Below are 144,179 nucleotides of genomic sequence, written 5' to 3'. Positions count from 1 at the left end.
GAAAAACACGTTTTGAAAAGTGTGCTGTTCCTGACCTATAAGTTACATGGTGTTGACCAAAGTTGCAGAAACATGTTTATTTCTGCTGAAAAACACGTTTTGACACTTTTTGCACACTGGGATAAAAGGCTGACTCAGTGGGCTCTTCTGAGCCAGCCAGTTACATAGGGATTCAACAGTCTGAAAAAAGACGTTTATTTCGGGCTGAAAAACACGTTTTGAAAAGTGTGTTGCTCCTGTCCTATAACTTACATGGGGTTTACCAAAGTTGCAGAAACATGTTTATTTCTGCTGAAAAACACGTTTTGACACTTTTTGCACACTGGGGTAAAAGGCTGACTCAGTGGGCTCTTCTGAGCCAGCCAGTTACATAGGGATTCAACAGTCTGAAAAAAGACGTTTATTTCGGGCTGAAAAACACGTTTTGAAAAGTGTGCTATTCCTGACCCATAAGTTACATGGGGTTGACCAAAGTTGCAGAAACATGTTTATTTCTGCTGAAAAACACGTTTTGACACTTTTTGCACACTGGGGTAAAAGGCTGACTCAGTGGGCTCTTCTGAGCCAGCCAGTTACATAGGGATTCAACAGTCTGAAAAAACGTGTTTATTTCGGGCTGAAAAACACGTTTTGAAAAGTGTGCTGCTCCTGACCTATAAGTTACATGGGGTTTACCAAAGTTGCAGAAACATGTTTATTTCTGCTGAAAAACACGTTTTGACACTTTTTGCACACTGGGGTAAAAGGCTGACTCAGTGGGCTCTTCTGAGCCAGCCAGTTACATAGGGATTCAACAGTCTGAAAAAAGACGTTTATTTCGGGCTGAAAAACACGTTTTGAAAAGTGTGCTGCTCCTGACCTATAAGTTACATGGGGTTGACCAAAGTTGCAGAAACATGTTTATTTCTGCTGAAAAACACGTTTTGACACTTTTTGCACACTGGGGTAAAAGGCTGACTCAGTGGGCTCTTCTGAGCCAGCCAGTTACATAGGGATTCAACAGTCTGAAAAAAGACGTTTATTTCGGGCTGAAAAACACGTTTTGAAAAATGTGCTGTTCCTGACCTATAAGTTACATGGGGTTGACCAAAGTTGCAGAAACATGTTTATTTCTGCTGAAAAACACGTTTTGACACTTTTTGCACACTGGGGTAAAAGGCTGACTCAGTGGGCTCTTCTGAGCCTGCCAGTTACATAGGGATTCAACAGTCTGAAAAAAGACGTTTATTTCGGGCTGAAAAACACGTTTTGAAAAGTATGCTGTTCCTGACCTATAAGTTACATGGGGTTTACCAAAGTTGCAGAAACATGTTTATTTCTGCTGAAAAACACGTTTTGACACTTTTTGCACACTGGGGTAAAAGGCTGACTCAGTGGGCTCTTCTGAGCCAGCCAGTTACATAGGGATTCAACAGTCTGAAAAAAGACGTTTATTTCGGGCTGAAAAACACGTTTTGAAAAGTGTGCTGCTCCTGACCTATAAGTTACATGGGGTTGACCAAAGTTGCAGAAACATGTTTATTTCTGCTGAAAAACACGTTTTGACACTTTTTGCACACTGGGGTAAAAGGCTGACTCAGTGGGCTCTTCTGAGCCAGCCAGTTACATAGGGATTCAACAGTCTGAAAAAAGACGTTTATTTCGGGCTGAAAAACACGTTTTGAAAGTGTGTTGCTCCTGTCCTATAACTTACATGGGGTTTACCAAAGTTGCAGAAACATGTTTATTTCTGCTGAAAAACACGTTTTGACACTTTTTGCACACTGGGGTAAAAGGCTGACTCAGTGGGCTCTTCTGAGCCAGCCAGTTACCTAGGGATTCAACAGTCTGAAAAAAGACGTTTATTTCGGGCTGAAAAACACGTTTTGAAAAGTATGCTGTTCCTGACCTATAAGTTACATGGGGTTTACCAAAGTTGCAGAAACATGTTTATTTCTGCTGAAAAACACGTTTTCACACTTTTTGCACACTGGGGTAAAAGGCTGACTCAGTGGGCTCTTCTGAGCCAGCCAGTTACATAGGGATTCAACAGTCTGAAAAAAGACGTTTATTTCGGGCTGAAAAACACGTTTTGAAAAGTGTGCTGCTCCTGACCTATAAGTTACATGGGGTTTACCAAAGTTGCAGAAACATGTTTATTTCTGCTGAAAAACACGTTTTGACACTTTTTGCACACTGGGGTAAAAGGCTGACTCAGTGGGCTCTTCTGAGCCAGCCAGTTACATAGGGATTCAACAGTCTGAAAAAAGACGTTTATTTCGTGCTGAAAAACACGTTTTGAAAAGTGTGTTGCTCCTGTCCTATAACTTACATGGGGTTTACCAAAGTTGCAGAAACATGTTTATTTCTGCTGAAAAACACGTTTTGACACTTTTTGCACACTGGGGTAAAAGGCTGACTCAGTGGGCTCTTCTGAGCCAGCCAGTTACCTAGGGATTCAACAGTCTGAAAAAAGACGTTTATTTCGGGCTGAAAAACACGTTTTGAAAAGTGTGCTATTCCTGACCCATAAGTTACATGGGGTTGACCAAAGTTGCAGAAACATGTTTATTTCTGCTGAAAAACACGTTTTGACACTTTTTGCACACTGGGGTAAAAGGCTGACTCAGTGGGCTCTTCTGAGCCAGCCAGTTACCTAGGGATTCAACAGTCTGAAAAAACGTGTTTATTTCGGGCTGAAAAACACGTTTTGAAAAATGTGCTGTTCCTGACCCATAAGTTACATGGGGTTGACCAAAGTTGCAGAAACATGTTTATTTCTGCTGAAAAACACGTTTTGACACTTTTTGCACACTGGGGTAAAAGGCTGACTCAGTGGGCTCTTCTGAGCCAGCCAGTTACATAGGGATTCAACAGTCTGAAAAAAGATGTTTATTTCGGGCTGAAAAACACGTTTTGAAAAGTGTGCTGTTCCTGACCTATAAGTTACATGGTGTTGACCAAAGTTGCAGAAACATGTTTATTTCTGCTGAAAAACACGTTTTGACACTTTTTGCACACTGGGATAAAAGGCTGACTCAGTGGGCTCTTCTGAGCCAGCCAGTTACATAGGGATTCAACAGTCTGAAAAAAGACGTTTATTTCGGGCTGAAAAACACGTTTTGAAAAGTGTGTTGCTCCTGTCCTATAACTTACATGGGGTTTACCAAAGTTGCAGAAACATGTTTATTTCTGCTGAAAAACACGTTTTGACACTTTTTGCACACTGGGGTAAAAGGCTGACTCAGTGGGCTCTTCTGAGCCAGCCAGTTACATAGGGATTCAACAGTCTGAAAAAAGACGTTTATTTCGGGCTGAAAAACACGTTTTGAAAAGTGTGCTATTCCTGACCCATAAGTTACATGGGGTTGACCAAAGTTGCAGAAACATGTTTATTTCTGCTGAAAAACACGTTTTGACACTTTTTGCACACTGGGGTAAAAGGCTGACTCAGTGGGCTCTTCTGAGCCAGCCAGTTACATATTGATTCAACAGTCTGAAAAAAGACGTTTATTTCGGGCTGAAAAACACGTTTTGAAAAGTGAGCTGCTCCTGACCTATAAGTTACATGGGGTTTACTAAAGTTGCAGAAACATGTTTATTTCTGCTGAAAAACACGTTTTGACACTTTTTGCACACTGGGGTAAAAGGCTGACTCAGTGGGCTCTTCTGAGCCAGCCAGTTACATAGGGATTCAACAGTGTGAAAAAAGACGTTTATTTCGGGCTGAAAAACACGTTTTGAAAAATGTGCTGTTCCTGACCTATAAGTTACATGGGGTTGACCAAAGTTGCAGAAACATGTTTATTTCTGCTGAAAAACACGTTTTGACACTTTTTGCACACTGGGGTAAAAGGCTGACTCAGTGGGCTCTTCTGAGCCTGCCAGTTACATAGGGATTCAACAGTCTGAAAAAAGACGTTTATTTCGGGCTGAAAAACACGTTTTGAAAAGTGTGCTGTTCCTGACCTATAAGTTACATGGGGTTGACCAAAGTTGCAGAAACATGTTTATTTCTGCTGAAAAACACATTTTGACACTTTTTGCACACTGGGGTAAAAGGCTGACTCAGTGGACTCTTCTGAGCCAGCCAGTTACATAGGGATTCAACATTCTGAAAAAAGACGTTTATTTCGGGCTGAAAAACACGTTTTGAAAAGTGTGCTGCTCCTGACCTATAAGTTACATGGGGTTGACCAAAGTTGCAGAAACATGTTTATTTCTGCTGAAAAACACGTTTTGACACTTTTTGCACACTGGGGTAAAAGGCTGACTCAGTGGGCTCTTCTGAGCCAGCCAGTTACATAGGGATTCAACAGTTCGAAAAAAGACGTTTATTTCGGGCTGAAAAACACGTTTTGAAAAGTGTGTTGCTCCTGTCCTATAACTTACATGGGGTTTACCAAAGTTGCAGAAACATGTTTATTTCTGCTGAAAAACACGTTTTGACACTTTTTGCACACTGGGGTAAAAGGCTGACTCAGTGGGCTCTTCTGAGCCAGCCAGTTACATAGGGATTCAACAGTCTGAAAAAAGACGTTTATTTCGGGCTGAAAAACACGTTTTGAAAAGTGTGCTGCTCCTGACCTATAAGTTACATGGGGTTGACCAAAGTTGCAGAAACATGCTTATTTCTGCTGAAAAACACGTTTTGACACTTTTTGCACACTGGGGTAAAAGGCTGACTCAGTGGGCTCTTCTGAGCCAGCCAGTTACATAGGGATTCAACAGTCTGAAAAAAGACGTTTATTTCGGGCTGAAAAACACGTTTTGAAAAGTGTGTTGCTCCTGTCCTATAACTTACATGGGGTTTACCAAAGTTGCAGAAACATGTTTATTTCTGCTGAAAAACACGTTTTGACACTTTTTGCACACTGGGGTAAAAGGCTGACTCAGTGGGCTCTTCTGAGCCAGCCAGTTACCTAGGGATTCAACAGTCTGAAAAAAGACGTTTATTTCGGGCTGAAAAACACGTTTTGAAAAGTATGCTGTTCCTGACCTATAAGTTACATGGGGTTTACCAAAGTTGCAGAAACATGTTTATTTCTGCTGAAAAACACGTTTTGACACTTTTTGCACACTGGGGTAAAAGGCTGACTCAGTGGGCTCTTCTGAGCCAGCCAGTTACATAGGGATTCAACAGTCTGAAAAAAGACGTTTATTTCGGGCTGAAAAACACGTTTTGAAAAGTGTGCTGCTCCTGACCTATAAGTTACATGGGGTTGACCAAAGTTGCAGAAACATGTTTATTTCTGCTGAAAAACACGTTTTGACACTTTTTGCACACTGGGGTAAAAGGCTGACTCAGTGGGCTCTTCTGAGCCAGCCAGTTACATAGGGATTCAACAGTCTGAAAAAAGACGTTTATTTCGTGCTGAAAAACACGTTTTGAAAAGTGTGTTGCTCCTGTCCTATAACTTACATGGGGTTTACCAAAGTTGCAGAAACATGTTTATTTCTGCTGAAAAACACGTTTTGACACTTTTTGCACACTGGGGTAAAAGGCTGACTCAGTGGGCTCTTCTGAGCCAGCCAGTTACCTAGGGATTCAACAGTCTGAAAAAAGACGTTTATTTCGGGCTGAAAAACACGTTTTGAAAAGTGTGCTATTCCTGACCCATAAGTTACATGGGGTTGACCAAAGTTGCAGAAACATGTTTATTTCTGCTGAAAAACACGTTTTGACACTTTTTGCACACTGGGGTAAAAGGCTGACTCAGTGGGCTCTTCTGAGCCAGCCAGTTACCTAGGGATTCAACAGTCTGAAAAAACGTGTTTATTTCGGGCTGAAAAACACGTTTTGAAAAATGTGCTGTTCCTGACCCATAAGTTACATGGGGTTGACCAAAGTTGCAGAAACATGTTTATTTCTGCTGAAAAACACGTTTTGACACTTTTTGCACACTGGGGTAAAAGGCTGACTCAGTGGGCTCTTCTGAGCCAGCCAGATACATAGGGATTCAACAGTCTGAAAAAACGTGTTTATTTCGGGCTGAAAAACACGTTTTGAAAAATGTGCTGTTCCTGACCCATAAGTTACATGGGGTTGACCAAAGTTGCAGAAACATATTTATTTCTGCTGAAAAACACGTTTTGACACTTTTTGCACACTGGGGTAAAAGGCTGACTCAGTGGGCTCTTCTGAGCCAGCTAGTTACATAGGGATTCAACAGTCTGAAAAAAGACGTTTATTTCGGGCTGAAAAACACGTTTTGAAAAGTGTGCTGTTCCTGACCTATAAGTTACATGGGGTTGACCAAAGTTGCAGAAACATGTTTATTTCTGCTGAAAAACACGTTTTGACACTTTTTGCACACTGGGATAAAAGGCTGACTCAGTGGGCTCTTCTGAGCCAGCCAGTTACATAGGGATTCAACAGTCTGAAAAAAGACGTTTATTTCGGGCTGAAAAACACGTTTTGAAAAGTGTGCTGTTCCTGACCTATAAGTTACATGGGGTTGACCAAAGTTGCAGAAACATGTTTATTTCTGCTGAAAAACACGTTTTGACACTTTTTGCACACTGGGGTAAAAGGCTGACTCAGTGGGCTCTTCTGAGCCAGCCAGTTACATAGGGATTCAACAGTCTGAAAAAGGACGTTTATTTCGGGCTGAAAAACACGTTTTGAAAAGTGTGCTGTTCCTGACCTATAAGTTACATGGGGTTGACCAAAGTTGCAGAAACATGTTTATTTCTGCTGAAAAACACGTTTTGACACTTTTTGCACACTGGGATAAAAGGCTGACTCAGTGGGCTCTTCTGAGCCAGCCAGTTACATAGGGATTCAACAGTCTGAAAAAAGACGTTTATTCGGGCTGAAAAACACGTTTTGAAAAGTGTGCTGTTCCTGACCTATAAGTTACATGGTGTTGACCAAAGTTGCAGAAACATGTTTATTTCTGCTGAAAAACACGTTTTGACACTTTTTGCACACTGGGATAAAAGGCTGACTCAGTGGGCTCTTCTGAGCCAGCCAGTTACATAGGGATTCAACAGTCTGAAAAAAGACGTTTATTTCGGGCTGAAAAACACGTTTTGAAAAGTGTGTTGCTCCTGTCCTATAACTTACATGGGGTTTACCAAAGTTGCAGAAACATGTTTATTTATGCTGAAAAACACGTTTTGACACTTTTTGCACACTGGGGTAAAAGGCTGACTCAGTGGGCTCTTCTGAGCCAGCCAATTACATAGGGATTCAACAGTCTGAAAAAAGACGTTTATTTCGGGCTGAAAAACACGTTTTGAAAAGTGTGCTGCTCCTGACCTATAAGTTACATGGGGTTGACCAAAGTTGCAGAAACATGTTTATTTCTGCTGAAAAACACGTTTTGACACTTTTTGCACACTGGGGTAAAAGGCTGACTCAGTGGGCTCTTCTGAGCCAGCCAGTTACATAGGGATTCAACAGTCTGAAAAAAGACGTTTATTTCGGGCTGAAGAACACGTTTTGAAAAGTGTGTTGCTCCTGTCCTATAACTTACATGGGGTTTACCAAAGTTGCAGAAACATGTTTATTTCTGCTGAAAAACACGTTTTGACACTTTTTGCACACTGGGGTAAAAGGCTGACTCAGTGGGCTCTTCTGAGCCAGCCAGTTACCTAGGGATTCAACAGTCTGAAAAAAGACGTTTATTTCGGGCTGAAAAACACGTTTTGAAAAGTATGCTGTTCCTGACCTATAAGTTACATGGGGTTTACCAAAGTTGCAGAAACATGTTTATTTCTGCTGAAAAACACGTTTTGACACTTTTTACACACTGGGGTAAAAGGCTGACTCAGTGGGCTCTTCTGAGCCAGCCAGTTACATAGGGATTCAACAGTCTGAAAAAAGACGTTTATTTCGGGCTGAAAAACACGTTTTGAAAAGTGTGCTGCTCCTGACCTATAAGTTACATGGGGTTGACCAAAGTTGCAGAAACATGTTTATTTCTGCTGAAAAACACGTTTTGACACTTTTTGCACACTGGGGTAAAAGGCTGACTCAGTGGGCTCTTCTGAGCCAGCCAGTTACATAGGGATTCAACAGTCTGAAAAAAGACGTTTATTTCGTGCTGAAAAACACGTTTTGAAAAGTGTGTTGCTCCTGTCCTATAACTTACATGTTGTTTACCAAAGTTGCAGAAACATGTTTATTTCTGCTGAAAAACACGTTTTGACACTTTTTGCACACTGGGGTAAAAGGCTGACTCAGTGGGCTCTTCTGAGCCAGCCAGTTACCTAGGGATTCAACAGTCTGAAAAAAGACGTTTATTTCGGGCTGAAAAACACGTTTTGAAAAGTGTGCTATTCCTGACCCATAAGTTACATGGGGTTGACCAAAGTTGCAGAAACATGTTTATTTCTGCTGAAAAACACGTTTTGACACTTTTTGCACACTGGGGTAAAAGGCTGACTCAGTGGGCTCTTCTGAGCCAGCCAGTTACCTAGGGATTCAACAGTCTGAAAAAACGTGTTTATTTCGGGCTGAAAAACACGTTTTGAAAAATGTGCTGTTCCTGACCCATAAGTTACATGGGGTTGACCAAAGTTGCAGAAACATGTTTATTTCTGCTGAAAAACACGTTTTGACACTTTTTGCACACTGGGGTAAAAGGCTGACTCAGTGGGCTCTTCTGAGCCAGCCAGTTACATAGGGATTCAACAGTCTGAAAAAAGATGTTTATTTCGGGCTGAAAAACACGTTTTGAAAAGTGTGCTGTTCCTGACCTATAAGTTACATGGTGTTGACCAAAGTTGCAGAAACATGTTTATTTCTGCTGAAAAACACGTTTTGACACTTTTTGCACACTGGGATAAAAGGCTGACTCAGTGGGCTCTTCTGAGCCAGCCAGTTACATAGGGATTCAACAGTCTGAAAAAAGACGTTTATTTCGGGCTGAAAAACACGTTTTGAAAAGTGTGTTGCTCCTGTCCTATAACTTACATGGGGTTTACCAAAGTTGCAGAAACATGTTTATTTCTGCTGAAAAACACGTTTTGACACTTTTTGCACACTGGGGTAAAAGGCTGACTCAGTGGGCTCTTCTGAGCCAGCCAGTTACATAGGGATTCAACAGTCTGAAAAAAGACGTTTATTTCGGGCTGAAAAACACGTTTTGAAAAGTGTGCTATTCCTGACCCATAAGTTACATGGGGTTGACCAAAGTTGCAGAAACATGTTTATTTCTGCTGAAAAACACGTTTTGACACTTTTTGCACACTGGGGTAAAAGGCTGACTCAGTGGGCTCTTCTGAGCCAGCCAGTTACATAGGGATTCAACAGTCTGAAAAAACGTGTTTATTTCGGGCTGAAAAACACGTTTTGAAAAGTGTGCTGCTCCTGACCTATAAGTTACATGGGGTTTACCAAAGTTGCAGAAACATGTTTATTTCTGCTGAAAAACACGTTTTGACACTTTTTGCACACTGGGGTAAAAGGCTGACTCAGTGGGCTCTTCTGAGCCAGCCAGTTACATAGGGATTCAACAGTCTGAAAAAAGACGTTTATTTCGGGCTGAAAAACACGTTTTGAAAAGTGTGCTGCTCCTGACCTATAAGTTACATGGGGTTGACCAAAGTTGCAGAAACATGTTTATTTCTGCTGAAAAACACGTTTTGACACTTTTTGCACACTGGGGTAAAAGGCTGACTCAGTGGGCTCTTCTGAGCCAGCCAGTTACATAGGGATTCAACAGTCTGAAAAAAGACGTTTATTTCGGGCTGAAAAACACGTTTTGAAAAGTGTGTTGCTCCTGTCCTATAACTTACATGGGGTTTACCAAAGTTGCAGAAACATGTTTTTTTCTGCTGAAAAACACGTTTTGACACTTTTTGCACACTGGGGTAAAAGGCTGACTCAGTGGGCTCTTCTGAGCCAGCCAGTTACCTAGGGATTCAACAGTCTGAAAAAAGACGTTTATTTCGGGCTGAAAAACACGTTTTGAAAAGTATGCTGTTCCTGACCTATAAGTTACATGGGGTTTACCAAAGTTGCAGAAACATGTTTATTTCTGCTGAAAAACACGTTTTGACACTTTTTGCACACTGGGGTAAAAGGCTGACTCAGTGGGCTCTTCTGAGCCAGCCAGTTACATAGGGATTCAACAGTCTGAAAAAAGACGTTTATTTCGGGCTGAAAAACACGTTTTGAAAAGTGTGCTGCTCCTGACCTATAAGTTACATGGGGTTGACCAAAGTTGCAGAAACATGTTTATTTCTGCTGAAAAACACGTTTTGACACTTTTTGCACACTGGGGTAAAAGGCTGACTCAGTGGGCTCTTCTGAGCCAGCCAGTTACATAGGGATTCAACAGTCTGAAAAAAGACGTTTATTTCGTGCTGAAAAACACGTTTTGAAAAGTGTGTTGCTCCTGTCCTATAACTTACATGTTGTTTACCAAAGTTGCAGAAACATGTTTATTTCTGCTGAAAAACACGTTTTGACACTTTTTGCACACTGGGGTAAAAGGCTGACTCAGTGGGCTCTTCTGAGCCAGCCAGTTACCTAGGGATTCAACAGTCTGAAAAAAGACGTTTATTTCGGGCTGAAAAACACGTTTTGAAAAGTGTGCTATTCCTGACCCATAAGTTACATGGGGTTGACCAAAGTTGCAGAAACATGTTTATTTCTGCTGAAAAACACGTTTTGACACTTTTTGCACACTGGGGTAAAAGGCTGACTCAGTGGGCTCTTCTGAGCCAGCCAGTTACCTAGGGATTCAACAGTCTGAAAAAACGTGTTTATTTCGGGCTGAAAAACACGTTTTGAAAAATGTGCTGTTCCTGACCCATAAGTTACATGGGGTTGACCAAAGTTGCAGAAACATGTTTATTTCTGCTGAAAAACACGTTTTGACACTTTTTGCACACTGGGGTAAAAGGCTGACTCAGTGGGCTCTTCTGAGCCAGCCAGTTACATAGGGATTCAACAGTCTGAAAAAAGATGTTTATTTCGGGCTGAAAAACACGTTTTGAAAAGTGTGCTGTTCCTGACCTATAAGTTACATGGTGTTGACCAAAGTTGCAGAAACATGTTTATTTCTGCTGAAAAACACGTTTTGACACTTTTTGCACACTGGGATAAAAGGCTGACTCAGTGGGCTCTTCTGAGCCAGCCAGTTACATAGGGATTCAACAGTCTGAAAAAAGACGTTTATTTCGGGCTGAAAAACACGTTTTGAAAAGTGTGTTGCTCCTGTCCTATAACTTACATGGGGTTTACCAAAGTTGCAGAAACATGTTTATTTCTGCTGAAAAACACGTTTTGACACTTTTTGCACACTGGGGTAAAAGGCTGACTCAGTGGGCTCTTCTGAGCCAGCCAGTTACATAGGGATTCAACAGTCTGAAAAAAGACGTTTATTTCGGGCTGAAAAACACGTTTTGAAAAGTGTGCTATTCCTGACCCATAAGTTACATGGGGTTGACCAAAGTTGCAGAAACATGTTTATTTCTGCTGAAAAACACGTTTTGACACTTTTTGCACACTGGGGTAAAAGGCTGACTCAGTGGGCTCTTCTGAGCCAGCCAGTTACATAGGGATTCAACAGTCTGAAAAAAGACGTTTATTTCGGGCTGAAAAACACGTTTTGAAAAGTGTGCTGCTCCTGACCTATAAGTTACATGGGGTTGACCAAAGTTGCAGAAACATGTTTATTTCTGCTGAAAAACACGTTTTGACACTTTTTGCACACTGGGGTAAAAGGCTGACTCAGTGGGCTCTTCTGAGCCAGCCAGTTACATAGGGATTCAACAGTCTGAAAAAAGACGTTTATTTCGGGCTGAAAAACACGTTTTGAAAAATGTGCTGTTCCTGACCTATAAGTTACATGGGGTTGACCAAAGTTGCAGAAACATGTTTATTTCTGCTGAAAAACACGTTTTGACACTTTTTGCACACTGGGGTAAAAGGCTGACTCAGTGGGCTCTTCTGAGCCTGCCAGTTACATAGGGATTCAACAGTCTGAAAAAAGACGTTTATTTCGGGCTGAAAAACACGTTTTGAAAAGTATGCTGTTCCTGACCTATAAGTTACATGGGGTTTACCAAAGTTGCAGAAACATGTTTATTTCTGCTGAAAAACACGTTTTGACACTTTTTGCACACTGGGGTAAAAGGCTGACTCAGTGGGCTCTTCTGAGCCAGCCAGTTACATAGGGATTCAACAGTCTGAAAAAAGACGTTTATTTCGGGCTGAAAAACACGTTTTGAAAAGTGTGCTGCTCCTGACCTATAAGTTACATGGGGTTGACCAAAGTTGCAGAAACATGTTTATTTCTGCTGAAAAACACGTTTTGACACTTTTTGCACACTGGGGTAAAAGGCTGACTCAGTGGGCTCTTCTGAGCCAGCCAGTTACATAGGGATTCAACAGTCTGAAAAAAGACGTTTATTTCGGGCTGAAAAACACGTTTTGAAAGTGTGTTGCTCCTGTCCTATAACTTACATGGGGTTTACCAAAGTTGCAGAAACATGTTTATTTCTGCTGAAAAACACGTTTTGACACTTTTTGCACACTGGGGTAAAAGGCTGACTCAGTGGGCTCTTCTAAGCCAGCCAGTTACCTAGGGATTCAACAGTCTGAAAAAAGACGTTTATTTCGGGCTGAAAAACACGTTTTGAAAAGTATGCTGTTCCTGACCTATAAGTTACATGGGGTTTACCAAAGTTGCAGAAACATGTTTATTTCTGCTGAAAAACACGTTTTGACACTTTTTGCACACTGGGGTAAAAGGCTGACTCAGTGGGCTCTTCTGAGCCAGCCAGTTACATAGGGATTCAACAGTCTGAAAAAAGACGTTTATTTCGGGCTGAAAAACACGTTTTGAAAAGTGTGCTGCTCCTGACCTATAAGTTACATGGGGTTTACCAAAGTTGCAGAAACATGTTTATTTCTGCTGAAAAACACGTTTTGACACTTTTTGCACACTGGGGTAAAAGGCTGACTCAGTGGGCTCTTCTGAGCCAGCCAGTTACATAGGGATTCAACAGTCTGAAAAAAGACGTTTATTTCGTGCTGAAAAACACGTTTTGAAAAGTGTGTTGCTCCTGTCCTATAACTTACATGGGGTTTACCAAAGTTGCAGAAACATGTTTATTTCTGCTGAAAAACACGTTTTGACACTTTTTGCACACTGGGGTAAAAGGCTGACTCAGTGGGCTCTTCTGAGCCAGCCAGTTACCTAGGGATTCAACAGTCTGAAAAAAGACGTTTATTTCGGGCTGAAAAACACGTTTTGAAAAGTGTGCTATTCCTGACCCATAAGTTACATGGGGTTGACCAAAGTTGCAGAAACATGTTTATTTCTGCTGAAAAACACGTTTTGACACTTTTTGCACACTGGGGTAAAAGGCTGACTCAGTGGGCTCTTCTGAGCCAGCCAGTTACCTAGGGATTCAACAGTCTGAAAAAACGTGTTTATTTCGGGCTGAAAAACACGTTTTGAAAAATGTGCTGTTCCTGACCCATAAGTTACATGGGGTTGACCAAAGTTGCAGAAACATGTTTATTTCTGCTGAAAAACACGTTTTGACACTTTTTGCACACTGGGGTAAAAGGCTGACTCAGTGGGCTCTTCTGAGCCAGCCAGTTACATAGGGATTCAACAGTCTGAAAAAAGATGTTTATTTCGGGCTGAAAAACACGTTTTGAAAAGTGTGCTGTTCCTGACCTATAAGTTACATGGTGTTGACCAAAGTTGCAGAAACATGTTTATTTCTGCTGAAAAACACGTTTTGACACTTTTTGCACACTGGGATAAAAGGCTGACTCAGTGGGCTCTTCTGAGCCAGCCAGTTACATAGGGATTCAACAGTCTGAAAAAAGACGTTTATTTCGGGCTGAAAAACACGTTTTGAAAAGTGTGTTGCTCCTGTCCTATAACTTACATGGGGTTTACCAAAGTTGCAGAAACATGTTTATTTCTGCTGAAAAACACGTTTTGACACTTTTTGCACACTGGGGTAAAAGGCTGACTCAGTGGGCTCTTCTGAGCCAGCCAGTTACATAGGGATTCAACAGTCTGAAAAAAGACGTTTATTTCGGGCTGAAAAACACGTTTTGAAAAGTGTGCTATTCCTGACCCATAAGTTACATGGGGTTGACCAAAGTTGCAGAAACATGTTTATTTCTGCTGAAAAACACGTTTTGACACTTTTTGCACACTGGGGTAAAAGGCTGACTCAGTGGGCTCTTCTGAGCCAGCCAGTTACATATTGATTCAACAGTCTGAAAAAAGACGTTTATTTCGGGCTGAAAAACACGTTTTGAAAAGTGAGCTGCTCCTGACCTATAAGTTACATGGGGTTTACTAAAGTTGCAGAAACATGTTTATTTCTGCTGAAAAACACGTTTTGACACTTTTTGCACACTGGGGTAAAAGGCTGACTCAGTGGGCTCTTCTGAGCCAGCCAGTTACATAGGGATTCAACAGTGTGAAAAAAGACGTTTATTTCGGGCTGAAAAACACGTTTTGAAAAATGTGCTGTTCCTGACCTATAAGTTACATGGGGTTGACCAAAGTTGCAGAAACATGTTTATTTCTGCTGAAAAACACGTTTTGACACTTTTTGCACACTGGGGTAAAAGGCTGACTCAGTGGGCTCTTCTGAGCCTGCCAGTTACATAGGGATTCAACAGTCTGAAAAAAGACGTTTATTTCGGGCTGAAAAACACGTTTTGAAAAGTGTGCTGTTCCTGACCTATAAGTTACATGGGGTTGACCAAAGTTGCAGAAACATGTTTATTTCTGCTGAAAAACACATTTTGACACTTTTTGCACACTGGGGTAAAAGGCTGACTCAGTGGACTCTTCTGAGCCAGCCAGTTACATAGGGATTCAACATTCTGAAAAAAGACGTTTATTTCGGGCTGAAAAACACGTTTTGAAAAGTGTGCTGCTCCTGACCTATAAGTTACATGGGGTTGACCAAAGTTGCAGAAACATGTTTATTTCTGCTGAAAAACACGTTTTGACACTTTTTGCACACTGGGGTAAAAGGCTGACTCAGTGGGCTCTTCTGAGCCAGCCAGTTACATAGGGATTCAACAGTTCGAAAAAAGACGTTTATTTCGGGCTGAAAAACACGTTTTGAAAAGTGTGTTGCTCCTGTCCTATAACTTACATGGGGTTTACCAAAGTTGCAGAAACATGTTTATTTCTGCTGAAAAACACGTTTTGACACTTTTTGCACACTGGGGTAAAAGGCTGACTCAGTGGGCTCTTCTGAGCCAGCCAGTTACATAGGGATTCAACAGTCTGAAAAAAGACGTTTATTTCGGGCTGAAAAACACGTTTTGAAAAGTGTGCTGCTCTTGACCTATAAGTTACATGGGGTTGACCAAAGTTGCAGAAACATGCTTATTTCTGCTGAAAAACACGTTTTGACACTTTTTGCACACTGGGGTAAAAGGCTGACTCAGTGGGCTCTTCTGAGCCAGCCAGTTACATAGGGATTCAACAGTCTGAAAAAAGACGTTTATTTCGGGCTGAAAAACACGTTTTGAAAAGTGTGTTGCTCCTGTCCTATAACTTACATGGGGTTTACCAAAGTTGCAGAAACATGTTTATTTCTGCTGAAAAACACGTTTTGACACTTTTTGCACACTGGGGTAAAAGGCTGACTCAGTGGGCTCTTCTGAGCCAGCCAGTTACCTAGGGATTCAACAGTCTGAAAAAAGACGTTTATTTCGGGCTGAAAAACACGTTTTGAAAAGTATGCTGTTCCTGACCTATAAGTTACATGGGGTTTACCAAAGTTGCAGAAACATGTTTATTTCTGCTGAAAAACACGTTTTGACACTTTTTGCACACTGGGGTAAAAGGCTGACTCAGTGGGCTCTTCTGAGCCAGCCAGTTACATAGGGATTCAACAGTCTGAAAAAAGACGTTTATTTCGGGCTGAAAAACACGTTTTGAAAAGTGTGCTGCTCCTGACCTATAAGTTACATGGGGTTGACCAAAGTTGCAGAAACATGTTTATTTCTGCTGAAAAACACGTTTTGACACTTTTTGCACACTGGGGTAAAAGGCTGACTCAGTGGGCTCTTCTGAGCCAGCCAGTTACATAGGGATTCAACAGTCTGAAAAAAGACGTTTATTTCGTGCTGAAAAACACGTTTTGAAAAGTGTGTTGCTCCTGTCCTATAACTTACATGGGGTTTACCAAAGTTGCAGAAACATGTTTATTTCTGCTGAAAAACACGTTTTGACACTTTTTGCACACTGGGGTAAAAGGCTGACTCAGTGGGCTCTTCTGAGCCAGCCAGTTACCTAGGGATTCAACAGTCTGAAAAAAGACGTTTATTTCGGGCTGAAAAACACGTTTTGAAAAGTGTGCTATTCCTGACCCATAAGTTACATGGGGTTGACCAAAGTTGCAGAAACATGTTTATTTCTGCTGAAAAACACGTTTTGACACTTTTTGCACACTGGGGTAAAAGGCTGACTCAGTGGGCTCTTCTGAGCCAGCCAGTTACCTAGGGATTCAACAGTCTGAAAAAACGTGTTTATTTCGGGCTGAAAAACACGTTTTGAAAAATGTGCTGTTCCTGACCCATAAGTTACATGGGGTTGACCAAAGTTGCAGAAACATGTTTATTTCTGCTGAAAAACACGTTTTGACACTTTTTGCACACTGGGGTAAAAGGCTGACTCAGTGGGCTCTTCTGAGCCAGCCAGTTACATAGGGATTCAACAGTCTGAAAAAAGACGTTTATTCGGGCTGAAAAACACGTTTTGAAAAGTGTGCTGTTCCTGACCTATAAGTTACATGGTGTTGACCAAAGTTGCAGAAACATGTTTATTTCTGCTGAAAAACACGTTTTGACACTTTTTGCACACTGGGATAAAAGGCTGACTCAGTGGGCTCTTCTGAGCCAGCCAGTTACATAGGGATTCAACAGTCTGAAAAAAGACGTTTATTTCGGGCTGAAAAACACGTTTTGAAAAGTGTGCTGTTCCTGACCTATAAGTTACATGGTGTTGACCAAAGTTGCAGAAACATGTTTATTTCTGCTGAAAAACACGTTTTGACACTTTTTGCACACTGGGATAAAAGGCTGACTCAGTGGGCTCTTCTGAGCCAGCCAGTTACATAGGGATTCAACAGTCTGAAAAAGGACGTTTATTTCGGGCTGAAAAACACGTTTTGAAAAGTGTGCTGTTCCTGACCTATAAGTTACATGGGGTTGACCAAAGTTGCAGAAACATGTTTATTTCTGCTGAAAAACACGTTTTGACACTTTTTGCACACTGGGATAAAAGGCTGACTCAGTGGGCTCTTCTGAGCCAGCCAGTTACATAGGGATTCAACAGTCTGAAAAAAGACGTTTATTCGGGCTGAAAAACACGTTTTGAAAAGTGTGCTGTTCCTGACCTATAAGTTACATGGTGTTGACCAAAGTTGCAGAAACATGTTTATTTCTGCTGAAAAACACGTTTTGACACTTTTTGCACACTGGGATAAAAGGCTGACTCAGTGGGCTCTTCTGAGCCAGCCAGTTACATAGGGATTCAACAGTCTGAAAAAAGACGTTTATTTCGGGCTGAAAAACACGTTTTGAAAAGTGTGTTGCTCCTGTCCTATAACTTACATGGGGTTTACCAAAGTTGCAGAAACATGTTTATTTATGCTGAAAAACACGTTTTGACACTTTTTGCACACTGGGGTAAAAGGCTGACTCAGTGGGCTCTTCTGAGCCAGCCAGTTACATAGGGATTCAACAGTCTGAAAAAAGACGTTTATTTCGGGCTGAAAAACACGTTTTGAAAAGTGTGCTGCTCCTGACCTATAAGTTACATGGGGTTGACCAAAGTTGCAGAAACATGTTTATTTCTGCTGAAAAACACGTTTTGACACTTTTTGCACACTGGGGTAAAAGGCTGACTCAGTGGGCTCTTCTGAGCCAGCCAGTTACATAGGGATTCAACAGTCTGAAAAAAGACGTTTATTTCGGGCTGAAAAACACGTTTTGAAAAGTGTGTTGCTCCTGTCCTATAACTTACATGGGGTTTACCAAAGTTGCAGAAACATGTTTATTTCTGCTGAAAAACACGTTTTGACACTTTTTGCACACTGGGGTAAAAGGCTGACTCAGTGGGCTCTTCTGAGCCAGCCAGTTACCTAGGGATTCAACAGTCTGAAAAAAGACGTTTATTTCGGGCTGAAAAACACGTTTTGAAAAGTATGCTGTTCCTGACCTATAAGTTACATGGGGTTTACCAAAGTTGCAGAAACATGTTTATTTCTGCTGAAAAACACGTTTTGACACTTTTTGCACACTGGGGTAAAAGGCTGACTCAGTGGGCTCTTCTGAGCCAGCCAGTTACATAGGGATTCAACAGTCTGAAAAAAGACGTTTATTTCGGGCTGAAAAACACGTTTTGAAAAGTGTGCTGCTCCTGACCTATAAGTTACATGGGGTTGACCAAAGTTGCAGAAACATGTTTATTTCTGCTGAAAAACACGTTTTGACACTTTTTGCACACTGGGGTAAAAGGCTGACTCAGTGGGCTCTTCTGAGCCAGCCAGTTACATAGGGATTCAACAGTCTGAAAAAAGACGTTTATTTCGTGCTGAAAAACACGTTTTGAAAAGTGTGTTGCTCCTGTCCTATAACTTACATGTTGTTTACCAAAGTTGCAGAAACATGTTTATTTCTGCTGAAAAACACGTTTTGACACTTTTTGCACACTGGGGTAAAAGGCTGACTCAGTGGGCTCTTCTGAGCCAGCCAGTTACCTAGGGATTCAACAGTCTGAAAAAAGACGTTTATTTCGGGCTGAAAAACACGTTTTGAAAAGTGTGCTATTCCTGACCCATAAGTTACATGGGGTTGACCAAAGTTGCAGAAACATGTTTATTTCTGCTGAAAAACACGTTTTGACACTTTTTGCACACTGGGGTAAAAGGCTGACTCAGTGGGCTCTTCTGAGCCAGCCAGTTACCTAGGGATTCAACAGTCTGAAAAAACGTGTTTATTTCGGGCTGAAAAACACGTTTTGAAAAATGTGCTGTTCCTGACCCATAAGTTACATGGGGTTGACCAAAGTTGCAGAAACATGTTTATTTCTGCTGAAAAACACGTTTTGACACTTTTTGCACACTGGGGTAAAAGGCTGACTCAGTGGGCTCTTCTGAGCCAGCCAGTTACATAGGGATTCAACAGTCTGAAAAAAGATGTTTATTTCGGGCTGAAAAACACGTTTTGAAAAGTGTGCTGTTCCTGACCTATAAGTTACATGGTGTTGACCAAAGTTGCAGAAACATGTTTATTTCTGCTGAAAAACACGTTTTGACACTTTTTGCACACTGGGATAAAAGGCTGACTCAGTGGGCTCTTCTGAGCCAGCCAGTTACATAGGGATTCAACAGTCTGAAAAAAGACGTTTATTTCGGGCTGAAAAACACGTTTTGAAAAGTGTGTTGCTCCTGTCCTATAACTTACATGGGGTTTACCAAAGTTGCAGAAACATGTTTATTTCTGCTGAAAAACACGTTTTGACACTTTTTGCACACTGGGGTAAAAGGCTGACTCAGTGGGCTCTTCTGAGCCAGCCAGTTACATAGGGATTCAACAGTCTGAAAAAAGACGTTTATTTCGTGCTGAAAAACACGTTTTGAAAAGTGTGTTGCTCCTGTCCTATAACTTACATGGGGTTTACCAAAGTTGCAGAAACATGTTTATTTCTGCTGAAAAACACGTTTTGACACTTTTTGCACACTGGGGTAAAAGGCTGACTCAGTGGGCTCTTCTGAGCCAGCCAGTTACCTAGGGATTCAACAGTCTGAAAAAAGACGTTTATTTCGGGCTGAAAAACACGTTTTGAAAAGTGTGCTATTCCTGACCCATAAGTTACATGGGGTTGACCAAAGTTGCAGAAACATGTTTATTTCTGCTGAAAAACACGTTTTGACACTTTTTGCACACTGGGGTAAAAGGCTGACTCAGTGGGCTCTTCTGAGCCAGCCAGTTACCTAGGGATTCAACAGTCTGAAAAAACGTGTTTATTTCGGGCTGAAAAACACGTTTTGAAAAATGTGCTGTTCCTGACCCATAAGTTACATGGGGTTGACCAAAGTTGCAGAAACATGTTTATTTCTGCTGAAAAACACGTTTTGACACTTTTTGCACACTGGGGTAAAAGGCTGACTCAGTGGGCTCTTCTGAGCCAGCCAGATACATAGGGATTCAACAGTCTGAAAAAACGTGTTTATTTCGGGCTGAAAAACACGTTTTGAAAAATGTGCTGTTCCTGACCCATAAGTTACATGGGGTTGACCAAAGTTGCAGAAACATATTTATTTCTGCTGAAAAACACGTTTTGACACTTTTTGCACACTGGGGTAAAAGGCTGACTCAGTGGGCTCTTCTGAGCCAGCCAGTTACATAGGGATTCAACAGTCTGAAAAAAGACGTTTATTTCGGGCTGAAAAACACGTTTTGAAAAGTGTGCTGTTCCTGACCTATAAGTTACATGGGGTTGACCAAAGTTGCAGAAACATGTTTATTTCTGCTGAAAAACACGTTTTGACACTTTTTGCACACTGGGATAAAAGGCTGACTCAGTGGGCTCTTCTGAGCCAGCCAGTTACATAGGGATTCAACAGTCTGAAAAAAGACGTTTATTTCGGGCTGAAAAACACGTTTTGAAAAGTGTGCTGTTCCTGACCTATAAGTTACATGGGGTTGACCAAAGTTGCAGAAACATGTTTATTTCTGCTGAAAAACACGTTTTGACACTTTTTGCACACTGGGGTAAAAGGCTGACTCAGTGGGCTCTTCTGAGCCAGCCAGTTACATAGGGATTCAACAGTCTGAAAAAGGACGTTTATTTCGGGCTGAAAAACACGTTTTGAAAAGTGTGCTGTTCCTGACCTATAAGTTACATGGGGTTGACCAAAGTTGCAGAAACATGTTTATTTCTGCTGAAAAACACGTTTTGACACTTTTTGCACACTGGGATAAAAGGCTGACTCAGTGGGCTCTTCTGAGCCAGCCAGTTACATAGGGATTCAACAGTCTGAAAAAAGACGTTTATTCGGGCTGAAAAACACGTTTTGAAAAGTGTGCTGTTCCTGACCTATAAGTTACATGGTGTTGACCAAAGTTGCAGAAACATGTTTATTTCTGCTGAAAAACACGTTTTGACACTTTTTGCACACTGGGATAAAAGGCTGACTCAGTGGGCTCTTCTGAGCCAGCCAGTTACATAGGGATTCAACAGTCTGAAAAAAGACGTTTATTTCGGGCTGAAAAACACGTTTTGAAAAGTGTGTTGCTCCTGTCCTATAACTTACATGGGGTTTACCAAAGTTGCAGAAACATGTTTATTTATGCTGAAAAACACGTTTTGACACTTTTTGCACACTGGGGTAAAAGGCTGACTCAGTGGGCTCTTCTGAGCCAGCCAGTTACATAGGGATTCAACAGTCTGAAAAAAGACGTTTATTTCGGGCTGAAAAACACGTTTTGAAAAGTGTGCTGCTCCTGACCTATAAGTTACATGGGGTTGACCAAAGTTGCAGAAACATGTTTATTTCTGCTGAAAAACACGTTTTGACACTTTTTGCACACTGGGGTAAAAGGCTGACTCAGTGGGCTCTTCTGAGCCAGCCAGTTACATAGGGATTCAACAGTCTGAAAAAAGACGTTTATTTCGGGCTGAAAAACACGTTTTGAAAAGTGTGTTGCTCCTGTCCTATAACTTACATGGGGTTTACCAAAGTTGCAGAAACATGTTTATTTCTGCTGAAAAACACGTTTTGACACTTTTTGCACACTGGGGTAAAAGGCTGACTCAGTGGGCTCTTCTGAGCCAGCCAGTTACCTAGGGATTCAACAGTCTGAAAAAAGACGTTTATTTCGGGCTGAAAAACACGTTTTGAAAAGTATGCTGTTCCTGACCTATAAGTTACATGGGGTTTACCAAAGTTGCAGAAACATGTTTATTTCTGCTGAAAAACACGTTTTGACACTTTTTGCACACTGGGGTAAAAGGCTGACTCAGTGGGCTCTTCTGAGCCAGCCAGTTACATAGGGATTCAACAGTCTGAAAAAAGACGTTTATTTCTTGCTGAAAAACACGTTTTGAAAAGTGTGCTGCTCCTGACCTATAAGTTACATGGGGTTGACCAAAGTTGCAGAAACATGTTTATTTCTGCTGAAAAACACGTTTTGACACTTTTTGCACACTGGGGTAAAAGGCTGACTCAGTGGGCTCTTCTGAGCCAGCCAGTTACATAGGGATTCAACAGTCTGAAAAAAGACGTTTATTTCGTGCTGAAAAACACGTTTTGAAAAGTGTGTTGCTCCTGTCCTATAACTTACATGTTGTTTACCAAAGTTGCAGAAACATGTTTATTTCTGCTGAAAAACACGTTTTGACACTTTTTGCACACTGGGGTAAAAGGCTGACTCAGTGGGCTCTTCTGAGCCAGCCAGTTACCTAGGGATTCAACAGTCTGAAAAAAGACGTTTATTTCGGGCTGAAAAACACGTTTTGAAAAGTGTGCTATTCCTGACCCATAAGTTACATGGGGTTGACCAAAGTTGCAGAAACATGTTTATTTCTGCTGAAAAACACGTTTTGACACTTTTTGCACACTGGGGTAAAAGGCTGACTCAGTGGGCTCTTCTGAGCCAGCCAGTTACCTAGGGATTCAACAGTCTGAAAAAACGTGTTTATTTCGGGCTGAAAAACACGTTTTGAAAAATGTGCTGTTCCTGACCCATAAGTTACATGGGGTTGACCAAAGTTGCAGAAACATGTTTATTTCTGCTGAAAAACACGTTTTGACACTTTTTGCACACTGGGGTAAAAGGCTGACTCAGTGGGCTCTTCTGAGCCAGCCAGTTACATAGGGATTCAACAGTCTGAAAAAAGATGTTTATTTCGGGCTGAAAAACACGTTTTGAAAAGTGTGCTGTTCCTGACCTATAAGTTACATGGTGTTGACCAAAGTTGCAGAAACATGTTTATTTCTGCTGAAAAACACGTTTTGACACTTTTTGCACACTGGGATAAAAGGCTGACTCAGTGGGCTCTTCTGAGCCAGCCAGTTACATAGGGATTCAACAGTCTGAAAAAAGACGTTTATTTCGGGCTGAAAAACACGTTTTGAAAAGTGTGTTGCTCCTGTCCTATAACTTACATGGGGTTTACCAAAGTTGCAGAAACATGTTTATTTCTGCTGAAAAACACGTTTTGACACTTTTTGCACACTGGGGTAAAAGGCTGACTCAGTGGGCTCTTCTGAGCCAGCCAGTTACATAGGGATTCAACAGTCTGAAAAAAGACGTTTATTTCGGGCTGAAAAACACGTTTTGAAAAGTGTGCTATTCCTGACCCATAAGTTACATGGGGTTGACCAAAGTTGCAGAAACATGTTTATTTCTGCTGAAAAACACGTTTTGACACTTTTTGCACACTGGGGTAAAAGGCTGACTCAGTGGGCTCTTCTGAGCCAGCCAGTTACATAGGGATTCAACAGTCTGAAAAAACGTGTTTATTTCGGGCTGAAAAACACGTTTTGAAAAGTGTGCTGCTCCTGACCTATAAGTTACATGGGGTTTACCAAAGTTGCAGAAACATGTTTATTTCTGCTGAAAAACACGTTTTGACACTTTTTGCACACTGGGGTAAAAGGCTGACTCAGTGGGCTCTTCTGAGCCAGCCAGTTACATAGGGATTCAACAGTCTGAAAAAAGACGTTTATTTCGGGCTGAAAAACACGTTTTGAAAAGTGTGCTGCTCCTGACCTATAAGTTACATGGGGTTGACCAAAGTTGCAGAAACATGTTTATTTCTGCTGAAAAACACGTTTTGACACTTTTTGCACACTGGGGTAAAAGGCTGACTCAGTGGGCTCTTCTGAGCCAGCCAGTTACATAGGGATTCAACAGTCTGAAAAAAGACGTTTATTTCGGGCTGAAAAACACGTTTTGAAAAGTGTGTTGCTCCTGTCCTATAACTTACATGGGGTTTACCAAAGTTGCAGAAACATGTTTTTTTCTGCTGAAAAACACGTTTTGACACTTTTTGCACACTGGGGTAAAAGGCTGACTCAGTGGGCTCTTCTGAGCCAGCCAGTTACCTAGGGATTCAACAGTCTGAAAAAAGACGTTTATTTCGGGCTGAAAAACACGTTTTGAAAAGTATGCTGTTCCTGACCTATAAGTTACATGTGGTTTACCAAAGTTGCAGAAACATGTTTATTTCTGCTGAAAAACACGTTTTGACACTTTTTGCACACTGGGGTAAAAGGCTGACTCAGTGGGCTCTTCTGAGCCAGCCAGTTACATAGGGATTCAACAGTCTGAAAAAAGACGTTTATTTCGGGCTGAAAAACACGTTTTGAAAAGTGTGCTGCTCCTGACCTATAAGTTACATGGGGTTGACCAAAGTTGCAGAAACATGTTTATTTCTGCTGAAAAACACGTTTTGACACTTTTTGCACACTGGGGTAAAAGGCTGACTCAGTGGGCTCTTCTGAGCCAGCCAGTTACATAGGGATTCAACAGTCTGAAAAAAGACGTTTATTTCGTGCTGAAAAACACGTTTTGAAAAGTGTGTTGCTCCTGTCCTATAACTTACATGTTGTTTACCAAAGTTGCAGAAACATGTTTATTTCTGCTGAAAAACACGTTTTGACACTTTTTGCACACTGGGGTAAAAGGCTGACTCAGTGGGCTCTTCTGAGCCAGCCAGTTACCTAGGGATTCAACAGTCTGAAAAAAGACGTTTATTTCGGGCTGAAAAACACGTTTTGAAAAGTGTGCTATTCCTGACCCATAAGTTACATGGGGTTGACCAAAGTTGCAGAAACATGTTTATTTCTGCTGAAAAACACGTTTTGACACTTTTTGCACACTGGGGTAAAAGGCTGACTCAGTGGGCTCTTCTGAGCCAGCCAGTTACCTAGGGATTCAACAGTCTGAAAAAACGTGTTTATTTCGGGCTGAAAAACACGTTTTGAAAAATGTGCTGTTCCTGACCCATAAGTTACATGGGGTTGACCAAAGTTGCAGAAACATGTTTATTTCTGCTGAAAAACACGTTTTGACACTTTTTGCACACTGGGGTAAAAGGCTGACTCAGTGGGCTCTTCTGAGCCAGCCAGTTACATAGGGATTCAACAGTCTGAAAAAAGATGTTTATTTCGGGCTGAAAAACACGTTTTGAAAAGTGTGCTGTTCCTGACCTATAAGTTACATGGTGTTGACCAAAGTTGCAGAAACATGTTTATTTCTGCTGAAAAACACGTTTTGACACTTTTTGCACACTGGGATAAAAGGCTGACTCAGTGGGCTCTTCTGAGCCAGCCAGTTACCTAGGGATTCAACAGTCTGAAAAAAGACGTTTATTTCGGGCTGAAAAACACGTTTTGAAAAGTGTGCTATTCCTGACCCATAAGTTACATGGGGTTTACCAAAGTTGCAGAAACATGTTTATTTCTGCTGAAAAACACGTTTTGACACTTTTTGCACACTGGGGTAAAAGGCTGACTCAGTGGGCTCTTCTGAGCCAGCCAGTTACATAGGGATTCAACAGTCTGAAAAAAGACGTTTATTTCGGGCTGAAAAACACGTTTTGAAAAGTGTGCTATTCCTGACCCATAAGTTACATGGGGTTGACCAAAGTTGCAGAAACATGTTTATTTCTGCTGAAAAACACGTTTTGACACTTTTTGCACACTGGGGTAAAAGGCTGACTCAGTGGGCTCTTCTGAGCCAGCCAGTTACATAGGGATTCAACAGTCTGAAAAAACGTGTTTATTTCGGGCTGAAAAACACGTTTTGAAAAGTGTGCTGCTCCTGACCTATAAGTTACATGGGGTTTACCAAAGTTGCAGAAACATGTTTATTTCTGCTGAAAAACACGTTTTGACACTTTTTGCACACTGGGGTAAAAGGCTGACTCAGTGGGCTCTTCTGAGCCAGCCAGTTACATAGGGATTCAACAGTCTGAAAAAAGACGTTTATTTCGGGCTGAAAAACACGTTTTGAAAAGTGTGCTGCTCCTGACCTATAAGTTACATGGGGTTGACCAAAGTTGCAGAAACATGTTTATTTCTGCTGAAAAACACGTTTTGACACTTTTTGCACACTGGGGTAAAAGGCTGACTCAGTGGGCTCTTCTGAGCCAGCCAGTTACATAGGGATTCAACAGTCTGAAAAAAGACGTTTATTTCGGGCTGAAAAACACGTTTTGAAAAGTGTGCTGCTCCTGACCTATAAGTTACATGGGGTTGACCAAAGTTGCAGAAACATGTTTATTTCTGCTGAAAAACACGTTTTGACACTTTTTGCACACTGGGGTAAAAGGCTGACTCAGTGGGCTCTTCTGAGCCAGCCAGTTACATAGGGATTCAACAGTCTGAAAAAAGACGTTTATTTCGTGCTGAAAAACACGTTTTGAAAAGTGTGTTGCTCCTGTCCTATAACTTACATGTTGTTTACCAAAGTTGCAGAAACATGTTTATTTCTGCTGAAAAACACGTTTTGACACTTTTTGCACACTGGGGTAAAAGGCTGACTCAGTGGGCTCTTCTGAGCCAGCCAGTTACCTAGGGATTCAACAGTCTGAAAAAAGACGTTTATTTCGGGCTGAAAAACACGTTTTGAAAAGTGTGCTATTCCTGACCCATAAGTTACATGGGGTTGACCAAAGTTGCAGAAACATGTTTATTTCTGCTGAAAAACACGTTTTGACACTTTTTGCACACTGGGGTAAAAGGCTGACTCAGTGGGCTCTTCTGAGCCAGCCAGTTACCTAGGGATTCAACAGTCTGAAAAAACGTGTTTATTTCGGGCTGAAAAACACGTTTTGAAAAATGTGCTGTTCCTGACCCATAAGTTACATGGGGTTGACCAAAGTTGCAGAAACATGTTTATTTCTGCTGAAAAACACGTTTTGACACTTTTTGCACACTGGGGTAAAAGGCTGACTCAGTGGGCTCTTCTGAGCCAGCCAGTTACATAGGGATTCAACAGTCTGAAAAAAGATGTTTATTTCGGGCTGAAAAACACGTTTTGAAAAGTGTGCTGTTCCTGACCTATAAGTTACATGGTGTTGACCAAAGTTGCAGAAACATGTTTATTTCTGCTGAAAAACACGTTTTGACACTTTTTGCACACTGGGATAAAAGGCTGACTCAGTGGGCTCTTCTGAGCCAGCCAGTTACCTAGGGATTCAACAGTCTGAAAAAAGACGTTTATTTCGGGCTGAAAAACACGTTTTGAAAAGTGTGCTATTCCTGACCCATAAGTTACATGGGGTTTACCAAAGTTGCAGAAACATGTTTATTTCTGCTGAAAAACACGTTTTGACACTTTTTGCACACTGGGGTAAAAGGCTGACTCAGTGGGCTCTTCTGAGCCAGCCAGTTACATAGGGATTCAACAGTCTGAAAAAAGACGTTTATTTCGGGCTGAAAAACACGTTTTGAAAAGTGTGCTATTCCTGACCCATAAGTTACATGGGGTTGACCAAAGTTGCAGAAACATGTTTATTTCTGCTGAAAAACACGTTTTGACACTTTTTGCACACTGGGGTAAAAGGCTGACTCAGTGGGCTCTTCTGAGCCAGCCAGTTACATAGGGATTCAACAGTCTGAAAAAACGTGTTTATTTCGGGCTGAAAAACACGTTTTGAAAAGTGTGCTGCTCCTGACCTATAAGTTACATGGGGTTTACCAAAGTTGCAGAAACATGTTTATTTCTGCTGAAAAACACGTTTTGACACTTTTTGCACACTGGGGTAAAAGGCTGACTCAGTGGGCTCTTCTGAGCCAGCCAGTTACATAGGGATTCAACAGTCTGAAAAAAGACGTTTATTTCGGGCTGAAAAACACGTTTTGAAAAGTGTGCTGCTCCTGACCTATAAGTTACATGGGGTTGACCAAAGTTGCAGAAACATGTTTATTTCTGCTGAAAAACACGTTTTGACACTTTTTGCACACTGGGGTAAAAGGCTGACTCAGTGGGCTCTTCTGAGCCAGCCAGTTACATAGGGATTCAACAGTCTGAAAAAAGACGTTTATTTCGGGCTGAAAAACACGTTTTGAAAAATGTGCTGTTCCTGACCTATAAGTTACATGGGGTTGACCAAAGTTGCAGAAACATGTTTATTTCTGCTGAAAAACACGTTTTGACACTTTTTGCACACTGGGGTAAAAGGCTGACTCAGTGGGCTCTTCTGAGCCTGCCAGTTACATAGGGATTCAACAGTCTGAAAAAAGACGTTTATTTCGGGCTGAAAAACACGTTTTGAAAAGTATGCTGTTCCTGACCTATAAGTTACATGGGGTTTACCAAAGTTGCAGAAACATGTTTATTTCTGCTGAAAAACACGTTTTGACACTTTTTGCACACTGGGGTAAAAGGCTGACTCAGTGGGCTCTTCTGAGCCAGCCAGTTACATAGGGATTCAACAGTCTGAAAAAAGACGTTTATTTCGGGCTGAAAAACACGTTTTGAAAAGTGTGCTGCTCCTGACCTATAAGTTACATGGGGTTGACCAAAGTTGCAGAAACATGTTTATTTCTGCTGAAAAACACGTTTTGACACTTTTTGCACACTGGGGTAAAAGGCTGACTCAGTGGGCTCTTCTGAGCCAGCCAGTTACATAGGGATTCAACAGTCTGAAAAAAGACGTTTATTTCGGGCTGAGAAACACGTTTTGAAAGTGTGTTGCTCCTGTCCTATAACTTACATGGGGTTTACCAAAGTTGCAGAAACATGTTTATTTCTGCTGAAATACACGTTTTGACACTTTTTGCACACTGGGGTAAAAGGCTGACTCAGTGGGCTCTTCTGAGCCAGCCAGTTACCTAGGGATTCAACAGTCTGAAAAAAGACGTTTATTTCGGGCTGAAAAACACGTTTTGAAAAGTATGCTGTTCCTGACCTATAAGTTACATGGGGTTTACCAAAGTTGCAGAAACATGTTTATTTCTGCTGAAAAACACGTTTTGACACTTTTTGCACACTGGGGTAAAAGGCTGACTCAGTGGGCTCTTCTGAGCCAGCCAGTTACATAGGGATTCAACAGTCTGAAAAAAGACGTTTATTTCGGGCTGAAAAACACGTTTTGAAAAGTGTGCTGCTCCTGACCTATAAGTTACATGGGGTTTACCAAAGTTGCAGAAACATGTTTATTTCTGCTGAAAAACACGTTTTGACACTTTTTGCACACTGGGGTAAAAGGCTGACTCAGTGGGCTCTTCTGAGCCAGCCAGTTACATAGGGATTCAACAGTCTGAAAAAAGACGTTTATTTCGTGCTGAAAAACACGTTTTGAAAAGTGTGTTGCTCCTGTCCTATAACTTACATGGGGTTTACCAAAGTTGCAGAAACATGTTTATTTCTGCTGAAAAACACGTTTTGACACTTTTTGCACACTGGGGTAAAAGGCTGACTCAGTGGGCTCTTCTGAGCCAGCCAGTTACCTAGGGATTCAACAGTCTGAAAAAAGACGTTTATTTCGGGCTGAAAAACACGTTTTGAAAAGTGTGCTATTCCTGACCCATAAGTTACATGGGGTTGACCAAAGTTGCAGAAACATGTTTATTTCTGCTGAAAAACACGTTTTGACACTTTTTGCACACTGGGGTAAAAGGCTGACTCAGTGGGCTCTTCTGAGCCAGCCAGTTACCTAGGGATTCAACAGTCTGAAAAAACGTGTTTATTTCGGGCTGAAAAACACGTTTTGAAAAATGTGCTGTTCCTGACCCATAAGTTACATGGGGTTGACCAAAGTTGCAGAAACATGTTTATTTCTGCTGAAAAACACGTTTTGACACTTTTTGCACACTGGGGTAAAAGGCTGACTCAGTGGGCTCTTCTGAGCCAGCCAGTTACATAGGGATTCAACAGTCTGAAAAAAGATGTTTATTTCGGGCTGAAAAACACGTTTTGAAAAGTGTGCTGTTCCTGACCTATAAGTTACATGGGGTTTACCAAAGTTGCAGAAACATGTTTATTTCTGCTGAAAAACACGTTTTGACACTTTTTGCACACTGGGATAAAAGGCTGACTCAGTGGGCTCTTCTGAGCCAGCCAGTTACCTAGGGATTCAACAGTCTGAAAAAAGACGTTTATTTCGGGCTGAAAAACACGTTTTGAAAAGTGTGCTATTCCTGACCCATAAGTTACATGGGGTTTACCAAAGTTGCAGAAACATGTTTATTTCTGCTGAAAAACACGTTTTGACACTTTTTGCACACTGGGGTAAAAGGCTGACTCAGTGGGCTCTTCTGAGCCAGCCAGTTACATAGGGATTCAACAGTCTGAAAAAAGACGTTTATTTCGGGCTGAAAAACACGTTTTGAAAAGTGTGCTATTCCTGACCCATAAGTTACATGGGGTTGACCAAAGTTGCAGAAACATGTTTATTTCTGCTGAAAAACACGTTTTGACACTTTTTGCACACTGGGGTAAAAGGCTGACTCAGTGGGCTCTTCTGAGCCAGCCAGTTACATAGGGATTCAACAGTCTGAAAAAACGTGTTTATTTCGGGCTGAAAAACACGTTTTGAAAAGTGTGCTGCTCCTGACCTATAAGTTACATGGGGTTTACCAAAGTTGCAGAAACATGTTTATTTCTGCTGAAAAACACGTTTTGACACTTTTTGCACACTGGGGTAAAAGGCTGACTCAGTGGGCTCTTCTGAGCCAGCCAGTTACATAGGGATTCAACAGTCTGAAAAAAGACGTTTATTTCGGGCTGAAAAACACGTTTTGAAAAGTGTGCTGCTCCTGACCTATAAGTTACATGGGGTTGACCAAAGTTGCAGAAACATGTTTATTTCTGCTGAAAAACACGTTTTGACACTTTTTGCACACTGGGGTAAAAGGCTGACTCAGTGGGCTCTTCTGAGCCAGCCAGTTACATAGGGATTCAACAGTCTGAAAAAAGACGTTTATTTCGGGCTGAAAAACACGTTTTGAAAAATGTGCTGTTCCTGACCTATAAGTTACATGGGGTTGACCAAAGTTGCAGAAACATGTTTATTTCTGCTGAAAAACACGTTTTGACACTTTTTGCACACTGGGGTAAAAGGCTGACTCAGTGGGCTCTTCTGAGCCTGCCAGTTACATAGGGATTCAACAGTCTGAAAAAAGACGTTTATTTCGGGCTGAAAAACACGTTTTGAAAAGTATGCTGTTCCTGACCTATAAGTTACATGGGGTTTACCAAAGTTGCAGAAACATGTTTATTTCTGCTGAAAAACACGTTTTGACACTTTTTGCACACTGGGGTAAAAGGCTGACTCAGTGGGCTCTTCTGAGCCAGCCAGTTACATAGGGATTCAACAGTCTGAAAAAAGACGTTTATTTCGGGCTGAAAAACACGTTTTGAAAAGTGTGCTGCTCCTGACCTATAAGTTACATGGGGTTGACCAAAGTTGCAGAAACATGTTTATTTCTGCTGAAAAACACGTTTTGACACTTTTTGCACACTGGGGTAAAAGGCTGACTCAGTGGGCTCTTCTGAGCCAGCCAGTTACATAGGGATTCAACAGTCTGAAAAAAGACGTTTATTTCGGGCTGAGAAACACGTTTTGAAAGTGTGTTGCTCCTGTCCTATAACTTACATGGGGTTTACCAAAGTTGCAGAAACATGTTTATTTCTGCTGAAAAACACGTTTTGACACTTTTTGCACACTGGGGTAAAAGGCTGACTCAGTGGGCTCTTCTGAGCCAGCCAGTTACCTAGGGATTCAACAGTCTGAAAAAAGACGTTTATTTCGGGCTGAAAAACACGTTTTGAAAAGTATGCTGTTCCTGACCTATAAGTTACATGGGGTTTACCAAAGTTGCAGAAACATGTTTATTTCTGCTGAAAAACACGTTTTGACACTTTTTGCACACTGGGGTAAAAGGCTGACTCAGTGGGCTCTTCTGAGCCAGCCAGTTACATAGGGATTCAACAGTCTGAAAAAAGACGTTTATTTCGGGCTGAAAAACACGTTTTGAAAAGTGTGCTGCTCCTGACCTATAAGTTACATGGGGTTTACCAAAGTTGCAGAAACATGTTTATTTCTGCTGAAAAACACGTTTTGACACTTTTTGCACACTGGGGTAAAAGGCTGACTCAGTGGGCTCTTCTGAGCCAGCCAGTTACATAGGGATTCAACAGTCTGAAAAAAGACGTTTATTTCGTGCTGAAAAACACGTTTTGAAAAGTGTGTTGCTCCTGTCCTATAACTTACATGGGGTTTACCAAAGTTGCAGAAACATGTTTATTTCTGCTGAAAAACACGTTTTGACACTTTTTGCACACTGGGGTAAAAGGCTGACTCAGTGGGCTCTTCTGAGCCAGCCAGTTACCTAGGGATTCAACAGTCTGAAAAAAGACGTTTATTTCGGGCTGAAAAACACGTTTTGAAAAGTGTGCTATTCCTGACCCATAAGTTACATGGGGTTGACCAAAGTTGCAGAAACATGTTTATTTCTGCTGAAAAACACGTTTTGACACTTTTTGCACACTGGGGTAAAAGGCTGACTCAGTGGGCTCTTCTGAGCCAGCCAGTTACCTAGGGATTCAACAGTCTGAAAAAACGTGTTTATTTCGGGCTGAAAAACACGTTTTGAAAAATGTGCTGTTCCTGACCCATAAGTTACATGGGGTTGACCAAAGTTGCAGAAACATGTTTATTTCTGCTGAAAAACACGTTTTGACACTTTTTGCACACTGGGGTAAAAGGCTGACTCAGTGGGCTCTTCTGAGCCAGCCAGTTACATAGGGATTCAACAGTCTGAAAAAAGATGTTTATTTCGGGCTGAAAAACACGTTTTGAAAAGTGTGCTGTTCCTGACCTATAAGTTACATGGGGTTTACCAAAGTTGCAGAAACATGTTTATTTCTGCTGAAAAACACGTTTTGACACTTTTTGCACACTGGGATAAAAGGCTGACTCAGTGGGCTCTTCTGAGCCAGCCAGTTACATAGGGATTCAACAGTCTGAAAAAAGACGTTTATTTCGGGCTGAAAAACACGTTTTGAAAAGTGTGTTGCTCCTGTCCTATAACTTACATGGGGTTTACCAAAGTTGCAGAAACATGTTTATTTCTGCTGAAAAACACGTTTTGACACTTTTTGCACACTGGGGTAAAAGGCTGACTCAGTGGGCTCTTCTGAGCCAGCCAGTTACATAGGGATTCAACAGTCTGAAAAAAGACGTTTATTTCGGGCTGAAAAACACGTTTTGAAAAGTGTGCTATTCCTGACCCATAAGTTACATGGGGTTGACCAAAGTTGCAGAAACATGTTTATTTCTGCTGAAAAACACGTTTTGACACTTTTTGCACACTGGGGTAAAAGGCTGACTCAGTGGGCTCTTCTGAGCCAGCCAGTTACATATTGATTCAACAGTCTGAAAAAAGACGTTTATTTCGGGCTGAAAAACACGTTTTGAAAAGTGAGCTGCTCCTGACCTATAAGTTACATGGGGTTTACTAAAGTTGCAGAAACATGTTTATTTCTGCTGAAAAACACGTTTTGACACTTTTTGCACACTGGGGTAAAAGGCTGACTCAGTGGGCTCTTCTGAGCCAGCCAGTTACATAGGGATTCAACAGTGTGAAAAAAGACGTTAATTTCGGGCTGAAAAACACGTTTTGAAAAATGTGCTGTTCCTGACCTATAAGTTACATGGGGTTGACCAAAGTTGCAGAAACATGTTTATTTCTGCTGAAAAACACGTTTTGACACTTTTTGCACACTGGGGTAAAAGGCTGACTCAGTGGGCTCTTCTGAGCCTGCCAGTTACATAGGGATTCAACAGTCTGAAAAAAGACGTTTATTTCGGGCTGAAAAACACGTTTTGAAAAGTGTGCTGTTCCTGACCTATAAGTTACATGGGGTTGACCAAAGTTGCAGAAACATGTTTATTTCTGCTGAAAAACACATTTTGACACTTTTTGCACACTGGGGTAAAAGGCTGACTCAGTGGACTCTTCTGAGCCAGCCAGTTACATAGGGATTCAACATTCTGAAAAAAGACGTTTATTTCGGGCTGAAAAACACGTTTTGAAAAGTGTGCTGCTCCTGACCTATAAGTTACATGGGGTTGACCAAAGTTGCAGAAACATGTTTATTTCTGCTGAAAAACACGTTTTGACACTTTTTGCACACTGGGGTAAAAGGCTGACTCAGTGGGCTCTTCTGAGCCAGCCAGTTACATAGGGATTCAACAGTTCGAAAAAAGACGTTTATTTCGGGCTGAAAAACACGTTTTGAAAAGTGTGTTGCTCCTGTCCTATAACTTACATGGGGTTTACCAAAGTTGCAGAAACATGTTTATTTCTGCTGAAAAACACGTTTTGACACTTTTTGCACACTGGGGTAAAAGGCTGACTCAGTGGGCTCTTCTGAGCCAGCCAGTTACATAGGGATTCAACAGTCTGAAAAAAGACGTTTATTTCGGGCTGAAAAACACGTTTTGAAAAGTGTGCTGCTCCTGACCTATAAGTTACATGGGGTTGACCAAAGTTGCAGAAACATGCTTATTTCTGCTGAAAAACACGTTTTGACACTTTTTGCACACTGGGGTAAAAGGCTGACTCAGTGGGCTCTTCTGAGCCAGCCAGTTACATAGGGATTCAACAGTCTGAAAAAAGACGTTTATTTCGGGCTGAAAAACACGTTTTGAAAAGTGTGTTGCTCCTGTCCTATAACTTACATGGGGTTTACCAAAGTTGCAGAAACATGTTTATTTCTGCTGAAAAACACGTTTTGACACTTTTTGCACACTGGTGTAAAAGGCTGACTCAGTGGGCTCTTCTGAGCCAGCCAGTTACCTAGGGATTCAACAGTCTGAAAAAAGACGTTTATTTCGGGCTGAAAAACACGTTTTGAAAAGTATGCTGTTCCTGACCTATAAGTTACATGGGGTTTACCAAAGTTGCAGAAACATGTTTATTTCTGCTGAAAAACACGTTTTGACACTTTTTGCACACTGGGGTAAAAGGCTGACTCAGTGGGCTCTTCTGAGCCAGCCAGTTACATAGGGATTCAACAGTCTGAAAAAAGACGTTTATTTCGGGCTGAAAAACACGTTTTGAAAAGTGTGCTGCTCCTGACCTATAAGTTACATGGGGTTGACCAAAGTTGCAGAAACATGTTTATTTCTGCTGAAAAACACGTTTTGACACTTTTTGCACACTGGGGTAAAAGGCTGACTCAGTGGGCTCTTCTGAGCCAGCCAGTTACATAGGGATTCAACAGTCTGAAAAAAGACGTTTATTTCGTGCTGAAAAACACGTTTTGAAAAGTGTGTTGCTCCTGTCCTATAACTTACATGGGGTTTACCAAAGTTGCAGAAACATGTTTATTTCTGCTGAAAAACACGTTTTGACACTTTTTGCACACTGGGGTAAAAGGCTGACTCAGTGGGCTCTTCTGAGCCAGCCAGTTACCTAGGGATTCAACAGTCTGAAAAAAGACGTTTATTTCGGGCTGAAAAACACGTTTTGAAAAGTGTGCTATTCCTGACCCATAAGTTACATGGGGTTGACCAAAGTTGCAGAAACATGTTTATTTCTGCTGAAAAACACGTTTTGACACTTTTTGCACACTGGGGTAAAAGGCTGACTCAGTGGGCTCTTCTGAGCCAGCCAGTTACCTAGGGATTCAACAGTCTGAAAAAACGTGTTTATTTCGGGCTGAAAAACACGTTTTGAAAAATGTGCTGTTCCTGACCCATAAGTTACATGGGGTTGACCAAAGTTGCAGAAACATGTTTATTTCTGCTGAAAAACACGTTTTGACACTTTTTGCACACTGGGGTAAAAGGCTGACTCAGTGGGCTCTTCTGAGCCAGCCAGATACATAGGGATTCAACAGTCTGAAAAAACGTGTTTATTTCGGGCTGAAAAACACGATTTGAAAAATGTGCTGTTCCTGACCCATAAGTTACATGGGGTTGACCAAAGTTGCAGAAACATATTTATTTCTGCTGAAAAACACGTTTTGACACTTTTTGCACACTGGGGTAAAAGGCTGACTCAGTGGGCTCTTCTGAGCCAGCCAGTTACATAGGGATTCAACAGTCTGAAAAAAGACGTTTATTTCGGGCTGAAAAACACGTTTTGAAAAGTGTGCTGTTCCTGACCTATAAGTTACATGGGGTTGACCAAAGTTGCAGAAACATGTTTATTTCTGCTGAAAAACACGTTTTGACACTTTTTGCACACTGGGATAAAAGGCTGACTCAGTGGGCTCTTCTGAGCCAGCCAGTTACATAGGGATTCAACAGTCTGAAAAAAGACGTTTATTCGGGCTGAAAAACACGTTTTGAAAAGTGTGCTGTTCCTGACCTATAAGTTACATGGTGTTGACCAAAGTTGCAGAAACATGTTTATTTCTGCTGAAAAACACGTTTTGACACTTTTTGCACACTGGGATAAAAGGCTGACTCAGTGGGCTCTTCTGAGCCAGCCAGTTACATAGGGATTCAACAGTCTGAAAAAAGACGTTTATTTCGGGCTGAAAAACACGTTTTGAAAAGTGTGTTGCTCCTGTCCTATAACTTACATGGGGTTTACCAAAGTTGCAGAAACATGTTTATTTATGCTGAAAAACACGTTTTGACACTTTTTGCACACTGGGGTAAAAGGCTGACTCAGTGGGCTCTTCTGAGCCAGCCAGTTACCTAGGGATTCAACAGTCTGAAAAAACGTGTTTATTTCGGGCTGAAAAACACGTTTTGAAAAATGTGCTGTTCCTGACCCATAAGTTACATGGGGTTGACCAAAGTTGCAGAAACATGTTTATTTCTGCTGAAAAACACGTTTTGACACTTTTTGCACACTGGGGTAAAAGGCTGACTCAGTGGGCTCTTCTGAGCCAGCCAGATACATAGGGATTCAACAGTCTGAAAAAACGTGTTTATTTCGGGCTGAAAAACACGATTTGAAAAATGTGCTGTTCCTGACCCATAAGTTACATGGGGTTGACCAAAGTTGCAGAAACATATTTATTTCTGCTGAAAAACACGTTTTGACACTTTTTGCACACTGGGGTAAAAGGCTGACTCAGTGGGCTCTTCTGAGCCAGCCAGTTACATAGGGATTCAACAGTCTGAAAAAAGACGTTTATTTCGGGCTGAAAAACACGTTTTGAAAAGTGTGCTGTTCCTGACCTATAAGTTACATGGGGTTGACCAAAGTTGCAGAAACATGTTTATTTCTGCTGAAAAACACGTTTTGACACTTTTTGCACACTGGGATAAAAGGCTGACTCAGTGGGCTCTTCTGAGCCAGCCAGTTACATAGGGATTCAACAGTCTGAAAAAAGACGTTTATTCGGGCTGAAAAACACGTTTTGAAAAGTGTGCTGTTCCTGACCTATAAGTTACATGGTGTTGACCAAAGTTGCAGAAACATGTTTATTTCTGCTGAAAAACACGTTTTGACACTTTTTGCACACTGGGATAAAAGGCTGACTCAGTGGGCTCTTCTGAGCCAGCCAGTTACATAGGGATTCAACAGTCTGAAAAAAGACGTTTATTTCGGGCTGAAAAACACGTTTTGAAAAGTGTGTTGCTCCTGTCCTATAACTTACATGGGGTTTACCAAAGTTGCAGAAACATGTTTATTTATGCTGAAAAACACGTTTTGACACTTTTTGCACACTGGGGTAAAAGGCTGACTCAGTGGGCTCTTCTGAGCCAGCCAGTTACATAGGGATTCAACAGTCTGAAAAAAGACGTTTATTTCGGGCTGAAAAACACGTTTTGAAAAGTGTGCTGCTCCTGACCTATAAGTTACATGGGGTTGACCAAAGTTGCAGAAACATGTTTATTTCTGCTGAAAAACACGTTTTGACACTTTTTGCACACTGGGGTAAAAGGCTGACTCAGTGGGCTCTTCTGAGCCAGCCAGTTACATAGGGATTCAACAGTCTGAAAAAAGACGTTTATTTCGGGCTGAAAAACACGTTTTGAAAAGTGTGTTGCTCCTGTCCTATAACTTACATGGGGTTTACCAAAGTTGCAGAAACATGTTTATTTCTGCTGAAAAACACGTTTTGACACTTTTTGCACACTGGGGTAAAAGGCTGACTCAGTGGGCTCTTCTGAGCCAGCCAGTTACCTAGGGATTCAACAGTCTGAAAAAAGACGTTTATTTCGGGCTGAAAAACACGTTTTGAAAAGTATGCTGTTCCTGACCTATAAGTTACATGGGGTTTACCAAAGTTGCAGAAACATGTTTATTTCTGCTGAAAAACACGTTTTGACACTTTTTGCACACTGGGGTAAAAGGCTGACTCAGTGGGCTCTTCTGAGCCAGCCAGTTACATAGGGATTCAACAGTCTGAAAAAAGACGTTTATTTCGGGCTGAAAAACACGTTTTGAAAAGTGTGCTGCTCCTGACCTATAAGTTACATGGGGTTGACCAAAGTTGCAGAAACATGTTTATTTCTGCTGAAAAACACGTTTTGACACTTTTTGCACACTGGGGTAAAAGGCTGACTCAGTGGGCTCTTCTGAGCCAGCCAGTTACATAGGGATTCAACAGTCTGAAAAAAGACGTTTATTTCGTGCTGAAAAACACGTTTTGAAAAGTGTGTTGCTCCTGTCCTATAACTTACATGTTGTTTACCAAAGTTGCAGAAACATGTTTATTTCTGCTGAAAAACACGTTTTGACACTTTTTGCACACTGGGGTAAAAGGCTGACTCAGTGGGCTCTTCTGAGCCAGCCAGTTACCTAGGGATTCAACAGTCTGAAAAAAGACGTTTATTTCGGGCTGAAAAACACGTTTTGAAAAGTGTGCTATTCCTGACCCATAAGTTACATGGGGTTGACCAAAGTTGCAGAAACATGTTTATTTCTGCTGAAAAACACGTTTTGACACTTTTTGCACACTGGGGTAAAAGGCTGACTCAGTGGGCTCTTCTGAGCCAGCCAGTTACCTAGGGATTCAACAGTCTGAAAAAACGTGTTTATTTCGGGCTGAAAAACACGTTTTGAAAAATGTGCTGTTCCTGACCCATAAGTTACATGGGGTTGACCAAAGTTGCAGAAACATGTTTGTTTCTGCTGAAAAACACGTTTTGACACTTTTTGCACACTGGGGTAAAAGGCTGACTCAGTGGGCTCTTCTGAGCCAGCCAGTTACATAGGGATTCAACAGTCTGAAAAAAGATGTTTATTTCGGGCTGAAAAACACGTTTTGAAAAGTGTGCTGTTCCTGACCTATAAGTTACATGGTGTTGACCAAAGTTGCAGAAACATGTTTATTTCTGCTGAAAAACACGTTTTGACACTTTTTGCACACTGGGATAAAAGGCTGACTCAGTGGGCTCTTCTGAGCCAGCCAGTTACATAGGGATTCAACAGTCTGAAAAAAGACGTTTATTTCGGGCTGAAAAACACGTTTTGAAAAGTGTGTTGCTCCTGTCCTATAACTTACATGGGGTTTACCAAAGTTGCAGAAACATGTTTATTTCTGCTGAAAAACACGTTTTGACACTTTTTGCACACTGGGGTAAAAGGCTGACTCAGTGGGCTCTTCTGAGCCAGCCAGTTACATAGGGATTCAACAGTCTGAAAAAAGACGTTTATTTCGGGCTGAAAAACACGTTTTGAAAAGTGTGCTATTCCTGACCCATAAGTTACATGGGGTTGACCAAAGTTGCAGAAACATGTTTATTTCTGCTGAAAAACACGTTTTGACACTTTTTGCACACTGGGGTAAAAGGCTGACTCAGTGGGCTCTTCTGAGCCAGCCAGTTACATAGGGATTCAACAGTCTGAAAAAACGTGTTTATTTCGGGCTGAAAAACACGTTTTGAAAAGTGTGCTGCTCCTGACCTATAAGTTACATGGGGTTTACCAAAGTTGCAGAAACATGTTTATTTCTGCTGAAAAACACGTTTTGACACTTTTTGCACACTGGGGTAAAAGGCTGACTCAGTGGGCTCTTCTGAGCCAGCCAGTTACATAGGGATTCAACAGTCTGAAAAAAGACGTTTATTTCGGGCTGAAAAACACGTTTTGAAAAGTGTGCTGCTCCTGACCTATAAGTTACATGGGGTTGACCAAAGTTGCAGAAACATGTTTATTTCTGCTGAAAAACACGTTTTGACACTTTTTGCACACTGGGGTAAAAGGCTGACTCAGTGGGCTCTTCTGAGCCAGCCAGTTACATAGGGATTCAACAGTCTGAAAAAAGACGTTTATTTCGGGCTGAAAAACACGTTTTGAAAAGTGTGTTGCTCCTGTCCTATAACTTACATGGGGTTTACCAAAGTTGCAGAAACATGTTTTTTTCTGCTGAAAAACACGTTTTGACACTTTTTGCACACTGGGGTAAAAGGCTGACTCAGTGGGCTCTTCTGAGCCAGCCAGTTACCTAGGGATTCAACAGTCTGAAAAAAGACGTTTATTTCGGGCTGAAAAACACGTTTTGAAAAGTATGCTGTTCCTGACCTATAAGTTACATGTGGTTTACCAAAGTTGCAGAAACATGTTTATTTCTGCTGAAAAACACGTTTTGACACTTTTTGCACACTGGGGTAAAAGGCTGACTCAGTGGGCTCTTCTGAGCCAGCCAGTTACATAGGGATTCAACAGTCTGAAAAAAGACGTTTATTTCGGGCTGAAAAACACGTTTTGAAAAGTGTGCTGCTCCTGACCTATAAGTTACATGGGGTTGACCAAAGTTGCAGAAACATGTTTATTTCTGCTGAAAAACACGTTTTGACACTTTTTGCACACTGGGGTAAAAGGCTGACTCAGTGGGCTCTTCTGAGCCAGCCAGTTACATAGGGATTCAACAGTCTGAAAAAAGACGTTTATTTCGTGCTGAAAAACACGTTTTGAAAAGTGTGTTGCTCCTGTCCTATAACTTACATGTTGTTTACCAAAGTTGCAGAAACATGTTTATTTCTGCTGAAAAACACGTTTTGACACTTTTTGCACACTGGGGTAAAAGGCTGACTCAGTGGGCTCTTCTGAGCCAGCCAGTTACCTAGGGATTCAACAGTCTGAAAAAAGACGTTTATTTCGGGCTGAAAAACACGTTTTGAAAAGTGTGCTATTCCTGACCCATAAGTTACATGGGGTTGACCAAAGTTGCAGAAACATGTTTATTTCTGCTGAAAAACACGTTTTGACACTTTTTGCACACTGGGGTAAAAGGCTGACTCAGTGGGCTCTTCTGAGCCAGCCAGTTACCTAGGGATTCAACAATCTGAAAAAACGTGTTTATTTCGGGCTGAAAAACACGTTTTGAAAAATGTGCTGTTCCTGACCCATAAGTTACATGGGGTTGACCAAAGTTGCAGAAACATGTTTATTTCTGCTGAAAAACACGTTTTGACACTTTTTGCACACTGGGGTAAAAGGCTGACTCAGTGGGCTCTTCTGAGCCAGCCAGTTACATAGGGATTCAACAGTCTGAAAAAAGATGTTTATTTCGGGCTGAAAAACACGTTTTGAAAAGTGTGCTGTTCCTGACCTATAAGTTACATGGTGTTGACCAAAGTTGCAGAAACATGTTTATTTCTGCTGAAAAACACGTTTTGACACTTTTTGCACACTGGGATAAAAGGCTGACTCAGTGGGCTCTTCTGAGCCAGCCAGTTACATAGGGATTCAACAGTCTGAAAAAAGACGTTTATTTCGGGCTGAAAAACACGTTTTGAAAAGTGTGTTGCTCCTGTCCTATAACTTACATGGGGTTTACCAAAGTTGCAGAAACATGTTTATTTCTGCTGAAAAACACGTTTTGACACTTTTTGCACACTGGGGTAAAAGGCTGACTCAGTGGGCTCTTCTGAGCCAGCCAGTTACATAGGGATTCAACAGTCTGAAAAAAGACGTTTATTTCGGGCTGAAAAACACGTTTTGAAAAGTGTGCTATTCCTGACCCATAAGTTACATGGGGTTGACCAAAGTTGCAGAAACATGTTTATTTCTGCTGAAAAACACGTTTTGACACTTTTTGCACACTGGGGTAAAAGGCTGACTCAGTGGGCTCTTCTGAGCCAGCCAGTTACATAGGGATTCAACAGTCTGAAAAAACGTGTTTATTTCGGGCTGAAAAACACGTTTTGAAAAGTGTGCTGCTCCTGACCTATAAGTTACATGGGGTTTACCAAAGTTGCAGAAACATGTTTATTTCTGCTGAAAAACACGTTTTGACACTTTTTGCACACTGGGGTAAAAGGCTGACTCAGTGGGCTCTTCTGAGCCAGCCAGTTACATAGGGATTCAACAGTCTGAAAAAAGACGTTTATTTCGGGCTGAAAAACACGTTTTGAAAAGTGTGCTGCTCCTGACCTATAAGTTACATGGGGTTGACCAAAGTTGCAGAAACATGTTTATTTCTGCTGAAAAACACGTTTTGACACTTTTTGCACACTGGGGTAAAAGGCTGACTCAGTGGGCTCTTCTGAGCCAGCCAGTTACATAGGGATTCAACAGTCTGAAAAAAGACGTTTATTTCGGGCTGAAAAACACGTTTTGAAAAATGTGCTGTTCCTGACCTTTAAGTTACATGGGGTTGACCAAAGTTGCAGAAACATGTTTATTTCTGCTGAAAAACACGTTTTGACACTTTTTGCACACTGGGGTAAAAGGCTGACTCAGTGGGCTCTTCTGAGCCTGCCAGTTACATAGGGATTCAACAGTCTGAAAAAAGACGTTTATTTCGGGCTGAAAAACACGTTTTGAAAAGTATGCTGTTCCTGACCTATAAGTTACATGGGGTTTACCAAAGTTGCAGAAACATGTTTATTTCTGCTGAAAAACACGTTTTGACACTTTTTGCACACTGGGGTAAAAGGCTGACTCAGTGGGCTCTTCTGAGCCAGCCAGTTACATAGGGATTCAACAGTCTGAAAAAAGACGTTTATTTCGGGCTGAAAAACACGTTTTGAAAAGTGTGCTGCTCCTGACCTATAAGTTACATGGGGTTGACCAAAGTTGCAGAAACATGTTTATTTCTGCTGAAAAACACGTTTTGACACTTTTTGCACACTGGGGTAAAAGGCTGACTCAGTGGGCTCTTCTGAGCCAGCCAGTTACATAGGGATTCAACAGTCTGAAAAAAGACGTTTATTTCGGGCTGAAAAACACGTTTTTAAAGTGTGTTGCTCCTGTCCTATAACTTACATGGGGTTTACCAAAGTTGCAGAAACATGTTTATTTCTGCTGAAAAACACGTTTTGACACTTTTTGCACACTGGGGTAAAAGGCTGACTCAGTGGGCTCTTCTGAGCCAGCCAGTTACCTAGGGATTCAACAGTCTGAAAAAAGACGTTTATTTCGGGCTGAAAAACACGTTTTGAAAAGTATGCTGTTCCTGACCTATAAGTTACATGGGGTTTACCAAAGTTGCAGAAACATGTTTATTTCTGCTGAAAAACACGTTTTGACACTTTTTGCACACTGGGGTAAAAGGCTGACTCAGTGGGCTCTTCTGAGCCAGCCAGTTACATAGGGATTCAACAGTCTGAAAAAAGACGTTTATTTCGGGCTGAAAAACACGTTTTGAAAAGTGTGCTGTTCCTGACCTATAAGTTACATGGGGTTTACCAAAGTTGCAGAAACATGTTTATTTCTGCTGAAAAACACGTTTTGACACTTTTTGCACACTGGGGTAAAAGGCTGACTCAGTGGGCTCTTCTGAGCCAGCCAGTTACATAGGGATTCAACAGTCTGAAAAAAGACGTTTATTTCGTGCTGAAAAACACGTTTTGAAAAGTGTGTTGCTCCTGTCCTATAACTTACATGGGGTTTACCAAAGTTGCAGAAACATGTTTATTTCTGCTGAAAAACACGTTTTGACACTTTTTGCACACTGGGGTAAAAGGCTGACTCAGTGGGCTCTTCTGAGCCAGCCAGTTACCTAGGGATTCAACAGTCTGAAAAAAGACGTTTATTTCGGGCTGAAAAACACGTTTTGAAAAGTGTGCTATTCCTGACCCATAAGTTACATGGGGTTGACCAAAGTTGCAGAAACATGTTTATTTCTGCTGAAAAACACGTTTTGACACTTTTTGCACACTGGGGTAAAAGGCTGACTCAGTGGGCTCTTCTGAGCCAGCCAGTTACGTAGGGATTCAACAGTCTGAAAAAACGTGTTTATTTCGGGCTGAAAAACACGTTTTGAAAAGTGTGCTATTCCTGACCTATAAGTTACATGGGGTTGACCAAAGTTGCAGAAACATGTTTATTTCTGCTGAAAAACACGTTTTGACACTTTTTGCACACTGGGGTAAAAGGCTGACTCAGTGGGCTCTTCTGAGCCAGCCAGTTACATAGGGATTCAACAGTTCGAAAAAAGACGTTTATTTCGGGCTGAAAAACACGTTTTGAAAAGTGTGTTGCTCCTGTCCTATAACTTACATGGGGTTTACCAAAGTTGCAGAAACATGTTTATTTCTGCTGAAAAACACGTTTTGACACTTTTTGCACACTGGGGTAAAAGGCTGACTCAGTGGGCTCTTCTGAGCCAGCCAGTTACATAGGGATTCAACAGTCTGAAAAAAGACGTTTATTTCGGGCTGAAAAACACGTTTTGAAAAGTGTGCTGCTCCTGACCTATAAGTTACATGGGGTTGACCAAAGTTGCAGAAACATGCTTATTTCTGCTGAAAAACACGTTTTGACACTTTTTGCACACTGGGGTAAAAGGCTGACTCAGTGGGCTCTTCTGAGCCAGCCAGTTACATAGGGATTCAACAGTCTGAAAAAAGACGTTTATTTCGGGCTGAAAAACACGTTTTGAAAAGTGTGTTGCTCCTGTCCTATAACTTACATGGGGTTTACCAAAGTTGCAGAAACATGTTTATTTCTGCTGAAAAACACGTTTTGACACTTTTTGCACACTGGTGTAAAAGGCTGACTCAGTGGGCTCTTCTGAGCCAGCCAGTTACCTAGGGATTCAACAGTCTGAAAAAAGACGTTTATTTCGGGCTGAAAAACACGTTTTGAAAAGTATGCTGTTCCTGACCTATAAGTTACATGGGGTTTACCAAAGTTGCAGAAACATGTTTATTTCTGCTGAAAAACACGTTTTGACACTTTTTGCACACTGGGGTAAAAGGCTGACTCAGTGGGCTCTTCTGAGCCAGCCAGTTACATAGGGATTCAACAGTCTGAAAAAAGACGTTTATTTCGGGCTGAAAAACACGTTTTGAAAAGTGTGCTGCTCCTGACCTATAAGTTACATGGGGTTGACCAAAGTTGCAGAAACATGTTTATTTCTGCTGAAAAACACGTTTTGACACTTTTTGCACACTGGGGTAAAAGGCTGACTCAGTGGGCTCTTCTGAGCCAGCCAGTTACATAGGGATTCAACAGTCTGAAAAAAGACGTTTATTTCGTGCTGAAAAACACGTTTTGAAAAGTGTGTTGCTCCTGTCCTATAACTTACATGGGGTTTACCAAAGTTGCAGAAACATGTTTATTTCTGCTGAAAAACACGTTTTGACACTTTTTGCACACTGGGGTAAAAGGCTGACTCAGTGGGCTCTTCTGAGCCAGCCAGTTACCTAGGGATTCAACAGTCTGAAAAAAGACGTTTATTTCGGGCTGAAAAACACGTTTTGAAAAGTGTGCTATTCCTGACCCATAAGTTACATGGGGTTGACCAAAGTTGCAGAAACATGTTTATTTCTGCTGAAAAACACGTTTTGACACTTTTTGCACACTGGGGTAAAAGGCTGACTCAGTGGGCTCTTCTGAGCCAGCCAGTTACCTAGGGATTCAACAGTCTGAAAAAACGTGTTTATTTCGGGCTGAAAAACACGTTTTGAAAAATGTGCTGTTCCTGACCCATAAGTTACATGGGGTTGACCAAAGTTGCAGAAACATGTTTATTTCTGCTGAAAAACACGTTTTGACACTTTTTGCACACTGGGGTAAAAGGCTGACTCAGTGGGCTCTTCTGAGCCAGCCAGATACATAGGGATTCAACAGTCTGAAAAAACGTGTTTATTTCGGGCTGAAAAACACGATTTGAAAAATGTGCTGTTCCTGACCCATAAGTTACATGGGGTTGACCAAAGTTGCAGAAACATATTTATTTCTGCTGAAAAACACGTTTTGACACTTTTTGCACACTGGGGTAAAAGGCTGACTCAGTGGGCTCTTCTGAGCCAGCCAGTTACATAGGGATTCAACAGTCTGAAAAAAGACGTTTATTTCGGGCTGAAAAACACGTTTTGAAAAGTGTGCTGTTCCTGACCTATAAGTTACATGGGGTTGACCAAAGTTGCAGAAACATGTTTATTTCTGCTGAAAAACACGTTTTGACACTTTTTGCACACTGGGATAAAAGGCTGACTCAGTGGGCTCTTCTGAGCCAGCCAGTTACATAGGGATTCAACAGTCTGAAAAAAGACGTTTATTCGGGCTGAAAAACACGTTTTGAAAAGTGTGCTGTTCCTGACCTATAAGTTACATGGTGTTGACCAAAGTTGCAGAAACATGTTTATTTCTGCTGAAAAACACGTTTTGACACTTTTTGCACACTGGGATAAAAGGCTGACTCAGTGGGCTCTTCTGAGCCAGCCAGTTACATAGGGATTCAACAGTCTGAAAAAAGACGTTTATTTCGGGCTGAAAAACACGTTTTGAAAAGTGTGTTGCTCCTGTCCTATAACTTACATGGGGTTTACCAAAGTTGCAGAAACATGTTTATTTATGCTGAAAAACACGTTTTGACACTTTTTGCACACTGGGGTAAAAGGCTGACTCAGTGGGCTCTTCTGAGCCAGCCAGTTACCTAGGGATTCAACAGTCTGAAAAAACGTGTTTATTTCGGGCTGAAAAACACGTTTTGAAAAATGTGCTGTTCCTGACCCATAAGTTACATGGGGTTGACCAAAGTTGCAGAAACATGTTTATTTCTGCTGAAAAACACGTTTTGACACTTTTTGCACACTGGGGTAAAAGGCTGACTCAGTGGGCTCTTCTGAGCCAGCCAGATACATAGGGATTCAACAGTCTGAAAAAACGTGTTTATTTCGGGCTGAAAAACACGATTTGAAAAATGTGCTGTTCCTGACCCATAAGTTACATGGGGTTGACCAAAGTTGCAGAAACATATTTATTTCTGCTGAAAAACACGTTTTGACACTTTTTGCACACTGGGGTAAAAGGCTGACTCAGTGGGCTCTTCTGAGCCAGCCAGTTACATAGGGATTCAACAGTCTGAAAAAAGACGTTTATTTCGGGCTGAAAAACACGTTTTGAAAAGTGTGCTGTTCCTGACCTATAAGTTACATGGGGTTGACCAAAGTTGCAGAAACATGTTTATTTCTGCTGAAAAACACGTTTTGACACTTTTTGCACACTGGGATAAAAGGCTGACTCAGTGGGCTCTTCTGAGCCAGCCAGTTACATAGGGATTCAACAGTCTGAAAAAAGACGTTTATTCGGGCTGAAAAACACGTTTTGAAAAGTGTGCTGTTCCTGACCTATAAGTTACATGGTGTTGACCAAAGTTGCAGAAACATGTTTATTTCTGCTGAAAAACACGTTTTGACACTTTTTGCACACTGGGATAAAAGGCTGACTCAGTGGGCTCTTCTGAGCCAGCCAGTTACATAGGGATTCAACAGTCTGAAAAAAGACGTTTATTTCGGGCTGAAAAACACGTTTTGAAAAGTGTGTTGCTCCTGTCCTATAACTTACATGGGGTTTACCAAAGTTGCAGAAACATGTTTATTTATGCTGAAAAACACGTTTTGACACTTTTTGCACACTGGGGTAAAAGGCTGACTCAGTGGGCTCTTCTGAGCCAGCCAGTTACATAGGGATTCAACAGTCTGAAAAAAGACGTTTATTTCGGGCTGAAAAACACGTTTTGAAAAGTGTGCTGCTCCTGACCTATAAGTTACATGGGGTTGACCAAAGTTGCAGAAACATGTTTATTTCTGCTGAAAAACACGTTTTGACACTTTTTGCACACTGGGGTAAAAGGCTGACTCAGTGGGCTCTTCTGAGCCAGCCAGTTACATAGGGATTCAACAGTCTGAAAAAAGACGTTTATTTCGGGCTGAAAAACACGTTTTGAAAAGTGTGTTGCTCCTGTCCTATAACTTACATGGGGTTTACCAAAGTTGCAGAAACATGTTTATTTCTGCTGAAAAACACGTTTTGACACTTTTTGCACACTGGGGTAAAAGGCTGACTCAGTGGGCTCTTCTGAGCCAGCCAGTTACCTAGGGATTCAACAGTCTGAAAAAAGACGTTTATTTCGGGCTGAAAAACACGTTTTGAAAAGTATGCTGTTCCTGACCTATAAGTTACATGGGGTTTACCAAAGTTGCAGAAACATGTTTATTTCTGCTGAAAAACACGTTTTGACACTTTTTGCACACTGGGGTAAAAGGCTGACTCAGTGGGCTCTTCTGAGCCAGCCAGTTACATAGGGATTCAACAGTCTGAAAAAAGACGTTTATTTCGGGCTGAAAAACACGTTTTGAAAAGTGTGCTGCTCCTGACCTATAAGTTACATGGGGTTGACCAAAGTTGCAGAAACATGTTTATTTCTGCTGAAAAACACGTTTTGACACTTTTTGCACACTGGGGTAAAAGGCTGACTCAGTGGGCTCTTCTGAGCCAGCCAGTTACATAGGGATTCAACAGTCTGAAAAAAGACGTTTATTTCGTGCTGAAAAACACGTTTTGAAAAGTGTGTTGCTCCTGTCCTATAACTTACATGTTGTTTACCAAAGTTGCAGAAACATGTTTATTTCTGCTGAAAAACACGTTTTGACACTTTTTGCACACTGGGGTAAAAGGCTGACTCAGTGGGCTCTTCTGAGCCAGCCAGTTACCTAGGGATTCAACAGTCTGAAAAAAGACGTTTATTTCGGGCTGAAAAACACGTTTTGAAAAGTGTGCTATTCCTGACCCATAAGTTACATGGGGTTGACCAAAGTTGCAGAAACATGTTTATTTCTGCTGAAAAACACGTTTTGACACTTTTTGCACACTGGGGTAAAAGGCTGACTCAGTGGGCTCTTCTGAGCCAGCCAGTTACCTAGGGATTCAACAGTCTGAAAAAACGTGTTTATTTCGGGCTGAAAAACACGTTTTGAAAAATGTGCTGTTCCTGACCCATAAGTTACATGGGGTTGACCAAAGTTGCAGAAACATGTTTGTTTCTGCTGAAAAACACGTTTTGACACTTTTTGCACACTGGGGTAAAAGGCTGACTCAGTGGGCTCTTCTGAGCCAGCCAGTTACATAGGGATTCAACAGTCTGAAAAAAGATGTTTATTTCGGGCTGAAAAACACGTTTTGAAAAGTGTGCTGTTCCTGACCTATAAGTTACATGGTGTTGACCAAAGTTGCAGAAACATGTTTATTTCTGCTGAAAAACACGTTTTGACACTTTTTGCACACTGGGATAAAAGGCTGACTCAGTGGGCTCTTCTGAGCCAGCCAGTTACATAGGGATTCAACAGTCTGAAAAAAGACGTTTATTTCGGGCTGAAAAACACGTTTTGAAAAGTGTGTTGCTCCTGTCCTATAACTTACATGGGGTTTACCAAAGTTGCAGAAACATGTTTATTTCTGCTGAAAAACACGTTTTGACACTTTTTGCACACTGGGGTAAAAGGCTGACTCAGTGGGCTCTTCTGAGCCAGCCAGTTACATAGGGATTCAACAGTCTGAAAAAAGACGTTTATTTCGGGCTGAAAAACACGTTTTGAAAAGTGTGCTATTCCTGACCCATAAGTTACATGGGGTTGACCAAAGTTGCAGAAACATGTTTATTTCTGCTGAAAAACACGTTTTGACACTTTTTGCACACTGGGGTAAAAGGCTGACTCAGTGGGCTCTTCTGAGCCAGCCAGTTACATAGGGATTCAACAGTCTGAAAAAACGTGTTTATTTCGGGCTGAAAAACACGTTTTGAAAAGTGTGCTGCTCCTGACCTATAAGTTACATGGGGTTTACCAAAGTTGCAGAAACATGTTTATTTCTGCTGAAAAACACGTTTTGACACTTTTTGCACACTGGGGTAAAAGGCTGACTCAGTGGGCTCTTCTGAGCCAGCCAGTTACATAGGGATTCAACAGTCTGAAAAAAGACGTTTATTTCGGGCTGAAAAACACGTTTTGAAAAGTGTGCTGCTCCTGACCTATAAGTTACATGGGGTTGACCAAAGTTGCAGAAACATGTTTATTTCTGCTGAAAAACACGTTTTGACACTTTTTGCACACTGGGGTAAAAGGCTGACTCAGTGGGCTCTTCTGAGCCAGCCAGTTACATAGGGATTCAACAGTCTGAAAAAAGACGTTTATTTCGGGCTGAAAAACACGTTTTGAAAAGTGTGTTGCTCCTGTCCTATAACTTACATGGGGTTTACCAAAGTTGCAGAAACATGTTTTTTTCTGCTGAAAAACACGTTTTGACACTTTTTGCACACTGGGGTAAAAGGCTGACTCAGTGGGCTCTTCTGAGCCAGCCAGTTACCTAGGGATTCAACAGTCTGAAAAAAGACGTTTATTTCGGGCTGAAAAACACGTTTTGAAAAGTATGCTGTTCCTGACCTATAAGTTACATGTGGTTTACCAAAGTTGCAGAAACATGTTTATTTCTGCTGAAAAACACGTTTTGACACTTTTTGCACACTGGGGTAAAAGGCTGACTCAGTGGGCTCTTCTGAGCCAGCCAGTTACATAGGGATTCAACAGTCTGAAAAAAGACGTTTATTTCGGGCTGAAAAACACGTTTTGAAAAGTGTGCTGCTCCTGACCTATAAGTTACATGGGGTTGACCAAAGTTGCAGAAACATGTTTATTTCTGCTGAAAAACACGTTTTGACACTTTTTGCACACTGGGGTAAAAGGCTGACTCAGTGGGCTCTTCTGAGCCAGCCAGTTACATAGGGATTCAACAGTCTGAAAAAAGACGTTTATTTCGTGCTGAAAAACACGTTTTGAAAAGTGTGTTGCTCCTGTCCTATAACTTACATGTTGTTTACCAAAGTTGCAGAAACATGTTTATTTCTGCTGAAAAACACGTTTTGACACTTTTTGCACACTGGGGTAAAAGGCTGACTCAGTGGGCTCTTCTGAGCCAGCCAGTTACCTAGGGATTCAACAGTCTGAAAAAAGACGTTTATTTCGGGCTGAAAAACACGTTTTGAAAAGTGTGCTATTCCTGACCCATAAGTTACATGGGGTTGACCAAAGTTGCAGAAACATGTTTATTTCTGCTGAAAAACACGTTTTGACACTTTTTGCACACTGGGGTAAAAGGCTGACTCAGTGGGCTCTTCTGAGCCAGCCAGTTACCTAGGGATTCAACAATCTGAAAAAACGTGTTTATTTCGGGCTGAAAAACACGTTTTGAAAAATGTGCTGTTCCTGACCCATAAGTTACATGGGGTTGACCAAAGTTGCAGAAACATGTTTATTTCTGCTGAAAAACACGTTTTGACACTTTTTGCACACTGGGGTAAAAGGCTGACTCAGTGGGCTCTTCTGAGCCAGCCAGTTACATAGGGATTCAACAGTCTGAAAAAAGATGTTTATTTCGGGCTGAAAAACACGTTTTGAAAAGTGTGCTGTTCCTGACCTATAAGTTACATGGTGTTGACCAAAGTTGCAGAAACATGTTTATTTCTGCTGAAAAACACGTTTTGACACTTTTTGCACACTGGGATAAAAGGCTGACTCAGTGGGCTCTTCTGAGCCAGCCAGTTACATAGGGATTCAACAGTCTGAAAAAAGACGTTTATTTCGGGCTGAAAAACACGTTTTGAAAAGTGTGTTGCTCCTGTCCTATAACTTACATGGGGTTTACCAAAGTTGCAGAAACATGTTTATTTCTGCTGAAAAACACGTTTTGACACTTTTTGCACACTGGGGTAAAAGGCTGACTCAGTGGGCTCTTCTGAGCCAGCCAGTTACATAGGGATTCAACAGTCTGAAAAAAGACGTTTATTTCGGGCTGAAAAACACGTTTTGAAAAGTGTGCTATTCCTGACCCATAAGTTACATGGGGTTGACCAAAGTTGCAGAAACATGTTTATTTCTGCTGAAAAACACGTTTTGACACTTTTTGCACACTGGGGTAAAAGGCTGACTCAGTGGGCTCTTCTGAGCCAGCCAGTTACATAGGGATTCAACAGTCTGAAAAAACGTGTTTATTTCGGGCTGAAAAACACGTTTTGAAAAGTGTGCTGCTCCTGACCTATAAGTTACATGGGGTTTACCAAAGTTGCAGAAACATGTTTATTTCTGCTGAAAAACACGTTTTGACACTTTTTGCACACTGGGGTAAAAGGCTGACTCAGTGGGCTCTTCTGAGCCAGCCAGTTACATAGGGATTCAACAGTCTGAAAAAAGACGTTTATTTCGGGCTGAAAAACACGTTTTGAAAAGTGTGCTGCTCCTGACCTATAAGTTACATGGGGTTGACCAAAGTTGCAGAAACATGTTTATTTCTGCTGAAAAACACGTTTTGACACTTTTTGCACACTGGGGTAAAAGGCTGACTCAGTGGGCTCTTCTGAGCCAGCCAGTTACATAGGGATTCAACAGTCTGAAAAAAGACGTTTATTTCGGGCTGAAAAACACGTTTTGAAAAATGTGCTGTTCCTGACCTATAAGTTACATGGGGTTGACCAAAGTTGCAGAAACATGTTTATTTCTGCTGAAAAACACGTTTTGACACTTTTTGCACACTGGGGTAAAAGGCTGACTCAGTGGGCTCTTCTGAGCCTGCCAGTTACATAGGGATTCAACAGTCTGAAAAAAGACGTTTATTTCGGGCTGAAAAACACGTTTTGAAAAGTATGCTGTTCCTGACCTATAAGTTACATGGGGTTTACCAAAGTTGCAGAAACATGTTTATTTCTGCTGAAAAACACGTTTTGACACTTTTTGCACACTGGGGTAAAAGGCTGACTCAGTGGGCTCTTCTGAGCCAGCCAGTTACATAGGGATTCAACAGTCTGAAAAAAGACGTTTATTTCGGGCTGAAAAACACGTTTTGAAAAGTGTGCTGCTCCTGACCTATAAGTTACATGGGGTTGACCAAAGTTGCAGAAACATGTTTATTTCTGCTGAAAAACACGTTTTGACACTTTTTGCACACTGGGGTAAAAGGCTGACTCAGTGGGCTCTTCTGAGCCAGCCAGTTACATAGGGATTCAACAGTCTGAAAAAAGACGTTTATTTCGGGCTGAAAAACACGTTTTTAAAGTGTGTTGCTCCTGTCCTATAACTTACATGGGGTTTACCAAAGTTGCAGAAACATGTTTATTTCTGCTGAAAAACACGTTTTGACACTTTTTGCACACTGGGGTAAAAGGCTGACTCAGTGGGCTCTTCTGAGCCAGCCAGTTACCTAGGGATTCAACAGTCTGAAAAAAGACGTTTATTTCGGGCTGAAAAACACGTTTTGAAAAGTATGCTGTTCCTGACCTATAAGTTACATGGGGTTTACCAAAGTTGCAGAAACATGTTTATTTCTGCTGAAAAACACGTTTTGACACTTTTTGCACACTGGGGTAAAAGGCTGACTCAGTGGGCTCTTCTGAGCCAGCCAGTTACATAGGGATTCAACAGTCTGAAAAAAGACGTTTATTTCGGGCTGAAAAACACGTTTTGAAAAGTGTGCTGTTCCTGACCTATAAGTTACATGGGGTTTACCAAAGTTGCAGAAACATGTTTATTTCTGCTGAAAAACACGTTTTGACACTTTTTGCACACTGGGGTAAAAGGCTGACTCAGTGGGCTCTTCTGAGCCAGCCAGTTACATAGGGATTCAACAGTCTGAAAAAAGACGTTTATTTCGTGCTGAAAAACACGTTTTGAAAAGTGTGTTGCTCCTGTCCTATAACTTACATGGGGTTTACCAAAGTTGCAGAAACATGTTTATTTCTGCTGAAAAACACGTTTTGACACTTTTTGCACACTGGGGTAAAAGGCTGACTCAGTGGGCTCTTCTGAGCCAGCCAGTTACCTAGGGATTCAACAGTCTGAAAAAAGACGTTTATTTCGGGCTGAAAAACACGTTTTGAAAAGTGTGCTATTCCTGACCCATAAGTTACATGGGGTTGACCAAAGTTGCAGAAACATGTTTATTTCTGCTGAAAAACACGTTTTGACACTTTTTGCACACTGGGGTAAAAGGCTGACTCAGTGGGCTCTTCTGAGCCAGCCAGTTACGTAGGGATTCAACAGTCTGAAAAAACGTGTTTATTTCGGGCTGAAAAACACGTTTTGAAAAATGTGCTGTTCCTGACCCATAAGTTACATGGGGTTGACCAAAGTTGCAGAAACATGTTTATTTCTGCTGAAAAACACGTTTTGACACTTTTTGCACACTGGGGTAAAAGGCTGACTCAGTGGGCTCTTCTGAGCCAGCCAGTTACATAGGGATTCAACAGTCTGAAAAAAGATGTTTATTTCGGGCTGAAAAACACGTTTTGAAAAGTGTGCTGTTCCTGACCTATAAGTTACATGGTGTTGACCAAAGTTGCAGAAACATGTTTATTTCTGCTGAAAAACACGTTTTGACACTTTTTGCACACTGGGATAAAAGGCTGACTCAGTGGGCTCTTCTGAGCCAGCCAGTTACATAGGGATTCAACAGTCTGAAAAAAGACGTTTATTTCGGGCTGAAAAACACGTTTTGAAAAGTGTGTTGCTCCTGTCCTATAACTTACATGGGGTTTACCAAAGTTGCAGAAACATGTTTATTTCTGCTGAAAAACACGTTTTGACACTTTTTGCACACTGGGGTAAAAGGCTGACTCAGTGGGCTCTTCTGAGCCAGCCAGTTACATAGGGATTCAACAGTCTGAAAAAAGACGTTTATTTCGGGCTGAAAAACACGTTTTGAAAAGTGTGCTATTCCTGACCCATAAGTTACATGGGGTTGACCAAAGTTGCAGAAACATGTTTATTTCTGCTGAAAAACACGTTTTGACACTTTTTGCACACTGGGGTAAAAGGCTGACTCAGTGGGCTCTTCTGAGCCAGCCAGTTACATATTGATTCAACAGTCTGAAAAAAGACGTTTATTTCGGGCTGAAAAACACGTTTTGAAAAGTGAGCTGCTCCTGACCTATAAGTTACATGGGGTTTACTAAAGTTGCAGAAACATGTTTATTTCTGCTGAAAAACACGTTTTGACACTTTTTGCACACTGGGGTAAAAGGCTGACTCAGTGGGCTCTTCTGAGCCAGCCAGTTACATAGGGATTCAACAGTGTGAAAAAAGACGTTTATTTCGGGCTGAAAAACACGTTTTGAAAAATGTGCTGTTCCTGACCTATAAGTTACATGGGGTTGACCAAAGTTGCAGAAACATGTTTATTTCTGCTGAAAAACACGTTTTGACACTTTTTGCACACTGGGGTAAAAGGCTGACTCAGTGGGCTCTTCTGAGCCTGCCAGTTACATAGGGATTCAACAGTCTGAAAAAAGACGTTTATTTCGGGCTGAAAAACACGTTTTGAAAAGTGTGCTGTTCCTGACCTATAAGTTACATGGGGTTGACCAAAGTTGCAGAAACATGTTTATTTCTGCTGAAAAACACATTTTGACACTTTTTGCACACTGGGGTAAAAGGCTGACTCAGTGGACTCTTCTGAGCCAGCCAGTTACATAGGGATTCAACATTCTGAAAAAAGACGTTTATTTCGGGCTGAAAAACACGTTTTGAAAAGTGTGCTGCTCCTGACCTATAAGTTACATGGGGTTGACCAAAGTTGCAGAAACATGTTTATTTCTGCTGAAAAACACGTTTTGACACTTTTTGCACACTGGGGTAAAAGGCTGACTCAGTGGGCTCTTCTGAGCCAGCCAGTTACATAGGGATTCAACAGTTCGAAAAAAGACGTTTATTTCGGGCTGAAAAACACGTTTTGAAAAGTGTGTTGCTCCTGTCCTATAACTTACATGGGGTTTACCAAAGTTGCAGAAACATGTTTATTTCTGCTGAAAAACACGTTTTGACACTTTTTGCACACTGGGGTAAAAGGCTGACTCAGTGGGCTCTTCTGAGCCAGCCAGTTACATAGGGATTCAACAGTCTGAAAAAAGACGTTTATTTCGGGCTGAAAAACACGTTTTGAAAAGTGTGCTGCTCCTGAGCTATAAGTTACATGGGGTTGACCAAAGTTGCAGAAACATGCTTATTTCTGCTGAAAAACACGTTTTGACACTTTTTGCACACTGGGGTAAAAGGCTGACTCAGTGGGCTCTTCTGAGCCAGCCAGTTACATAGGGATTCAACAGTCTGAAAAAAGACGTTTATTTCGGGCTGAAAAACACGTTTTGAAAAGTGTGTTGCTCCTGTCCTATAACTTACATGGGGTTTACCAAAGTTGCAGAAACATGTTTATTTCTGCTGAAAAACACGTTTTGACACTTTTTGCACACTGGGGTAAAAGGCTGACTCAGTGGGCTCTTCTGAGCCAGCCAGTTACCTAGGGATTCAACAGTCTGAAAAAAGACGTTTATTTCGGGCTGAAAAACACGTTTTGAAAAGTATGCTGTTCCTGACCTATAAGTTACATGGGGTTTACCAAAGTTGCAGAAACATGTTTATTTCTGCTGAAAAACACGTTTTGACACTTTTTGCACACTGGGGTAAAAGGCTGACTCAGTGGGCTCTTCTGAGCCAGCCAGTTACATAGGGATTCAACAGTCTGAAAAAAGACGTTTATTTCTGGCTGAAAAACACGTTTTGAAAAGTGTGCTGCTCCTGACCTATAAGTTACATGGGGTTGACCAAAGTTGCAGAAACATGTTTATTTCTGCTGAAAAACACGTTTTGACACTTTTTGCACACTGGGGTAAAAGGCTGACTCAGTGGGCTCTTCTGAGCCAGCCAGTTACATAGGGATTCAACAGTCTGAAAAAAGACGTTTATTTCGTGCTGAAAAACACGTTTTGAAAAGTGTGTTGCTCCTGTCCTATAACTTACATGGGGTTTACCAAAGTTGCAGAAACATGTTTATTTCTGCTGAAAAACACGTTTTGACACTTTTTGCACACTGGGGTAAAAGGCTGACTCAGTGGGCTCTTCTGAGCCAGCCAGTTACCTAGGGATTCAACAGTCTGAAAAAAGACGTTTATTTCGGGCTGAAAAACACGTTTTGAAAAGTGTGCTATTCCTGACCCATAAGTTACATGGGGTTGACCAAAGTTGCAGAAACATGTTTATTTCTGCTGAAAAACACGTTTTGACACTTTTTGCACACTGGGGTAAAAGGCTGACTCAGTGGGCTCTTCTGAGCCAGCCAGTTACCTAGGGATTCAACAGTCTGAAAAAACGTGTTTATTTCGGGCTGAAAAACACGTTTTGAAAAATGTGCTGTTCCTGACCCATAAGTTACATGGGGTTGACCAAAGTTGCAGAAACATGTTTATTTCTGCTGAAAAACACGTTTTGACACTTTTTGCACACTGGGGTAAAAGGCTGACTCAGTGGGCTCTTCTGAGCCAGCCAGATACATAGGGATTCAACAGTCTGAAAAAACGTGTTTATTTCGGGCTGAAAAACACGATTTGAAAAATGTGCTGTTCCTGACCCATAAGTTACATGGGGTTGACCAAAGTTGCAGAAACATATTTATTTCTGCTGAAAAACACGTTTTGACACTTTTTGCACACTGGGGTAAAAGGCTGACTCAGTGGGCTCTTCTGAGCCAGCCAGTTACATAGGGATTCAACAGTCTGAAAAAAGACGTTTATTTCGGGCTGAAAAACACGTTTTGAAAAGTGTGCTGTTCCTGACCTATAAGTTACATGGGGTTGACCAAAGTTGCAGAAACATGTTTATTTCTGCTGAAAAACACGTTTTGACACTTTTTGCACACTGGGATAAAAGGCTGACTCAGTGGGCTCTTCTGAGCCAGCCAGTTACATAGGGATTCAACAGTCTGAAAAAAGACGTTTATTTCGGGCTGAAAAACACGTTTTGAAAAGTGTGCTGTTCCTGACCTATAAGTTACATGGGGTTGACCAAAGTTGCAGAAACATGTTTATTTCTGCTGAAAAACACGTTTTGACACTTTTTGCACACTGGGGTAAAAGGCTGACTCAGTGGGCTCTTCTGAGCCAGCCAGTTACATAGGGATTCAACAGTCTGAAAAAGGACGTTTATTTCGAGCTGAAAAACACGTTTTGAAAAGTGTGCTGTTCCTGACCTATAAGTTACATGGGGTTGACCAAAGTTGCAGAAACATGTTTATTTCTGCTGAAAAACACGTTTTGACACTTTTTGCACACTGGGATAAAAGGCTGACTCAGTGGGCTCTTCTGAGCCAGCCAGTTACATAGGGATTCAACAGTCTGAAAAAAGACGTTTATTCGGGCTGAAAAACACGTTTTGAAAAGTGTGCTGTTCCTGACCTATAAGTTACATGGTGTTGACCAAAGTTGCAGAAACATGTTTATTTCTGCTGAAAAACACGTTTTGACACTTTTTGCACACTGGGATAAAAGGCTGACTCAGTGGGCTCTTCTGAGCCAGCCAGTTACATAGGGATTCAACAGTCTGAAAAAAGACGTTTATTTCGGGCTGAAAAACACGTTTTGAAAAGTGTGTTGCTCCTGTCCTATAACTTACATGGGGTTTACCAAAGTTGCAGAAACATGTTTATTTATGCTGAAAAACACGTTTTGACACTTTTTGCACACTGGGGTAAAAGGCTGACTCAGTGGGCTCTTCTGAGCCAGCCAGTTACATAGGGATTCAACAGTCTGAAAAAAGACGTTTATTTCGGGCTGAAAAACACGTTTTAAAAAGTGTGCTGCTCCTGACCTATAAGTTACATGGGGTTGACCAAAGTTGCAGAAACATGTTTATTTCTGCTGAAAAACACGTTTTGACACTTTTTGCACACTGGGGTAAAAGGCTGACTCAGTGGGCTCTTCTGAGCCAGCCAGTTACATAGGGATTCAACAGTCTGAAAAAAGACGTTTATTTCGGGCTGAAAAACACGTTTTGAAAAGTGTGTTGCTCCTGTCCTATAACTTACATGGGGTTTACCAAAGTTGCAGAAACATGTTTATTTCTGCTGAAAAACACGTTTTGACACTTTTTGCACACTGGGGTAAAAGGCTGACTCAGTGGGCTCTTCTGAGCCAGCCAGTTACCTAGGGATTCAACAGTCTGAAAAAAGACGTTTATTTCGGGCTGAAAAACACGTTTTGAAAAGTATGCTGTTCCTGACCTATAAGTTACATGGGGTTTACCAAAGTTGCAGAAACATGTTTATTTCTGCTGAAAAACACGTTTTGACACTTTTTGCACACTGGGGTAAAAGGCTGACTCAGTGGGCTCTTCTGAGCCAGCCAGTTACATAGGGATTCAACAGTCTGAAAAAAGACGTTTATTTCGGGCTGAAAAACACGTTTTGAAAAGTGTGCTGCTCCTGACCTATAAGTTACATGGGGTTGACCAAAGTTGCAGAAACATGTTTATTTCTGCTGAAAAACACGTTTTGACACTTTTTGCACACTGGGGTAAAAGGCTGACTCAGTGGGCTCTTCTGAGCCAGCCAGTTACATAGGGATTCAACAGTCTGAAAAAAGACGTTTATTTCGTGCTGAAAAACACGTTTTGAAAAGTGTGTTGCTCCTGTCCTATAACTTACATGTTGTTTACCAAAGTTGCAGAAACATGTTTATTTCTGCTGAAAAACACGTTTTGACACTTTTTGCACACTGGGGTAAAAGGCTGACTCAGTGGGCTCTTCTGAGCCAGCCAGTTACCTAGGGATTCAACAGTCTGAAAAAAGACGTTTATTTCGGGCTGAAAAACACGTTTTGAAAAGTGTGCTATTCCTGACCCATAAGTTACATGGGGTTGACCAAAGTTGCAGAAACATGTTTATTTCTGCTGAAAAACACGTTTTGACACTTTTTGCACACTGGGGTAAAAGGCTGACTCAGTGGGCTCTTCTGAGCCAGCCAGTTACCTAGGGATTCAACAGTCTGAAAAAACGTGTTTATTTCGGGCTGAAAAACACGTTTTGAAAAATGTGCTGTTCCTGACCCATAAGTTACATGGGGTTGACCAAAGTTGCAGAAACATGTTTATTTCTGCTGAAAAACACGTTTTGACACTTTTTGCACACTGGGGTAAAAGGCTGACTCAGTGGGCTCTTCTGAGCCAGCCAGTTACATAGGGATTCAACAGTCTGAAAAAAGATGTTTATTTCGGGCTGAAAAACACGTTTTGAAAAGTGTGCTGTTCCTGACCTATAAGTTACATGGTGTTGACCAAAGTTGCAGAAACATGTTTATTTCTGCTGAAAAACACGTTTTGACACTTTTTGCACACTGGGATAAAAGGCTGACTCAGTGGGCTCTTCTGAGCCAGCCAGTTACATAGGGATTCAACAGTCTGAAAAAAGACGTTTATTTCGGGCTGAAAAACACGTTTTGAAAAGTGTGTTGCTCCTGTCCTATAACTTACATGGGGTTTACCAAAGTTGCAGAAACATGTTTATTTCTGCTGAAAAACACGTTTTGACACTTTTTGCACACTGGGGTAAAAGGCTGACTCAGTGGGCTCTTCTGAGCCAGCCAGTTACATAGGGATTCAACAGTCTGAAAAAAGACGTTTATTTCGGGCTGAAAAACACGTTTTGAAAAGTGTGCTATTCCTGACCCATAAGTTACATGGGGTTGACCAAAGTTGCAGAAACATGTTTATTTCTGCTGAAAAACACGTTTTGACACTTTTTGCACACTGGGGTAAAAGGCTGACTCAGTGGGCTCTTCTGAGCCAGCCAGTTACATAGGGATTCAACAGTCTGAAAAAACGTGTTTATTTCGGGCTGAAAAACACGTTTTGAAAAGTGTGCTGCTCCTGACCTATAAGTTACATGGGGTTTACCAAAGTTGCAGAAACATGTTTATTTCTGCTGAAAAACACGTTTTGACACTTTTTGCACACTGGGGTAAAAGGCTGACTCAGTGGGCTCTTCTGAGCCAGCCAGTTACATAGGGATTCAACAGTCTGAAAAAAGACGTTTATTTCGGGCTGAAAAACACGTTTTGAAAAGTGTGCTGCTCCTGACCTATAAGTTACATGGGGTTGACCAAAGTTGCAGAAACATGTTTATTTCTGCTGAAAAACACGTTTTGACACTTTTTGCACACTGGGGTAAAAGGCTGACTCAGTGGGCTCTTCTGAGCCAGCCAGTTACATAGGGATTCAACAGTCTGAAAAAAGACGTTTATTTCGGGCTGAAAAACACGTTTTGAAAAGTGTGCTGCTCCTGACCTATAAGTTACATGGGGTTGACCAAAGTTGCAGAAACATGTTTATTTCTGCTGAAAAACACGTTTTGACACTTTTTGCACACTGGGGTAAAAGGCTGACTCAGTGGGCTCTTCTGAGCCAGCCAGTTACATAGGGATTCAACAGTCTGAAAAAAGACGTTTATTTCGGGCTGAAAAACACGTTTTGAAAGTGTGTTGCTCCTGTCCTATAACTTACATGGGGTTTACCAAAGTTGCAGAAACATGTTTATTTCTGCTGAAAAACACGTTTTGACACTTTTTGCACACTGGGGTAAAAGGCTGACTCAGTGGGCTCTTCTGAGCCAGCCAGTTACCTAGGGATTCAACAGTCTGAAAAAAGACGTTTATTTCGGGCTGAAAAACACGTTTTGAAAAATATGCTGTTCCTGACCTATAAGTTACATGGGGTTTACCAAAGTTGCAGAAACATGTTTATTTCTGCTGAAAAACACGTTTTGACACTTTTTGCACACTGGGGTAAAAGGCTGACTCAGTGGGCTCTTCTGAGCCAGCCAGTTACCTAGGGATTCAACAGTCTGAAAAAAGACGTTTATTTCGGGCTGAAAAACACGTTTTGAAAAGTGTGCTATTCCTGACCCATAAGTTACATGGGGTTGACCAAAGTTGCAGAAACATGTTTATTTCTGCTGAAAAACACGTTTTGACACTTTTTGCACACTGGGGTAAAAGGCTGACTCAGTGGGCTCTTCTGAGCCAGCCAGTTACCTAGGGATTCAACAGTCTGAAAAAACGTGTTTATTTCGGGCTGAAAAACACGTTTTGAAAAATGTGCTGTTCCTGACCCATAAGTTACATGGGGTTGACCAAGGTTGCAGAAACATGTTTATTTCTGCTGAAAAACACGTTTTGACACTTTTTGCACACTGGGGTAAAAGGCTGACTCAGTGGGCTCTTCTGAGCCAGCCAGTTACATAGGGATTCAACAGTCTGAAAAAAGATGTTTATTTCGGGCTGAAAAACACGTTTTGAAAAGTGTGCTGTTCCTGACCTATAAGTTACATGGTGTTGACCAAAGTTGCAGAAACATGTTTATTTCTGCTGAAAAACACGTTTTGACACTTTTTGCACACTGGGATAAAAGGCTGACTCAGTGGGCTCTTCTGAGCCAGCCAGTTACATAGGGATTCAACAGTCTGAAAAAAGACGTTTATTTCGTGCTGAAAAACACGTTTTGAAAAGTGTGTTGCTCCTGTCCTATAACTTACATGGGGTTTACCAAAGTTGCAGAAACATGTTTATTTCTGCTGAAAAACACGTTTTGACACTTTTTGCACACTGGGGTAAAAGGCTGACTCAGTGGGCTCTTCTGAGCCAGCCAGTTACCTAGGGATTCAACAGTCTGAAAAAAGACGTTTATTTCGGGCTGAAAAACACGTTTTGAAAAGTGTGCTATTCCTGACCCATAAGTTACATGGGGTTGACCAAAGTTGCAGAAACATGTTTATTTCTGCTGAAAAACACGTTTTGACACTTTTTGCACACTGGGGTAAAAGGCTGACTCAGTGGGCTCTTCTGAGCCAGCCAGTTACCTAGGGATTCAACAGTCTGAAAAAACGTGTTTATTTCGGGCTGAAAAACACGTTTTGAAAAATGTGCTGTTCCTGACCCATAAGTTACATGGGGTTGACCAAAGTTGCAGAAACATGTTTATTTCTGCTGAAAAACACGTTTTGACACTTTTTGCACACTGGGGTAAAAGGCTGACTCAGTGGGCTCTTCTGAGCCAGCCAGATACATAGGGATTCAACAGTCTGAAAAAACGTGTTTATTTCGGGCTGAAAAACACGATTTGAAAAATGTGCTGTTCCTGACCCATAAGTTACATGGGGTTGACCAAAGTTGCAGAAACATATTTATTTCTGCTGAAAAACACGTTTTGACACTTTTTGCACACTGGGGTAAAAGGCTGACTCAGTGGGCTCTTCTGAGCCAGCCAGTTACATAGGGATTCAACAGTCTGAAAAAAGACGTTTATTTCGGGCTGAAAAACACGTTTTGAAAAGTGTGCTGTTCCTGACCTATAAGTTACATGGGGTTGACCAAAGTTGCAGAAACATGTTTATTTCTGCTGAAAAACACGTTTTGACACTTTTTGCACACTGGGATAAAAGGCTGACTCAGTGGGCTCTTCTGAGCCAGCCAGTTACATAGGGATTCAACAGTCTGAAAAAAGACGTTTATTTCGGGCTGAAAAACACGTTTTGAAAAGTGTGCTGTTCCTGACCTATAAGTTACATGGGGTTGACCAAAGTTGCAGAAACATGTTTATTTCTGCTGAAAAACACGTTTTGACACTTTTTGCACACTGGGGTAAAAGGCTGACTCAGTGGGCTCTTCTGAGCCAGCCAGTTACATAGGGATTCAACAGTCTGAAAAAGGACGTTTATTTCGGGCTGAAAAACACGTTTTGAAAAGTGTGCTGTTCCTGACCTATAAGTTACATGGGGTTGACCAAAGTTGCAGAAACATGTTTATTTCTGCTGAAAAACACGTTTTGACACTTTTTGCACACTGGGATAAAAGGCTGACTCAGTGGGCTCTTCTGAGCCAGCCAGTTACATAGGGATTCAACAGTCTGAAAAAAGACGTTTATTCGGGCTGAAAAACACGTTTTGAAAAGTGTGCTGTTCCTGACCTATAAGTTACATGGTGTTGACCAAAGTTGCAGAAACATGTTTATTTCTGCTGAAAAACACGTTTTGACACTTTTTGCACACTGGGATAAAAGGCTGACTCAGTGGGCTCTTCTGAGCCAGCCAGTTACATAGGGATTCAACAGTCTGAAAAAAGACGTTTATTTCGGGCTGAAAAACACGTTTTGAAAAGTGTGTTGCTCCTGTCCTATAACTTACATGGGGTTTACCAAAGTTGCAGAAACATGTTTATTTATGCTGAAAAACACGTTTTGACACTTTTTGCACACTGGGGTAAAAGGCTGACTCAGTGGGCTCTTCTGAGCCAGCCAGTTACATAGGGATTCAACAGTCTGAAAAAAGACGTTTATTTCGGGCTGAAAAACACGTTTTGAAAAGTGTGCTGCTCCTGACCTATAAGTTACATGGGGTTGACCAAAGTTGCAGAAACATGTTTATTTCTGCTGAAAAACACGTTTTGACACTTTTTGCACACTGGGGTAAAAGGCTGACTCAGTGGGCTCTTCTGAGCCAGCCAGTTACATAGGGATTCAACAGTCTGAAAAAAGACGTTTATTTCGGGCTGAAAAACACGTTTTGAAAAGTGTGTTGCTCCTGTCCTATAACTTACATGGGGTTTACCAAAGTTGCAGAAACATGTTTATTTCTGCTGAAAAACACGTTTTGACACTTTTTGCACACTGGGGTAAAAGGCTGACTCAGTGGGCTCTTCTGAGCCAGCCAGTTACCTAGGGATTCAACAGTCTGAAAAAAGACGTTTATTTCGGGCTGAAAAACACGTTTTGAAAAGTATGCTGTTCCTGACCTATAAGTTACATGGGGTTTACCAAAGTTGCAGAAACATGTTTATTTCTGCTGAAAAACACGTTTTGACACTTTTTGCACACTGGGGTAAAAGGCTGACTCAGTGGGCTCTTCTGAGCCAGCCAGTTACATAGGGATTCAACAGTCTGAAAAAAGACGTTTATTTCGGGCTGAAAAACACGTTTTGAAAAGTGTGCTGCTCCTGACCTATAAGTTACATGGGGTTGACCAAAGTTGCAGAAACATGTTTATTTCTGCTGAAAAACACGTTTTGACACTTTTTGCACACTGGGGTAAAAGGCTGACTCAGTGGGCTCTTCTGAGCCAGCCAGTTACATAGGGATTCAACAGTCTGAAAAAAGACGTTTATTTCGTGCTGAAAAACACGTTTTGAAAAGTGTGTTGCTCCTGTCCTATAACTTACATGTTGTTTACCAAAGTTGCAGAAACATGTTTATTTCTGCTGAAAAACACGTTTTGACACTTTTTGCACACTGGGGTAAAAGGCTGACTCAGTGGGCTCTTCTGAGCCAGCCAGTTACCTAGGGATTCAACAGTCTGAAAAAAGACGTTTATTTCGGGCTGAAAAACACGTTTTGAAAAGTGTGCTATTCCTGACCCATAAGTTACATGGGGTTGACCAAAGTTGCAGAAACATGTTTATTTCTGCTGAAAAACACGTTTTGACACTTTTTGCACACTGGGGTAAAAGGCTGACTCAGTGGGCTCTTCTGAGCCAGCCAGTTACCTAGGGATTCAACAGTCTGAAAAAACGTGTTTATTTCGGGCTGAAAAACACGTTTTGAAAAATGTGCTGTTCCTGACCCATAAGTTACATGGGGTTGACCAAAGTTGCAGAAACATGTTTATTTCTGCTGAAAAACACGTTTTGACACTTTTTGCACACTGGGGTAAAAGGCTGACTCAGTGGGCTCTTCTGAGCCAGCCAGTTACATAGGGATTCAACAGTCTGAAAAAAGATGTTTATTTCGGGCTGAAAAACACGTTTTGAAAAGTGTGCTGTTCCTGACCTATAAGTTACATGGTGTTGACCAAAGTTGCAGAAACATGTTTATTTCTGCTGAAAAACACGTTTTGACACTTTTTGCACACTGGGATAAAAGGCTGACTCAGTGGGCTCTTCTGAGCCAGCCAGTTACATAGGGATTCAACAGTCTGAAAAAAGACGTTTATTTCGGGCTGAAAAACACGTTTTGAAAAGTGTGTTGCTCCTGTCCTATAACTTACATGGGGTTTACCAAAGTTGCAGAAACATGTTTATTTCTGCTGAAAAACACGTTTTGACACTTTTTGCACACTGGGGTAAAAGGCTGACTCAGTGGGCTCTTCTGAGCCAGCCAGTTACATAGGGATTCAACAGTCTGAAAAAAGACGTTTATTTCGGGCTGAAAAACACGTTTTGAAAAGTGTGCTATTCCTGACCCATAAGTTACATGGGGTTGACCAAAGTTGCAGAAACATGTTTATTTCTGCTGAAAAACACGTTTTGACACTTTTTGCACACTGGGGTAAAAGGCTGACTCAGTGGGCTCTTCTGAGCCAGCCAGTTACTTAGGGATTCAACAGTCTGAAAAAACGTGTTTATTTCGGGCTGAAAAACACGTTTTGAAAAGTGTGCTGCTCCTGACCTATAAGTTACATGGGGTTTACCAAAGTTGCAGAAACATGTTTATTTCTGCTGAAAAACACGTTTTGACACTTTTTGCACACTGGGGTAAAAGGCTGACTCAGTGGGCTCTTCTGAGCCAGCCAGTTACATAGGGATTCAACAGTCTGAAAAAAGACGTTTATTTCGGGCTGAAAAACACGTTTTGAAAAGTGTGCTGCTCCTGACCTATAAGTTACATGGGGTTGACCAAAGTTGCAGAAACATGTTTATTTCTGCTGAAAAACACGTTTTGACACTTTTTGCACACTGGGGTAAAAGGCTGACTCAGTGGGCTCTTCTGAGCCAGCCAGTTACATAGGGATTCAACAGTCTGAAAAAAGACGTTTATTTCGGGCTGAAAAACACGTTTTGAAAAGTATGCTGATCCTGACCTATAAGTTACATGGGGTTTACCAAAGTTGCAGAAACATGTTTATTTCTGCTGAAAAACACGTTTTGACACTTTTTGCACACTGGGGTAAAAGGCTGACTCAGTGGGCTCTTCTGAGCCAGCCAGTTACATAGGGATTCAACAGTCTGAAAAAAGACGTTTATTTCGGGCTGAAAAACACGTTTTGAAAAGTGTGCTGCTCCTGACCTATAAGTTACATGGGGTTGACCAAAGTTGCAGAAACATGTTTATTTCTGCTGAAAAACACGTTTTGACACTTTTTGCACACTGGGGTAAAAGGCTGACTCAGTGGGCTCTTCTGAGCCAGCCAGTTACATAGGGATTCAACAGTCTGAAAAAAGACGTTTATTTCGGGCTGAAAAACACGTTTTGAAAGTGTGTTGCTCCTGTCCTATAACTTACATGGGGTTTACCAAAGTTGCAGAAACATGTTTATTTCTGCTGAAAAACACGTTTTGACACTTTTTGCACACTGGGGTAAAAGGCTGACTCAGTGGGCTCTTCTGAGCCAGCCAGTTACCTAGGGATTCAACAGTCTGAAAAAAGACGTTTATTTCGGGCTGAAAAACACGTTTTGAAAAGTATGCTGTTCCTGACCTATAAGTTACATGGGGTTTACCAAAGTTGCAGAAACATGTTTATTTCTGCTGAAAAACACGTTTTGACACTTTTTGCACACTGGGGTAAAAGGCTGACTCAGTGGGCTCTTCTGAGCCAGCCAGTTACCTAGGGATTCAACAGTCTGAAAAAAGACGTTTATTTCGGGCTGAAAAACACGTTTTGAAAAGTGTGCTATTCCTGACCCATAAGTTACATGGGGTTGACCAAAGTTGCAGAAACATGTTTATTTCTGCTGAAAAACACGTTTTGACACTTTTTGCACACTGGGGTAAAAGGCTGACTCAGTGGGCTCTTCTGAGCCAGCCAGTTACCTAGGGATTCAACAGTCTGAAAAAACGTGTTTATTTCGGGCTGAAAAACACGTTTTGAAAAATGTGCTGTTCCTGACCCATAAGTTACATGGGGTTGACCAAAGTTGCAGAAACATGTTTATTTCTGCTGAAAAACACGTTTTGACACTTTTTGCACACTGGGGTAAAAGGCTGACTCAGTGGGCTCTTCTGAGCCAGCCAGTTACATAGGGATTCAACAGTCTGAAAAAAGATGTTTATTTCGGGCTGAAAAACACGTTTTGAAAAGTGTGCTGTTCCTGACCTATAAGTTACATGGTGTTGACCAAAGTTGCAGAAACATGTTTATTTCTGCTGAAAAACACGTTTTGACACTTTTTGCACACTGGGATAAAAGGCTGACTCAGTGGGCTCTTCTGAGCCAGCCAGTTACATAGGGATTCAACAGTCTGAAAAAAGACGTTTATTTCGGGCTGAAAAACACGTTTTGAAAAGTGTGTTGCTCCTGTCCTATAACTTACATGGGGTTTACCAAAGTTGCAGAAACATGTTTATTTCTGCTGAAAAACACGTTTTGACACTTTTTGCACACTGGGGTAAAAGGCTGACTCAGTGGGCTCTTCTGAGCCAGCCAGTTACATAGGGATTCAACAGTCTGAAAAAAGACGTTTATTTCGGGCTGAAAAACACGTTTTGAAAAGTGTGCTATTCCTGACCCATAAGTTACATGGGGTTGACCAAAGTTGCAGAAACATGTTTATTTCTGCTGAAAAACACGTTTTGACACTTTTTGCACACTGGGGTAAAAGGCTGACTCAGTGGGCTCTTCTGAGCCAGCCAGTTACATATTGATTCAACAGTCTGAAAAAAGACGTTTATTTCGGGCTGAAAAACACGTTTTGAAAAGTGAGCTGCTCCTGACCTATAAGTTACATGGGGTTTACTAAAGTTGCAGAAACATGTTTATTTCTGCTGAAAAACACGTTTTGACACTTTTTGCACACTGGGGTAAAAGGCTGACTCAGTGGGCTCTTCTGAGCCAGCCAGTTACATAGGGATTCAACAGTGTGAAAAAAGACGTTTATTTCGGGCTGAAAAACACGTTTTGAAAAATGTGCTGTTCCTGACCTATAAGTTACATGGGGTTGACCAAAGTTGCAGAAACATGTTTATTTCTGCTGAAAAACACGTTTTGACACTTTTTGCACACTGGGGTAAAAGGCTGACTCAGTGGGCTCTTCTGAGCCTGCCAGTTACATAGGGATTCAACAGTCTGAAAAAAGACGTTTATTTCGGGCTGAAAAACACGTTTTGAAAAGTGTGCTGTTCCTGACCTATAAGTTACATGGGGTTGACCAAAGTTGCAGAAACATGTTTATTTCTGCTGAAAAACACATTTTGACACTTTTTGCACACTGGGGTAAAAGGCTGACTCAGTGGACTCTTCTGAGCCAGCCAGTTACATAGGGATTCAACATTCTGAAAAAAGACGTTTATTTCGGGCTGAAAAACACGTTTTGAAAAGTGTGCTGCTCCTGACCTATAAGTTACATGGGGTTGACCAAAGTTGCAGAAACATGTTTATTTCTGCTGAAAAACACGTTTTGACACTTTTTGCACACTGGGGTAAAAGGCTGACTCAGTGGGCTCTTCTGAGCCAGCCAGTTACATAGGGATTCAACAGTTCGAAAAAAGACGTTTATTTCGGGCTGAAAAACACGTTTTGAAAAGTGTGTTGCTCCTGTCCTATAACTTACATGGGGTTTACCAAAGTTGCAGAAACATGTTTATTTCTGCTGAAAAACACGTTTTGACACTTTTTGCACACTGGGGTAAAAGGCTGACTCAGTGGGCTCTTCTGAGCCAGCCAGTTACATAGGGATTCAACAGTCTGAAAAAAGACGTTTATTTCGGGCTGAAAAACACGTTTTGAAAAGTGTGCTGCTCCTGACCTATAAGTTACATGGGGTTGACCAAAGTTGCAGAAACATGCTTATTTCTGCTGAAAAACACGTTTTGACACTTTTTGCACACTGGGGTAAAAGGCTGACTCAGTGGGCTCTTCTGAGCCAGCCAGTTACATAGGGATTCAACAGTCTGAAAAAAGACGTTTATTTCGGGCTGAAAAACACGTTTTGAAAAGTGTGTTGCTCCTGTCCTATAACTTACATGGGGTTTACCAAAGTTGCAGAAACATGTTTATTTCTGCTGAAAAACACGTTTTGACACTTTTTGCACACTGGGGTAAAAGGCTGACTCAGTGGGCTCTTCTGAGCCAGCCAGTTACCTAGGGATTCAACAGTCTGAAAAAAGACGTTTATTTCGGGCTGAAAAACACGTTTTGAAAAGTATGCTGTTCCTGACCTATAAGTTACATGGGGTTTACCAAAGTTGCAGAAACATGTTTATTTCTGCTGAAAAACACGTTTTGACACTTTTTGCACACTGGGGTAAAAGGCTGACTCAGTGGGCTCTTCTGAGCCAGCCAGTTACATAGGGATTCAACAGTCTGAAAAAAGACGTTTATTTCGGGCTGAAAAACACGTTTTGAAAAGTGTGCTGCTCCTGACCTATAAGTTACATGGGGTTGACCAAAGTTGCAGAAACATGTTTATTTCTGCTGAAAAACACGTTTTGACACTTTTTGCACACTGGGGTAAAAGGCTGACTCAGTGGGCTCTTCTGAGCCAGCCAGTTACATAGGGATTCAACAGTCTGAAAAAAGACGTTTATTTCGTGCTGAAAAACACGTTTTGAAAAGTGTGTTGCTCCTGTCCTATAACTTACATGGGGTTTACCAAAGTTGCAGAAACATGTTTATTTCTGCTGAAAAACACGTTTTGACACTTTTTGCACACTGGGGTAAAAGGCTGACTCAGTGGGCTCTTCTGAGCCAGCCAGTTACCTAGGGATTCAACAGTCTGAAAAAAGACGTTTATTTCGGGCTGAAAAACACGTTTTGAAAAGTGTGCTATTCCTGACCCATAAGTTACATGGGGTTGACCAAAGTTGCAGAAACATGTTTATTTCTGCTGAAAAACACGTTTTGACACTTTTTGCACACTGGGGTAAAAGGCTGACTCAGTGGGCTCTTCTGAGCCAGCCAGTTACCTAGGGATTCAACAGTCTGAAAAAACGTGTTTATTTCGGGCTGAAAAACACGTTTTGAAAAATGTGCTGTTCCTGACCCATAAGTTACATGGGGTTGACCAAAGTTGCAGAAACATGTTTATTTCTGCTGAAAAACACGTTTTGACACTTTTTGCACACTGGGGTAAAAGGCTGACTCAGTGGGCTCTTCTGAGCCAGCCAGATACATAGGGATTCAACAGTCTGAAAAAACGTGTTTATTTCGGGCTGAAAAACACGTTTTGAAAAATGTGCTGTTCCTGACCCATAAGTTACATGGGGTTGACCAAAGTTGCAGAAACATATTTATTTCTGCTGAAAAACACGTTTTGACACTTTTTGCACACTGGGGTAAAAGGCTGACTCAGTGGGCTCTTCTGAGCCAGCCAGTTACATAGGGATTCAACAGTCTGAAAAAAGACGTTTATTTCGGGCTGAAAAACACGTTTTGAAAAGTGTGCTGTTCCTGACCTATAAGTTACATGGGGTTGACCAAAGTTGCAGAAACATGTTTATTTCTGCTGAAAAACACGTTTTGACACTTTTTGCACACTGGGATAAAAGGCTGACTCAGTGGGCTCTTCTGAGCCAGCCAGTTACATAGGGATTCAACAGTCTGAAAAAAGACGTTTATTTCGGGCTGAAAAACACGTTTTGAAAAGTGTGCTGTTCCTGACCTATAAGTTACATGGGGTTGACCAAAGTTGCAGAAACATGTTTATTTCTGCTGAAAAACACGTTTTGACACTTTTTGCACACTGGGGTAAAAGGCTGACTCAGTGGGCTCTTCTGAGCCAGCCAGTTACATAGGGATTCAACAGTCTGAAAAAGGACGTTTATTTCGGGCTGAAAAACACGTTTTGAAAAGTGTGCTGTTCCTGACCTATAAGTTACATGGGGTTGACCAAAGTTGCAGAAACATGTTTATTTCTGCTGAAAAACACGTTTTGACACTTTTTGCACACTGGGATAAAAGGCTGACTCAGTGGGCTCTTCTGAGCCAGCCAGTTACATAGGGATTCAACAGTCTGAAAAAAGACGTTTATTCGGGCTGAAAAACACGTTTTGAAAAGTGTGCTGTTCCTGACCTATAAGTTACATGGTGTTGACCAAAGTTGCAGAAACATGTTTATTTCTGCTGAAAAACACGTTTTGACACTTTTTGCACACTGGGATAAAAGGCTGACTCAGTGGGCTCTTCTGAGCCAGCCAGTTACATAGGGATTCAACAGTCTGAAAAAAGACGTTTATTTCGGGCTGAAAAACACGTTTTGAAAAGTGTGTTGCTCCTGTCCTATAACTTACATGGGGTTTACCAAAGTTGCAGAAACATGTTTATTTATGCTGAAAAACACGTTTTGACACTTTTTGCACACTGGGGTAAAAGGCTGACTCAGTGGGCTCTTCTGAGCCAGCCAGTTACATAGGGATTCAACAGTCTGAAAAAAGACGTTTATTTCGGGCTGAAAAACACGTTTTGAAAAGTGTGCTGCTCCTGACCTATAAGTTACATGGGGTTGACCAAAGTTGCAGAAACATGTTTATTTCTGCTGAAAAACACGTTTTGACACTTTTTGCACACTGGGGTAAAAGGCTGACTCAGTGGGCTCTTCTGAGCCAGCCAGTTACATAGGGATTCAACAGTCTGAAAAAAGACGTTTATTTCGGGCTGAAAAACACGTTTTGAAAAGTGTGTTGCTCCTGTCCTATAACTTACATGGGGTTTACCAAAGTTGCAGAAACATGTTTATTTCTGCTGAAAAACACGTTTTGACACTTTTTGCACACTGGGGTAAAAGGCTGACTCAGTGGGCTCTTCTGAGCCAGCCAGTTACCTAGGGATTCAACAGTCTGAAAAAAGACGTTTATTTCGGGCTGAAAAACACGTTTTGAAAAGTATGCTGTTCCTGACCTATAAGTTACATGGGGTTTACCAAAGTTGCAGAAACATGTTTATTTCTGCTGAAAAACACGTTTTGACACTTTTTGCACACTGGGGTAAAAGGCTGACTCAGTGGGCTCTTCTGAGCCAGCCAGTTACATAGGGATTCAACAGTCTGAAAAAAGACGTTTATTTCGTGCTGAAAAACACGTTTTGAAAAGTGTGTTGCTCCTGTCCTATAACTTACATGGGGTTTACCAAAGTTGCAGAAACATGTTTATTTCTGCTGAAAAACACGTTTTGACACTTTTTGCACACTGGGGTAAAAGGCTGACTCAGTGGGCTCTTCTGAGCCAGCCAGTTACCTAGGGATTCAACAGTCTGAAAAAAGACGTTTATTTCGGGCTGAAAAACAGGTTTTGAAAAGTGTGCTATTCCTGACCCATAAGTTACATGGGGTTGACCAAAGTTGCAGAAACATGTTTATTTCTGCTGAAAAACACGTTTTGACACTTTTTGCACACTGGGGTAAAAGGCTGACTCAGTGGGCTCTTCTGAGCCAGCCAGTTACCTAGGGATTCAACAGTCTGAAAAAACGTGTTTATTTCGGGCTGAAAAACACGTTTTGAAAAATGTGCTGTTCCTGACCCATAAGTTACATGGGGCTGACCAAAGTTGCAGAAACATGTTTATTTCTGCTGAAAAACACGTTTTGACACTTTTTGCACACTGGGGTAAAAGGCTGACTCAGTGGGCTCTTCTGAGCCAGCCAGTTACATAGGGATTCAACAGTCTGAAAAAAGATGTTTATTTCGGGCTGAAAAACACGTTTTGAAAAGTGTGCTGTTCCTGACCTATAAGTTACATGGTGTTGACCAAAGTTGCAGAAACATGTTTATTTCTGCTGAAAAACACGTTTTGACACTTTTTGCACACTGGGATAAAAGGCTGACTCAGTGGGCTCTTCTGAGCCAGCCAGTTACATAGGGATTCAACAGTCTGAAAAAAGACGTTTATTTCGGGCTGAAAAACACGTTTTGAAAAGTGTGTTGCTCCTGTCCTATAACTTACATGGGGTTTACCAAAGTTGCAGAAACATGTTTATTTCTGCTGAAAAACACGTTTTGACACTTTTTGCACACTGGGGTAAAAGGCTGACTCAGTGGGCTCTTCTCAGCCAGCCAGTTACATAGGGATTCAACAGTCTGAAAAAAGACGTTTATTTCGGGCTGAAAAACACGTTTTGAAAAGTGTGCTATTCCTGACCCATAAGTTACATGGGGTTGACCAAAGTTGCAGAAACATGTTTATTTCTGCTGAAAAACACGTTTTGACACTTTTTGCACACTGGGGTAAAAGGCTGACTCAGTGGGCTCTTCTGAGCCAGCCAGTTACATAGGGATTCAACAGTCTGAAAAAACGTGTTTATTTCGGGCTGAAAAACACGTTTTGAAAAGTGTGCTGCTCCTGACCTATAAGTTACATGGGGTTTACCAAAGTTGCAGAAACATGTTTATTTCTGCTGAAAAACACGTTTTGACACTTTTTGCACACTGGGGTAAAAGGCTGACTCAGTGGGCTCTTCTGAGCCAGCCAGTTACATAGGGATTCAACAGTCTGAAAAAAGACGTTTATTTCGGGCTGAAAAACACGTTTTGAAAAGTGTGCTGCTCCTGACCTATAAGTTACATGGGGTTGACCAAAGTTGCAGAAACATGTTTATTTCTGCTGAAAAACACGTTTTGACACTTTTTGCACACTGGGGTAAAAGGCTGACTCAGTGGGCTCTTCTGAGCCAGCCAGTTACATAGGGATTCAACAGTCTGAAAAAAGACGTTTATTTCGGGCTGAAAAACACGTTTTGAAAAATGTGCTGTTCCTGACCTATAAGTTACATGGGGTTGACCAAAGTTGCAGAAACATGTTTATTTCTGCTGAAAAACACGTTTTGACACTTTTTGCACACTGGGGTAAAAGGCTGACTCAGTGGGCTCTTCTGATCCAGCCAGTTACATAGGGATTCAACAGTCTGAAAAAAGACGTTTATTTCGGGCTGAAAAACACGTTTTGAAAAGTGTGCTGCTCCTGACCTATAAGTTACATGGGGTTGACCAAAGTTGCAGATACATGTTTATTTCTGCTGAAAAACACGTTTTGACACTTTTTGCACACTGGGGTAAAAGGCTGACTCAGTGGGCTCTTCTGAGCCAGCCAGTTACATAGGGATTCAACAGTCTGAAAAAAGACGTTTATTTCGGGCTGAAAAACACGTTTTGAAAGTGTGTTGCTCCTGTCCTATAACTTACATGGGGTTTACCAAAGTTGCAGAAACATGTTTATTTCTGCTGAAAAACACGTTTTGACACTTTTTGCACACTGGGGTAAAAGGCTGACTCAGTGGGCTCTTCTGAGCCAGCCAGTTACCTAGGGATTCAACAGTCTGAAAAAAGACGTTTATTTCGGGCTGAAAAACACGTTTTGAAAAGTATGCTGTTCCTGACCTATAAGTTACATGGGGTTTACCAAAGTTGCAGAAACATGTTTATTTCTGCTGAAAAACACGTTTTGACACTTTTTGCACACTGGGGTAAAAGGCTGACTCAGTGGGCTCTTCTGAGCCAGCCAGTTACCTAGGGATTCAACAGTCTGAAAAAACGTGTTTATTTCGGGCTGAAAAACACGTTTTGAAAAATGTGCTGTTCCTGACCCATAAGTTACATGGGGTTGACCAAAGTTGCAGAAACATGTTTATTTCTGCTGAAAAACACGTTTTGACACTTTTTGCACACTGGGGTAAAAGGCTGACTCAGTGGGCTCTTCTGAGCCAGCCAGTTACATAGGGATTCAACAGTCTGAAAAAAGATGTTTATTTCGGGCTGAAAAACACGTTTTGAAAAGTGTGCTGTTCCTGACCTATAAGTTACATGGTGTTGACCAAAGTTGCAGAAACATGTTTATTTCTGCTGAAAAACACGTTTTGACACTTTTTGCACACTGGGATAAAAGGCTGACTCAGTGGGCTCTTCTGAGCCAGCCAGTTACATAGGGATTCAACAGTCTGAAAAAAGACGTTTATTTCGGGCTGAAAAACACGTTTTGAAAAGTGTGTTGCTCCTGTCCTATAACTTACATGGGGTTTACCAAAGTTGCAGAAACATGTTTATTTCTGCTGAAAAACACGTTTTGACACTTTTTGCACACTGGGGTAAAAGGCTGACTCAGTGGGCTCTTCTGAGCCAGCCAGTTACATAGGGATTCAACAGTCTGAAAAAAGACGTTTATTTCGGGCTGAAAAACACGTTTTGAAAAGTGTGCTATTCCTGACCCATAAGTTACATGGGGTTGACCAAAGTTGCAGAAACATGTTTATTTCTGCTGAAAAACACGTTTTGACACTTTTTGCACACTGGGGTAAAAGGCTGACTCAGTGGGCTCTTCTGAGCCAGCCAGTTACCTAGGGATTCAACAGTCTGAAAAAACGTGTTTATTTCGGGCTGAAAAACACGTTTTGAAAAATGTGCTGTTCCTGACCCATAAGTTACATGGGGTTGACCAAAGTTGCAGAAACATGTTTATTTCTGCTGAAAAACACGTTTTGACACTTTTTGCACACTGGGGTAAAAGGCTGACTCAGTGGGCTCTTCTGAGCCAGCCAGTTACATAGGGATTCAACAGTCTGAAAAAAGATGTTTATTTCGGGCTGAAAAACACGTTTTGAAAAGTGTGCTGTTCCTGACCTATAAGTTACATGGTGTTGACCAAAGTTGCAGAAACATGTTTATTTCTGCTGAAAAACACGTTTTGACACTTTTTGCACACTGGGATAAAAGGCTGACTCAGTGGGCTCTTCTGAGCCAGCCAGTTACATAGGGATTCAACAGTCTGAAAAAAGACGTTTATTTCGGGCTGAAAAACACGTTTTGAAAAGTGTGTTGCTCCTGTCCTATAACTTACATGGGGTTTACCAAAGTTGCAGAAACATGTTTATTTCTGCTGAAAAACACGTTTTGACACTTTTTGCACACTTGGGTAAAAGGCTGACTCAGTGGGCTCTTCTGAGCCAGCCAGTTACATAGGGATTCAACAGTCTGAAAAAAGACGTTTATTTCGGGCTGAAAAACACGTTTTGAAAAGTGTGCTATTCCTGACCCATAAGTTACATGGGGTTGACCAAAGTTGCAGAAACATGTTTATTTCTGCTGAAAAACACGTTTTGACACTTTTTGCACACTGGGGTAAAAGGCTGACTCAGTGGGCTCTTCTGAGCCAGCCAGTTACATATTGATTCAACAGTCTGAAAAAAGACGTTTATTTCGGGCTGAAAAACACGTTTTGAAAAGTGAGCTGCTCCTGACCTATAAGTTACATGGGGTTTACTAAAGTTGCAGAAACATGTTTATTTCTGCTGAAAAACACGTTTTGACACTTTTTGCACACTGGGGTAAAAGGCTGACTCAGTGGGCTCTTCTGAGCCAGCCAGTTACATAGGGATTCAACAGTGTGAAAAAAGACGTTTATTTCGGGCTGAAAAACACGTTTTGAAAAATGTGCTGTTCCTGACCTATAAGTTACATGGGGTTGACCAAAGTTGCAGAAACATGTTTATTTCTGCTGAAAAACACGTTTTGACACTTTTTGCACACTGGGGTAAAAGGCTGACTCAGTGGGCTCTTCTGAGCCTGCCAGTTACATAGGGATTCAAAAGTCTGAAAAAAGACGTTTATTTCGGGCTGAAAAACACGTTTTGAAAAATGTGCTGTTCCTGACCCATAAGTTACATGGGGTTGACCAAAGTTGCAGAAACATATTTATTTCTGCTGAAAAACACGTTTTGACACTTTTTGCACACTGGGGTAAAAGGCTGACTCAGTGGGCTCTTCTGAGCCAGCCAGTTACATAGGGATTCAACAGTCTGAAAAAAGACGTTTATTTCGGGCTGAAAAACACGTTTTGAAAAGTGTGCTTTTCCTGACCTATAAGTTACATGGGGTTGACCAAAGTTGCAGAAACATGTTTATTTCTGCTGAAAAACACATTTTGACACTTTTTGCACACTGGGATAAAAGGCTGACTCAGTGGGCTCTTCTGAGCCAGCCAGTTACATAGGGATTCAACAGTCTGAAAAATGACGTTTATTTCGGGCTGAAAAACACGTTTTGAAAAGTGTGCTGTTCCTGACCTATAAGTTACATGGGGTTGACCAAAGTTGCAGAAACATGTTTATTTCTGCTGAAAAACACGTTTTGACACTTTTTGCACACTGGGGTAAAAGGCTGACTCAGTGGGCTCTTCTGAGCCAGCCAGTTACATAGGGATTCAACAGTCTGAAAAAGGACGTTTATTTCGGGCTGAAAAACACGTTTTGAAAAATGTGCTGTTCCTGACCCATAAGTTACATGGGGTTGACCAAAGTTGCAGAAACATATTTATTTCTGCTGAAAAACACGTTTTGACACTTTTTGCACACTGGGGTAAAAGGCTGACTCAGTGGGCTCTTCTGAGCAGGCCAGTTACATAGGGATTCAACAGTCTGAAAAAAGTCGTTTATTTCGGGCTGAAAAACACGTTTTGAAAAGTGTGCTGTTCCTGACCTATAAGTTACATGGGGTTGACCAAAGTTGCAGAAACATGTTTATTTCTGCTGAAAAACACGTTTTGACACTTTTTGCACACTGGGATAAAAGGCTGACTCAGTGGGCTCTTCTGAGCCAGCCAGTTACATAGGGATTCAACAGTCTGAAAAAAGACGTTTATTTCGTGCTGAAAAACACGTTTTGAAAAGTGTGTTGCTCCTGTCCTATAACTTACATGGGGTTTACCAAAGTTGCAGAAACATGTTTATTTCTGCTGAAAAACACGTTTTGACACTTTTTGCACACTGGGGTAAAAGGCTGACTCAGTGGGCTCTTCTGAGCCAGCCAGTTACCTAGGGATTCAACAGTCTGAAAAAAGACGTTTATTTCGGGCTGAAAAACACGTTTTGAAAAGTGTGCTATTCCTGACCCATAAGTTACATGGGGTTGACCAAAGTTGCAGAAACATGTTTATTTCTGCTGAAAAACACGTTTTGACACTTTTTGCACACTGGGGTAAAAGGCTGACTCAGTGGGCTCTTCTGAGCCAGCCAGTTACATAGGGATTCAACAGTCTGAAAAAAGACGTTTATTTCGGGCTGAAAAACACGTTTTGAAAAGTGTGTTGCTCCTGTCCTATAACTTACATGGGGTTTACCAAAGTTGCAGAAACATGTTTATTTCTGCTGAAAAACACGTTTTGACACTTTTTGCACACTGGGGTAAAAGGCTGACTCAGTGGGCTCTTCTGAGCCAGCCAGTTACATAGGGATTCAACAGTCTGAAAAAAGACGTTTATTTCGGGCTGAAAAACACGTTTTGAAAAGTGAGCTGCTCCTGACCTATAAGTTACATGGGGTTTACTAAAGTTGCAGAAACATGTTTATTTCTGCTGAAAAACACGTTTTGACACTTTTTGCACACTGGGGTAAAAGGCTGACTCAGTGGGCTCTTCTGAGCCAGCCAGTTACATAGGGATTCAACAGTCTGAAAAAAGACGTTTATTTCGGGCTGAAAAACACGTTTTGAAAAGTGTGCTATTCCTGACCCATAAGTTACATGGGGTTGACCAAAGTTGCAGAAACATGTTTATTTCTGCTGAAAAACACGTTTTGACACTTTTTGCACACTGGGGTAAAAGGCTGACTCAGTGGGCTCTTCTGAGCCAGCCAGTTACATAAGGATTCAACAGTCTGAAAAAGGACGTTTATTTCGAGCTGAAAAACACGTTTTGAAAAGTGTGCTGTTCCTGACCTATAAGTTACATGGGGTTGACCAAAGTTGCAGAAACATGTTTATTTCTGCTGAAAAACACGTTTTGACACTTTTTGCACACTGGGATAAAAGGCTGACTCAGTGGGCTCTTCTGAGCCTGCCAGTTACATAGGGATTCAACAGTCTGAAAAAAGACGTTTATTCGGGCTGAAAAACACGTTTTGAAAAGTGTGCTGCTCCTGACCTATAAGTTACATGGGGTTTACCAAAGTTGCAGAAACATGTTTATTTCTGCTGAAAAACACGTTTTGACACTTTTTGCACACTGGGGTAAAAGGCTGACTCAGTGGGCTCTTCTGAGCCAGCCAGTTACATATTGATTCAACAGTCTGAAAAAAGACGTTTATTTCGGGCTGAAAAACACGTTTTGAAAAGTGAGCTGCTCCTGACCTATAAGTTACATGGGGTTTACCAAAGTTGCAGAAACATGTTTATTTCTGCTGAAAAACACGTTTTGACACTTTTTGCACACTGGGGTAAAAGGCTGACTCAGTGGGCTCTTCTGAGCAAGCCAGTTACATAAGGATTCAACAGTCTGAAAAAAGACGTTTATTTCGGGCTGAAAAACACGTTTTGAAAAGTGTGCTGCTCCTGAGCTATAAGTTACATGGGGTTGACCAAAGTTGCAGAAACATGTTTATTTCTGTTGAAAAACACGTTTTGACAATTTTTGCACACTGGGGTAAAAGGCTGACTCAGTGGGCTCTTCTGAGCCAGCCAGTTACATAGGGATTCAACAGTCTGAAAAAACGTGTTTATTTCGGGCTGAAAAACACGTTTTGAAAAATGTGCTGTTCCTGACCCATAAGTTACATGGGGTTGACCAAAGTTGCAGAAACATATTTATTTCTGCTGAAAAACACGTTTTGACACTTTTTGCACACTGGGGTAAAAGGCTGACTCAGTGGGCTCTTCTGAGCCAGCCAGTTACATAGGGATTCAACAGTCTGAAAAAAGACGTTTATTTCGGGCTGAAAAACACGTTTTGAAAAGTGTGCTGTTCCTGACCTATAAGTTACATGGGGTTGACCAAAGTTGCAGAAACATGTTTATTTCTGCTGAAAAACACATTTTGACACTTTTTGCACACTGGGATAAAAGGCTGACTCAGTGGGCTCTTCTGAGCCAGCCAGTTACATAGGGATTCAACAGTCTGAAAAATGACGTTTATTTCGGGCTGAAAAACACGTTTTGAAAAGTGTGCTGTTCCTGACCTATAAGTTACATGGGGTTGACCAAAGTTGCAGAAACATGTTTATTTCTGCTGAAAAACACGTTTTGACACTTTTTGCACACTGGGGTAAAAGGCTGACTCAGTGGGCTCTTCTGAGCCAGCCAGTTACATAGGGATTCAACAGTCTGAAAAAGGACGTTTATTTCGGGCTGAAAAACACGTTTTGAAAAGTGTGCTATTCCTGACCCATAAGTTACATGGGGTTGACCAAAGTTGCAGAAACATGTTTATTTCTGCTGAAAAACACGTTTTGACACTTTTTGCACACTGGGGTAAAAGGCTGACTCAGTGGGCTCTTCTGAGCCAGCCAGTTACCTAGGGATTCAACAGTCTGAAAAAACGTGTTTATTTCGGGCTGAAAAACACGTTTTGAAAAATGTGCTGTTCCTGACCCATAAGTTACATGGGGTTGACCAAAGTTGCAGAAACAGGTTTATTTCTGCTGAAAAACACGTTTTGACACTTTTTGCACACTGGGGTAAAAGGCTGACTCAGTGGGCTCTTCTGAGCCAGCCAGTTACATAGGGATTCAACAGTCTGAAAAAAGATGTTTATTTCGGGCTGAAAAACACGTTTTGAAAAGTGTGCTGTTCCTGACCTATAAGTTACATGGTGTTGACCAAAGTTGCAGAAACATGTTTATTTCTGCTGAAAAACACGTTTTGACACTTTTTGCACACTGGGATAAAAGGCTGACTCAGTGGGCTCTTCTGAGCCAGCCAGTTACATAGGGATTCAACAGTCTGAAAAAAGACGTTTATTTCGTGCTGAAAAACACGTTTTGAAAAGTGTGTTGCTCCTGTCCTATAACTTACATGGGGTTTACCAAAGTTGCAGAAACATGTTTATTTCTGCTGAAAAACACGTTTTGACACTTTTTGCACACTGGGGTAAAAGGCTGACTCAGTGGGCTCTTCTGAGCCAGCCAGTTACCTAGGGATTCAACAGTCTGAAAAAAGACGTTTATTTCGGGCTGAAAAACACGTTTTGAAAAGTGTGCTATTCCTGACCCATAAGTTACATGGGGTTGACCAAAGTTGCAGAAACATGTTTATTTCTGCTGAAAAACACGTTTTGACACTTTTTGCACACTGGGGTAAAAGGCTGACTCAGTGGGCTCTTCTGAGCCAGCCAGTTACCTAGGGATTCAACAGTCTGAAAAAACGTGTTTATTTCGGGCTGAAAAACACGTTTTGAAAAATGTGCTGTTCCTGACCCATAAGTTACATGGGGCTGACCAAAGTTGCAGAAACATGTTTATTTCTGCTGAAAAACACGTTTTGACACTTTTTGCACACTGGGGTAAAAGGCTGACTCAGTGGGCTCTTCTGAGCCAGCCAGTTACATAGGGATTCAACAGTCTGAAAAAAGATGTTTATTTCGGGCTGAAAAACACGTTTTGAAAAGTGTGCTGTTCCTGACCTATAAGTTACATGGTGTTGACCAAAGTTGCAGAAACATGTTTATTTCTGCTGAAAAACACGTTTTGACACTTTTTGCACACTGGGATAAAAGGCTGACTCAGTGGGCTCTTCTGAGCCAGCCAGTAACATAGGGATTCAACAGTCTGAAAAAAGACGTTTATTTCGGGCTGAAAAACACGTTTTGAAAAGTGTGTTGCTCCTGTCCTATAACTTACATGGGGTTTACCAAAGTTGCAGAAACATGTTTATTTCTGCTGAAAAACACGTTTTGACACTTTTTGCACACTGGGGTAAAAGGCTGACTCAGTGGGCTCTTCTGAGCCAGCCAGTTACATAGGGATTCAACAGTCTGAAAAAAGACGTTTATTTCGGGCTGAAAAACACGTTTTGAAAAGTGTGCTATTCCTGACCCATAAGTTACATGGGGTTGACCAAAGTTGCAGAAACATGTTTATTTCTGCTGAAAAACACGTTTTGACACTTTTTGCACACTGGGGTAAAAGGCTGACTCAGTGGGCTCTTCTGAGCCAGCCAGTTACATAGGGATTCAACAGTCTGAAAAAACGTGTTTATTTCGGGCTGAAAAACACGTTTTGAAAAGTGTGCTGCTCCTGACCTATAAGTTACATGGGGTTTACCAAAGTTGCAGAAACATGTTTATTTCTGCTGAAAAACACGTTTTGACACTTTTTGCACACTGGGGTAAAAGGCTGACTCAGTGGGCTCTTCTGAGCCAGCCAGTTACATAGGGATTCAACAGTCTGAAAAAAGACGTTTATTTCGGGCTGAAAAACACGTTTTGAAAAGTGTGCTGCTCCTGACCTATAAGTTACATGGGGTTGACCAAAGTTGCAGAAACATGTTTATTTCTGCTGAAAAACACGTTTTGACACTTTTTGCACACTGGGGTAAAAGGCTGACTCAGTGGGCTCTTCTGAGCCAGCCAGTTACATAGGGATTCAACAGTCTGAAAAAAGACGTTTATTTCGGGCTGAAAAACACGTTTTGAAAAATGTGCTGTTCCTGACCTATAAGTTACATGGGGTTGACCAAAGTTGCAGAAACATGTTTATTTCTGCTGAAAAACACGTTTTGACACTTTTTGCACACTGGGGTAAAAGGCTGACTCAGTGGGCTCTTCTGATCCAGCCAGTTACATAGGGATTCAACAGTCTGAAAAAAGACGTTTATTTCGGGCTGAAAAACACGTTTTGAAAAGTGTGCTGCTCCTGACCTATAAGTTACATGGGGTTGACCAAAGTTGCAGATACATGTTTATTTCTGCTGAAAAACACGTTTTGACACTTTTTGCACACTGGGGTAAAAGGCTGACTCAGTGGGCTCTTCTGAGCCAGCCAGTTACATAGGGATTCAACAGTCTGAAAAAAGACGTTTATTTCGGGCTGAAAAACACGTTTTGAAAGTGTGTTGCTCCTGTCCTATAACTTACATGGGGTTTACCAAAGTTGCAGAAACATGTTTATTTCTGCTGAAAAACACGTTTTGACACTTTTTGCACACTGGGGTAAAAGGCTGACTCAGTGGGCTCTTCTGAGCCAGCCAGTTACCTAGGGATTCAACAGTCTGAAAAAAGACGTTTATTTCGGGCTGAAAAACACGTTTTGAAAAGTATGCTGTTCCTGACCTATAAGTTACATGGGGTTTACCAAAGTTGCAGAAACATGTTTATTTCTGCTGAAAAACACGTTTTGACACTTTTTGCACACTGGGGTAAAAGGCTGACTCAGTGGGCTCTTCTGAGCCAGCCAGTTACCTAGGGATTCAACAGTCTGAAAAAACGTGTTTATTTCGGGCTGAAAAACACGTTTTGAAAAATGTGCTGTTCCTGACCCATAAGTTACATGGGGTTGACCAAAGTTGCAGAAACATGTTTATTTCTGCTGAAAAACACGTTTTGACACTTTTTGCACACTGGGGTAAAAGGCTGACTCAGTGGGCTCTTCTGAGCCAGCCAGTTACATAGGGATTCAACAGTCTGAAAAAAGATGTTTATTTCGGGCTGAAAAACACGTTTTGAAAAGTGTGCTGTTCCTGACCTATAAGTTACATGGTGTTGACCAAAGTTGCAGAAACATGTTTATTTCTGCTGAAAAACACGTTTTGACACTTTTTGCACACTGGGATAAAAGGCTGACTCAGTGGGCTCTTCTGAGCCAGCCAGTTACATAGGGATTCAACAGTCTGAAAAAAGACGTTTATTTCGGGCTGAAAAACACGTTTTGAAAAGTGTGTTGCTCCTGTCCTATAACTTACATGGGGTTTACCAAAGTTGCAGAAACATGTTTATTTCTGCTGAAAAACACGTTTTGACACTTTTTGCACACTGGGGTAAAAGGCTGACTCAGTGGGCTCTTCTGAGCCAGCCAGTTACATAGGGATTCAACAGTCTGAAAAAAGACGTTTATTTCGGGCTGAAAAACACGTTTTGAAAAGTGTGCTATTCCTGACCCATAAGTTACATGGGGTTGACCAAAGTTGCAGAAACATGTTTATTTCTGCTGAAAAACACGTTTTGACACTTTTTGCACACTGGGGTAAAAGGCTGACTCAGTGGGCTCTTCTGAGCCAGCCAGTTACCTAGGGATTCAACAGTCTGAAAAAACGTGTTTATTTCGGGCTGAAAAACACGTTTTGAAAAATGTGCTGTTCCTGACCCATAAGTTACATGGGGTTGACCAAAGTTGCAGAAACATGTTTATTTCTGCTGAAAAACACGTTTTGACACTTTTTGCACACTGGGGTAAAAGGCTGACTCAGTGGGCTCTTCTGAGCCAGCCAGTTACATAGGGATTCAACAGTCTGAAAAAAGATGTTTATTTCGGGCTGAAAAACACGTTTTGAAAAGTGTGCTGTTCCTGACCTATAAGTTACATGGTGTTGACCAAAGTTGCAGAAACATGTTTATTTCTGCTGAAAAACACGTTTTGACACTTTTTGCACACTGGGATAAAAGGCTGACTCAGTGGGCTCTTCTGAGCCAGCCAGTTACATAGGGATTCAACAGTCTGAAAAAAGACGTTTATTTCGGGCTGAAAAACACGTTTTGAAAAGTGTGTTGCTCCTGTCCTATAACTTACATGGGGTTTACCAAAGTTGCAGAAACATGTTTATTTCTGCTGAAAAACACGTTTTGACACTTTTTGCACACTGGGGTAAAAGGCTGACTCAGTGGGCTCTTCTGAGCCAGCCAGTTACATAGGGATTCAACAGTCTGAAAAAAGACGTTTATTTCGGGCTGAAAAACACGTTTTGAAAAGTGTGCTATTCCTGACCCATAAGTTACATGGGGTTGACCAAAGTTGCAGAAACATGTTTATTTCTGCTGAAAAACACGTTTTGACACTTTTTGCACACTGGGGTAAAAGGCTGACTCAGTGGGCTCTTCTGAGCCAGCCAGTTACATATTGATTCAACAGTCTGAAAAAAGACGTTTATTTCGGGCTGAAAAACACGTTTTGAAAAGTGAGCTGCTCCTGACCTATAAGTTACATGGGGTTTACTAAAGTTGCAGAAACATGTTTATTTCTGCTGAAAAACACGTTTTGACACTTTTTGCACACTGGGGTAAAAGGCTGACTCAGTGGGCTCTTCTGAGCCAGCCAGTTACATAGGGATTCAACAGTGTGAAAAAAGACGTTTATTTCGGGCTGAAAAACACGTTTTGAAAAATGTGCTGTTCCTGACCTATAAGTTACATGGGGTTGACCAAAGTTGCAGAAACATGTTTATTTCTGCTGAAAAACACGTTTTGACACTTTTTGCACACTGGGGTAAAAGGCTGACTCAGTGGGCTCTTCTGAGCCTGCCAGTTACATAGGGATTCAACAGTCTGAAAAAAGACGTTTATTTCGGGCTGAAAAACACGTTTTGAAAAATGTGCTGTTCCTGACCCATAAGTTACATGGGGTTGACCAAAGTTGCAGAAACATATTTATTTCTGCTGAAAAACACGTTTTGACACTTTTTGCACACTGGGGTAAAAGGCTGACTCAGTGGGCTCTTCTGAGCCAGCCAGTTACATAGGGATTCAACAGTCTGAAAAAAGACGTTTATTTCGGGCTGAAAAACACGTTTTGAAAAGTGTGCTTTTCCTGACCTATAAGTTACATGGGGTTGACCAAAGTTGCAGAAACATGTTTATTTCTGCTGAAAAACACATTTTGACACTTTTTGCACACTGGGATAAAAGGCTGACTCAGTGGGCTCTTCTGAGCCAGCCAGTTACATAGGGATTCAACAGTCTGAAAAATGACGTTTATTTCGGGCTGAAAAACACGTTTTGAAAAGTGTGCTGTTCCTGACCTATAAGTTACATGGGGTTGACCAAAGTTGCAGAAACATGTTTATTTCTGCTGAAAAACACGTTTTGACACTTTTTGCACACTGGGGTAAAAGGCTGACTCAGTGGGCTCTTCTGAGCCAGCCAGTTACATAGGGATTCAACAGTCTGAAAAAGGACGTTTATTTCGGGCTGAAAAACACGTTTTGAAAAATGTGCTGTTCCTGACCCATAAGTTACATGGGGTTGACCAAAGTTGCAGAAACATATTTATTTCTGCTGAAAAACACGTTTTGACACTTTTTGCACACTGGGGTAAAAGGCTGACTCAGTGGGCTCTTCTGAGCAGGCCAGTTACATAGGGATTCAACAGTCTGAAAAAAGTCGTTTATTTCGGGCTGAAAAACACGTTTTGAAAAGTGTGCTGTTCCTGACCTATAAGTTACATGGGGTTGACCAAAGTTGCAGAAACATGTTTATTTCTGCTGAAAAACACGTTTTGACACTTTTTGCACACTGGGATAAAAGGCTGACTCAGTGGGCTCTTCTGAGCCAGCCAGTTACATAGGGATTCAACAGTCTGAAAAAAGACGTTTATTTCGTGCTGAAAAACACGTTTTGAAAAGTGTGTTGCTCCTGTCCTATAACTTACATGGGGTTTACCAAAGTTGCAGAAACATGTTTATTTCTGCTGAAAAACACGTTTTGACACTTTTTGCACACTGGGGTAAAAGGCTGACTCAGTGGGCTCTTCTGAGCCAGCCAGTTACCTAGGGATTCAACAGTCTGAAAAAAGACGTTTATTTCGGGCTGAAAAACACGTTTTGAAAAGTGTGCTATTCCTGACCCATAAGTTACATGGGGTTGACCAAAGTTGCAGAAACATGTTTATTTCTGCTGAAAAACACGTTTTGACACTTTTTGCACACTGGGGTAAAAGGCTGACTCAGTGGGCTCTTCTGAGCCAGCCAGTTACATAGGGATTCAACAGTCTGAAAAAAGACGTTTATTTCGGGCTGAAAAACACGTTTTGAAAAGTGTGTTGCTCCTGTCCTATAACTTACATGGGGTTTACCAAAGTTGCAGAAACATGTTTATTTCTGCTGAAAAACACGTTTTGACACTTTTTGCACACTGGGGTAAAAGGCTGACTCAGTGGGCTCTTCTGAGCCAGCCAGTTACATAGGGATTCAACAGTCTGAAAAAAGACGTTTATTTCGGGCTGAAAAACACGTTTTGAAAAGTGAGCTGCTCCTGACCTATAAGTTACATGGGGTTTACTAAAGTTGCAGAAACATGTTTATTTCTGCTGAAAAACACGTTTTGACACTTTTTGCACACTGGGGTAAAAGGCTGACTCAGTGGGCTCTTCTGAGCCAGCCAGTTACATAGGGATTCAACAGTCTGAAAAAAGACGTTTATTTCGGGCTGAAAAACACGTTTTGAAAAGTGTGCTATTCCTGACCCATAAGTTACATGGGGTTGACCAAAGTTGCAGAAACATGTTTATTTCTGCTGAAAAACACGTTTTGACACTTTTTGCACACTGGGGTAAAAGGCTGACTCAGTGGGCTCTTCTGAGCCAGCCAGTTACATAAGGATTCAACAGTCTGAAAAAGGACGTTTATTTCGAGCTGAAAAACACGTTTTGAAAAGTGTGCTGTTCCTGACCTATAAGTTACATGGGGTTGACCAAAGTTGCAGAAACATGTTTATTTCTGCTGAAAAACACGTTTTGACACTTTTTGCACACTGGGATAAAAGGCTGACTCAGTGGGCTCTTCTGAGCCTGCCAGTTACATAGGGATTCAACAGTCTGAAAAAAGACGTTTATTCGGGCTGAAAAACACGTTTTGAAAAGTGTGCTGCTCCTGACCTATAAGTTACATGGGGTTTACCAAAGTTGCAGAAACATGTTTATTTCTGCTGAAAAACACGTTTTGACACTTTTTGCACACTGGGGTAAAAGGCTGACTCAGTGGGCTCTTCTGAGCCAGCCAGTTACATATTGATTCAACAGTCTGAAAAAAGACGTTTATTTCGGGCTGAAAAACACGTTTTGAAAAGTGAGCTGCTCCTGACCTATAAGTTACATGGGGTTTACCAAAGTTGCAGAAACATGTTTATTTCTGCTGAAAAACACGTTTTGACACTTTTTGCACACTGGGGTAAAAGGCTGACTCAGTGGGCTCTTCTGAGCAAGCCAGTTACATAAGGATTCAACAGTCTGAAAAAAGACGTTTATTTCGGGCTGAAAAACACGTTTTGAAAAGTGTGCTGCTCCTGAGCTATAAGTTACATGGGGTTGACCAAAGTTGCAGAAACATGTTTATTTCTGTTGAAAAACACGTTTTGACAATTTTTGCACACTGGGGTAAAAGGCTGACTCAGTGGGCTCTTCTGAGCCAGCCAGTTACATAGGGATTCAACAGTCTGAAAAAACGTGTTTATTTCGGGCTGAAAAACACGTTTTGAAAAATGTGCTGTTCCTGACCCATAAGTTACATGGGGTTGACCAAAGTTGCAGAAACATATTTATTTCTGCTGAAAAACACGTTTTGACACTTTTTGCACACTGGGGTAAAAGGCTGACTCAGTGGGCTCTTCTGAGCCAGCCAGTTACATAGGGATTCAACAGTCTGAAAAAAGACGTTTATTTCGGGCTGAAAAACACGTTTTGAAAAGTGTGCTGTTCCTGACCTATAAGTTACATGGGGTTGACCAAAGTTGCAGAAACATGTTTATTTCTGCTGAAAAACACATTTTGACACTTTTTGCACACTGGGATAAAAGGCTGACTCAGTGGGCTCTTCTGAGCCAGCCAGTTACATAGGGATTCAACAGTCTGAAAAATGACGTTTATTTCGGGCTGAAAAACACGTTTTGAAAAGTGTGCTGTTCCTGACCTATAAGTTACATGGGGTTGACCAAAGTTGCAGAAACATGTTTATTTCTGCTGAAAAACACGTTTTGACACTTTTTGCACACTGGGGTAAAAGGCTGACTCAGTGGGCTCTTCTGAGCCAGCCAGTTACATAGGGATTCAACAGTCTGAAAAAGGACGTTTATTTCGGGCTGAAAAACACGTTTTGAAAAGTGTGCTATTCCTGACCCATAAGTTACATGGGGTTGACCAAAGTTGCAGAAACATGTTTATTTCTGCTGAAAAACACGTTTTGACACTTTTTGCACACTGGGGTAAAAGGCTGACTCAGTGGGCTCTTCTGAGCCAGCCAGTTACCTAGGGATTCAACAGTCTGAAAAAACGTGTTTATTTCGGGCTGAAAAACACGTTTTGAAAAATGTGCTGTTCCTGACCCATAAGTTACATGGGGTTGACCAAAGTTGCAGAAACAGGTTTATTTCTGCTGAAAAACACGTTTTGACACTTTTTGCACACTGGGGTAAAAGGCTGACTCAGTGGGCTCTTCTGAGCCAGCCAGTTACATAGGGATTCAACAGTCTGAAAAAAGATGTTTATTTCGGGCTGAAAAACACGTTTTGAAAAGTGTGCTGTTCCTGACCTATAAGTTACATGGTGTTGACCAAAGTTGCAGAAACATGTTTATTTCTGCTGAAAAACACGTTTTGACACTTTTTGCACACTGGGATAAAAGGCTGACTCAGTGGGCTCTTCTGAGCCAGCCAGTTACATAGGAATTCAACAGTTTGAAAAAAGACGTTTATTTCGGGCTGAAAAACACGTTTTGAAAAGTGTGTTGCTCCTGTCCTATAACTTACATGGGGTTTACCAAAGTTGCAGAAACATGTTTATTTCTGCTGAAAAACACGTTTTGACACTTTTTGCACACTGGGGTAAAAGGCTGACTCAGTGGGCTCTTCTGAGCCAGCCAGTTACATAGGGATTCAACAGTCTGAAAAAAGACGTTTATTTCGGGCTGAAAAACACGTTTTGAAAAGTGAGCTGCTCCTGACCTATAAGTTACATGGGGTTTACTAAAGTTGCAGAAACATGTTTATTTCTGCTGAAAAACACGTTTTGACACTTTTTGCACACTGGGGTAAAAGGCTGACTCAGTGGGCTCTTCTGAGCCAGCCAGTTACATAGGGATTCAACAGTGTGAAAAAAGACGTTTATTTCGGGCTGAAAAACACGTTTTGAAAAATGTGCTGTTCCTGACCTATAAGTTACATGGGGTTGACCAAAGTTGCAGAAACATGTTTATTTCTGCTGAAAAACACGTTTTGACACTTTTTGCACACTGGGGTAAAAGGCTGACTCAGTGGGCTCTTCTGAGCCTGCCAGTTACATAGGGATTCAACAGTCTGAAAAAAGACGTTTATTTCGGGCTGAAAAACACGTTTTGAAAAGTGTGCTGTTCCTGACCTATAAGTTACATGGGGTTGACCAAAGTTGCAGAAACATGTTTATTTCTGCTGAAAAACACATTTTGACACTTTTTGCACACTGGGGTAAAAGGCTGACTCAGTGGACTCTTCTGAGCCAGCCAGTTACATAGGGATTCAACATTCTGAAAAAAGACGTTTATTTCGGGCTGAAAAACACGTTTTGAAAAGTGTGCTGCTCCTGACCTATAAGTTACATGGGGTTGACCAAAGTTGCAGAAACATGTTTATTTCTGCTGAAAAACACGTTTTGACACTTTTTGCACACTGGGGTAAAAGGCTGACTCAGTGGGCTCTTCTGAGCCAGCCAGTTACATAGGGATTCAACAGTCTGAAAAAAGACGTTTATTTCGGGCTGAAAAACACGTTTTGAAAAGTGTTTTGCTCCTGTCCTATAACTTACATGGGGTTTACCAAAGTTGCAGAAACATGTTTATTTCTGCTGAAAAACACGTTTTGACACTTTTTGCACACTGGGGTAAAAGGCTGACTCACTGGGCTCTTCTGAGCCAGCCAGTTACCTAGGGATTCAACAGTCTGAAAAAAGACGTTTATTTCGGGCTGAAAAACACGTTTTGAAAAGTATGCTGTTCCTGACCTATAAGTTACATGGGGTTTACCAAAGTTGCAGAAACATGTTTATTTCTGCTGAAAAACACGTTTTGACACTTTTTGCACACTGGGGTAAAAGGCTGACTCAGTGGGCTCTTCTGAGCCAGCCAGTTACATAGGGATTCAACAGTCTGAAAAAAGACGTTTATTTCGGGCTGAAAAACACGTTTTGAAAAGTGTGCTGCTCCTGACCTATAAGTTACATGGGGTTGACCAAAGTTGCAGAAACATGTTTATTTCTGCTGAAAAACACGTTTTGACACTTTTTGCACACTGGGGTAAAAGGCTGACTCAGTGGGCTCTTCTGAGCCAGCCAGTTACATAGGGATTCAACAGTCTGAAAAAAGACGTTTATTTCGTGCTGAAAAACACGTTTTGAAAAGTGTGTTGCTCCTGTCCTATAACTTACATGGGGTTTACCAAAGTTGCAGAAACATGTTTATTTCTGCTGAAAAACACGTTTTGACACTTTTTGCACACTGGGGTAAAAGGCTGACTCAGTGGGCTCTTCTGAGCCAGCCAGTTACCTAGGGATTCAACAGTCTGAAAAAAGACGTTTATTTCGGGCTGAAAAACACGTTTTGAAAAGTGTTTTGCTCCTGTCCTATAACTTACATGGGGTTTACCAAAGTTGCAGAAACATGTTTATTTCTGCTGAAAAACACGTTTTGACACTTTTTGCACACTGGGGTAAAAGGCTGACTCACTGGGCTCTTCTGAGCCAGCCAGTTACCTAGGGATTCAACAGTCTGAAAAAAGACGTTTATTTCGGGCTGAAAAACACGTTTTGAAAAGTATGCTGTTCCTGACCTATAAGTTACATGGGGTTTACCAAAGTTGCAGAAACATGTTTATTTCTGCTGAAAAACACGTTTTGACACTTTTTGCACACTGGGGTAAAAGGCTGACTCAGTGGGCTCTTCTGAGCCAGCCAGTTACATAGGGATTCAACAGTCTGAAAAAAGACGTTTATTTCGGGCTGAAAAACACGTTTTGAAAAGTGTGCTGCTCCTGACCTATAAGTTACATGGGGTTGACCAAAGTTGCAGAAACATGTTTATTTCTGCTGAAAAACACGTTTTGACACTTTTTGCACACTGGGGTAAAAGGCTGACTCAGTGGGCTCTTCTGAGCCAGCCAGTTACATAGGGATTCAACAGTCTGAAAAAAGACGTTTATTTCGTGCTGAAAAACACGTTTTGAAAAGTGTGTTGCTCCTGTCCTATAACTTACATGGGGTTTACCAAAGTTGCAGAAACATGTTTATTTCTGCTGAAAAACACGTTTTGACACTTTTTGCACACTGGGGTAAAAGGCTGACTCAGTGGGCTCTTCTGAGCCAGCCAGTTACCTAGGGATTCAACAGTCTTAAAAAAGACGTTTATTTCGGGCTGAAAAACACGTTTTGAAAAGTGTGCTATTCCTGACCCATAAGTTACATGGGGTTGACCAAAGTTGCAGAAACATGTTTATTTCTGCTGAAAAACACGTTTTGACACTTTTTGCACACTGGGGTAAAAGGCTGACTCAGTGGGCTCTTCTGAGCCAGCCAGTTACCTAGGGATTCAACAGTCTGAAAAAACGTGTTTATTTCGGGCTGAAAAACACGTTTTGAAAAATGTGCTGTTCCTGACCCATAAGTTACATGGGGTTGACCAAAGTTGCAGAAACATGTTTATTTCTGCTGAAAAACACGTTTTGACACTTTTTGCACACTGGGGTAAAAGGCTGACTCAGTGGGCTCTTCTGAGCCAGCCAGATACATAGGGATTCAACAGTCTGAAAAAACGTGTTTATTTCGGGCTGAAAAACACGTTTTGAAAAATGTGCTGTTCCTGACCCATAAGTTACATGGGGTTGACCAAAGTTGCAGAAACATATTTATTTCTGCTGAAAAACACGTTTTGACACTTTTTGCACACTGGGGTAAAAGGCTGACTCAGTGGGCTCTTCTGAGCCAGCCAGTTACATAGGGATTCAACAGTCTGAAAAAAGACGTTTATTTCGTGCTGAAAAACACGTTTTGAAAAGTGTGTTGCTCCTGTCCTATAACTTACATGGGGTTTACCAAAGTTGCAGAAACATGTTTATTTCTGCTGAAAAACACGTTTTGACACTTTTTGCACACTGGGGTAAAAGGCTGACTCAGTGGGCTCTTCTGAGCCAGCCAGTTACCTAGGGATTCAACAGTCTGAAAAAAGACGTTTATTTCGGGCTGAAAAACACGTTTTGAAAAGTGTGCTATTCCTGACCCATAAGTTACATGGGGTTGACCAAAGTTGCAGAAACATGTTTATTTCTGCTGAAAAACACGTTTTGACACTTTTTGCACACTGGGGTAAAAGGCTGACTCAGTGGGCTCTTCTGAGCCAGCCAGTTACATAAGGATTCAACAGTCTGAAAAAGGACGTTTATTTCGAGCTGAAAAACACGTTTTGAAAAGTGTGCTGTTCCTGACCTATAAGTTACATGGGGTTGACCAAAGTTGCAGAAACATGTTTATTTCTGCTGAAAAACACGTTTTGACACTTTTTGCACACTGGGATAAAAGGCTGACTCAGTGGGCTCTTCTAAGCCAGCCAGTTACATAGGGATTCAACAGTCTGAAAAAAGACGTTTATTCGGGCTGAAAAACACGTTTTGAAAAGTGTGCTGCTCCTGACCTATAAGTTACATGGGGTTTACCAAAGTTGCAGAAACATGTTTATTTCTGCTGAAAAACACGTTTTGACACTTTTTGCACACTGGGGTAAAAGGCTGACTCAGTGGGCTCTTCTGAGCCAGCCAGTTACATATTGATTCAACAGTCTGAAAAAAGACGTTTATTTCGGGCTGAAAAACACGTTTTGAAAAGTGAGCTGCTCCTGACCTATAAGTTACATGGGGTTTACCAAAGTTGCAGAAACATGTTTATTTCTGCTGAAAAACACGTTTTGACACTTTTTGCACACTGGGGTAAAAGGCTGACTCAGTGGGCTCTTCTGAGCAAGCCAGTTACATAGGGATTCAACAGTCTGAAAAAAGACGTTTATTTCGGGCTGAAAAACACGTTTTGAAAAGTGTGCTGCTCCTGAGCTATAAGTTACATGGGGTTGACCAAAGTTGCAGAAACATGTTTATTTCTGTTGAAAAACACGTTTTGACAATTTTTGCACACTGGGGTAAAAGGCTGACTCAGTGGGCTCTTCTGAGCCAGCCAGTTACATAGGGATTCAACAGTCTGAAAAAACGTGTTTATTTCGGGCTGAAAAACACGTTTTGAAAAATGTGCTGTTCCTGACCCATAAGTTACATGGGGTTGACCAAAGTTGCAGAAACATATTTATTTCTGCTGAAAAACACGTTTTGACACTTTTTGCACACTGGGGTAAAAGGCTGACTCAGTGGGCTCTTCTGAGCCAGCCAGTTACATAGGGATTCAACAGTCTGAAAAAAGACGTTTATTTCGGGCTGAAAAACACGTTTTGAAAAGTGTGCTGTTCCTGACCTATAAGTTACATGGGGTTGACCAAAGTTGCAGAAACATGTTTATTTCTGCTGAAAAACACATTTTGACACTTTTTGCACACTGGGATAAAAGGCTGACTCAGTGGGCTCTTCTGAGCCAGCCAGTTACATAGGGATTCAACAGTCTGAAAAATGACGTTTATTTCGGGCTGAAAAACACGTTTTGAAAAGTGTGCTGTTCCTGACCTATAAGTTACATGGGGTTGACCAAAGTTGCAGAAACATGTTTATTTCTGCTGAAAAACACGTTTTGACACTTTTTGCACACTGGGGTAAAAGGCTGACTCAGTGGGCTCTTCTGAGCCAGCCAGTTACATAGGGATTCAACAGTCTGAAAAAGGACGTTTATTTCGGGCTGAAAAACACGTTTTGAAAAGTGTGCTATTCCTGACCCATAAGTTACATGGGGTTGACCAAAGTTGCAGAAACATGTTTATTTCTGCTGAAAAACACGTTTTGACACTTTTTGCACACTGGGGTAAAAGGCTGACTCAGTGGGCTCTTCTGAGCCAGCCAGTTACCTAGGGATTCAACAGTCTGAAAAAACGTGTTTATTTCGGGCTGAAAAACACGTTTTGAAAAATGTGCTGTTCCTGACCCATAAGTTACATGGGGTTGACCAAAGTTGCAGAAACAGGTTTATTTCTGCTGAAAAACACGTTTTGACACTTTTTGCACACTGGGGTAAAAGGCTGACTCAGTGGGCTCTTCTGAGCCAGCCAGTTACATAGGGATTCAACAGTCTGAAAAAAGACGTTTATTTCGTGCTGAAAAACACGTTTTGAAAAGTGTGTTGCTCCTGTCCTATAACTTACATGGGGTTTACCAAAGTTGCAGAAACATGTTTATTTCTGCTGAAAAACACGTTTTGACACTTTTTGCACACTGGGGTAAAAGGCTGACTCAGTGGGCTCTTCTGAGCCAGCCAGTTACCTAGGGATTCAACAGTCTGAAAAAAGACGTTTATTTCGGGCTGAAAAACACGTTTTGAAAAGTGTGCTATTCCTGACCCATAAGTTACATGGGGTTGACCAAAGTTGCAGAAACATGTTTATTTCTGCTGAAAAACACGTTTTGACACTTTTTGCACACTGGGGTAAAAGGCTGACTCAGTGGGCTCTTCTGAGCCAGCCAGTTACCTAGGGATTCAACAGTCTGAAAAAACGTGTTTATTTCGGGCTGAAAAACACGTTTTGAAAAATGTGCTGTTCCTGACCCATAAGTTACATGGGGCTGACCAAAGTTGCAGAAACATGTTTATTTCTGCTGAAAAACACGTTTTGACACTTTTTGCACACTGGGGTAAAAGGCTGACTCAGTGGGCTCTTCTGAGCCAGCCAGTTACATAGGGATTCAACAGTCTGAAAAAAGATGTTTATTTCGGGCTGAAAAACACGTTTTGAAAAGTGTGCTGTTCCTGACCTATAAGTTACATGGTGTTGACCAAAGTTGCAGAAACATGTTTATTTCTGCTGAAAAACACGTTTTGACACTTTTTGCACACTGGGATAAAAGGCTGACTCAGTGGGCTCTTCTGAGCCAGCCAGTAACATAGGGATTCAACAGTCTGAAAAAAGACGTTTATTTCGGGCTGAAAAACACGTTTTGAAAAGTGTGTTGCTCCTGTCCTATAACTTACATGGGGTTTACCAAAGTTGCAGAAACATGTTTATTTCTGCTGAAAAACACGTTTTGACACTTTTTGCACACTGGGGTAAAAGGCTGACTCAGTGGGCTCTTCTGAGCCAGCCAGTTACATAGGGATTCAACAGTCTGAAAAAAGACGTTTATTTCGGGCTGAAAAACACGTTTTGAAAAGTGTGCTATTCCTGACCCATAAGTTACATGGGGTTGACCAAAGTTGCAGAAACATGTTTATTTCTGCTGAAAAACACGTTTTGACACTTTTTGCACACTGGGGTAAAAGGCTGACTCAGTGGGCTCTTCTGAGCCAGCCAGTTACATAGGGATTCAACAGTCTGAAAAAACGTGTTTATTTCGGGCTGAAAAACACGTTTTGAAAAGTGTGCTGCTCCTGACCTATAAGTTACATGGGGTTTACCAAAGTTGCAGAAACATGTTTATTTCTGCTGAAAAACACGTTTTGACACTTTTTGCACACTGGGGTAAAAGGCTGACTCAGTGGGCTCTTCTGAGCCAGCCAGTTACATAGGGATTCAACAGTCTGAAAAAAGACGTTTATTTCGGGCTGAAAAACACGTTTTGAAAAGTGTGCTGCTCCTGACCTATAAGTTACATGGGGTTGACCAAAGTTGCAGAAACATGTTTATTTCTGCTGAAAAACACGTTTTGACACTTTTTGCACACTGGGGTAAAAGGCTGACTCAGTGGGCTCTTCTGAGCCAGCCAGTTACATAGGGATTCAACAGTCTGAAAAAAGACGTTTATTTCGGGCTGAAAAACACGTTTTGAAAAATGTGCTGTTCCTGACCTATAAGTTACATGGGGTTGACCAAAGTTGCAGAAACATGTTTATTTCTGCTGAAAAACACGTTTTGACACTTTTTGCACACTGGGGTAAAAGGCTGACTCAGTGGGCTCTTCTGATCCAGCCAGTTACATAGGGATTCAACAGTCTGAAAAAAGACGTTTATTTCGGGCTGAAAAACACGTTTTGAAAAGTGTGCTGCTCCTGACCTATAAGTTACATGGGGTTGACCAAAGTTGCAGATACATGTTTATTTCTGCTGAAAAACACGTTTTGACACTTTTTGCACACTGGGGTAAAAGGCTGACTCAGTGGGCTCTTCTGAGCCAGCCAGTTACATAGGGATTCAACAGTCTGAAAAAAGACGTTTATTTCGGGCTGAAAAACACGTTTTGAAAGTGTGTTGCTCCTGTCCTATAACTTACATGGGGTTTACCAAAGTTGCAGAAACATGTTTATTTCTGCTGAAAAACACGTTTTGACACTTTTTGCACACTGGGGTAAAAGGCTGACTCAGTGGGCTCTTCTGAGCCAGCCAGTTACCTAGGGATTCAACAGTCTGAAAAAAGACGTTTATTTCGGGCTGAAAAACACGTTTTGAAAAGTATGCTGTTCCTGACCTATAAGTTACATGGGGTTTACCAAAGTTGCAGAAACATGTTTATTTCTGCTGAAAAACACGTTTTGACACTTTTTGCACACTGGGGTAAAAGGCTGACTCAGTGGGCTCTTCTGAGCCAGCCAGTTACCTAGGGATTCAACAGTCTGAAAAAACGTGTTTATTTCGGGCTGAAAAACACGTTTTGAAAAATGTGCTGTTCCTGACCCATAAGTTACATGGGGTTGACCAAAGTTGCAGAAACATGTTTATTTCTGCTGAAAAACACGTTTTGACACTTTTTGCACACTGGGGTAAAAGGCTGACTCAGTGGGCTCTTCTGAGCCAGCCAGTTACATAGGGATTCAACAGTCTGAAAAAAGATGTTTATTTCGGGCTGAAAAACACGTTTTGAAAAGTGTGCTGTTCCTGACCTATAAGTTACATGGTGTTGACCAAAGTTGCAGAAACATGTTTATTTCTGCTGAAAAACACGTTTTGACACTTTTTGCACACTGGGATAAAAGGCTGACTCAGTGGGCTCTTCTGAGCCAGCCAGTTACATAGGGATTCAACAGTCTGAAAAAAGACGTTTATTTCGGGCTGAAAAACACGTTTTGAAAAGTGTGTTGCTCCTGTCCTATAACTTACATGGGGTTTACCAAAGTTGCAGAAACATGTTTATTTCTGCTGAAAAACACGTTTTGACACTTTTTGCACACTGGGGTAAAAGGCTGACTCAGTGGGCTCTTCTGAGCCAGCCAGTTACATAGGGATTCAACAGTCTGAAAAAAGACGTTTATTTCGGGCTGAAAAACACGTTTTGAAAAGTGTGCTATTCCTGACCCATAAGTTACATGGGGTTGACCAAAGTTGCAGAAACATGTTTATTTCTGCTGAAAAACACGTTTTGACACTTTTTGCACACTGGGGTAAAAGGCTGACTCAGTGGGCTCTTCTGAGCCAGCCAGTTACCTAGGGATTCAACAGTCTGAAAAAACGTGTTTATTTCGGGCTGAAAAACACGTTTTGAAAAATGTGCTGTTCCTGACCCATAAGTTACATGGGGTTGACCAAAGTTGCAGAAACATGTTTATTTCTGCTGAAAAACACGTTTTGACACTTTTTGCACACTGGGGTAAAAGGCTGACTCAGTGGGCTCTTCTGAGCCAGCCAGTTACATAGGGATTCAACAGTCTGAAAAAAGATGTTTATTTCGGGCTGAAAAACACGTTTTGAAAAGTGTGCTGTTCCTGACCTATAAGTTACATGGTGTTGACCAAAGTTGCAGAAACATGTTTATTTCTGCTGAAAAACACGTTTTGACACTTTTTGCACACTGGGATAAAAGGCTGACTCAGTGGGCTCTTCTGAGCCAGCCAGTTACATAGGGATTCAACAGTCTGAAAAAAGACGTTTATTTCGGGCTGAAAAACACGTTTTGAAAAGTGTGTTGCTCCTGTCCTATAACTTACATGGGGTTTACCAAAGTTGCAGAAACATGTTTATTTCTGCTGAAAAACACGTTTTGACACTTTTTGCACACTGGGGTAAAAGGCTGACTCAGTGGGCTCTTCTGAGCCAGCCAGTTACATAGGGATTCAACAGTCTGAAAAAAGACGTTTATTTCGGGCTGAAAAACACGTTTTGAAAAGTGTGCTATTCCTGACCCATAAGTTACATGGGGTTGACCAAAGTTGCAGAAACATGTTTATTTCTGCTGAAAAACACGTTTTGACACTTTTTGCACACTGGGGTAAAAGGCTGACTCAGTGGGCTCTTCTGAGCCAGCCAGTTACATATTGATTCAACAGTCTGAAAAAAGACGTTTATTTCGGGCTGAAAAACACGTTTTGAAAAGTGAGCTGCTCCTGACCTATAAGTTACATGGGGTTTACTAAAGTTGCAGAAACATGTTTATTTCTGCTGAAAAACACGTTTTGACACTTTTTGCACACTGGGGTAAAAGGCTGACTCAGTGGGCTCTTCTGAGCCAGCCAGTTACATAGGGATTCAACAGTGTGAAAAAAGACGTTTATTTCGGGCTGAAAAACACGTTTTGAAAAATGTGCTGTTCCTGACCTATAAGTTACATGGGGTTGACCAAAGTTGCAGAAACATGTTTATTTCTGCTGAAAAACACGTTTTGACACTTTTTGCACACTGGGGTAAAAGGCTGACTCAGTGGGCTCTTCTGAGCCTGCCAGTTACATAGGGATTCAACAGTCTGAAAAAAGACGTTTATTTCGGGCTGAAAAACACGTTTTGAAAAATGTGCTGTTCCTGACCCATAAGTTACATGGGGTTGACCAAAGTTGCAGAAACATATTTATTTCTGCTGAAAAACACGTTTTGACACTTTTTGCACACTGGGGTAAAAGGCTGACTCAGTGGGCTCTTCTGAGCCAGCCAGTTACATAGGGATTCAACAGTCTGAAAAAAGACGTTTATTTCGGGCTGAAAAACACGTTTTGAAAAGTGTGCTTTTCCTGACCTATAAGTTACATGGGGTTGACCAAAGTTGCAGAAACATGTTTATTTCTGCTGAAAAACACATTTTGACACTTTTTGCACACTGGGATAAAAGGCTGACTCAGTGGGCTCTTCTGAGCCAGCCAGTTACATAGGGATTCAACAGTCTGAAAAATGACGTTTATTTCGGGCTGAAAAACACGTTTTGAAAAGTGTGCTGTTCCTGACCTATAAGTTACATGGGGTTGACCAAAGTTGCAGAAACATGTTTATTTCTGCTGAAAAACACGTTTTGACACTTTTTGCACACTGGGGTAAAAGGCTGACTCAGTGGGCTCTTCTGAGCCAGCCAGTTACATAGGGATTCAACAGTCTGAAAAAGGACGTTTATTTCGGGCTGAAAAACACGTTTTGAAAAATGTGCTGTTCCTGACCCATAAGTTACATGGGGTTGACCAAAGTTGCAGAAACATATTTATTTCTGCTGAAAAACACGTTTTGACACTTTTTGCACACTGGGGTAAAAGGCTGACTCAGTGGGCTCTTCTGAGCAGGCCAGTTACATAGGGATTCAACAGTCTGAAAAAAGTCGTTTATTTCGGGCTGAAAAACACGTTTTGAAAAGTGTGCTGTTCCTGACCTATAAGTTACATGGGGTTGACCAAAGTTGCAGAAACATGTTTATTTCTGCTGAAAAACACGTTTTGACACTTTTTGCACACTGGGATAAAAGGCTGACTCAGTGGGCTCTTCTGAGCCAGCCAGTTACATAGGGATTCAACAGTCTGAAAAAAGACGTTTATTTCGTGCTGAAAAACACGTTTTGAAAAGTGTGTTGCTCCTGTCCTATAACTTACATGGGGTTTACCAAAGTTGCAGAAACATGTTTATTTCTGCTGAAAAACACGTTTTGACACTTTTTGCACACTGGGGTAAAAGGCTGACTCAGTGGGCTCTTCTGAGCCAGCCAGTTACCTAGGGATTCAACAGTCTGAAAAAAGACGTTTATTTCGGGCTGAAAAACACGTTTTGAAAAGTGTGCTATTCCTGACCCATAAGTTACATGGGGTTGACCAAAGTTGCAGAAACATGTTTATTTCTGCTGAAAAACACGTTTTGACACTTTTTGCACACTGGGGTAAAAGGCTGACTCAGTGGGCTCTTCTGAGCCAGCCAGTTACATAGGGATTCAACAGTCTGAAAAAAGACGTTTATTTCGGGCTGAAAAACACGTTTTGAAAAGTGTGTTGCTCCTGTCCTATAACTTACATGGGGTTTACCAAAGTTGCAGAAACATGTTTATTTCTGCTGAAAAACACGTTTTGACACTTTTTGCACACTGGGGTAAAAGGCTGACTCAGTGGGCTCTTCTGAGCCAGCCAGTTACATAGGGATTCAACAGTCTGAAAAAAGACGTTTATTTCGGGCTGAAAAACACGTTTTGAAAAGTGAGCTGCTCCTGACCTATAAGTTACATGGGGTTTACTAAAGTTGCAGAAACATGTTTATTTCTGCTGAAAAACACGTTTTGACACTTTTTGCACACTGGGGTAAAAGGCTGACTCAGTGGGCTCTTCTGAGCCAGCCAGTTACATAGGGATTCAACAGTCTGAAAAAAGACGTTTATTTCGGGCTGAAAAACACGTTTTGAAAAGTGTGCTATTCCTGACCCATAAGTTACATGGGGTTGACCAAAGTTGCAGAAACATGTTTATTTCTGCTGAAAAACACGTTTTGACACTTTTTGCACACTGGGGTAAAAGGCTGACTCAGTGGGCTCTTCTGAGCCAGCCAGTTACATAAGGATTCAACAGTCTGAAAAAGGACGTTTATTTCGAGCTGAAAAACACGTTTTGAAAAGTGTGCTGTTCCTGACCTATAAGTTACATGGGGTTGACCAAAGTTGCAGAAACATGTTTATTTCTGCTGAAAAACACGTTTTGACACTTTTTGCACACTGGGATAAAAGGCTGACTCAGTGGGCTCTTCTGAGCCTGCCAGTTACATAGGGATTCAACAGTCTGAAAAAAGACGTTTATTCGGGCTGAAAAACACGTTTTGAAAAGTGTGCTGCTCCTGACCTATAAGTTACATGGGGTTTACCAAAGTTGCAGAAACATGTTTATTTCTGCTGAAAAACACGTTTTGACACTTTTTGCACACTGGGGTAAAAGGCTGACTCAGTGGGCTCTTCTGAGCCAGCCAGTTACATATTGATTCAACAGTCTGAAAAAAGACGTTTATTTCGGGCTGAAAAACACGTTTTGAAAAGTGAGCTGCTCCTGACCTATAAGTTACATGGGGTTTACCAAAGTTGCAGAAACATGTTTATTTCTGCTGAAAAACACGTTTTGACACTTTTTGCACACTGGGGTAAAAGGCTGACTCAGTGGGCTCTTCTGAGCAAGCCAGTTACATAAGGATTCAACAGTCTGAAAAAAGACGTTTATTTCGGGCTGAAAAACACGTTTTGAAAAGTGTGCTGCTCCTGAGCTATAAGTTACATGGGGTTGACCAAAGTTGCAGAAACATGTTTATTTCTGTTGAAAAACACGTTTTGACAATTTTTGCACACTGGGGTAAAAGGCTGACTCAGTGGGCTCTTCTGAGCCAGCCAGTTACATAGGGATTCAACAGTCTGAAAAAACGTGTTTATTTCGGGCTGAAAAACACGTTTTGAAAAATGTGCTGTTCCTGACCCATAAGTTACATGGGGTTGACCAAAGTTGCAGAAACATATTTATTTCTGCTGAAAAACACGTTTTGACACTTTTTGCACACTGGGGTAAAAGGCTGACTCAGTGGGCTCTTCTGAGCCAGCCAGTTACATAGGGATTCAACAGTCTGAAAAAAGACGTTTATTTCGGGCTGAAAAACACGTTTTGAAAAGTGTGCTGTTCCTGACCTATAAGTTACATGGGGTTGACCAAAGTTGCAGAAACATGTTTATTTCTGCTGAAAAACACATTTTGACACTTTTTGCACACTGGGATAAAAGGCTGACTCAGTGGGCTCTTCTGAGCCAGCCAGTTACATAGGGATTCAACAGTCTGAAAAATGACGTTTATTTCGGGCTGAAAAACACGTTTTGAAAAGTGTGCTGTTCCTGACCTATAAGTTACATGGGGTTGACCAAAGTTGCAGAAACATGTTTATTTCTGCTGAAAAACACGTTTTGACACTTTTTGCACACTGGGGTAAAAGGCTGACTCAGTGGGCTCTTCTGAGCCAGCCAGTTACATAGGGATTCAACAGTCTGAAAAAGGACGTTTATTTCGGGCTGAAAAACACGTTTTGAAAAGTGTGCTATTCCTGACCCATAAGTTACATGGGGTTGACCAAAGTTGCAGAAACATGTTTATTTCTGCTGAAAAACACGTTTTGACACTTTTTGCACACTGGGGTAAAAGGCTGACTCAGTGGGCTCTTCTGAGCCAGCCAGTTACCTAGGGATTCAACAGTCTGAAAAAACGTGTTTATTTCGGGCTGAAAAACACGTTTTGAAAAATGTGCTGTTCCTGACCCATAAGTTACATGGGGTTGACCAAAGTTGCAGAAACAGGTTTATTTCTGCTGAAAAACACGTTTTGACACTTTTTGCACACTGGGGTAAAAGGCTGACTCAGTGGGCTCTTCTGAGCCAGCCAGTTACATAGGGATTCAACAGTCTGAAAAAAGATGTTTATTTCGGGCTGAAAAACACGTTTTGAAAAGTGTGCTGTTCCTGACCTATAAGTTACATGGTGTTGACCAAAGTTGCAGAAACATGTTTATTTCTGCTGAAAAACACGTTTTGACACTTTTTGCACACTGGGATAAAAGGCTGACTCAGTGGGCTCTTCTGAGCCAGCCAGTTACATAGGAATTCAACAGTTTGAAAAAAGACGTTTATTTCGGGCTGAAAAACACGTTTTGAAAAGTGTGTTGCTCCTGTCCTATAACTTACATGGGGTTTACCAAAGTTGCAGAAACATGTTTATTTCTGCTGAAAAACACGTTTTGACACTTTTTGCACACTGGGGTAAAAGGCTGACTCAGTGGGCTCTTCTGAGCCAGCCAGTTACATAGGGATTCAACAGTCTGAAAAAAGACGTTTATTTCGGGCTGAAAAACACGTTTTGAAAAGTGAGCTGCTCCTGACCTATAAGTTACATGGGGTTTACTAAAGTTGCAGAAACATGTTTATTTCTGCTGAAAAACACGTTTTGACACTTTTTGCACACTGGGGTAAAAGGCTGACTCAGTGGGCTCTTCTGAGCCAGCCAGTTACATAGGGATTCAACAGTGTGAAAAAAGACGTTTATTTCGGGCTGAAAAACACGTTTTGAAAAATGTGCTGTTCCTGACCTATAAGTTACATGGGGTTGACCAAAGTTGCAGAAACATGTTTATTTCTGCTGAAAAACACGTTTTGACACTTTTTGCACACTGGGGTAAAAGGCTGACTCAGTGGGCTCTTCTGAGCCTGCCAGTTACATAGGGATTCAACAGTCTGAAAAAAGACGTTTATTTCGGGCTGAAAAACACGTTTTGAAAAGTGTGCTGTTCCTGACCTATAAGTTACATGGGGTTGACCAAAGTTGCAGAAACATGTTTATTTCTGCTGAAAAACACATTTTGACACTTTTTGCACACTGGGGTAAAAGGCTGACTCAGTGGACTCTTCTGAGCCAGCCAGTTACATAGGGATTCAACATTCTGAAAAAAGACGTTTATTTCGGGCTGAAAAACACGTTTTGAAAAGTGTGCTGCTCCTGACCTATAAGTTACATGGGGTTGACCAAAGTTGCAGAAACATGTTTATTTCTGCTGAAAAACACGTTTTGACACTTTTTGCACACTGGGGTAAAAGGCTGACTCAGTGGGCTCTTCTGAGCCAGCCAGTTACATAGGGATTCAACAGTCTGAAAAAAGACGTTTATTTCGGGCTGAAAAACACGTTTTGAAAAGTGTTTTGCTCCTGTCCTATAACTTACATGGGGTTTACCAAAGTTGCAGAAACATGTTTATTTCTGCTGAAAAACACGTTTTGACACTTTTTGCACACTGGGGTAAAAGGCTGACTCACTGGGCTCTTCTGAGCCAGCCAGTTACCTAGGGATTCAACAGTCTGAAAAAAGACGTTTATTTCGGGCTGAAAAACACGTTTTGAAAAGTATGCTGTTCCTGACCTATAAGTTACATGGGGTTTACCAAAGTTGCAGAAACATGTTTATTTCTGCTGAAAAACACGTTTTGACACTTTTTGCACACTGGGGTAAAAGGCTGACTCAGTGGGCTCTTCTGAGCCAGCCAGTTACATAGGGATTCAACAGTCTGAAAAAAGACGTTTATTTCGGGCTGAAAAACACGTTTTGAAAAGTGTGCTGCTCCTGACCTATAAGTTACATGGGGTTGACCAAAGTTGCAGAAACATGTTTATTTCTGCTGAAAAACACGTTTTGACACTTTTTGCACACTGGGGTAAAAGGCTGACTCAGTGGGCTCTTCTGAGCCAGCCAGTTACATAGGGATTCAACAGTCTGAAAAAAGACGTTTATTTCGTGCTGAAAAACACGTTTTGAAAAGTGTGTTGCTCCTGTCCTATAACTTACATGGGGTTTACCAAAGTTGCAGAAACATGTTTATTTCTGCTGAAAAACACGTTTTGACACTTTTTGCACACTGGGGTAAAAGGCTGACTCAGTGGGCTCTTCTGAGCCAGCCAGTTACCTAGGGATTCAACAGTCTGAAAAAAGACGTTTATTTCGGGCTGAAAAACACGTTTTGAAAAGTGTTTTGCTCCTGTCCTATAACTTACATGGGGTTTACCAAAGTTGCAGAAACATGTTTATTTCTGCTGAAAAACACGTTTTGACACTTTTTGCACACTGGGGTAAAAGGCTGACTCACTGGGCTCTTCTGAGCCAGCCAGTTACCTAGGGATTCAACAGTCTGAAAAAAGACGTTTATTTCGGGCTGAAAAACACGTTTTGAAAAGTATGCTGTTCCTGACCTATAAGTTACATGGGGTTTACCAAAGTTGCAGAAACATGTTTATTTCTGCTGAAAAACACGTTTTGACACTTTTTGCACACTGGGGTAAAAGGCTGACTCAGTGGGCTCTTCTGAGCCAGCCAGTTACATAGGGATTCAACAGTCTGAAAAAAGACGTTTATTTCGGGCTGAAAAACACGTTTTGAAAAGTGTGCTGCTCCTGACCTATAAGTTACATGGGGTTGACCAAAGTTGCAGAAACATGTTTATTTCTGCTGAAAAACACGTTTTGACACTTTTTGCACACTGGGGTAAAAGGCTGACTCAGTGGGCTCTTCTGAGCCAGCCAGTTACATAGGGATTCAACAGTCTGAAAAAAGACGTTTATTTCGTGCTGAAAAACACGTTTTGAAAAGTGTGTTGCTCCTGTCCTATAACTTACATGGGGTTTACCAAAGTTGCAGAAACATGTTTATTTCTGCTGAAAAACACGTTTTGACACTTTTTGCACACTGGGGTAAAAGGCTGACTCAGTGGGCTCTTCTGAGCCAGCCAGTTACCTAGGGATTCAACAGTCTTAAAAAAGACGTTTATTTCGGGCTGAAAAACACGTTTTGAAAAGTGTGCTATTCCTGACCCATAAGTTACATGGGGTTGACCAAAGTTGCAGAAACATGTTTATTTCTGCTGAAAAACACGTTTTGACACTTTTTGCACACTGGGGTAAAAGGCTGACTCAGTGGGCTCTTCTGAGCCAGCCAGTTACCTAGGGATTCAACAGTCTGAAAAAACGTGTTTATTTCGGGCTGAAAAACACGTTTTGAAAAATGTGCTGTTCCTGACCCATAAGTTACATGGGGTTGACCAAAGTTGCAGAAACATGTTTATTTCTGCTGAAAAACACGTTTTGACACTTTTTGCACACTGGGGTAAAAGGCTGACTCAGTGGGCTCTTCTGAGCCAGCCAGATACATAGGGATTCAACAGTCTGAAAAAACGTGTTTATTTCGGGCTGAAAAACACGTTTTGAAAAATGTGCTGTTCCTGACCCATAAGTTACATGGGGTTGACCAAAGTTGCAGAAACATATTTATTTCTGCTGAAAAACACGTTTTGACACTTTTTGCACACTGGGGTAAAAGGCTGACTCAGTGGGCTCTTCTGAGCCAGCCAGTTACATAGGGATTCAACAGTCTGAAAAAAGACGTTTATTTCGTGCTGAAAAACACGTTTTGAAAAGTGTGTTGCTCCTGTCCTATAACTTACATGGGGTTTACCAAAGTTGCAGAAACATGTTTATTTCTGCTGAAAAACACGTTTTGACACTTTTTGCACACTGGGGTAAAAGGCTGACTCAGTGGGCTCTTCTGAGCCAGCCAGTTACCTAGGGATTCAACAGTCTGAAAAAAGACGTTTATTTCGGGCTGAAAAACACGTTTTGAAAAGTGTGCTATTCCTGACCCATAAGTTACATGGGGTTGACCAAAGTTGCAGAAACATGTTTATTTCTGCTGAAAAACACGTTTTGACACTTTTTGCACACTGGGGTAAAAGGCTGACTCAGTGGGCTCTTCTGAGCCAGCCAGTTACATAAGGATTCAACAGTCTGAAAAAGGACGTTTATTTCGAGCTGAAAAACACGTTTTGAAAAGTGTGCTGTTCCTGACCTATAAGTTACATGGGGTTGACCAAAGTTGCAGAAACATGTTTATTTCTGCTGAAAAACACGTTTTGACACTTTTTGCACACTGGGATAAAAGGCTGACTCAGTGGGCTCTTCTAAGCCAGCCAGTTACATAGGGATTCAACAGTCTGAAAAAAGACGTTTATTCGGGCTGAAAAACACGTTTTGAAAAGTGTGCTGCTCCTGACCTATAAGTTACATGGGGTTTACCAAAGTTGCAGAAACATGTTTATTTCTGCTGAAAAACACGTTTTGACACTTTTTGCACACTGGGGTAAAAGGCTGACTCAGTGGGCTCTTCTGAGCCAGCCAGTTACATATTGATTCAACAGTCTGAAAAAAGACGTTTATTTCGGGCTGAAAAACACGTTTTGAAAAGTGAGCTGCTCCTGACCTATAAGTTACATGGGGTTTACCAAAGTTGCAGAAACATGTTTATTTCTGCTGAAAAACACGTTTTGACACTTTTTGCACACTGGGGTAAAAGGCTGACTCAGTGGGCTCTTCTGAGCAAGCCAGTTACATAGGGATTCAACAGTCTGAAAAAAGACGTTTATTTCGGGCTGAAAAACACGTTTTGAAAAGTGTGCTGCTCCTGAGCTATAAGTTACATGGGGTTGACCAAAGTTGCAGAAACATGTTTATTTCTGTTGAAAAACACGTTTTGACAATTTTTGCACACTGGGGTAAAAGGCTGACTCAGTGGGCTCTTCTGAGCCAGCCAGTTACATAGGGATTCAACAGTCTGAAAAAACGTGTTTATTTCGGGCTGAAAAACACGTTTTGAAAAATGTGCTGTTCCTGACCCATAAGTTACATGGGGTTGACCAAAGTTGCAGAAACATATTTATTTCTGCTGAAAAACACGTTTTGACACTTTTTGCACACTGGGGTAAAAGGCTGACTCAGTGGGCTCTTCTGAGCCAGCCAGTTACATAGGGATTCAACAGTCTGAAAAAAGACGTTTATTTCGGGCTGAAAAACACGTTTTGAAAAGTGTGCTGTTCCTGACCTATAAGTTACATGGGGTTGACCAAAGTTGCAGAAACATGTTTATTTCTGCTGAAAAACACATTTTGACACTTTTTGCACACTGGGATAAAAGGCTGACTCAGTGGGCTCTTCTGAGCCAGCCAGTTACATAGGGATTCAACAGTCTGAAAAATGACGTTTATTTCGGGCTGAAAAACACGTTTTGAAAAGTGTGCTGTTCCTGACCTATAAGTTACATGGGGTTGACCAAAGTTGCAGAAACATGTTTATTTCTGCTGAAAAACACGTTTTGACACTTTTTGCACACTGGGGTAAAAGGCTGACTCAGTGGGCTCTTCTGAGCCAGCCAGTTACATAGGGATTCAACAGTCTGAAAAAGGACGTTTATTTCGGGCTGAAAAACACGTTTTGAAAAATGTGCTGTTCCTGACCCATAAGTTACATGGGGTTGACCAAAGTTGCAGAAACATATTTATTTCTGCTGAAAAACACGTTTTGACACTTTTTGCACACTGGGGTAAAAGGCTGACTCAGTGGGCTCTTCTGAGCCAGCCAGTTACATAGGGATTCAACAGTCTGAAAAAAGTCGTTTATTTCGGGCTGAAAAACACGTTTTGAAAAGTGTGCTGTTCCTGACCTATAAGTTACATGGGGTTGACCAAAGTTGCAGAAACATGTTTATTTCTGCTGAAAAACACGTTTTGACACTTTTTGCACACTGGGATAAAAGGCTGACTCAGTGGGCTCTTCTGAGCCAGCCAGTTACATAGGGATTCAACAGTCTGAAAAAAGACGTTTATTTCGTGCTGAAAAACACGTTTTGAAAAGTGTGTTGCTCCTGTCCTATAACTTACATGGGGTTTACCAAAGTTGCAGAAACATGTTTATTTCTGCTGAAAAACACGTTTTGACACTTTTTGCACACTGGGGTAAAAGGCTGACTCAGTGGGCTCTTCTGAGCCAGCCAGTTACCTAGGGATTCAACAGTCTGAAAAAAGACGTTTATTTCGGGCTGAAAAACACGTTTTGAAAAGTGTGCTATTCCTGACCCATAAGTTACATGGGGTTGACCAAAGTTGCAGAAACATGTTTATTTCTGCTGAAAAACACGTTTTGACACTTTTTGCACACTGGGGTAAAAGGCTGACTCAGTGGGCTCTTCTGAGCCAGCCAGTTACCTAGGGATTCAACAGTCTGAAAAAACGTGTTTATTTCGGGCTGAAAAACACGTTTTGAAAAATGTGCTGTTCCTGACCCATAAGTTACATGGGGTTGACCAAAGTTGCAGAAACAGGTTTATTTCTGCTGAAAAACACGTTTTGACACTTTTTGCACACTGGGGTAAAAGGCTGACTCAGTGGGCTCTTCTGAGCCAGCCAGTTACATAGGGATTCAACAGTCTGAAAAAAGATGTTTATTTCGGGCTGAAAAACACGTTTTGAAAAGTGTGCTGTTCCTGACCTATAAGTTACATGGTGTTGACCAAAGTTGCAGAAACATGTTTATTTCTGCTGAAAAACACGTTTTGACACTTTTTGCACACTGGGATAAAAGGCTGACTCAGTGGGCTCTTCTGAGCCAGCCAGTTACATAGGGATTCAACAGTTTGAAAAAAGACGTTTATTTCGGGCTGAAAAACACGTTTTGAAAAGTGTGTTGCTCCTGTCCTATAACTTACATGGGGTTTACCAAAGTTGCAGAAACATGTTTATTTCTGCTGAAAAACACGTTTTGACACTTTTTGCACACTGGGGTAAAAGGCTGACTCAGTGGGCTCTTCTGAGCCAGCCAGTTACATAGGGATTCAACAGTCTGAAAAAAGACGTTTATTTCGGGCTGAAAAACACGTTTTGAAAAGTGAGCTGCTCCTGACCTATAAGTTACATGGGGTTTACTAAAGTTGCAGAAACATGTTTATTTCTGCTGAAAAACACGTTTTGACACTTTTTGCACACTGGGGTAAAAGGCTGACTCAGTGGGCTCTTCTGAGCCAGCCAGTTACATAGGGATTCAACAGTGTGAAAAAAGACGTTTATTTCGGGCTGAAAAACACGTTTTGAAAAATGTGCTGTTCCTGACCTATAAGTTACATGGGGTTGACCAAAGTTGCAGAAACATGTTTATTTCTGCTGAAAAACACGTTTTGACACTTTTTGCACACTGGGGTAAAAGGCTGACTCAGTGGGCTCTTCTGAGCCTGCCAGTTACATAGGGATTCAACAGTCTGAAAAAAGACGTTTATTTCGGGCTGAAAAACACGTTTTGAAAAGTGTGCTGTTCCTGACCTATGTTACATGGGGTTGACCAAAGTTGCAGAAACATGTTTATTTCTGCTGAAAAACACATTTTGACACTTTTTGCACACTGGGGTAAAAGGCTGACTCAGTGGACTCTTCTGAGCCAGCCAGTTACATAGGGATTCAACATTCTGAAAAAAGACGTTTATTTCGGGCTGAAAAACACGTTTTGAAAAGTGTGCTGCTCCTGACCTATAAGTTACATGGGGTTGACCAAAGTTGCAGAAACATGTTTATTTCTGCTGAAAAACACGTTTTGACACTTTTTGCACACTGGGGTAAAAGGCTGACTCAGTGGGCTCTTCTGAGCCAGCCAGTTACATAGGGATTCAACAGTCTGAAAAAAGACGTTTATTTCGGGCTGAAAAACACGTTTTGAAAAGTGTTTTGCTCCTGTCCTATAACTTACATGGGGTTTACCAAAGTTGCAGAAACATGTTTATTTCTGCTGAAAAACACGTTTTGACACTTTTTGCACACTGGGGTAAAAGGCTGACTCACTGGGCTCTTCTGAGCCAGCCAGTTACCTAGGGATTCAACAGTCTGAAAAAAGACGTTTATTTCGGGCTGAAAAACACGTTTTGAAAAGTATGCTGTTCCTGACCTATAAGTTACATGGGGTTTACCAAAGTTGCAGAAACATGTTTATTTCTGCTGAAAAACACGTTTTGACACTTTTTGCACACTGGGGTAAAAGGCTGACTCAGTGGGCTCTTCTGAGCCAGCCAGTTACATAGGGATTCAACAGTCTGAAAAAAGACGTTTATTTCGGGCTGAAAAACACGTTTTGAAAAGTGTGCTGCTCCTGACCTATAAGTTACATGGGGTTGACCAAAGTTGCAGAAACATGTTTATTTCTGCTGAAAAACACGTTTTGACACTTTTTGCACACTGGGGTAAAAGGCTGACTCAGTGGGCTCTTCTGAGCCAGCCAGTTACATAGGGATTCAACAGTCTGAAAAAAGACGTTTATTTCGTGCTGAAAAACACGTTTTGAAAAGTGTGTTGCTCCTGTCCTATAACTTACATGGGGTTTACCAAAGTTGCAGAAACATGTTTATTTCTGCTGAAAAACACGTTTTGACACTTTTTGCACACTGGGGTAAAAGGCTGACTCAGTGGGCTCTTCTGAGCCAGCCAGTTAATTAGGGATTCAACAGTCTGAAAAAAGACGTTTATTTCGGGCTGAAAAACACGTTTTGAAAAGTGTGCTATTCCTGACCCATAAGTTACATGGGGTTGACCAAAGTTGCAGAAACATGTTTATTTCTGCTGAAAAACACGTTTTGACACTTTTTGCACACTGGGGTAAAAGGCTGACTCAGTGGGCTCTTCTGAGCCAGCCAGTTACCTAGGGATTCAACAGTCTGAAAAAACGTGTTTATTTCGGGCTGAAAAACACGTTTTGAAAAATGTGCTGTTCCTGACCCATAAGTTACATGGGGTTGACCAAAGTTGCAGAAACATGTTTATTTCTGCTGAAAAACACGTTTTGACACTTTTTGCACACTGGGGTAAAAGGCTGACTCAGTGGGCTCTTCTGAGCCAGCCAGATACATAGGGATTCAACAGTCTGAAAAAACGTGTTTATTTCGGGCTGAAAAACACGTTTTGAAAAATGTGCTGTTCCTGACCCATAAGTTACATGGGGTTGACCAAAGTTGCAGAAACATATTTATTTCTGCTGAAAAACACGTTTTGACACTTTTTGCACACTGGGGTAAAAGGCTGACTCAGTGGGCTCTTCTGAGCCAGCCAGTTACATAGGGATTCAACAGTCTGAAAAAAGACGTTTATTTCGGGCTGAAAAACACGTTTTGAAAAGTGTGCTGTTCCTGACCTATAAGTTACATGGGGTTGACCAAAGTTGCAGAAACATGTTTATTTCTGCTGAAAAACACGTTTTGACACTTTTTGCACACTGGGATAAAAGGCTGACTCAGTGGGCTCTTCTGAGCCAGCCAGTTACATAGGGATTCAACAGTCTGAAAAAAGACGTTTATTTCGGGCTGAAAAACACGTTTTGAAAAGTGTGCTGTTCCTGACCTATAAGTTACATGGGGTTGACCAAGGTTGCAGAAACATGTTTATTTCTGCTGAAAAACACGTTTTGACACTTTTTGCACACTGGGGTAAAAGGCTGACTCAGTGGGCTCTTCTGAGCCAGCCAGTTACATAAGGATTCAACAGTCTGAAAAAGGACGTTTATTTCGGGCTGAAAAACACGTTTTGAAAAGTGTGCTGTTCCTGACCTATAAGTTACATGGGGTTGACCAAAGTTGCAGAAACATGTTTATTTCTGCTGAAAAACACGTTTTGACACTTTTTGCACACTGGGATAAAAGGCTGACTCAGTGGGCTCTTCTGAGCCAGCCAGTTACATAGGGATTCAACAGTCTGAAAAAAGACGTTTATTCGGGCTGAAAAACACGTTTTGAAAAGTGTGCTGCTCCTGACCTATAAGTTACATGGGGTTTACCAAAGTTGCAGAAACATGTTTATTTCTGCTGAAAAACACGTTTTGACACTTTTTGCACACTGGGGTAAAAGGCTGACTCAGTGGGCTCTTCTGAGCCAGCCAGTTACATATTGATTCAACAGTCTGAAAAAAGATGTTTATTTCGGGCTGAAAAACACGTTTTGAAAAGTGAGCTGCTCCTGACCTATAAGTTACATGGGGTTTACCAAAGTTGCAGAAACATGTTTATTTCTGCTGAAAAACACGTTTTGACACTTTTTGCACACTGGGGTAAAAGGCTGACTCAGTGGGCTCTTCTGAGCAAGCCAGTTACATAGGGATTCAACAGTCTGAAAAAAGACGTTTATTTCGGGCTGAAAAACACGTTTTGAAAAGTGTGCTGCTCCTGAGCTATAAGTTACATGGGGTTGACCAAAGTTGCAGAAACATGTTTATTTCTGTTGAAAAACACGTTTTGACAATTTTTGCACACTGGGGTAAAAGGCTGACTCAGTGGGCTCTTCTAAGCCAGCCAGTTACATAGGGATTCAACAGTCTGAAAAAACGTGTTTATTTCGGGCTGAAAAACACGTTTTGAAAAATGTGCTGTTCCTGACCCATAAGTTACATGGGGTTGACCAAAGTTGCAGAAACATATTTATTTCTGCTGAAAAACACGTTTTGACACTTTTTGCACACTGGGGTAAAAGGCTGACTCAGTGGGCTCTTCTGAGCAAGCCAGTTACATAGGGATTCAACAGTCTGAAAAAAGACGTTTATTTCGGGCTGAAAAACACGTTTTGAAAAGTGTGCTGTTCCTGACCTATAAGTTACATGGGGTTGACCAAAGTTGCAGAAACATGTTTATTTCTGCTGAAAAACACGTTTTGACACTTTTTGCACACTGGGGTAAAAGGCTGACTCAGTGGGCTCTTCTGAGCCAGCCAGTTACATAGGGATTCAACAGTCTGAAAAAAGTCGTTTATTTCGGGCTGAAAAACACGTTTTGAAAAGTGTGCTGTTCCTGACCTATAAGTTACATGGGGTTGACCAAAGTTGCAGAAACATGTTTATTTCTGCTGAAAAACACGTTTTGACACTTTTTGCACACTGGGATAAAAGGCTGACTCAGTGGGCTCTTCTGAGCCAGCCAGTTACATAGGGATTCAACAGTCTGAAAAAAGACGTTTATTTCGTGCTGAAAAACACGTTTTGAAAAGTGTGTTGCTCCTGTCCTATAACTTACATGGGGTTTACCAAAGTTGCAGAAACATGTTTATTTCTGCTGAAAAACACGTTTTGACACTTTTTGCACACTGGGGTAAAAGGCTGACTCAGTGGGCTCTTCTGAGCCAGCCAGTTACCTAGGGATTCAACAGTCTGAAAAAAGACGTTTATTTCGGGCTGAAAAACACGTTTTGAAAAGTGTGCTATTCCTGACCCATAAGTTACATGGGGTTGACCAAAGTTGCAGAAACATGTTTATTTCTGCTGAAAAACACGTTTTGACACTTTTTGCACACTGGGGTAAAAGGCTGACTCAGTGGGCTCTTCTGAGCCAGCCAGTTACCTAGGGATTCAACAGTCTGAAAAAACGTGTTTATTTCGGGCTGAAAAACACGTTTTGAAAAATGTGCTGTTCCTGACCCATAAGTTACATGGGGTTGACCAAAGTTGCAGAAACAGGTTTATTTCTGCTGAAAAACACGTTTTGACACTTTTTGCACACTGGGGTAAAAGGCTGACTCAGTGGGCTCTTCTGAGCCAGCCAGTTACATAGGGATTCAACAGTCTGAAAAAAGATGTTTATTTCGGGCTGAAAAACACGTTTTGAAAAGTGTGCTGTTCCTGACCTATAAGTTACATGGTGTTGACCAAAGTTGCAGAAACATGTTTATTTCTGCTGAAAAACACGTTTTGACACTTTTTGCACACTGGGATAAAAGGCTGACTCAGTGGGCTCTTCTGAGCCAGCCAGTTACATAGGGATTCAACAGTCTGAAAAAAGACGTTTATTTCGGGCTGAAAAACACGTTTTGAAAAGTGTGCTGTTCCTGACCTATAAGTTACATGGGGTTGACCAAAGTTGCAGAAACATGTTTATTTCTGCTGAAAAACACATTTTGACACTTTTTGCACACTGGGGTAAAAGGCTGACTCAGTGGACTCTTCTGAGCCAGCCAGTTACATAGGGATTCAACATTCTGAAAAAAGACGTTTATTTCGGGCTGAAAAACACGTTTTGAAAAGTGTGCTGCTCCTGACCTATAAGTTACATGGGGTTGACCAAAGTTGCAGAAACATGTTTATTTCTGCTGAAAAACACGTTTTGACACTTTTTGCACACTGGGGTAAAAGGCTGACTCAGTGGGCTCTTCTGAGCCAGCCAGTTACATAGGGATTCAACAGTCTGAAAAAAGACGTTTATTTCGGGCTGAAAAACACGTTTTGAAAAGTGTGCTGCTCCTGACCTATAAGTTACATGGGGTTGACCAAAGTTGCAGAAACATGTTTATTTCTGCTGAAAAACACGTTTTGACACTTTTTGCACACTGGGGTAAAAGGCTGACTCAGTGGGCTCTTCTGAGCCAGCCAGTTACATAGGGATTCAACAGTCTGAAAAAAGACGTTTATTTCGTGCTGAAAAACACGTTTTGAAAAGTGTGTTGCTCCTGTCCTATAACTTACATGGGGTTTACCAAAGTTGCAGAAACATGTTTATTTCTGCTGAAAAACACGTTTTGACACTTTTTGCACACTGGGGTAAAAGGCTGACTCAGTGGGCTCTTCTGAGCCAGCCAGTTACCTAGGGATTCAACAGTCTTAAAAAAGACGTTTATTTCGGGCTGAAAAACACGTTTTGAAAAGTGTGCTATTCCTGACCCATAAGTTACATGGGGTTGACCAAAGTTGCAGAAACATGTTTATTTCTGCTGAAAAACACGTTTTGACACTTTTTGCACACTGGGGTAAAAGGCTGACTCAGTGGGCTCTTCTGAGCCAGCCAGTTACCTAGGGATTCAACAGTCTGAAAAAACGTGTTTATTTCGGGCTGAAAAACACGTTTTGAAAAATGTGCTGTTCCTGACCCATAAGTTACATGGGGTTGACCAAAGTTGCAGAAACATATTTATTTCTGCTGAAAAACACGTTTTGACACTTTTTGCACACTGGGGTAAAAGGCTGACTCAGTGGGCTCTTCTGAGCCAGCCAGTTACATAGGGATTCAACAGTCTGAAAAAAGACGTTTATTTCGTGCTGAAAAACACGTTTTGAAAAGTGTGTTGCTCCTGTCCTATAACTTACATGGGGTTTACCAAAGTTGCAGAAACATGTTTATTTCTGCTGAAAAACACGTTTTGACACTTTTTGCACACTGGGGTAAAAGGCTGACTCAGTGGGCTCTTCTGAGCCAGCCAGTTACCTAGGGATTCAACAGTCTGAAAAAAGACGTTTATTTCGGGCTGAAAAACACGTTTTGAAAAGTGTGCTATTCCTGACCCATAAGTTACATGGGGTTGACCAAAGTTGCAGAAACATGTTTATTTCTGCTGAAAAACACGTTTTGACACTTTTTGCACACTGGGGTAAAAGGCTGACTCAGTGGGCTCTTCTGAGCCAGCCAGTTACATAAGGATTCAACAGTCTGAAAAAGGACGTTTATTTCGAGCTGAAAAACACGTTTTGAAAAGTGTGCTGTTCCTGACCTATAAGTTACATGGGGTTGACCAAAGTTGCAGAAACATGTTTATTTCTGCTGAAAAACACGTTTTGACACTTTTTGCACACTGGGATAAAAGGCTGACTCAGTGGGCTCTTCTGAGCCAGCCAGTTACATAGGGATTCAACAGTCTGAAAAAAGACGTTTATTCGGGCTGAAAAACACGTTTTGAAAAGTGTGCTGCTCCTGACCTATAAGTTACATGGGGTTTACCAAAGTTGCAGAAACATGTTTATTTCTGCTGAAAAACACGTTTTGACACTTTTTGCACACTGGGGTAAAAGGCTGACTCAGTGGGCTCTTCTGAGCCAGCCAGTTACATATTGATTCAACAGTCTGAAAAAAGACGTTTATTTCGGGCTGAAAAACACGTTTTGAAAAGTGAGCTGCTCCTGACCTATAAGTTACATGGGGTTTACCAAAGTTGCAGAAACATGTTTATTTCTGCTGAAAAACACGTTTTGACACTTTTTGCACACTGGGGTAAAAGGCTGACTCAGTGGGCTCTTCTGAGCAAGCCAGTTACATAGGGATTCAACAGTCTGAAAAAAGACGTTTATTTCGGGCTGAAAAACACGTTTTGAAAAGTGTGCTGCTCCTGAGCTATAAGTTACATGGGGTTGACCAAAGTTGCAGAAACATGTTTATTTCTGTTGAAAAACACGTTTTGACAATTTTTGCACACTGGGGTAAAAGGCTGACTCAGTGGGCTCTTCTGAGCCAGCCAGTTACATAGGGATTCAACAGTCTGAAAAAACGTGTTTATTTCGGGCTGAAAAACACGTTTTGAAAAATGTGCTGTTCCTGACCCATAAGTTACATGGGGTTGACCAAAGTTGCAGAAACATATTTATTTCTGCTGAAAAACACGTTTTGACACTTTTTGCACACTGGGGTAAAAGGCTGACTCAGTGGGCTCTTCTGAGCCAGCCAGTTACATAGGGATTCAACAGTCTGAAAAAAGACGTTTATTTCGGGCTGAAAAACACGTTTTGAAAAGTGTGCTGTTCCTGACCTATAAGTTACATGGGGTTGACCAAAGTTGCAGAAACATGTTTATTTCTGCTGAAAAACACATTTTGACACTTTTTGCACACTGGGATAAAAGGCTGACTCAGTGGGCTCTTCTGAGCCAGCCAGTTACATAGGGATTCAACAGTCTGAAAAATGACGTTTATTTCGGGCTGAAAAACACGTTTTGAAAAGTGTGCTGTTCCTGACCTATAAGTTACATGGGGTTGACCAAAGTTGCAGAAACATGTTTATTTCTGCTGAAAAACACGTTTTGACACTTTTTGCACACTGGGGTAAAAGGCTGACTCAGTGGGCTCTTCTGAGCCAGCCAGTTACATAGGGATTCAACAGTCTGAAAAAGGACGTTTATTTCGGGCTGAAAAACACGTTTTGAAAAATGTGCTGTTCCTGACCCATAAGTTACATGGGGTTGACCAAAGTTGCAGAAACATATTTATTTCTGCTGAAAAACACGTTTTGACACTTTTTGCACACTGGGGTAAAAGGCTGACTCAGTGGGCTCTTCTGAGCCAGCCAGTTACATAGGGATTCAACAGTCTGAAAAAAGTCGTTTATTTCGGGCTGAAAAACACGTTTTGAAAAGTGTGCTGTTCCTGACCTATAAGTTACATGGGGTTGACCAAAGTTGCAGAAACATGTTTATTTCTGCTGAAAAACACGTTTTGACACTTTTTGCACACTGGGATAAAAGGCTGACTCAGTGGGCTCTTCTGAGCCAGCCAGTTACATAGGGATTCAACAGTCTGAAAAAAGACGTTTATTTCGTGCTGAAAAACACGTTTTGAAAAGTGTGTTGCTCCTGTCCTATAACTTACATGGGGTTTACCAAAGTTGCAGAAACATGTTTATTTCTGCTGAAAAACACGTTTTGACACTTTTTGCACACTGGGGTAAAAGGCTGACTCAGTGGGCTCTTCTGAGCCAGCCAGTTACCTAGGGATTCAACAGTCTGAAAAAAGACGTTTATTTCGGGCTGAAAAACACGTTTTGAAAAGTGTGCTATTCCTGACCCATAAGTTACATGGGGTTGACCAAAGTTGCAGAAACATGTTTATTTCTGCTGAAAAACACGTTTTGACACTTTTTGCACACTGGGGTAAAAGGCTGACTCAGTGGGCTCTTCTGAGCCAGCCAGTTACCTAGGGATTCAACAGTCTGAAAAAACGTGTTTATTTCGGGCTGAAAAACACGTTTTGAAAAATGTGCTGTTCCTGACCCATAAGTTACATGGGGTTGACCAAAGTTGCAGAAACAGGTTTATTTCTGCTGAAAAACACGTTTTGACACTTTTTGCACACTGGGGTAAAAGGCTGACTCAGTGGGCTCTTCTGAGCCAGCCAGTTACATAGGGATTCAACAGTCTGAAAAAAGATGTTTATTTCGGGCTGAAAAACACGTTTTGAAAAGTGTGCTGTTCCTGACCTATAAGTTACATGGTGTTGACCAAAGTTGCAGAAACATGTTTATTTCTGCTGAAAAACACGTTTTGACACTTTTTGCACACTGGGATAAAAGGCTGACTCAGTGGGCTCTTCTGAGCCAGCCAGTTACATAGGGATTCAACAGTTTGAAAAAAGACGTTTATTTCGGGCTGAAAAACACGTTTTGAAAAGTGTGTTGCTCCTGTCCTATAACTTACATGGGGTTTACCAAAGTTGCAGAAACATGTTTATTTCTGCTGAAAAACACGTTTTGACACTTTTTGCACACTGGGGTAAAAGGCTGACTCAGTGGGCTCTTCTGAGCCAGCCAGTTACATAGGGATTCAACAGTCTGAAAAAAGACGTTTATTTCGGGCTGAAAAACACGTTTTGAAAAGTGAGCTGCTCCTGACCTATAAGTTACATGGGGTTTACTAAAGTTGCAGAAACATGTTTATTTCTGCTGAAAAACACGTTTTGACACTTTTTGCACACTGGGGTAAAAGGCTGACTCAGTGGGCTCTTCTGAGCCAGCCAGTTACATAGGGATTCAACAGTGTGAAAAAAGACGTTTATTTCGGGCTGAAAAACACGTTTTGAAAAATGTGCTGTTCCTGACCTATAAGTTACATGGGGTTGACCAAAGTTGCAGAAACATGTTTATTTCTGCTGAAAAACACATTTTGACACTTTTTGCACACTGGGGTAAAAGGCTGACTCAGTGGGCTCTTCTGAGCCTGCCAGTTACATAGGGATTCAACAGTCTGAAAAAAGACGTTTATTTCGGGCTGAAAAACACGTTTTGAAAAGTGTGCTGTTCCTGACCTATAAGTTACATGGGGTTGACCAAAGTTGCAGAAACATGTTTATTTCTGCTGAAAAACACATTTTGACACTTTTTGCACACTGGGGTAAAAGGCTGACTCAGTGGACTCTTCTGAGCCAGCCAGTTACATAGGGATTCAACATTCTGAAAAAAGACGTTTATTTCGGGCTGAAAAACACGTTTTGAAAAGTGTGCTGCTCCTGACCTATAAGTTACATGGGGTTGACCAAAGTTGCAGAAACATGTTTATTTCTGCTGAAAAACACGTTTTGACACTTTTTGCACACTGGGGTAAAAGGCTGACTCAGTGGGCTCTTCTGAGCCAGCCAGTTACATAGGGATTCAACAGTCTGAAAAAAGACGTTTATTTCGGGCTGAAAAACACGTTTTGAAAAGTGTTTTGCTCCTGTCCTATAACTTACATGGGGTTTACCAAAGTTGCAGAAACATGTTTATTTCTGCTGAAAAACACGTTTTGACACTTTTTGCACACTAGGGTAAAAGGCTGACTCACTGGGCTCTTCTGAGCCAGCCAGTTACCTAGGGATTCAACAGTCTGAAAAAAGACGTTTATTTCGGGCTGAAAAACACGTTTTGAAAAGTATGCTGTTCCTGACCTATAAGTTACATGGGGTTTACCAAAGTTGCAGAAACATGTTTATTTCTGCTGAAAAACACGTTTTGACACTTTTTGCACACTGGGGTAAAAGGCTGACTCAGTGGGCTCTTCTGAGCCAGCCAGTTACATAGGGATTCAACAGTCTGAAAAAAGACGTTTATTTCGGGCTGAAAAACACGTTTTGAAAAGTGTGCTGCTCCTGACCTATAAGTTACATGGGGTTGACCAAAGTTGCAGAAACATGTTTATTTCTGCTGAAAAACACGTTTTGACACTTTTTGCACACTGGGGTAAAAGGCTGACTCAGTGGGCTCTTCTGAGCCAGCCAGTTACATAGGGATTCAACAGTCTGAAAAAAGACGTTTATTTCGTGCTGAAAAACACGTTTTGAAAAGTGTGTTGCTCCTGTCCTATAACTTACATGGGGTTTACCAAAGTTGCAGAAACATGTTTATTTCTGCTGAAAAACACGTTTTGACACTTTTTGCACACTGGGGTAAAAGGCTGACTCAGTGGGCTCTTCTGAGCCAGCCAGTTACCTAGGGATTCAACAGTCTGAAAAAAGACGTTTATTTCGGGCTGAAAAACACGTTTTGAAAGGTGTGCTATTCCTGACCCATAAGTTACATGGGGTTGACCAAAGTTGCAGAAACATGTTTATTTCTGCTGAAAAACACGTTTTGACACTTTTTGCACACTGGGGTAAAAGGCTGACTCAGTGGGCTCTTCTGAGCCAGCCAGTTACCTAGGGATTCAACAGTCTGAAAAAACGTGTTTATTTCGTGCTGAAAAACACGTTTTGAAAAATGTGCTGTTCCTGACCCATAAGTTACATGGGGTTGACCAAAGTTGCAGAAACATGTTTATTTCTGCTGAAAAACACGTTTTGACACTTTTTGCACACTGGGGTAAAAGGCTGACTCAGTGGGCTCTTCTGAGCCAGCCAGATACATAGGGATTCAACAGTCTGAAAAAACGTGTTTATTTCGGGCTGAAAAACACGTTTTGAAAAATGTGCTGTTCCTGACCCATAAGTTACATGGGGTTGACCAAAGTTGCAGAAACATATTTATTTCTGCTGAAAAACACGTTTTGACACTTTTTGCACACTGGGGTAAAAGGCTGACTCAGTGGGCTCTTCTGAGCCAGCCAGTTACATAGGGATTCAACAGTCTGAAAAAAGACGTTTATTTCGGGCTGAAAAACACGTTTTGAAAAGTGTGCTGTTCCTGACCTATAAGTTACATGGGGTTGACCAAAGTTGCAGAAACATGTTTATTTCTGCTGAAAAACACGTTTTGACACTTTTTGCACACTGGGATAAAAGGCTGACTCAGTGGGCTCTTCTGAGCCAGCCAGTTACATAGGGATTCAACAGTCTGAAAAAAGACGTTTATTTCGGGCTGAAAAACACGTTTTGAAAAGTGTGCTGTTCCTGACCTATAAGTTACATGGGGTTGACCAAAGTTGCAGAAACATGTTTATTTCTGCTGAAAAACACGTTTTGACACTTTTTGCACACTGGGGTAAAAGGCTGACTCAGTGGGCTCTTCTGAGCCAGCCAGTTACATAAGGATTCAACAGTCTGAAAAAGGACGTTTATTTCGGGCTGAAAAACACGTTTTGAAAAGTGTGCTGTTCCTGACCTATAAGTTACATGGGGTTGACCAAAGTTGCAGAAACATGTTTATTTCTGCTGAAAAACACGTTTTGACACTTTTTGCACACTGGGATAAAAGGCTGACTCAGTGGGCTCTTCTGAGCCAGCCAGTTACATAGGGATTCAACAGTCTGAAAAAAGACGTTTATTCGGGCTGAAAAACACGTTTTGAAAAGTGTGCTGCTCCTGACCTATAAGTTACATGGGGTTTACCAAAGTTGCAGAAACATGTTTATTTCTGCTGAAAAACACGTTTTGACACTTTTTGCACACTGGGGTAAAAGGCTGACTCAGTGGGCTCTTCTGAGCCAGCCAGTTACATATTGATTCAAAAGTCTGAAAAAAGACGTTTATTTCGGGCTGAAAAACACGTTTTGAAAAGTGAGCTGCTCCTGACCTATAAGTTACATGGGGTTTACCAAAGTTGCAGAAACATGTTTATTTCTGCTGAAAAACACGTTTTGACACTTTTTGCACACTGGGGTAAAAGGCTGACTCAGTGGGCTCTTCTGAGCAAGCCAGTTACATAGGGATTCAACAGTCTGAAAAAAGACGTTTATTTCGGGCTGAAAAACACGTTTTGAAAAGTGTGCTGCTCCTGAGCTATAAGTTACATGGGGTTGACCAAAGTTGCAGAAACATGTTTATTTCTGTTGAAAAACACGTTTTGACAATTTTTGCACACTGGGGTAAAAGGCTGACTCAGTGGGCTCTTCTGAGCCAGCCAGTTACATAGGGATTCAACAGTCTGAAAAAACGTGTTTATTTCGGGCTGAAAAACACGTTTTGAAAAATGTGCTGTTCCTGACCCATAAGTTACATGGGGTTGACCAAAGTTGCAGAAACATATTTATTTCTGCTGAAAAACACGTTTTGACACTTTTTGCACACTGGGGTAAAAGGCTGACTCAGTGGGCTCTTCTGAGCCAGCCAGTTACATAGGGATTCAACAGTCTGAAAAAAGACGTTTATTTCGGGCTGAAAAACACGTTTTGAAAAGTGTGCTGTTCCTGACCTATAAGTTACATGGGGTTGACCAAAGTTGCAGAAACATGTTTATTTCTGCTGAAAAACACGTTTTGACACTTTTTGCACACTGGGGTAAAAGGCTGACTCAGTGGGCTCTTCTGAGCCAGCCAGTTACATAGGGATTCAACAGTCTGAAAAAAGTCGTTTATTTCGGGCTGAAAAACACGTTTTGAAAAGTGTGCTGTTCCTGACCTATAAGTTACATGGGGTTGACCAAAGTTGCAGAAACATGTTTATTTCTGCTGAAAAACACGTTTTGACACTTTTTGCACACTGGGATAAAAGGCTGACTCAGTGGGCTCTTCTGAGCCAGCCAGTTACATAGGGATTCAACAGTCTGAAAAAAGACGTTTATTTCGTGCTGAAAAACACGTTTTGAAAAGTGTGTTGCTCCTGTCCTATAACTTACATGGGGTTTACCAAAGTTGCAGAAACATGTTTATTTCTGCTGAAAAACACGTTTTGACACTTTTTGCACACTGGGGTAAAAGGCTGACTCAGTGGGCTCTTCTGAGCCAGCCAGTTACCTAGGGATTCAACAGTCTGAAAAAAGACGTTTATTTCGGGCTGAAAAACACGTTTTGAAAAGTGTGCTATTCCTGACCCATAAGTTACATGGGGTTGACCAAAGTTGCAGAAACATGTTTATTTCTGCTGAAAAACACGTTTTGACACTTTTTGCACACTGGGGTAAAAGGCTGACTCAGTGGGCTCTTCTGAGCCAGCCAGTTACCTAGGGATTCAACAGTCTGAAAAAACGTGTTTATTTCGGGCTGAAAAACACGTTTTGAAAAATGTGCTGTTCCTGACCCATAAGTTACATGGGGTTGACCAAAGTTGCAGAAACAGGTTTATTTCTGCTGAAAAACACGTTTTGACACTTTTTGCACACTGGGGTAAAAGGCTGACTCAGTGGGCTCTTCTGAGCCAGCCAGTTACATAGGGATTCAACAGTCTGAAAAAAGATGTTTATTTCGGGCTGAAAAACACGTTTTGAAAAGTGTGCTGTTCCTGACCTATAAGTTACATGGTGTTGACCAAAGTTGCAGAAACATGTTTATTTCTGCTGAAAAACACGTTTTGACACTTTTTGCACACTGGGATAAAAGGCTGAATCAGTGGGCTCTTCTGAGCCAGCCAGTTACATAGGGATTCAACAGTCTGAAAAAAGACGTTTATTTCGGGCTGAAAAACACGTTTTGAAAAGTGAGCTGCTCCTGACCTATAAGTTACATGGGGTTTACTAAAGTTGCAGAAACATGTTTATTTCTGCTGAAAAACACGTTTTGACACTTTTTGCACACTGGGGTAAAAGGCTGACTCAGTGGGCTCTTCTGAGCCAGCCAGTTACATAGGGATTCAACAGTGTGAAAAAAGACGTTTATTTCGGGCTGAAAAACACGTTTTGAAAAATGTGCTGTTCCTGACCTATAAGTTACATGGGGTTGACCAAAGTTGCAGAAACATGTTTATTTCTGCTGAAAAACACGTTTTGACACTTTTTGCACACTGGGGTAAAAGGCTGACTCAGTGGGCTCCTCTGAGCCTGCCAGTTACATAGGGATTCAACAGTCTGAAAAAAGACGTTTATTTCGGGCTGAAAAACACGTTTTGAAAAGTGTGCTGTTCCTGACCTATAAGTTACATGGGGTTGACCAAAGTTGCAGAAACATGTTTATTTCTGCTGAAAAACACATTTTGACACTTTTTGCACACTGGGGTAAAAGGCTGACTCAGTGGACTCTTCTGAGCCAGCCAGTTACATAGGGATTCAACATTCTGAAAAAAGACGTTTATTTCGGGCTGAAAAACACGTTTTGAAAAGTGTGCTGCTCCTGACCTATAAGTTACATGGGGTTGACCAAAGTTGCAGAAACATGTTTATTTCTGCTGAAAAACACGTTTTGACACTTTTTGCACACTGGGGTAAAAGGCTGACTCCGTGGGCTCTTCTGAGCCAGCCAGTTACATAGGGATTCAACAGTCTGAAAAAAGACGTTTATTTCGGGCTGAAAAACACGTTTTGAAAAGTGTGCTGCTCCTGACCTATAAGTTACATGGGGTTGACCAAAGTTGCAGAAACATGTTTATTTCTGCTGAAAAACACGTTTTGACACTTTTTGCACACTGGGGTAAAAGGCTGACTCAGTGGGCTCTTCTGAGCCAGCCAGTTACATAGGGATTCAACAGTCTGAAAAAAGACGTTTATTTCGGGCTGAAAAACACGTTTTGAAAAGTGTGCTGCTCCTGACCTATAAGTTACATGGGGTTGACCAAAGTTGCAGAAACATGTTTATTTCTGCTGAAAAACACGTTTTGACACTTTTTGCACACTGGGGTAAAAGGCTGACTCAGTGGGCTCTTCTGAGCCAGCCAGTTACATAGGGATTCAACAGTCTGAAAAAAGACGTTTATTTCGGGCTGAAAAACACGTTTTGAAAAGTGTGCTGCTCCTGACCTATAAGTTACATGGGGTTGACCAAAGTTGCAGAAACATGTTTATTTCTGCTGAAAAACACGTTTTGACACTTTTTGCACACTGGGGTAAAAGGCTGACTCAGTGGGCTCTTCTGAGCCAGCCAGTTACATAGGGATTCAACAGTCTGAAAAAAGACGTTTATTTCGGGCTGAAAAACACGTTTTGAAAAATGTGCTGTTCCTGACCTATAAGTTACATGGGGTTGACCAAAGTTGCAGAAACATGTTTATTTCTGCTGAAAAACACGTTTTGACACTTTTTGCACACTGGGGTAAAAGGCTGACTCAGTGGGCTCTTCTGAGCCTGCCAGTTACATAGGGATTCAACAGTCTGAAAAAAGACGTTTATTTCGGGCTGAAAAACACGTTTTGAAAAGTATGCTGTTCCTGACCTATAAGTTACATGGGGTTTACCAAAGTTGCAGAAACATGTTTATTTCTGCTGAAAAACACGTTTTGACACTTTTTGCACACTGGGGTAAAAGGCTGACTCAGTGGGCTCTTCTGAGCCAGCCAGTTACATAGGGATTCAACAGTCTGAAAAAAGACGTTTATTTCGGGCTGAAAAACACGTTTTGAAAAGTGTGCTGCTCCTGACCTATAAGTTACATGGGGTTGACCAAAGTTGCAGAAACATGTTTATTTCTGCTGAAAAACACGTTTTGACACTTTTTGCACACTGGGGTAAAAGGCTGACTCAGTGGGCTCTTCTGAGCCAGCCAGTTACATAGGGATTCAACAGTCTGAAAAAAGACGTTTATTTCGGGCTGAAAAACACGTTTTGAAAGTGTGTTGCTCCTGTCCTATAACTTACATGGGGTTTACCAAAGTTGCAGAAACATGTTTATTTCTGCTGAAAAACACGTTTTGGCACTTTTTGCACACTGGGGTAAAAGGCTGACTCAGTGGGCTCTTCTGAGCCAGCCAGTTACCTAGGGATTCAACAGTCTGAAAAAAGACGTTTATTTCGGGCTGAAAAACACGTTTTGAAAAGTATGCTGTTCCTGACCTATAAGTTACATGGGGTTTACCAAAGTTGCAGAAACATGTTTATTTCTGCTGAAAAACACGTTTTGACACTTTTTGCACACTGGGGTAAAAGGCTGACTCAGTGGGCTCTTCTGAGCCAGCCAGTTACATAGGGATTCAACAGTCTGAAAAAAGACGTTTATTTCGGGCTGAAAAACACGTTTTGAAAAGTGTGCTGCTCCTGACCTATAAGTTACATGGGGTTGACCAAAGTTGCAGAAACATGTTTATTTCTGCTGAAAAACACGTTTTGACACTTTTTGCACACTGGGGTAAAAGGCTGACTCAGTGGGCTCTTCTGAGCCAGCCAGTTACATAGGGATTCAACAGTCTGAAAAAAGACGTTTATTTCGTGCTGAAAAACACGTTTTGAAAAGTGTGTTGCTCCTGTCCTATAACTTACATGGGGTTTACCAAAGTTGCAGAAACATGTTTATTTCTGCTGAAAAACACGTTTTGACACTTTTTGCACACTGGGGTAAAAGGCTGACTCAGTGGGCTCTTCTGAGCCAGCCAGTTACCTAGGGATTCAACAGTCTGAAAAAAGACGTTTATTTCGGGCTGAAAAACACGTTTTGAAAAGTGTGCTATTCCTGACCCATAAGTTACATGGGGTTGACCAAAGTTGCAGAAACATGTTTATTTCTGCTGAAAAACACGTTTTGACACTTTTTGCACACTGGGGTAAAAGGCTGACTCAGTGGGCTCTTCTGAGCCAGCCAGTTACCTAGGGATTCAACAGTCTGAAAAAACGTGTTTATTTCGGGCTGAAAAACACGTTTTGAAAAATGTGCTGTTCCTGACCCATAAGTTACATGGGGTTGACCAAAGTTGCAGAAACATGTTTATTTGTGCTGAAAAACACGTTTTGACACTTTTTGCACACTGGGGTAAAAGGCTGACTCAGTGGGCTCTTCTGAGCCAGCCAGTTACATAGGGATTCAACAGTCTGAAAAAAGATGTTTATTTCGGGCTGAAAAACACGTTTTCAAAAGTGTGCTGTTCCTGACCTATAAGTTACATGGTGTTGACCAAAGTTGCAGAAACATGTTTATTTCTGCTGAAAAACACGTTTTGACACTTTTTGCACACTGGGATAAAAGGCTGACTCAGTGGGCTCTTCTGAGCCAGCCAGTTACATAGGGATTCAACAGTCTGAAAAAAGACGTTTATTTCGGGCTGAAAAACACGTTTTGAAAAGTGTGTTGCTCCTGTCCTATAACTTACATGGGGTTTACCAAAGTTGCAGAAACATGTTTATTTCTGCTGAAAAACACGTTTTGACACTTTTTGCACACTGGGGTAAAAGGCTGACTCAGTGGGCTCTTCTGAGCCAGCCAGTTACATAGGGATTCAACAGTCTGAAAAAAGACGTTTATTTCGGGCTGAAAAACACGTTTTGAAAAGTGTGCTATTCCTGACCCATAAGTTACATGGGGTTGACCAAAGTTGCAGAAACATGTTTATTTCTGCTGAAAAACACGTTTTGACACTTTTTGCACACTGGGGTAAAAGGCTGACTCAGTGAGCTCTTCTGAGCCAGCCAGTTACATAGGGATTCAACAGTCTGAAAAAAGACGTTTATTTCGGGCTGAAAAACACGTTTTGAAAAATGTGCTGTTCCTGACCTATAAGTTACATGGGGTTGACCAAAGTTGCAGAAACATGTTTATTTCTGCTGAAAAACACGTTTTGACACTTTTTGCACACTGGGGTAAAAGGCTGACTCAGTGGGCTCTTCTGAGCCTGCCAGTTACATAGGGATTCAACAGTCTGAAAAAAGACGTTTATTTCGGGCTGAAAAACACGTTTTGAAAAGTATGCTGTTCCTGACCTATAAGTTACATGGGGTTTACCAAAGTTGCAGAAACATGTTTATTTCTGCTGAAAAACACGTTTTGACACTTTTTGCACACTGGGGTAAAAGGCTGACTCAGTGGGCTCTTCTGAGCCAGCCAGTTACATAGGGATTCAACAGTCTGAAAAAAGACGTTTATTTCGGGCTGAAAAACACGTTTTGAAAGTGTGTTGCTCCTGACCTATAAGTTACATGGGGTTGACCAAAGTTGCAGAAACATGTTTATTTCTGCTGAAAAACACGTTTTTCACTTTTTGCACACTGGGGTAAAAGGCTGACTCAGTGGGCTCTTCTGAGCCAGCCAGTTACATAGGGATTCAACAGTCTGAAAAAAGACGTTTATTTCGGGCTGAAAAACACGTTTTGAAAAGTGTGCTGCTCCTGACCTATAAGTTACATGGGGTTGACCAAAGTTGCAGAAACATGTTTATTTCTGCTGAAAAACACGTTTTGACACTTTTTGCACACTGGGGTAAAAGGCTGACTCAGTGGGCTCTTCTGAGCCAGCCAGTTACATAGGGATTCAACAGTCTGAAAAAAGACGTTTATTTCGGGCTGAAAAACACGTTTTGAAAAATGTGCTGTTCCTGACCTATAAGTTACATGGGGTTGACCAAAGTTGCAGAAACATGTTTATTTCTGCTGAAAAACACGTTTTGACACTTTTTGCACACTGGGGTAAAAGGCTGACTCAGTGGGCTCTTCTGAGCCTGCCAGTTACATAGGGATTCAACAGTCTGAAAAAAGACGTTTATTTCGGGCTGAAAAACACGTTTTGAAAAGTATGCTGTTCCTGACCTATAAGTTACATGGGGTTTACCAAAGTTGCAGAAACATGTTTATTTCTGCTGAAAAACACGTTTTGACACTTTTTGCACACTGGGGTAAAAGGCTGACTCAGTGGGCTCTTCTGAGCCAGCCAGTTACATAGGGATTCAACAGTCTGAAAAAAGACGTTTATTTCGGGCTGAAAAACACGTTTTGAAAAGTGTGCTGCTCCTGACCTATAAGTTACATGGGGTTGACCAAAGTTGCAGAAACATGTTTATTTCTGCTGAAAAACACGTTTTGACACTTTTTGCACACTGGGGTAAAAGGCTGACTCAGTGGGCTCTTCTGAGCCAGCCAGTTACATAGGGATTCAACAGTCTGAAAAAAGACGTTTATTTCGGGCTGAAAAACACGTTTTGAAAGTGTGTTGCTCCTGTCCTATAACTTACATGGGGTTTACCAAAGTTGCAGAAACATGTTTATTTCTGCTGAAAAACACGTTTTGACACTTTTTGCACACTGGGGTAAAAGGCTGACTCAGTGGGCTCTTCTGAGCCAGCCAGTTACCTAGGGATTCAACAGTCTGAAAAAAGACGTTTATTTCGGGCTGAAAAACACGTTTTGAAAAGTATGCTGTTCCTGACCTATAAGTTACATGGGGTTTACCAAAGTTGCAGAAACATGTTTATTTCTGCTGAAAAACACGTTTTGACACTTTTTGCACACTGGGGTAAAAGGCTGACTCAGTGGGCTCTTCTGAGCCAGCCAGTTACATAGGGATTCAACAGTCTGAAAAAAGACGTTTATTTCGGGCTGAAAAACACGTTTTGAAAAGTGTGCTGCTCCTGACCTATAAGTTACATGGGGTTGACCAAAGTTGCAGAAACATGTTTATTTCTGCTGAAAAACACGTTTTGACACTTTTTGCACACTGGGGTAAAAGGCTGACTCAGTGGGCTCTTCTGAGCCAGCCAGTTACATAGGGATTCAACAGTCTGAAAAAAGACGTTTATTTCGTGCTGAAAAACACGTTTTGAAAAGTGTGTTGCTCCTGTCCTATAACTTACATGGGGTTTACCAAAGTTGCAGAAACATGTTTATTTCTGCTGAAAAACACGTTTTGACACTTTTTGCACACTGGGGTAAAAGGCTGACTCAGTGGGCTCTTCTGAGCCAGCCAGTTACCTAGGGATTCAACAGTCTGAAAAAAGACGTTTATTTCGGGCTGAAAAACACGTTTTGAAAAGTGTGCTATTCCTGACCCATAAGTTACATGGGGTTGACCAAAGTTGCAGAAACATGTTTATTTCTGCTGAAAAACACGTTTTGACACTTTTTGCACACTGGGGTAAAAGGCTGACTCAGTGGGCTCTTCTGAGCCAGCCAGTTACCTAGGGATTCAACAGTCTGAAAAAACGTGTTTATTTCGGGCTGAAAAACACGTTTTGAAAAATGTGCTGTTCCTGACCCATAAGTTACATGGGGTTGACCAAAGTTGCAGAAACATGTTTATTTCTGCTGAAAAACACGTTTTGACACTTTTTGCACACTGGGGTAAAAGGCTGACTCAGTGGGCTCTTCTGAGCCAGCCAGTTACATAGGGATTCAACAGTCTGAAAAAAGATGTTTATTTCGGGCTGAAAAACACGTTTTGAAAAGTGTGCTGTTCCTGACCTATAAGTTACATGGTGTTGACCAAAGTTGCAGAAACATGTTTATTTCTGCTGAAAAACACGTTTTGACACTTTTTGCACACTGGGATAAAAGGCTGACTCAGTGGGCTCTTCTGAGCCAGCCAGTTACATAGGGATTCAACAGTCTGAAAAAAGACGTTTATTTCGGGCTGAAAAACACGTTTTGAAAAGTGTGTTGCTCCTGTCCTATAACTTACATGGGGTTTACCAAAGTTGCAGAAACATGTTTATTTCTGCTGAAAAACACGTTTTGACACTTTTTGCACACTGGGGTAAAAGGCTGACTCAGTGGGCTCTTCTGAGCCAGCCAGTTACATAGGGATTCAACAGTCTGAAAAAAGACGTTTATTTCGGGCTGAAAAACACGTTTTGAAAAGTGTGCTATTCCTGACCCATAAGTTACATGGGGTTGACCAAAGTTGCAGAAACATGTTTATTTCTGCTGAAAAACACGTTTTGACACTTTTTGCACACTGGGGTAAAAGGCTGACTCAGTGGGCTCTTCTGAGCCAGCCAGTTACATATTGATTCAACAGTCTGAAAAAAGACGTTTATTTCGGGCTGAAAAACACGTTTTGAAAAGTGAGCTGCTCCTGTCCTATAACTTACATGGGGTTTACCAAAGTTGCAGAAACATGTTTATTTCTGCTGAAAAACACGTTTTGACACTTTTTGCACACTGGGGTAAAAGGCTGACTCAGTGGGCTCTTCTGAGCCAGCCAGTTACATAGGGATTCAACAGTCTGAAAAAAGACTTTTATTTCGGGCTGAAAAACACGTTTTGAAAAGTGAGCTGCTCCTGACCTATAAGTTACATGGGGTTTACTAAAGTTGCAGAAACATGTTTATTTCTGCTGAAAAACACGTTTTGACACTTTTTGCACACTGGGGTAAAAGGCTGACTCAGTGGGCTCTTCTGAGCCAGCCAGTTACATAGGGATTCAACAGTGTGAAAAAAGACGTTTATTTCGGGCTGAAAAACACGTTTTGAAAAATGTGCTGTTCCTGACCTATAAGTTACATGGGGTTGACCAAAGTTGCAGAAACATGTTTATTTCTGCTGAAAAACACGTTTTGACACTTTTTGCACACTGGGGTAAAAGGCTGACTCAGTGGGCTCTTCTGAGCCTGCCAGTTACATAGGGATTCAACAGTCTGAAAAAAGACGTTTATTTCGGGCTGAAAAACACGTTTTGAAAAGTGTGCTGTTCCTGACCTATAAGTTACATGGGGTTGACCAAAGTTGCAGAAACATGTTTATTTCTGCTGAAAAACACATTTTGACACTTTTTGCACACTGGGGTAAAAGGCTGACTCAGTGGACTCTTCTGAGCCAGCCAGTTACATAGGGATTCAACATTCTGAAAAAAGACGTTTATTTCGGGCTGAAAAACACGTTTTGAAAAGTGTGCTGCTCCTGACCTATAAGTTACATGGGGTTGACCAAAGTTGCAGAAACATGTTTATTTCTGCTGAAAAACACGTTTTGACACTTTTTGCACACTGGGGTAAAAGGCTGACTCAGTGGGCTCTTCTGAGCCAGCCAGTTACATAGGGATTCAACAGTCTGAAAAAAGACGTTTATTTCGGGCTGAAAAACACGTTTTGAAAAGTGTGCTGCTCCTGACCTATAAGTTACATGGGGTTGACCAAAGTTGCAGAAACATGTTTATTTCTGCTGAAAAACACGTTTTGACACTTTTTGCACACTGGGGTAAAAGGCTGACTCAGTGGGCTCTTCTGAGCCAGCCAGTTACATAGGGATTCAACAGTGTGAAAAAAGACGTTTATTTCGGGCTGAAAAACACGTTTTGAAAAATGTGCTGTTCCTGACCTATAAGTTACATGGGGTTGACCAAAGTTGCAGAAACATGTTTATTTCTGCTGAAAAACACGTTTTGACACTTTTTGCACACTGGGGTAAAAGGCTGACTCAGTGGGCTCTTCTGAGCCTGCCAGTTACATAGGGATTCAACAGTCTGAAAAAAGACGTTTATTTCGGGCTGAAAAACACGTTTTGAAAAGTGTGCTGTTCCTGACCTATAAGTTACATGGGGTTGACCAAAGTTGCAGAAACATGTTTATTTCTGCTGAAAAACACATTTTGACACTTTTTGCACACTGGGGTAAAAGGCTGACTCAGTGGACTCTTCTGAGCCAGCCAGTTACATAGGGATTCAACATTCTGAAAAAAGACGTTTATTTCGGGCTGAAAAACACGTTTTGAAAAGTGTGCTGCTCCTGACCTATAAGTTACATGGGGTTGACCAAAGTTGCAGAAACATGTTTATTTCTGCTGAAAAACACGTTTTGACACTTTTTGCACACTGGGGTAAAAGGCTGACTCCGTGGGCTCTTCTGAGCCAGCCAGTTACATAGGGATTCAACAGTCTGAAAAAAGACGTTTATTTCGGGCTGAAAAACACGTTTTGAAAAGTGTGCTGCTCCTGACCTATAAGTTACATGGGGTTGACCAAAGTTGCAGAAACATGTTTATTTCTGCTGAAAAACACGTTTTGACACTTTTTGCACACTGGGGTAAAAGGCTGACTCAGTGGGCTCTTCTGAGCCAGCCAGTTACATAGGGATTCAACAGTCTGAAAAAAGACGTTTATTTCGGGCTGAAAAACACGTTTTGAAAAGTGTGCTGCTCCTGACCTATAAGTTACATGGGGTTGACCAAAGTTGCAGAAACATGTTTATTTCTGCTGAAAAACACGTTTTGACACTTTTTGCACACTGGGGTAAAAGGCTGACTCAGTGGGCTCTTCTGAGCCAGCCAGTTACATAGGGATTCAACAGTCTGAAAAAAGACGTTTATTTCGGGCTGAAAAACACGTTTTGAAAAGTGTGCTGCTCCTGACCTATAAGTTACATGGGGTTGACCAAAGTTGCAGAAACATGTTTATTTCTGCTGAAAAACACGTTTTGACACTTTTTGCACACTGGGGTAAAAGGCTGACTCAGTGGGCTCTTCTGAGCCAGCCAGTTACATAGGGATTCAACAGTCTGAAAAAAGACGTTTATTTCGGGCTGAAAAACACGTTTTGAAAAATGTGCTGTTCCTGACCTATAAGTTACATGGGGTTGACCAAAGTTGCAGAAACATGTTTATTTCTGCTGAAAAACACGTTTTGACACTTTTTGCACACTGGGGTAAAAGGCTGACTCAGTGGGCTCTTCTGAGCCTGCCAGTTACATAGGGATTCAACAGTCTGAAAAAAGACGTTTATTTCGGGCTGAAAAACACGTTTTGAAAAGTATGCTGTTCCTGACCTATAAGTTACATGGGGTTTACCAAAGTTGCAGAAACATGTTTATTTCTGCTGAAAAACACGTTTTGACACTTTTTGCACACTGGGGTAAAAGGCTGACTCAGTGGGCTCTTCTGAGCCAGCCAGTTACATAGGGATTCAACAGTCTGAAAAAAGACGTTTATTTCGGGCTGAAAAACACGTTTTGAAAAGTGTGCTGCTCCTGACCTATAAGTTACATGGGGTTGACCAAAGTTGCAGAAACATGTTTATTTCTGCTGAAAAACACGTTTTGACACTTTTTGCACACTGGGGTAAAAGGCTGACTCAGTGGGCTCTTCTGAGCCAGCCAGTTACATAGGGATTCAACAGTCTGAAAAAAGACGTTTATTTCGGGCTGAAAAACACGTTTTGAAAGTGTGTTGCTCCTGTCCTATAACTTACATGGGGTTTACCAAAGTTGCAGAAACATGTTTATTTCTGCTGAAAAACACGTTTTGGCACTTTTTGCACACTGGGGTAAAAGGCTGACTCAGTGGGCTCTTCTGAGCCAGCCAGTTACCTAGGGATTCAACAGTCTGAAAAAAGACGTTTATTTCGGGCTGAAAAACACGTTTTGAAAAGTATGCTGTTCCTGACCTATAAGTTACATGGGGTTTACCAAAGTTGCAGAAACATGTTTATTTCTGCTGAAAAACACGTTTTGACACTTTTTGCACACTGGGGTAAAAGGCTGACTCAGTGGGCTCTTCTGAGCCAGCCAGTTACATAGGGATTCAACAGTCTGAAAAAAGACGTTTATTTCGGGCTGAAAAACACGTTTTGAAAAGTGTGCTGCTCCTGACCTATAAGTTACATGGGGTTGACCAAAGTTGCAGAAACATGTTTATTTCTGCTGAAAAACACGTTTTGACACTTTTTGCACACTGGGGTAAAAGGCTGACTCAGTGGGCTCTTCTGAGCCAGCCAGTTACATAGGGATTCAACAGTCTGAAAAAAGACGTTTATTTCGTGCTGAAAAACACGTTTTGAAAAGTGTGTTGCTCCTGTCCTATAACTTACATGGGGTTTACCAAAGTTGCAGAAACATGTTTATTTCTGCTGAAAAACACGTTTTGACACTTTTTGCACACTGGGGTAAAAGGCTGACTCAGTGGGCTCTTCTGAGCCAGCCAGTTACCTAGGGATTCAACAGTCTGAAAAAAGACGTTTATTTCGGGCTGAAAAACACGTTTTGAAAAGTGTGCTATTCCTGACCCATAAGTTACATGGGGTTGACCAAAGTTGCAGAAACATGTTTATTTCTGCTGAAAAACACGTTTTGACACTTTTTGCACACTGGGGTAAAAGGCTGACTCAGTGGGCTCTTCTGAGCCAGCCAGTTACCTAGGGATTCAACAGTCTGAAAAAACGTGTTTATTTCGGGCTGAAAAACACGTTTTGAAAAATGTGCTGTTCCTGACCCATAAGTTACATGGGGTTGACCAAAGTTGCAGAAACATGTTTATTTGTGCTGAAAAACACGTTTTGACACTTTTTGCACACTGGGGTAAAAGGCTGACTCAGTGGGCTCTTCTGAGCCAGCCAGTTACATAGGGATTCAACAGTCTGAAAAAAGATGTTTATTTCGGGCTGAAAAACACGTTTTCAAAAGTGTGCTGTTCCTGACCTATAAGTTACATGGTGTTGACCAAAGTTGCAGAAACATGTTTATTTCTGCTGAAAAACACGTTTTGACACTTTTTGCACACTGGGATAAAAGGCTGACTCAGTGGGCTCTTCTGAGCCAGCCAGTTACATAGGGATTCAACAGTCTGAAAAAAGACGTTTATTTCGGGCTGAAAAACACGTTTTGAAAAGTGTGTTGCTCCTGTCCTATAACTTACATGGGGTTTACCAAAGTTGCAGAAACATGTTTATTTCTGCTGAAAAACACGTTTTGACACTTTTTGCACACTGGGGTAAAAGGCTGACTCAGTGGGCTCTTCTGAGCCAGCCAGTTACATAGGGATTCAACAGTCTGAAAAAAGACGTTTATTTCGGGCTGAAAAACACGTTTTGAAAAGTGTGCTATTCCTGACCCATAAGTTACATGGGGTTGACCAAAGTTGCAGAAACATGTTTATTTCTGCTGAAAAACACGTTTTGACACTTTTTGCACACTGGGGTAAAAGGCTGACTCAGTGAGCTCTTCTGAGCCAGCCAGTTACATAGGGATTCAACAGTCTGAAAAAAGACGTTTATTTCGGGCTGAAAAACACGTTTTGAAAAATGTGCTGTTCCTGACCTATAAGTTACATGGGGTTGACCAAAGTTGCAGAAACATGTTTATTTCTGCTGAAAAACACGTTTTGACACTTTTTGCACACTGGGGTAAAAGGCTGACTCAGTGGGCTCTTCTGAGCCTGCCAGTTACATAGGGATTCAACAGTCTGAAAAAAGACGTTTATTTCGGGCTGAAAAACACGTTTTGAAAAGTATGCTGTTCCTGACCTATAAGTTACATGGGGTTTACCAAAGTTGCAGAAACATGTTTATTTCTGCTGAAAAACACGTTTTGACACTTTTTGCACACTGGGGTAAAAGGCTGACTCAGTGGGCTCTTCTGAGCCAGCCAGTTACATAGGGATTCAACAGTCTGAAAAAAGACGTTTATTTCGGGCTGAAAAACACGTTTTGAAAGTGTGTTGCTCCTGACCTATAAGTTACATGGGGTTGACCAAAGTTGCAGAAACATGTTTATTTCTGCTGAAAAACACGTTTTTCACTTTTTGCACACTGGGGTAAAAGGCTGACTCAGTGGGCTCTTCTGAGCCAGCCAGTTACATAGGGATTCAACAGTCTGAAAAAAGACGTTTATTTCGGGCTGAAAAACACGTTTTGAAAAGTGTGCTGCTCCTGACCTATAAGTTACATGGGGTTGACCAAAGTTGCAGAAACATGTTTATTTCTGCTGAAAAACACGTTTTGACACTTTTTGCACACTGGGGTAAAAGGCTGACTCAGTGGGCTCTTCTGAGCCAGCCAGTTACATAGGGATTCAACAGTCTGAAAAAAGACGTTTATTTCGGGCTGAAAAACACGTTTTGAAAAATGTGCTGTTCCTGACCTATAAGTTACATGGGGTTGACCAAAGTTGCAGAAACATGTTTATTTCTGCTGAAAAACACGTTTTGACACTTTTTGCACACTGGGGTAAAAGGCTGACTCAGTGGGCTCTTCTGAGCCTGCCAGTTACATAGGGATTCAACAGTCTGAAAAAAGACGTTTATTTCGGGCTGAAAAACACGTTTTGAAAAGTATGCTGTTCCTGACCTATAAGTTACATGGGGTTTACCAAAGTTGCAGAAACATGTTTATTTCTGCTGAAAAACACGTTTTGACACTTTTTGCACACTGGGGTAAAAGGCTGACTCAGTGGGCTCTTCTGAGCCAGCCAGTTACATAGGGATTCAACAGTCTGAAAAAAGACGTTTATTTCGGGCTGAAAAACACGTTTTGAAAAGTGTGCTGCTCCTGACCTATAAGTTACATGGGGTTGACCAAAGTTGCAGAAACATGTTTATTTCTGCTGAAAAACACGTTTTGACACTTTTTGCACACTGGGGTAAAAGGCTGACTCAGTGGGCTCTTCTGAGCCAGCCAGTTACATAGGGATTCAACAGTCTGAAAAAAGACGTTTATTTCGGGCTGAAAAACACGTTTTGAAAGTGTGTTGCTCCTGTCCTATAACTTACATGGGGTTTACCAAAGTTGCAGAAACATGTTTATTTCTGCTGAAAAACACGTTTTGACACTTTTTGCACACTGGGGTAAAAGGCTGACTCAGTGGGCTCTTCTGAGCCAGCCAGTTACCTAGGGATTCAACAGTCTGAAAAAAGACGTTTATTTCGGGCTGAAAAACACGTTTTGAAAAGTATGCTGTTCCTGACCTATAAGTTACATGGGGTTTACCAAAGTTGCAGAAACATGTTTATTTCTGCTGAAAAACACGTTTTGACACTTTTTGCACACTGGGGTAAAAGGCTGACTCAGTGGGCTCTTCTGAGCCAGCCAGTTACATAGGGATTCAACAGTCTGAAAAAAGACGTTTATTTCGGGCTGAAAAACACGTTTTGAAAAGTGTGCTGCTCCTGACCTATAAGTTACATGGGGTTGACCAAAGTTGCAGAAACATGTTTATTTCTGCTGAAAAACACGTTTTGACACTTTTTGCACACTGGGGTAAAAGGCTGACTCAGTGGGCTCTTCTGAGCCAGCCAGTTACATAGGGATTCAACAGTCTGAAAAAAGACGTTTATTTCGTGCTGAAAAACACGTTTTGAAAAGTGTGTTGCTCCTGTCCTATAACTTACATGGGGTTTACCAAAGTTGCAGAAACATGTTTATTTCTGCTGAAAAACACGTTTTGACACTTTTTGCACACTGGGGTAAAAGGCTGACTCAGTGGGCTCTTCTGAGCCAGCCAGTTACCTAGGGATTCAACAGTCTGAAAAAAGACGTTTATTTCGGGCTGAAAAACACGTTTTGAAAAGTGTGCTATTCCTGACCCATAAGTTACATGGGGTTGACCAAAGTTGCAGAAACATGTTTATTTCTGCTGAAAAACACGTTTTGACACTTTTTGCACACTGGGGTAAAAGGCTGACTCAGTGGGCTCTTCTGAGCCAGCCAGTTACCTAGGGATTCAACAGTCTGAAAAAACGTGTTTATTTCGGGCTGAAAAACACGTTTTGAAAAATGTGCTGTTCCTGACCCATAAGTTACATGGGGTTGACCAAAGTTGCAGAAACATGTTTATTTCTGCTGAAAAACACGTTTTGACACTTTTTGCACACTGGGGTAAAAGGCTGACTCAGTGGGCTCTTCTGAGCCAGCCAGTTACATAGGGATTCAACAGTCTGAAAAAAGATGTTTATTTCGGGCTGAAAAACACGTTTTGAAAAGTGTGCTGTTCCTGACCTATAAGTTACATGGTGTTGACCAAAGTTGCAGAAACATGTTTATTTCTGCTGAAAAACACGTTTTGACACTTTTTGCACACTGGGATAAAAGGCTGACTCAGTGGGCTCTTCTGAGCCAGCCAGTTACATAGGGATTCAACAGTCTGAAAAAAGACGTTTATTTCGGGCTGAAAAACACGTTTTGAAAAGTGTGTTGCTCCTGTCCTATAACTTACATGGGGTTTACCAAAGTTGCAGAAACATGTTTATTTCTGCTGAAAAACACGTTTTGACACTTTTTGCACACTGGGGTAAAAGGCTGACTCAGTGGGCTCTTCTGAGCCAGCCAGTTACATAGGGATTCAACAGTCTGAAAAAAGACGTTTATTTCGGGCTGAAAAACACGTTTTGAAAAGTGTGCTATTCCTGACCCATAAGTTACATGGGGTTGACCAAAGTTGCAGAAACATGTTTATTTCTGCTGAAAAACACGTTTTGACACTTTTTGCACACTGGGGTAAAAGGCTGACTCAGTGGGCTCTTCTGAGCCAGCCAGTTACATATTGATTCAACAGTCTGAAAAAAGACGTTTATTTCGGGCTGAAAAACACGTTTTGAAAAGTGAGCTGCTCCTGTCCTATAACTTACATGGGGTTTACCAAAGTTGCAGAAACATGTTTATTTCTGCTGAAAAACACGTTTTGACACTTTTTGCACACTGGGGTAAAAGGCTGACTCAGTGGGCTCTTCTGAGCCAGCCAGTTACATAGGGATTCAACAGTCTGAAAAAAGACTTTTATTTCGGGCTGAAAAACACGTTTTGAAAAGTGAGCTGCTCCTGACCTATAAGTTACATGGGGTTTACTAAAGTTGCAGAAACATGTTTATTTCTGCTGAAAAACACGTTTTGACACTTTTTGCACACTGGGGTAAAAGGCTGACTCAGTGGGCTCTTCTGAGCCAGCCAGTTACATAGGGATTCAACAGTGTGAAAAAAGACGTTTATTTCGGGCTGAAAAACACGTTTTGAAAAATGTGCTGTTCCTGACCTATAAGTTACATGGGGTTGACCAAAGTTGCAGAAACATGTTTATTTCTGCTGAAAAACACGTTTTGACACTTTTTGCACACTGGGGTAAAAGGCTGACTCAGTGGGCTCTTCTGAGCCTGCCAGTTACATAGGGATTCAACAGTCTGAAAAAAGACGTTTATTTCGGGCTGAAAAACACGTTTTGAAAAGTGTGCTGTTCCTGACCTATAAGTTACATGGGGTTGACCAAAGTTGCAGAAACATGTTTATTTCTGCTGAAAAACACATTTTGACACTTTTTGCACACTGGGGTAAAAGGCTGACTCAGTGGACTCTTCTGAGCCAGCCAGTTACATAGGGATTCAACATTCTGAAAAAAGACGTTTATTTCGGGCTGAAAAACACGTTTTGAAAAGTGTGCTGCTCCTGACCTATAAGTTACATGGGGTTGACCAAAGTTGCAGAAACATGTTTATTTCTGCTGAAAAACACGTTTTGACACTTTTTGCACACTGGGGTAAAAGGCTGACTCAGTGGGCTCTTCTGAGCCAGCCAGTTACATAGGGATTCAACAGTCTGAAAAAAGACGTTTATTTCGGGCTGAAAAACACGTTTTGAAAAGTGTGCTGCTCCTGACCTATAAGTTACATGGGGTTGACCAAAGTTGCAGAAACATGTTTATTTCTGCTGAAAAACACGTTTTGACACTTTTTGCACACTGGGGTAAAAGGCTGACTCAGTGGGCTCTTCTGAGCCAGCCAGTTACATAGGGATTCAACAGTCTGAAAAAAGACGTTTATTTCGGGCTGAAAAACACGTTTTGAAAAATGTGCTGTTCCTGACCTATAAGTTACATGGGGTTGACCAAAGTTGCAGAAACATGTTTATTTCTGCTGAAAAACACGTTTTGACACTTTTTGCACACTGGGGTAAAAGGCTGACTCAGTGGGCTCTTCTGAGCCTGCCAGTTACATAGGGATTCAACAGTCTGAAAAAAGACGTTTATTTCGGGCTGAAAAACACGTTTTGAAAAGTATGCTGTTCCTGACCTATAAGTTACATGGGGTTTACCAAAGTTGCAGAAACATGTTTATTTCTGCTGAAAAACACGTTTTGACACTTTTTGCACACTGGGGTAAAAGGCTGACTCAGTGGGCTCTTCTGAGCCAGCCAGTTACATAGGGATTCAACAGTCTGAAAAAAGACGTTTATTTCGGGCTGAAAAACACGTTTTGAAAGTGTGTTGCTCCTGTCCTATAACTTACATGGGGTTTACCAAAGTTGCAGAAACATGTTTATTTCTGCTGAAAAACACGTTTTGACACTTTTTGCACACTGGGGTAAAAGGCTGACTCAGTGGGCTCTTCTGAGCCAGCCAGTTACATAGGGATTCAACAGTCTGAAAAAAGACGTTTATTTCGGGCTGAAAAACACGTTTTGAAAAGTGAGCTGCTCCTGACCTATAAGTTACATGGGGTTTACTAAAGTTGCAGAAACATGTTTATTTCTGCTGAAAAACACGTTTTGACACTTTTTGCACACTGGGGTAAAAGGCTGACTCAGTGGGCTCTTCTGAGCCAGCCAGTTACATAGGGATTCAACAGTGTGAAAAAAGACGTTTATTTCGGGCTGAAAAACACGTTTTGAAAAATGTGCTGTTCCTGACCTATAAGTTACATGGGGTTGACCAAAGTTGCAGAAACATGTTTATTTCTGCTGAAAAACACGTTTTGACACTTTTTGCACACTGGGGTAAAAGGGTGACTCAGTGGGCTCTTCTGAGCCTGCCAGTTACATAGGGATTCAACAGTCTGAAAAAAGACGTTTATTTCGGGCTGAAAAACACGTTTTGAAAAGTGTGCTGCTCCTGACCTATAAGTTACATGGGGTTTACCAAAGTTGCAGAAACATGTTTATTTCTGCTGAAAAACACGTTTTGACACTTTTTGCACACTGGGGTAAAAGGCTGACTCAGTGGGCTCTTCTGAGCCAGCCAGTTACATAGGGATTCAACAGTCTGAAAAAAGACGTTTATTTCGGGCTGAAAAACACGTTTTGAAAAGTGTGCTGCTCCTGACCTATAAGTTACATGGGGTTGACCAAAGTTGCAGAAACATGCTTATTTCTGCTGAAAAACACGTTTTGACACTTTTTGCACACTGGGGTAAAAGGCTGACTCAGTGGGCTCTTCTGAGCCAGCCAGTTACATAGGGATTCAACAGTCTGAAAAAAGACGTTTATTTCGGGCTGAAAAACACGTTTTGAAAAGTGTGTTGCTCCTGTCCTATAACTTACATGGGGTTTACCAAAGTTGCAGAAACATGTTTATTTCTGCTGAAAAACACGTTTTGACACTTTTTGCACACTGGGGTAAAAGGCTGACTCAGTGGGCTCTTCTGAGCCAGCCAGTTACCTAGGGATTCAACAGTCTGAAAAAAGACGTTTATTTCGGGCTGAAAAACACGTTTTGAAAAGTGTGCTATTCCTGACCCATAAGTTACATGGGGTTGACCAAAGTTGCAGAAACATGTTTATTTCTGCTGAAAAACACGTTTTGACACTTTTTGCACACTGGGGTAAAAGGCTGACTCAGTGGGCTCTTCTGAGCCAGCCAGTTACCTAGGGATTCAACAGTCTGAAAAAACGTGTTTATTTCGGGCTGAAAAACACGTTTTGAAAAATGTGCTGTTCCTGACCCATAAGTTACATGGGGTTGACCAAAGTTGCAGAAACATATTTATTTCTGCTGAAAAACACGTTTTGACACTTTTTGCACACTGGGGTAAAAGGCTGACTCAGTGGGCTCTTCTGAGCCAGCCAGTTACATAGGGATTCAACAGTCTGAAAAAAGTCGTTTATTTCGGGCTGAAAAACACGTTTTGAAAAG

Source organism: Lepisosteus platostomus, chromosome 20, assembly GCF_059453375.1.
Source record: "Lepisosteus platostomus isolate fLepPlt1 chromosome 20, fLepPlt1.hap1, whole genome shotgun sequence".
NCBI lineage: Eukaryota > Metazoa > Chordata > Actinopteri > Semionotiformes > Lepisosteidae > Lepisosteus > Lepisosteus platostomus.
The sequence above is the reverse complement of the archived record's forward strand: the minus strand, read 5'-3'. Positions refer to the sequence as shown.